General features: G+C 47.5%; 1 protein-coding gene across 3 annotated transcripts; it reads left to right on the top strand.

Moving 5' to 3' along the window:
• Positions 1 to 21499: 21499 nt before the first annotated feature.
• Positions 21500 to 141725, top strand: raver2 (ribonucleoprotein, PTB-binding 2). 3 transcript variants are annotated; one of them, XM_038794477.1, is made up of 15 exons: positions 21502 to 21759; positions 40073 to 40139; positions 63866 to 64335; positions 73664 to 73852; positions 74562 to 74688; positions 90283 to 90365; positions 96714 to 96815; positions 103821 to 103929; positions 107069 to 107310; positions 112784 to 112898; positions 113958 to 114133; positions 115059 to 115148; positions 123015 to 123131; positions 124406 to 124498; positions 140466 to 141725. In XM_038794477.1, the coding sequence occupies exons 1-15, from the start codon at positions 21574 to 21576 to the stop codon at positions 140610 to 140612; spliced, it is 2313 nt and encodes a 770-aa protein (XP_038650405.1). In that variant the 5' UTR covers positions 21502 to 21573; the 3' UTR covers positions 140613 to 141725. The 3 variants fall into 3 exon arrangements, with proteins under 3 accessions (XP_038650406.1, XP_038650407.1, XP_038650405.1); XM_038794478.1 differs by lacking the exon at positions 115059 to 115148 and having other exon boundaries at positions 21500 to 21759; XM_038794479.1 differs by lacking the exon at positions 96714 to 96815 and having other exon boundaries at positions 21501 to 21759.
• The last annotated feature ends 1270 nt before the right edge of the window (positions 141726 to 142995 follow it).

Raw genomic sequence — 142995 nt, 5'->3', positions numbered from 1 at the left:
CCCTTCCCCCAATTATAAACCTTGCCCTGTTGCACGCACCTATCCCTCTCCATAACTAAAGTGAAAGTCACAGAATTGTGGTCACTACCTCCAAAATGCTCCCCCACTAACAAATCTATCACCTGCCCTGGTTCATTACCAAGTACTAAATCCAATATGGCCTCCCCTCTGGTCGGACAATCTACATACTGTGTTAGAAAAGCTTCCTGGACACACTGCACAAACACTACCCCATCCAAACTATTTGATCTAAAGAGTTTCCACTCAATGTTTGGGAAGTTGAAGTCACCCATGACTACTACCCTGTGACTTCTGCACCTTTCCAAAATCTGTTTCCCAATCTGTTCCTCCACATCTCTGCTGCTATTGGGGGGCCTATAGAAAACTCCCAACAAGGTGACTGCTCCTTTCCTATTTCTGACTTCAACCCATATTACCTCAGTAGGCAGATCCCCCTCGAACTGCCTTTCTGCAGCTGTTATACTATCTCTAATTAACAATGCCACACCCCCCACCACCTCTTTTACCATCCTCCCTAATCTTGTTGAAACATCTATAACCAAGGACCTCCAACAACCATTTCTGTCCCTCTTCTATCCAAGTTTCCATGATGGCCACCAAATCGTAGTCCCAAGTACCGATCCATGCCTTAAGTTCACCCACCTTATTCCTGATGCTTCTTGCATTAAATTATACACACTTCAACCCATCTCCTTGCCTGCAAGTACTCTCCTTTGTCATTGTTACCTTCCCCACTGCATCACTACGTGCTTTGGCGTCCTGACTATCGTCTTCCTTAGTTGCTGGACTACAGATCCGGTTCCCATTCCCCTGCCAAATTAGTTTAAACCCTCCCGAAGAGTACTAGAAAAAACCTCCCCCCCAGGATATTGGTGCCCCTCTGGTTCAGATGCAACCCGTCCTGCTTGTACAGGTGCCACCTTCCCCAGAATGCGCTCCAATTATCCAAATACCTGAAGCCCTCCCTCCTACACCATTCCTGCAGCCACGTGTTCAACTGCACTCTCTCCCTATTCCTAGCCTCGCTATCACGTGGCACCGGCAACAAACCAGAGATGACAACTCTGTCTGTCCTGGCCTTTAACTTCCAGCCTAACTCCCTAAATTTGTTTATTACCTCCACACCCTTTTTCCTACCTACATCGTTAGTACCAATGTGCACCACGACTTCTGGCTGCTCACCCTCCCCCTTCAGGATCCTAAAGACACGATCCGAGACATCCCTGGCCCTGGCACCCGGGAGGCAACATACCTTTCGGGAGTCTCGCTCGCGACCACAGAATCTCCTATCTATTCCCCCCACCATTGAATCTCCTATTACTATTGCTTTTCTATGCTCCCCCCTTCCCTTCTGAGCCTCAGAGCCAGACTCAGTGCCAGAGACCTGGCCGCTGGGGCCTTCCACCGGTAGGTCAACCCCCCCCAACAGCATCCAAAACGGTATACTTGTTTTGAAGGGAAACGGCCACGAGGGATCCCTGCACTGTCTGCCTGTTAGTTTTCTTTCCCCTGACTGTAACCCAGCTACTCTTGTCCAGTACCTTTGGTGTGGTTACCTCCCTGTAACTCTTCTCTATAACCCCCTCTGCCTCCCGGATGATCCGAAGTTCATCCAGCTCCAGCTCCAGTACCTTAACACGGTCTCTGAGGAGCTGGAGTTGGGTGCACTTCCCGCAGGTATAGTCAGCGGGGACACCAGTGGTTTCCCTCACCACCCACATCCTACAGGAGGAGCATGCAACTGCCCTAACCTCCATCCCCTCTTACTTTACAGAATTAGCTGCCCCTTGGACCAACTGGACCTCCGCCCTCTGACTCTGCTTTCAGTCAGCTGTACTCTAAACTCCTGGCTCCCTTCACGCTCTTTGATAAATATAGGAAATGAAATGTAAGGAGCACCTTACACCCTCCTCACCTAACTCCCTCAGTCACCAAACTCTCACTGTAGCACTCAAATGCCACAAGCTCAGCACTCCCTCAGTCACCAAACTCTCACTGTAGCACTCAAATGCCACAAGCTCAGCACTCCCTCAGTCACCAAACTCTCACTGTAGCACTCAAATGCCACAAGCTCAGCACTCCCTCAGTCACCAAACTCTCACTGTAGCACTCAAAGGCCACAAGCTCAGCACTCTAGTGCAAACAAAGTCTGCACTGTAACTAGCTCCTATTTATACTGTGACTCTAGCTTCTGAAAACTGGCCTAATGCAATTAACTAATTAACAAGCTCCAGCTGCAAGTAAGTCCAAAACCTTGTTTAAAGCTGATTCAAAATTCACCTTCTTATAGACCAAACAGCAACTTTTAAGTTAATTAACTAAATAAAAGAAATACTAGACTTTAAATAAAAATGAACCCTTATACTCCCTCAGTCACCAAACTCTCACTGTAGCACTCAAATGCCACAAGTTCAACACTCCAGTGGGAGCTTTCCCAGCTTGAAAGCTTTGGAGGATAAATTTAAATTGCCAGCAGGGAATGGTTTTAGGTATTTGCAGGTGCGAGACTGCCTGAGAAAACAGGTGCCGGCCTTTCCGCTGCTGCCGCCACGGGGGATACAGGAGAGAGTAGTTTCCAGTACTTGGGTAGGAGAGGGGAAGGTATTGGATATTTACCAGGAGCTTTCGGAGGCAGAAGAAACTCCGGTGGAGGAGTTTAAGGGAAAGTGGGAGGACGAGCTAGGAGGAGAGATAGAGGCGGGGTTATGGGCGGATGCCCTAAGCAGGGTTAATACATCCTCATCGTGTGCCAGGCTTAGTCTGATACAATTTAAGGTAGTCCACCGGGCACATATGACAGCGGCCCGGATGAATAAGTTCTTCATGGTTGAGGATAGGTGTGGGAGGTGCGTGGGAAACCCAGCAAATTATGTCCACATGTTTTGGGCATGCCCGAAGCTTAGAGGGTTTTGGCAGGGTTTTGCTAAGGCAATGTCCATGGTACTAAAAACACGGGTGATGCCGAGTCCGGAGGTAGCGATCTTTGGAGTGTTGGAAGATCCGGGAGTTCAGGGGCGAAAGAGGCTGACGTCTTGGCCTTTGCCTCCCTGGCAGCCCGGAGACGCACCTTGTTAATGTGGAAGGACTCAAAGCCCCCTAGTGTGGAGACCTGGGTTAGTGACATGGCTGGGTTTCTCAGTCTCGAGAAAATAAAGTTCGCCTTAAGAGGGTCAATGTTAGGGTTCTCCCGGAGGTGGCAGCCATTCATCGACTTTCTCAGGGAAAATTAAAATATCAGCAGATGCAGTATTCCAAAGGGGGGGGGGGGGGGGATTGTTGTTGTATCTTTGAGGTGCATGAAGATTGGGCTGGGGGGGGAAATGTTTATTTTACCATGTTGATGCCATTGTTTATGTTACTGCTATAAAAATTTTCAAACACCTTAATAAAATATTATTAAAAAAACAGAAATTCAATTGATCAGAGCAAAACACAAAGTTGAGTAAATGTCAACTTACCAGGTTGGTGGGATGACTCCTGGAGCAAAGTATCCTTTCCTCACAGTCTTAAGAATTAAATTAAATATAAACTGAACAGGGATTTGAGGATTATAGGATACCAGGATAAAGCCATGAGCACATGGCTCTCTGGTGAATGTTTCCCTCCATAAGACAAAACTGCATAATCAAAAGCTAACTCAACTTCCCAAGGCCTCCAGGTAATGAAAGGGTACAGCAGGATACCACTCTACAAGACATGCCTTGGCACACTCTCGTATACAGGAGCCAATAAACCAAGAATTCTTGCACCATGCCAGGATTCACCACACAACAGACCTCCCTTCTCTCCAGCCAAATCAGAGGCACCACTCAGGCCGCTACTGACATTGGAGGATTTAAACCATCCGCCACGAGGAAACCACACCGATAAGGAGAAGGCGAATTGTCAGCAGGACCCCATCGGGTGTATCGTGACGGGATACAACACGCCCTCCCCCCCCCCCCCCCCCCCCACAACCCCCACAACACGATAAGGGAAAGCCTCTAAAACTAAATGTAACACATCTTCATCTGTATCAGCGTCTCACCGACCCAGATAAAGAAAGGGGATGGGATTCTCATTTGGCTGATGCCGAAATCGCGAAACGTGATTGGGCAGAGAATAGTTCCGACGTTAAAATCGTAGTGGCTGCCAATTTGATACGGCAAATCGCAATTATCCATCACCTTGACAGCGGCATCAATGCAGTCCAGAATGCATGTACAGTAAACACTGTTTACGGGCCCGGAATTCTCCGAGCCTCCACAATGCTCCGTCTCCAATGGGACGATTTCCCAATGGAGCAGTTCACTTGTGCTTTTAAAAATCGTGAAACCGGCGTCGTGGCTGCTGAGGGAAAGAGAGGGGGTACGGAAGATGTTGAACATCGCCATAGTTTTATGATAGTTGTGTCGCTGGCCAGGGGACCTGCAGGGGGTGGTCAGGAGGTGGGAAATGGGGTCCGAGTGGACGGGCACGGAACACCATTGCCACAGCTGGCAAAGCAGCCATGCAGCTGCACACGCCTCTAACAGTCCGCTGTGAACTTCGGGCCACTGGTCATATAGGTGCCCTCTGGCCCCAGCCAACCCATCAGCTGTATGGGCGTGCTCCAGCACAACCAGTGCCATCTTGTTGGCAGGGAAGAGTGTGTGTGGGGATTGTAATGTATATGTGCGGCTGCAGCTTGTCAGCCTCCTGAGTGTCAATCTGGACCCGGCGAGTCCCGCAATCTTTTTCATTGGAATCGATTGTGTTCCACGTGGCGCCGGTGGTAGCCCCACAGTTGCTGAATCGATCCAGGTTTGGCGCCAGTTTTGCTGTCGTTGAAGACAACGGATTATGTGTCGGTGTCAATACATCGGGCGGGATTCTCCCTTCTGGGAACTAAGTCCCCACGCTGGCGGAAAAACCGGCGCCAACCACTCCGGCATCAACAGCCCCTAAAAGTGAGGAATTCTCCAAATTTTCGGGGGCTAGGTTGACGCCGGAGTGGTTGGCGCCACCCCAGCCGGCGCCGAAGGGCCGGCGCGAGTTCGTGCATGCGCGGAACGGCCAGCGTGATCTTGTGCATGCGTGGACCAGCTGGTGTATTTTCGCACATGCGCAGACCGGCCAGCGTATTTCCGCACACGCGTTGGGGTTCTCTTCTCCGCGCTGGCCCCTGGGCAATATGGCAGAGCCCTACAAGGGCCCGGCGTGGAAGAAAGAAGGCCCCCATGGAAACAGCCCACCCACAGGATCGGTAGGCCCCGATCGCGGGCCAGGCCCCTGCACACCTACCTGCCAGATCCCTGCCATGCATGAGGTGAGTAAATCATGCCGGCGGGACTGGCCAAAACTGGACAGCCACTCAGCCCATTGGGGCCCGGAGAATCGCCCGGGGGGGGGGCGCTGTCAACGGCCCCCGACTGGCATGGTGGGAATCCTGCCAGCCCCTGAAAAACGGCGCTGGAAAGTAGGGCAGCCGGCGTTGGGGCGGCGGGGCGGGGTTCGCGCCTCCCCCTGGGGATTCTCCGACCTGGTGGGGAATCCCGGCCATAGTCTCAGAAGCGGAGAATCCCATCCAGGAAATCCCAGAGAGAGAGGAACGCCAGGGTTGGCCACTAAACGTCAAACAAGATCCACTAACGTACACCTTCGCTAAAAGAATAGAAACAGGACAGGATACTGCTTCCACAGGGGAACCCGAGGCTAAAGAAAGTGGACAATCGGACGTCCGGTGGTGGCCATGAGCGGTCACATGCAAAGTGTATGAGAACAGTGTATGAGAACAGTGAAAACAAACTTTTAACCCCATCAAACAGGCACCAAAATTTTCCCTGCACCCCGGCCGGGATTCTCCAATAATGGGACTATATCTCCACGCCCGCCAGAAAACGGGCGCGAATCACTCCAGACTTTTTTCAAAAAGTCCGGAGTGATTCTCCGGAGTTCAGGGGATAGCAGGGCCCCGGCGTGCACTGCGCAGCTCCTGCTGCCGATACGGGGCCCTGCACTTCCAGCTGCGGGTCCGCACATGCGCGCGGCGGCCGATTTCACTCCGACACCCACACAACATGGTGGAGGCACACGCGGGCTGGCGTGAAAGAAGATACGTCCCCCTGGATTGCGCCCGCCGGCCGATCGGTCGTCCCCGATCGCGGGCCTGTCCGTTCTGGAGACCCCCTCCCGAGTCTGATTCCCCTGCCCCTGCCACCAGGACGGCCAGCGCGGTCATGGGTCCGAGCTCCCGCCAGGGGGAACCAGGATGGAACTACGCCAGCGGAACTGGGCGGGTCGATCACGGAGAATCGCGTCCCAGCGGATCTGAGACCCTTCTCCATCCTCGCACCGAACATGATATCGGCGCGGAGCCTCGGAGAATTCCACCCCCTATCTGTGACTGTAACATTGCATTCTGGAGTCTCTCCTTCCTTCCCTATGTACGGTGTGCGTTGTCTGGTACAGCATGCAAGAAACAATACTTTTCACTGTATACCAATACATGTGACAATAATAAATCAAATCATATCAAATCAAAGTCTAACCCCCACAGACCACACTGAAGAGAAATATGAAAAAAGGAGAATGGGAAAGAGCCAGCTGTCCACCAGGAAAGCCAGCAAGGATGAAGGGAGAGAAACCGCGACCTCGGAACCAGCAGCCACACGAGGTGGCATGGAAACGGGAAGGGCCAACTGCATTCTCAACGCAGACCTAGGCGCTGATGGACAAGCTCATGGGCTTTATTACTACCCAGCTCCAGAGACACAGAGAGGAGCAGGAAAGAGACCTCCTGACAGCAGTTGAGACGGCAGTGTAAACGGCAACAGCCCCCATGAGGGAAGCAATGGCCAAAATGGAGCAGCGGCTGTCGGCCAAAAAACAAAGACGTGTGATCTGGAGAAAGCTGCCACAGACCAAGGGGACCAGATCAAAGTATTGGAGACTCATGTGGTGGGCCTGATCAAGATCCAGACAGGCCTAAAAAAGAAAATTGATAATCAGGAGAACAGGGCAAGGGAGGAAAGGGGGAGAAACAGGGGAGGGGGGAGGGGTAGAGCACTGGTTGCAACAGGCTACCAGTGGAGATGGCAAGAAAGGGGTCGTGGCTTGCGTCCATTTTGAATGGCCTGATATCAAGGGGAGGCCCAATCGGACAGGGCAAGGTCGACGAGGTGAGTATGGATATCCCCACAGGAGGAGGGTGGGGACAACACCGCCACCCCCCCCACCCCTCCCCCCCCCCCCCCCCCCACCCCCACTCCCCCGCAATCCGGATGATTACATGGAACGTGAGGGGGCTCAACGGGCCGGTGAAGAGATTCAGAATCCTCGCTCATCTTAAGTGTCTGAGGGTGGATGTGGCCTCTGTACACAAAACACAACTGAGAGAGAGGAACCGACAGCGGGTAAGGAAAGGCTGGGTGGGACAAACATTTCACTCATATTTCTTTTTTTTTAACAGACAATTTTATTGAGGTATTTTTGGCATTGTAAATAGTAACGATATACATTAGTGTGCAGATACCAATTACAAAAAACATGGTGCAAATAACAGTACCACTCTCGCAAATAGACCCGCCTATTCTTCCCCCCTACTCTACACTATTCAACCCCCCCCCCCCGGCTGACGATTAGTTCCCCGCAGAGAAGCCGATAGTGATCCTTGTAAGGCGAACTTGATTTTTTCGAAGCCGAGAAAGCTTGCCATGTCCGACAGCCATACTTCGGTCTTTGGGGGCTTTGAGTCCCTCCAGGCCAACAGTATTCGTCGCCGGGCTATCAGGGAAGGAAAAGCCACAACGTCGGCCTCGATCCCCTCCTGGAAAATCACCATCTCTGGACTCATCGCCACCCTTGTTTTTCAGTTCCCAGGATATGACGTCCGCAAATCCCTGCCAGTATCCCCTGAGTTTTGGACATGCCCAGAACATGTGGACATGGTTCGCTGTCCTCCTCCACATCTAGCACACTTGTTCTCCAGCCCAAAGAATTTGCTCATTCGGGCCACCGTCATGTGGGCCCGGTGAACCACCTTGAACTGAATCAGGCCGAGCCTGGCACATGTTGCGGTTCCATTTACCCTCCTCAGAGCGTCTGCCCATACGCCTCCCTCCAACTCCCCACCAAGCTCCTCTTCCCACTTGAGTTTCAGTTTCTCGGTCCCTGTGTCCTCCGCTCCCATAAGCTCCTTATAAATATCTGAGACTCTCCCCTCTCCTACCTCACCTCTGGAAATTACCCTGTCCTGGATCCCCCTTGGTGGAAGGCGTGGAAAGGACGGGACCTGTCTGCGTACGAAATCCCGCACCTGCAAGTACCGAAAGTCATTCCCCCTCGCCAGCCCAAACTTCTCCTCCAGCGCCCTCATGTTCGCGAAGCTCCCTTCCAGGAACAAGTCTCCATCCTTCCCACCCCCGCCCTCCGCCACGCTCCCAACCCGCCGTCCATCTTCCCCGGGACAAATCGGTGGTTGTCACATATTGGGGACCAGACCGACGCTCCCACTTCCCCCGCATGCTTCCTCCATTGGCCCCAAACCCGCAAAGCCGCCACCACTACAGGGCTGGTGGAGTACCTGGCCGGCGGAAATGGCAGGGGAGCCGTGACCAGGGCTGCCAAGCCCACCATCCATTTCCTTATCATGGCTATGTTAGCCGCCCAGTAGTAGTTGCTGAGGTTCGGCAATGCCAGTCCCCCCTCGCTAAGGTTCCGTTCCAGCATCCCCCTCTTTACCCGCGGGGGCTTCCCCACCCAAACAAATCCCAGGATGATTTTATTGATTCTTTTAAAGAAGGACCGCGGAATGAAAATAAGGAGACACTGAAAAATAAACAGGAATCTCGGGTGGACCGTCATCTTCACCGTCTGTCCTCTCTCCGCTAGTGACAGCGGGAGCGCATTCCAACTCCAAAACTCACTCCTCATTTTCTCTACCAGCCGAGACAAGTTCAACTTGTGCATCTTGCCCCTGTCACACGCCATTTGTATCCCTAAATACCTAAAACTTTCCCCAACCAGCCTAAACGGTAGCTCCCTCAGCCTATTCTTCTGACCCCTCGCCTGCACCACAAACATCTCGCTTTTTGCCATGTTCAACTTGTAGCCCGAAAACTGGCCAAATACCCCGAGGATTTCCGTAATCCTGTCCATCCCTGCGGCTGGATCTGACACGTACAAAAGCAGGTCACCCGCGTAGAGCGAGACCTTGTGTTCTATCCCCCCCCCCCCCCCCGACCATTCCCTTCCATCCCCTTGCCGCTCTCAGAGCAATTGCCAGCGGTTCTATGGCCAACGCAAACAGCAATGGAGAGAGGGGGCATCCCTGTCTTGTCCCGCAGTGTAGTCTAAAATCCTCAGATGTCGTCATGTTCGTCCTTACACTAGCCTCCGGGGCCTGATATAGCAGTTTAACCTAGTCCACAAAGCCTTCTCCAAACTCAAACCGTCCCAGCACCTCCCATAAATAGTCCCACTCCACCCGGTCAAAAGCCTTTTTGGCATCCATTGCCACCACTACCTCCACCTCTCTGCCCTCCAGGGGCATCATAATCACATTGAGTAGCCTTCTTAGATTGGCTACCAGCTGCCTGCCCTTAACAAACCCCGTTTGGTCCTCCACAATCACGTCCGGAACGCAGTCTTCGATTCTGGACGCCAGGATCTTGGCCACCAGTTTAGCGTTCACATTAATCAGGGAGATTGGCCTATAGGACCCACAAGCTTCCGGATCTTTATCCCGTTTTAATATCAGCGAGATGGTGGCTTGCAGCATCATCGGGGGTAGCACCCCATTGTCCCTCGCCTCGTTAAACACCCTAACCAGCACCGGCCCCACTATCCCCGAGAACGTTTTGTAGAACTCCACTGGATACCCGTCCGGCCCCGGGGCTTTACCCGACTGCATGGCCTTCAGACCCCCATTACTTCTTCAGCTCTAATCAGGGCCCCCAGCCCCTCTACCATCCCCCTGCCCACCTTTGGGAAGGTCAGCCCATCTAAGAAGCGCCTCATTCCCTTCGGCCCCATGGGAGGTTCTGAGGTATACAGCTTGCTGTAGAAGTCCCTGAATACCCTGTTCAATCCTGCCGGGTCTCCAACCCGGTTCCCTGCCCCGTCCACTACCGTCCCGATCTCCCTGGCCGCCTCCCTCTTCCTAAGTTGCTGTGCAAGCATTCTGCTGCCTCTCTCCCCATACTCATACACCGCGCCCCTGGCCTTTCTGAGCTGCTCTACGGCCTTCCCAGTGGATAGCACCCCCAGCTCCGCCTGCAGTCTCTGTCGTTCCCCAAGTAGCTCTGCCCTCGGGGACTCTGCATATTCCCTATCCGTCCGTATCATCTCCTGCACCAGTCTGTCCCTCTCCGCCCTATCTGTTCTGTCCCTATGGGCTCGGACTGAGATCAGTTCCCCTTTCACCACAGCCGTCAGCGCCTCCCAGAGCACCGCGGCTGAGACTTCCCCGTATCGTTGACCTGCAGGTAGTCCTGCATGCATTTCCCCACTCTCACACACCCTCTCATCTGCCAACAATCCCACCTCTAACCTCCATTGTGGGTGCTGGTAACTTTCTTTGCAGACCTGCAGGTCAACCCAATGTGGAGCATGGTCCAAAATAGTGATCGCAGAGTATTCTGCATCCCTCACCCCCTCCACAAAGGCCCTACTCATAATAAAGAAGTCAATACGAGAATAAACCGTGCGAACATGTGATTAGAACGAGAGCTCCTTCCCCGTCGGCCGGCTGATTCTCCAGGGGTCTACCCCCCGACCATTTGTTCCATGAACACTCTCAGTTCCCTTGCCATTTCTGGGACCCTGCCCGTTCTGGAGCACGACCGGTCCAGGTCGGGATCGAGGACTGTATTAACATTCCAGGTGATCAGCCTGGTTGGAGGGCACCCTGCCACCCTGCCACCCCCCACAACGCCTATCAGCCATCCTTGGGCCCACTCCCAGCCCATGTGCCGTGCCTCCCCGGTCCGCCTCGGCAGCTCGGACCGACCTCTTCCCTGTTACCTGGTTCAGTTCCCTCCCTCATCAGCAGATCATCTCCCCCCCCCCCCCCTCCCCCAGCAACAACCCCTTGTAACTTAACCCCTGCCATATACTGGCTGTATACTCACCCCCCACTTTGCTCCCGTTGACTACCTTAAAGCAGCTCGCCTGGTGGCTCTCAACTCCGGCGCCACCATGTCTCCTACCTATTGTTCCCCCCCACTTCCCTCCCCCCCCCCGCCCATCAACACCACTCCCCCAGAACAGCTCTGTTCGAGCAATCGCTCTGGGACCGAAACAGAGAGAAAACAAACAAAGAACAAAGCTCACCCCCACAGTAGCGCAACTCAAACTGTGTAATGAGGTGGGCGCTACCACCCACCCCCTCCCAACATTCCCAGCAAAATAGCAAATGAACCCGAACAGCCCCCAGCACCCAATAACTTAAACTTTAACTATAACTTTGGCTTTAACTTTAAAACTTTCAAACAGGCAAACACAAACACAAGAACACCCCCAATTTTAAGGGCAATCTGCGAACAAATGCAAACATCCCTTAATACACTCTAACTTGAGTCCATGGGTCCTCAGTTCGGCACCAGTCCATGCACCTTAGCAAAGTCCATCGCTTCCTCCAGGTCGACAAAATAATGTTGCTGTTCCCGGTATGTGACCCAAAGCCACGCCGGGAAAAGTAGCCCGAACATGACCTTTTTAAACAGGATCTCTTTAATTTGTCTGTCGGCTGCCCTCCTTCTGGCCACCTCCTGGCTCAGATCCTGGTAGATGCGCAGGACACTGTTGTTCCATGAGCAGCTCTTCGTGCTCTTGGCCCACTGTAGAACCCACTCCTTGTCCACGAATCTATGGAACCTGACCACCCCCACCCCCTCGCGGCTGCCTCGCCTGCACTCTGTGTGCCCTGTCCAGCTCCAAAAGACGTGTGAAGAAATCATCCCTCACCAGCTTCTGCAGCATGTCTGCCACATATGCCATGGCATCCCCTCCCTCGGCCCCCTCCGGGAGCCCAATGATTCTCAGATTCTGCCGACGAGACCTGTTCTCCAGGTCCTCCAGTCTGTCCATCAGCCTTGATTGTTGCTCCTTCAACTTTCTAATTTCCACGTCCGCTACCGTTTGGAAATCCGCCTGCTCTTCCACTGTCTTCTCCAGTGCCTGAACCTTCTTATCCTGAGCATCCAGCCTGTGGTCCAGTCGCTCCACCGCTTTCTGGAGCGGTTCCAAATTATCCCACTTCAGTGCTGCGAAGCTCTCTTTCATGAACTTCAGCATGTTGTCCAGTGCTGTCTGCACCGTCCATTCCGTGGTCTGTTCATCGGCCATCTTTCTTCCCACTTGAGCTTCCACACCACCTTTGCTCAGCCCCTTCTTTGCCTGTTTTCGCTCCCTTCTGCTCCTTAAGTCCATACAACTCTGTATGGATTCAGATCTAGAGTGCTATTGTTTTTCACTCCAGCGCTCAAAAGTTCAAAAAAGTCGGGGGGAAAGGTCTAAAAGTCTGACCGGAGTGAGAGCCACCAAATGCGCGACTTACTCCCTCATAGTTGCCACTGGAAGTCCCATTTCACTCATATTTCGACACCAGGACGAGTGGGTGGCCATATTAGTTAGCAGGACAATTTCATTCACAGTAACGAACACAGTGATGGACCCAGGGGGCACGATTCCTTATGGTTAGCGGGACCCTTGAAGGGGCCCCGGTAGTTCTGGTAAATATATACGTCCCGAACTGGGACTACGCAGAGTCCATCAAGAAATCTATGGCTGAAATCCCGGACTTGGACACCCACCACTAATCATGGGGGGAGGGAGGGGGAGGACTCTAACTGTGTGAAAGTCCGCATGTTAGACAGCTCCAACCCCAGGACAGGTAACGTGTCAGGCATGGCACACAAATTAAAGACCTTTATGGAGCAGGTGGGGGGGGGGGGGGGGGGGGTGGAACTGTGGAGGTGTGACCACCTGGCAGCTAAAGAATGTTCCTTCTTCTCCCTCATGCATAAGATCTACTCATGTATAGACTTTTTTTCTGGGGAAGAGGGTTCTTCCAGGGGTAACAAAGGCAGAATACTCTGCCATTGTAATCTCCGACCTTGCACTGCATTATATTGACGTGTGGTTGGAGAATGGACTGGCCCAATTGCAGCTCTCCTCACCAGTAAAGAATTAATCACTAAAATATCCCGCGCCATTAACGATTATGTAATCTGCAACCAGAATGGGGAGGTTTCCCCCTCCACGTTCTGGGCGGCACAGAAGGTGGTGATCAGGGGGAAATTATAGCTTATAGGGCCCTCAGGGACAGGAAGGAAAGGGCAGCCAAGCAGCGGCTCATCGATTCCAAACAGGAGGTGGATCGACAGGACTCCACGGCCCCAACCGTGGAACTGCTGGCGGAGAGGATACAGCTGGCGATGGAATTTGACCTGCTCTCCACAAGGAAGGCAGTGCACCAGCTCTGCAAGGCACAGGGGGCCTTTGACGAACATGGAGACAAAGCCAGCCACATGCTGACACACCAGTTAAGAAAACAGGCTGCCGTGAAAGAGATAGCTCAGATCAGGGACAGTAATGTAGGATGGTAGCGGATCCAAACGAGGTCAATAGGCCTTCACGGACGTTTGCCGAGAGCTATACACCTCCAAGCCCCCAGAGGGGGCCTCCGGGATGTAACAGTTCCTCGACAGACTGGACATACTGGTGGGGGGGGTGGGTGGGGGGGGGGGGGGGGGGGGACGCCACCAGCTTTGACTACTTTTGGTTGCACAGGGGACCGAGTCAGCCCCGCTCCTGTTCGTGCTCGCAATTGAGCCGCTGACCATGGCCCCTGGATTGACGGATTGGTGGATGGGCATCCGAAGACGGGGCAGAGGGCATAGTGTTGCACTCTACGCAGATGACCTACTCCTCTACGTGTCGAACCCACTAGCCAGCATGGGAAGGACAATCAGCCTCCTCAGGGAGCTTGGTGCCTTCTCAGGTTACAAACCCAACCTGGGGAAGTGCGTAATCTTCCTGGTGAACCCCCGAGAGGGAGGAACGGAGCTGGAGGAACTATTGTTTAAAGTGACCCAAAACAAGTTCAGGTACCTGGGGATCCAAGTGGCCCACACCTGGACGAAGCTCCATAAATGGAACCTCTCCAGCCTGGTGGAGGAAGTGAAGAGGGACCTGCAAAGATGTGACTCACACACTCTTTCGCTAACTGGTAGAGTACAGACGATCAAAATGAATGTGCTGCCTCTACATATTCAGATCCCTATCGATCTTCACCCCCAAATCTTTCTTTACCAGGGTCGACAAGTTAATCATGACCCTTGTCTGCATGGGGTGGGGTGGAGGGAGAGTGCCTAGAATATGGAAATCTATTTTACAATGAGGCCTGCCCCACCAAATCTTCTGTTTTATCACTGGGCGTCCAACGTGGGGAGAGTGATGGGGTGGCGAAGGGAGCCAGAGATGGACTGGGTCCAAATGGAGGAGGCCTCTTGCACGGGGACTTCTGTCCGAGCACTGGCCACTCTGCCACTCCTGGCCCCACCATATACACACTCCAACAGCCTAGCGGTAGTAGCCACCCTAAGGACGTGGAACCAGTTTAGGCGCCATTTTGAACTGGGCGAGATGTCCAAGGGGTTCCACCATTTGCAATAACCACAGGTTCGCACCGGCAGCGGTGGACTCTACTTTTGGGACATGAGGGGGGGTGACTCTGGGGGAACTCCAAGAGAAGCTCCAACTCCCGAAAGGGAACAAGCGCACATATATGCAGCTGTGTAACTTTCTCTGCAAGGAGACAAAAACATTCCCCCAGAGACCCACGCACACACACGTGGACACGATGGGAGGGCTGGACCGATAAAGGGACGGCAAGTGCGGTGAAATATACAGGAGACTCATAGAAAAGGTCAGGACGCCACTGGATGAGACCAGGCGGGAGTGGAGGGAGAAACTGGGCAAGGAGATAGGGGGAGGACTCTGGATCGAGGTGCTACACAGAGTCAACTTCATCTCCACCTGCGCCGGGCTAAGCCTGATGCAGTTCAAAGTAGTGCAAAGAGCACACCTTACCAAGACGTGTATGAGCGGGTTCTTCCCGGAGGTGGAGGACAAGTGCGAGAGGTCCTGGAGGGTGGCCAGCCAACCACACCTACATGTTCCGGTCCTGCCCCAGACTCTTCTAATGGTGGATGGCCTTCTTCAAGGTTATGTCCAAGGTGATGAGAGTCGAGGTGGAGCCATGCCTTTCTGTGGCGCTTGTCGGGATGTGAGAACACCCAGAGCTCTGGGCAGGAAAACGGGTGGACGCCCTGGTCTTCACCTCATTGCTTGCCAGGCAGAGACTTCTGCTAGGGTGGAGGTTGGCAGCACCGCTCCAGACCACAGAGTGACTCTCAGATCTGGACAAATTCCTGAAGCTAAAAATCCTTGTTCTGGGAGGGAGGGAAGGGGGCGAGTGTAGTGGCGCAGGAGATGGACTGCACGCTGTTGAGGGCCCTGTAAACAACTGTAGGTGGGAAATCACGGTTGAGGAAGAAGGGATACATTTTCGAAGCATCATTTTGGAAAGTGGCATCATCGGAACAAATACGACGGAGGCAAAGGAGCAGAGAGAAAGGGATGGAGCCCTTACAGAGTGTGAAGAGCTGTAGTCCAGATAGCTGTGGGAGTCGGTGGGCTTTTAATGGATATTAGTAGATAGTCTATTGCCGGAAATGGAGACAAAAAGTCAAGGAAGGGAAGGGAAATGTCTGAGATGGACCAGGTGAAAGTGATGGAGGGGTGGAAGCTGGAAGCGAAGTTGATGAATTTTTCCAGGTCCGGGCGAGAGCATGAAGCGGCACAAAAATAGTCATTGATGTACTGGTACAGGAGTTGCGTGAGGGGACCTGGATAAGCCTGGAACAAGGAATGTTGCACATACCCCGTAAAAAGGCAAGCATAGTTAGGACCCATGTGGGTACCCATTGCTACACCTTTGATTTGGAGAAAGTGAGATGAGTTAAAGGAGAAGTTGTTGAGAGATAGAACAAGTTCAGCCAGGCGGAGGAGAGTGTTGGTGGATGGGAATTGTCCGGGCCTCTTTTAAAAAAAAAAGCAAAGAGCTCTCAGGCCATCCTGGTGTGGGATGGAGGTGTAGAGGGATTCCACATCCATGGTGAATAGGATGCGATTAAGGTCTGCAAACTGGAAGCTGTCAATAGGACGCAGGGCATCAGAGGAATCCCAGATATAGGTGGGGAGGGAATAGACCAGAGGAGTGAGGATAGAGTCAAGATAAGAGGAAATATGTTTGGTGGGGCAGAAGCATGCTGACACAATGGGCCTGCCGGGACAATCCTTTTTGTGTATTTTGGGAAGTAGGTAAAAGCAGGCTGTGCGGGATTGGGAGACTATGAGATTGGAAGCCGTAGGGGGAAGGCCTCTGGAGGAAATTAGGTCATTAATTGTGTTGGAAAAAATGGCTTGATGTTCAGCAGTCTGGTCATGGTCCAGGGGGAGGTAGGAGGAAGTATCTGAGAGTCGGCACTCAGTGGAAAGTTCGGAAGGAGAGAGGTTGGAATGATGAAGCGGCAGAAAAACTAAGACAGCCAAAGTCCCGTCGACAGTTCTCAATGAAAAGATCGAGGGCCGGTAATTGTCCTGGCGGGGTTGCCCTTTGGGAGGCAGAATGTTGGAGGCACATGAAAGGATCTGTTGAATGGGGGAGGACTCTAGCCCAAAGAAGTGAGCACAGAGACAAGGCGATGCAAGAAGAGTTCAACGTTATGTCGAGCCCAGAATTCATTGAGATGGGAACGTAAGGGTACAAAGCTGAGTCCTTTGCTGAGAACACACTCAGACTCAGAGTGGGGAAGGTCATAGGGTATGGTGAACATGAGGCAAGGGCTGAGGCTAAAAGAAATGGGGTATGAGGGGTTGGGACTGGTGGAGGGCCTAGGATGGGCAATAGTGTTGATAAGTTGTTGAAGCTTCCGTTCCTTAACATCTGCAAGAAACAGGAAAAGTTTCTTGTTAAGGTGTCAAATGATGCGAAGGATGAAATGAAACTGAGAAGAGGTAAAATGAGCCTGACCTGTTTGAGCCTCATCTCCAATTCCAGTAGTGACCATCGCTGGCGCAGAGATACCACACGCAAAGGACCCTATGTGATTGTGAGGACTCTGGTCTGACATGGAGGCCAAGGCATCGGGTAGTCCCCTGAAAACCAATGTTGAAGAAGGATCCACAACGGTGCCCCTAAGGCATTCCCTGTGAAATGGCTCCACTTACTACTGGAGAAGAAGCTGTTCTTGAGTCGGTTGGTGCGTGACCTCAAACTTTGGTATCTTTATCCTGACGGAAGGAGGTGGAAGAGAGTATGCCCAGGGTGCATGGGGTCCTTAATTATGCTGGCTGCCTTTCCGAGGCAGCGGGAATTGTAGACCGAGTCGATGGATGGGAGGCTGGTTTGCATGATGATTGGGCTACATTCACAATCTTTTGTAATTTCCGGCGGTCTTGGGCAGAGCAGGATCCATACCAAGCTGTGATACAACCAGAAAGAATGCTTTCTATGGTGCATCTGTAGAAGTCGGTGAGAGTTGTAGGTGACATGCCAAATTTCCTTAGTCTTCTGAGAAAGTAGTCATTGGTGGGCTTTCTTAACTATAGTGTCGGCATGGGAGGACCAAGACAGGTCGTTGGTGATCTGGACACCTAAAAACTTGAAGCTGTCAACACTTTACTTCATTCCCATTGATGTAGACAGGGGCGTTTTCTCCACTACGCTTCTTGAAGTCGATGACAGTCTCCTTTGTTTTGTTGACATTGAGGGAGAGATTATTGTCGTCGCACCAGTTCACCAGATGCTCTAACTCATTCCTGTACTCTGTCTCGTCATTGTTTGAAATCCAACCCACTACGGTGGTGTCATCAGCAAATTTGAAAATCGAGTTGGAGGGGAATTTGGCCACACAGTCATAGGTGTACAAGGAGTATAGTAGGGGGCTGAGGACACAGCCTTGTGGGGCACCGGTGTTGAGGATGATCGTGGAGGATGTGTTGTTGCCAATCCTTACTGATTGTGGCCTGTAGGTTAGAAAGTTCAGGATCCAGTCGCAGAGGGAGGAGCCGAGGCCAAGGCCACTGAGTTTGGAGATGAGTTTTGTAGGAATGATGGTGTTGAAGGCTGAGCTGTCGTCGATAAATAGGAGTCTGACATAGGTGTCTTTGTTATCTAGGTGTTCCAGGGTAGAGTGCAGGGCCATGGAGATGGTGTCTGCTGTGGACCTGTTGCAGCGGGTGGCGAACTGTAGTGGATCAAGGCAATCCGGGAGGCTGGAGTTGATTTGTGCCATGACTAACCTTTTGAAGCACTTCATGATGATGGATGTCAGAGTCACTGGACGATAGTCATTAAGGCACGCTGCTCGGCCTTTTTTTTGGTGCAGGGATGATGGTCGTCTTCTTGAAACAGATAGGGACCTCAGATTGTTGTAAAGAGAGGTTGAGGATGTCCGCGAATACCCCCGCCAGCTGATCCGCGCAAGACCAGAGTGCTTGTCCTGGTATCCCATCCAGGCCAGTGGCTTTCCATGGGTTGACCTTCGAGAAGGCTGCTCTGACGTCTGCAATGGTGATCTCAGATACAAGTTCATCCGAGGCTTCTGGGGTGGAGGGCTTGCTCTCGCTCACCTCTTGTTCAAAGCGTGCATAGAATGTGTTGAGCTCATCAGGGAGGGGTGGATTGGAGCCGGTGATTTTATGTGCCTTCATCTTGTAGCCCGTTATGTCTTGCAGACCTTGCCATAGTCGGCGGGGGTCTGTGTGGCTAGCCTGGGACTCGAGCTTGGTCCGGTACTGTCTTTGGCATCTTTGATGGATCTCCTTAGATCATATCTGGCTTTCTTGTAGAGGTCAGGGTCGCCTGACTTGAATGCCTCAGACCTAGACTTTAGCAAGCAGTGGATATCCCTGTTCATCCAGGGATTCCGGTTGGGAAACACGCGGATTTGCTTCTTTGGCACACAGTCTTCTACACACTTACTAATGAAGTCAGTTACTGTAGTGGCATACTCGTTCAGGCTGGTCACAGAGTTTTTAAATACTGACCAGTCCACTAACTCTAAGCAGTCCCGTAGGAGATCATCCGATTCCTCAGACCAACACTGCACAATTTTCTTTGACGGATTCTCCTGCTTCAGTTTTTGCTTATAGGCCGGGAGCAGGAGGACAGCCTTGTGGTCAGATTTGCCAAAGTGTGGGCGGGCAATAGAGTGGTATGCACATTTGATATTTGTGTAGCAGTGGTCCAGGATGTTTAGCCACTAGTGGAACCGGTGATGTGTTGGTGGTAATTTGGTAGTATGCTCTTGAGCTTGGCCTGATTGAAGTCCCCAGCTACAATGAACAAGGCATGGAAGCACTGGGGGTGAAATTGACTTGACTTGATGGTGGAAGGATGTTCTACGACCACAAAGATAATGGGGAGGTGGGGGGGAGTTGATTGTTGATTTATTTCCCCATGGGAATGTGGAATATGAGTTCCCCTATTGAGCCAGCGGAGGCTCGCTCAGTAAGATCCGTTCAATGGGAGTTTAAAACCTGCATTCCTCCCCGGGCACTGTACATGGCAGCAGTGGTTTCTTCCGTTGTTCGAATAAACAAGGGTTTTGCATGAAGCTGGACTTTGGCGGAGTTATTTCAGCTTTTTTTCAATAGTCCCTGTCCCAGATGGAAAAAATAGTAAAACGGGAAATATGCAAACTTGTCTGAACTGATTTTTTCCTTCTGGGAGTCATTTACCTACATTAAAATGCTGTCTACATTGCAAATTGTTGAATTCTGTAATAACAATCTTTATTGTCACAAGTAGGCTTACATTAACACTGCAATGAGGTTACTGTGAAAAGCCCCTAGAATATCCAATTCCCCTAACAGGGAGGCCTTTTGGGACTTGTCGGAGCAAACTGGAGCACCCGGTGGAAACCCACAGACTCGGAGAGAACGTGCAGACTCCGAATAGACAGTGGCCCAAGCCGGGAATCAAACCTGGGATCCTGGAGCTGTGAAGCAACATTGCTAACCACTGTGCTACCGTGCCACCCACATTCACACTGTTTTGTTCATTTGTTTTAGTAGCTTTACTGAAATGCTTATGGTAAACTCGTGGATTTAAAACTATTATAATTCTGTTGGGAAAAAAATGAAAATCGCTTATTGTCACGAGTAGGCTTCAATGAAGTTACTGTGAAAAGCCCCTAGTCGCCACATTCCGGCGCCTGTCCGGGAAGGCTGGTACGGGTCTCTCTCCACAAATGCTACCTAACCTGCCTAACCATGCCACCATTTCCTGTTTTTTGTCACATTTCCACCATCTGCTTTTGTCTATTATTAGGCTTGGGTCACAGTGCAGTCTGGGCCTCGGCCTGAGGGGGCGGTGTTTCAGGGATTGCACTGCCGGCCTCGGCCTGAGGGGGCCGTGTCTCAGGGATTGCACTGCCGGCCTGGGCCTGAGGGAGCGGTATCTCCAGGACTGCAGTACCGACCTCGGCCTGAGGGCGGCGGTGTCTCCACCTTGCAGTACCGGCCTTGGCCGGATGGCGGCGGTATCTCCAGCATTGCCGTACTGGACTCGGCCCGGAATTGCAGTACCGGCCTCGGGCCTGAGGGCGGCGATGTCTCCGGCTTTGCAGTACCGGCCTCGGGCCTGACGGCGGCGGTGTCTCCGGCATTGCAATACCGGCCTCGGGCCTGACGGCGGCGGTGTCTCCGGCATTGCAGTACCGACCTCGGGCCTGAGGGCGGCGGTGTCTCCGGCATTGCAATACCGGCCTCGGGCCTGACGGTGGCGGTGTCTCCGGCATTGCAGTACCGGCCTCGGGCCTGAGGGCGGCGGTGTCTCCGGCACTGCAGTACCGACCTCGGGCCTGACGGCGGCGGTGCCTCCGGCACTGCAGTACCGGCCTCGGCCTGAGGGCGGCGGTGTCTCCGGCACTGCAGTACCGGCCTCGGGCCTGAGGGCGGCGGTGTCTCCGGCACAGCAGTACCGGTTTCGGGCCTGAGGGCGGCGGTGTCTCCGGCACTGCAGTACCGGCCTCGGTCCTGAGGGCGGCGGTGTCTCCGGCATTGCAATACCGGCCTCGGGACTGACGGCGGAGGTGTCTCCGGCATTGCAGTACCGGCCTCGGGCCTGACGGCGGCGGTGTCTCCGGCATTGCAGTACCGGGCTCGGGCCTGAGGGCGGCGGTGTCTCCGGCACTGCAGTACCGACCTCGGGCCTGACGGCGGCGGTGCCTCCGGCACTGCAGTACCGGCCTCGGCCTGAGGGCGGCGGTGTCTCCGGCACTGCAGTACCGGCCTCGGGCCTGAGGGCGGCGGTGTCTCCGGCACAGCAGTACCGGCCTCGGGCCTGAGGGCGGCGGTGTCTCCGGCACTGCAGTACCGGCCTCGGGCCTGAGGGCGGCGGTGTCTCCGGCACTGCAGTACCGGCCTCGGGCCTGAGGGCGGCATTGTCTCCGCCCCCTTTCTCTTTTAACCGGCCTTGGGCTCGCGGCCGCATCGATTTGTAACGGCTGCCGCTCCAAAATGGCGGCGATCCCCTATCCGCAGGCGGCGATGGGTTCCGTCTTCCCGTCTCCCCAAGGGGAAGAGCGTTTGCTGCCCACCCTGGAACCGGAGGAGATCGAGCGGCGGCTGCAGAGGACCCGCATGGAGCTGAGCAACAGGCGGAAAATTCTGGTGAAGAATTTGCGGACGGACAGCAACAGCCAGGTACGGGGGGGGGGGGGGGGGGGGGGGGGGGAGGGAGGGGGTGGGGGAGGAGAGAGTCCGCGGGCCGCCTGCCGTGGGGGAGGGCGTCAATAACAACGCTTTAAAATGTCGGATCCCAGCTGCCTAACCAATGTTTAAATTAATATTCCCACATCCGCCCACAGCAACTTCACAGCACCTGCAGCAACGGCAGCTTCTTCTCCCATTGCCCAGGTCTCACTCTCAACACGGCCTCTGCAGGTTCAATCCCTCCTTCCTCATCAACTTTACATTTAACCGGAGCCAAAGTAAACCCCGGGTCGGCAGCTCTGACCGCCCCAAATTAGTTTCCGACCGCCAGTTGAGAGAATGCGCATTTTTCTGTGTTTGAAGCGAAAAGTTTGAATCTCCAACCAGGTGTGACTTAAAACTTTCAGCTGCGTGTTTGTAACGTGGAGCCTCCGTCTAATGTCGGCTGCCAAGCTGTGTGGGGGGGGTTTCTAATCGACGAAACTCGCTGCTGAATTTCCAAAGCTGCCGGAATGTTTATTTTCAGCTGCGTAATTGTATTTCTGCGACATATTCATTGTTTCATTCCAATTAATTGAACATTTCCACCCTTCCCGCCCCTCCGAAGCATTCAATACAATGTGTTTTATCGATTGGGATCTTTTTACACTACTTGCTGAAAGTGACTGCTCAGATTTTATATTACTTGGGAACTTAGGAGCTGGAGTAGGCCATTCAGCCCCTTGAGCCTGCCTCGCCATCTGGTGAGACCATGGAAATCTTTTAAAGGACATTTAAAGCTTGTACCTAGTGCCCAACACTCTCTACAATTCTTTTTGTATCCTACAGCAGTTTATTTATTCCAAGACAGACAAAGGCTGGAAATAACTTGCTGGCTGAACAGACGGAATCAGACGACAAATTCCATAATGAGCAGTGTTTGTGGTAGCTTTGTACCTGAGGAAGGAGCAGTGCTCTGAAAGCTAGTGTTTGAAACAAACATGTTGGACTTTAACCTGGTGTTGTAAGACTTATTATTGTGCTCACCCCAGTCCAATGCCGGCGTCTCCACATCATGGCTTTGTACCTGGTTATAGTGCAACCAAGGTTTCCTTATTATGTAATGACCATAAGACATGGGCCGAATGGCCTAATTCTGCTCCTATCGAGTCGGCTCCACCATTCAATCATGGCTGATGTGTTACTCCTCTCCTGCCTTCTCCCCATAACCCCTGATCCCCTTATTAATCAAGAGCCTATCTATCGCTGTCTTAAAGACACTCCGTGACTTGGCCTCCACAGCCTTCTGCGATAATGAGTTCCACAGATTCACCACACTGAAGAAATTCCTCATCATTTCTGTTTTAAACGATCATCCCTTCAGTCTGATGCTGTGCCCCCAGGTTCTAGTTTCTCCTACTGGTGAAAACATACTGTTCACGTTCAGTCTATCTAGGCCTTTCAGTATTCTGTAAGTTTAAATAAGATCCCTCCTCATCCATCTAAACTCCCATCGAGTACAGACCCAGAGTCCTCAACCGCTCCTCATATGACAAGTCCTTCATTCCGGGGATCATTCTTGTGAACTTCCTCTGGGCCCCCTCCAAGGCCAGTACATCCTACTGTTGATCCGGGCCCAAAACCGCTCACAATATTCCAAATGGGGTGTGACCAGAAACTTATACAGCCTCAACAGTACATTCCTGCTCTTCAATTCTAGCCCCCTCAACATGAATGCTAACATTGCATTTGCCTTCCTTTTTAAAAATACATTTAGAGTACCCAATTCATTTTTTCCAATTAAGGGACAATTTTAGGATGGCCAATACACCTAACCTGCACATTTTTGGGTTGTGGGGGAGAAACCCATGCAAACACGGGGAAAATGTGCAAACTCCACACGGACAGCGACCCAGAGTCGGGATCGAACCTGTGCATTTGCCTTCCTAACTGCCAATTGAACCTGCATGTTTACCTCAAGATAATCCTGAACTAGGACTACTCGAGTCCATTTGTGCTTCTGATTTCTGAAGCCTTTTCCCACTTAGAAAATAGTCTATGTCTCTTCTTCCTACCAAAGTGCACAACCTCACACTTTTCTACATTGTGTTCCATCTGCCACTTCTTTGCCCACACTCCAAGCCTGCCCAGATCCTTCTGCAGCCTCTTTGCTTCCTCAACACAACCTGTCACTCAATGTATCTTTGTATCATCTGCCAAGCAACAATGCCCTCTGTTCCTTCCAGATGGTTAATATATATTGTGAATAGTTGCGGTCCCAACACTGACCCCTGCGGAACACCACTCGTCACTGACTGCCATCCAGAAAAGGACTCCTTTATCCCCACTCTGTCTTCTGCCAGTCGGTCAATCCTCTATCCATGCCAGTACTTTGTCCCTGACACCACAAACTCTTATCTTATTTAGAAACTTCCTGTATGGCACCTTGTCAAAGGCCTTCTGGGAATCCAAATACATGATGTCCACTGGTTCTCCTTTGTCTAACTTCCACTTTACCTCCTCCTCAAAAGAATTCGAACAGATTTTTCAGGCATGATCTCCCCTTGATGAATCCGTGCTGACCCGGTCCTATTTTATAATGCACCTTTTTTTTTAGTAAACAATTTTATTGAGGTATTTTTGGGATATAAAACAATGACCTTGTATTGTACCATACAAAAGGAAAAACAAGTAAAACGTAGTGCAAACCATGACTCCATTCGCGCAAGGACCTGCCGAAACCACCCCCACTGTATACACACACACACACACACACACACCCCCCCCCCCCAGGCTGATGATTAATTCTCTGCGAAGAAATCTGAATGGCTGCCACCTCTGGGCGAACCCCGGTAATGAACCTCTCAAGGTGAACTTAACCTTTTCTAGACCGAGAAAGCTCGCCATGTCCGATAGCCATGCTTCGGTCTTCGGGGGCTTTGAGTCCCTCCATGCCAACAGTATTCATCGCCGGGCTACCAGGGAAACAAAGGCCGGCCAAGACATCGGCCTCCTTCTCCTCTTGGACTCCCGGGTCCTCCGACACCACAAAGATTGCCATCTCAGGACTCATTACCACCCCAGTTTTCTGGCACGACCAGAACACGTGCGCATGATTAGCCGGCCCACTGGCGCATCTGGCACACTTGTCCTCCAGCCCAAAAAATTTACTCATCCAGGCCACCGTCGTGTGGGCCCGGTGCATGACCTTAAACTGGATCAGACTGAGCCTGGCACACATTGCGGTTGTGTTTACTCTGCTCAGAGCTTCTGCCCAAATACCGTCCTCCATCTCCCCCTGAGCTCCTCTTCCCACTTAAGCTTCAGGTCATCAGCCTGTGTATCCTCTGCTCCCATTAGCTCTTTGTAAATATCTGAGACTCTACCCTCACCTACCTCTCCCTTAGAAACTATCCTGTCCTGCCTCCCCTTTGGCGGGAGGTGTGGGAAGGACACCATCAGTCTGCGCACAAAATCCCGCACCTGTAAGTATCTAAAGTCGTTCCCTCTCGCCAGCCCGAACTTCTCCTCCAATGCCCTCATGCTCGGAAAGCTCCCTTCCAGGAACAGATCACCCACCCTCACAATACCTGCCTCCGCCACAGTCAGTGCCCCCGTCCATATTCCACGGGGCAAATCGGTGATTGTCATAGATTGGGTCCACACTGATGCTCTCTCTTCCCCTATATGCCTCCTCTACTGGCCGCAGATCAGCAGAGCTGCCACTGCTATAGGGCTGGTGGAGTGCGGCAGAGGCACTGTAACCAGGGCCGTCAAACTGGTGCCCCTGCACGAAGCAGCCTCCATCTGTTCCCAGACCGACCCCGTGCTCACTATCCATTTCCTTATCATCGCTATGTTGGCTGCCCAGTAGTAATTGCTAAAGTTTGGCAACGCCAGCCCCCCCTCCCCTCTGCTCCTCTTGAGCATCACATTCCTCACCTTCCCTGCCCAGGCAAGTCCCAGGATAACTTTATTAAGCCTCTTAAAGAAGGACCTCGGGATGAAAATGGGGAGACACTGAAATATGAACAAGAATCTCGGGAGAATTGTCATCTTAACACCTGCACCCTCCCCGCTAGTGACAGCGGGAGCGCATCCCAGCTCCGAACCTCCTCCCTTACTCGTTTCACCATTCGGGACAGGTTGAGCTTATGCAACCTGCCCCAGTCCTGTGCCACCTGTATCCCCTGTTTCTCCTACCAGCCTGAACGGCAAACCCTTCAGCCTACTCTCCTGCCCCCTTGCCTGAATTACGAACAACTCTCTCTTCTTAGCCATGTTCAATTTATATCCTGTCCTGAAAACTGGTCAAATTCCCTCAGGATTTCCATGATGCTGTCCATCCCCGCCATTGGGTGCGCTACGTATAACAACAGGTCATGCGCTTATAACAAGACTTTATGGCCCCCCCCAAACCCCCAAACCCCCAAACCTGGACCAGCCCTTTCCAGTCCTTTGAGGCTCTCCGAACAATTGTCAGCGGCTCTATGGCCAGTGCGAACAGCAGTGGGGAGAGAGGGCAACCCTGTCTTGTCCCGTGGTGTAGTCTGAAGTAATCTGATGTTGTCCTGTTTGTCCTTGCACTCTCCTCTGGGTCCTGATATAACAGCCTAACCCAGTCAATGAACCCCTCCCCGAACCCAAATCTTCCCAGCACCTCCCACGGATAGTCCCACTCAACCCGGTCGAAAGCCTTTTCCGCATCCATAGCTATCACTATCTCTGCCTCCCTGCTCTCCGGGGGCATCATGATCACATTAAGCAGCCTTCTTAGATTGGCTGCCAGTCGCCTACCCTTTACGAACCCAGGTTGGTCCTCCACAATTACGTCCGGTACACAGTCCTCAATTCTAGTCGCCAAGGTCTTGGCCAGTAACTTCGCGTCTGCATTGATCAAAGAGATCGGCCTATAGGACCCACATGCCTCCGGGCCTTTATCCTGTTTCAGAATAAGTGAAATAGTGGCCTGCGACATCGTCTTGGTAGGACTCCTCTGTCTCTTGTCTCGTTAAAAACCCTGACCAGCACCGGCCCCACTATCTCGGCAAACTTTTTGTAAAACTCCACCGGATACCCATCGGGCCCCGGGGCTTTACCCGACTGCATGACCTTCAGACCCCCCAGTACCTTTTCGATCCCAACCAGGGCTCCCAGTCCGTCTACCAACCCCCTACCCACTCTTGGGAAGGTCAGTCCGTCCAGGAATCGCCTCATCCCCTCCGGTTCCTTGGGGGGGGTTCCAAAATGTATAGCTTACTGTAAAAGTCCCTAAACACCTTGGTCAGCCCTGCCAGGTCTCCCACCAGATTTCCCTCCCCATCTGCTTTCCTTCCTATCTCCCTAGACGCTTCTCTCTTCCTTAGTTGTTATGCGAGCATTCTGCTGGCCTTCTCTCCATGCTCATATATCGCTCCTTTTGCCTTTCTAAGCTGCTCTACAGCCTTGCCTGTAGTCAGCACCCCAAACGTGACCTGCAGCCTCTGTCGTTTTTTATCATGCACTTCTAAGTACTCATCCTTAATAATACACTCTCAAATCTTACTCACAACCAAAGTCAGGCTAACCGGCTTTTAATTTCCTGTCTTCTGCCTCCCTCCCTTAAACAGTGGTGTTACTATTAGCTATTTTCCAACCCTCTGGGACCCTCTGCACATCCAGTGATTCACCACCAATGCCTCCGCTATCTCTTCCAGAACCCTGGAGTGTAGTCCATCTGGTCCGGGTGATTTATCCACCTTCAGACCTTTCAGTTTCCCCAGCGCACTTTCTCCTTAGTGATGGCATTTTACTCACCTCTGCTCCCAACTCTCTTGAAGTTCCATGTCTCGGCTAGGACACAACAGAGCACCAACAGTGGAAGTCAAGGATTTGAGGGCCACATACTTAGATTATTAAAATGTCATGGGCACATAGAGAAAATAATCAAAGAAGGGTAATGTATGTTGGCTTTTATATCTAGAGGGATATAATACAAACAAGGGGATTGAATCATGCTTTAGTGACACAAAACCTTGGTTAGATCTCGCCAGAAATATAGTTCTGGGCATTTCATCTGAAGTGATCTATACTGGTCTTGGAGTGTATGCAGCATTGATTTACCGAATAACTATTCCACAAGTTACAATTGTATTCCTTGCAATTTAGAAGGAGTGCAGAAAGAGGCCATTCGGGCCATCAGATCTCCACCGACGCTCTGAAAGAACACCCTACCTAGGCTTATTCCCCACCTTGATGTCCTTTAAGGAAGGAAATATGCCATTCTTGCCTGGCCAACATGTGACTTCAGACCCACAGCAATGTGGTTGACCCTGAAGTGGCCTAGCAAGTCACTCAGTTATATTCAGACGCTATAAAAAGATGAAAAAGGATTGCAACTGGATGGACCACCCAGCATCAATCTAGACATCGGAAACTACAACAGCAAAGCCAGCCCTGTAAAGTCCTTACTAACATCTGGGGGCTTGTGCGAAAGTTGGGAGAGCAGCCCCACAGACTAGTTGAGCAGCAGCCTGGCATAGTCATACACTCAGAATCACACTTTACAGACAATGTCCCAGACATCACTATTACCATTCCTGTGTATGTCCTGTCTCTGGACAGGTCAGAGACAGCAGAGGTGGTGGCACAGTGGCATACAGATGAGAGACAGTTGCCTCAATGTTGACTCTGCACCCCATGAGGTCTCATGGCTTAAAATTAAATATGGGCAAGGAAACCTGCTGATTACCACGTACTGGCTACCATCAGCTGATTAATCAGTACACCTCCACGTTGAACACCACTTGGATGAAGCACCGAGAGTGGCAAGAGTGCAGAAAATGCTCTGGGTGGGGGTTTTTCCAATGTCCATCACCAAGAGTAGCTCAGTCGTACCACCACAACCCCTGTTGGCTAAAGGACATAGCTGCTAGACTGGGATTGCAGCAGGTGGTGAGGGAACCAACAAGAGGGAAAAACATACTCACCAATCTGCCCACTGCAGATGCAACTGTCCATGACGGTATCGATAGAAGTGACGAACACACAGTCCTTGTGGAGACAAAAGTTCCACCTTCACATTGAGGATACCCTCCATCGTGTTGTGTGGCATTACCACTGTGCTAAATGGGATAGACTTCGAATAGATCTAGCAACTCGAGACTGGGCACCCATGAGGCGCTGTGGGCCATCAGCAACAGCAGAATTGTGTTCGGCCACAATCTGCAACCTCATGACCCGGCATATCCCCAATCTACCTACCACCAAGCCAGGAGATCAATCCTGGTTCAGTGAAACAGCATAAGCAGCAAGTAATAAACAGAGCTAAACGATCCCACAACCAACGGATCAGTCTAAGCTCTGCAGTCCTGCCACATCCAGCCATGAATGGTGATGGACAATTAAACAACTCGCTGGAGGAGTAGACTCCACTAATATCCCCATCCTCAATGGTGGAGCCCAGCACATCTGTGCAAAAGGCAAGGCTGAAGCATTTGCAAAAATCTTCAGCCAGAAGTGCCAAGTGGATGATCCATCTCTGTCTCCTCCAGAAATGTCCAGCATCACGGGTGTCAATCTTCACTCCCTGTGATATTAAGAAAGGGCTGAAAGTACTGGGTACTGCAAAGGCTATGGGCCTTGACAATATTCCAGCAATAGTACCGAAGACTTGTACTCCAGCACTTGCGGCACCCCGAGCTAAGTTGTTCCAGTACAGCTATAACACTGTCAGCTACCCAACAATGTGGAAAATTGCCCAGGTGTACCCTGCACGAAGAAACAATCCAACACAGCCAGTTACTGCTGTTTCCGTCTACTCTCCGTCATCAGCAAAGTGATAGACAAAGTAATCAACAGTGTGACAAGCAGCACTAAGTCAGCAATAATCTGCTCACAGATGCTCAGTTTGTTCTGCCAGGATCACTCGGCTCCTGACCTCATACAGCCTCGGTTCAAACATGGACAAAAGAGCTGCATTCAAGAGGTCAGAGTGACTGCCCTTGACATCAAGGCAGAATTTGACCAAGTGTGGCATCTAGGATCCCTAGCAAAATTGGGGAATCGGGGAAAACTCTCCGCTCGCTGGAGACGTACCTGGCACAAAGGAATTTGGTTGTGGCGATTGGAGGTCAATATCGTCTCGGCTCCAGAATATCGATGCAGGAGTTCGTGAGGGTAGTGTCCTAGGCCCAGCACTCTTCAACTGCTTGATCAATGACCTCCCTTCCATTATAAGGTCAGAGGTGGGGTCATCTGCAAACATGTTCAGCCCCATTTGTGACTCCTCAGGTCATGAAGCAGTCCATGCCCAAATGCAGTAAGACCTGGACAATTTTGAGGCTTGGGGTGACGAGTTACATTCGCGAAGTGGAAGGCAATGACCATCTCCTACAAGAGAGGACCTAACCATTACCCCATGACATTCAATGGCATTACCATTGCTGAATCGCCCACCATCAACATCCTGGGGTTTGCCATTGATCAGGAACTGAACTGAAGTAGCCATATTAATAGCTTGGCTACCAGAGCAGATCAAAGGCTAGGTTGAGTAACGCCCCTCCTGACCTCCCAAAGCCTGTCCATCGTCTACAAGGCACAAGTCAAGGCTGTAATGGATTGCTCTCCACTTGCCTGGATGAGTACAGCTCCAACAACGCTCAAGAAGCTCCAGCCATCCAGGACAAAGCAACTCACTTGATTGCTATCCCTTTCACAAGTTTTCGATCCCTTCACCGCCAGTCGTAACTGTGTGTACCATCTACAAGCTGCACTGCAGTAACACGCCAAGATTCTTGGGCAGCACCTTCCAAAACCACAACCACTATCATCTAGAAGGACAAGAGCAGCAGATCCTTGGTAACCCCCACCACCTGAAGGTTCCCCTCCACGTCACTCACCGCCCTGATTTGGAAATATATCGACTTTTCTTAGCTGTTGCTGTGTCAACATCCTGGAACTTCTGTGGCACATTGGAACTGTCAATCGATGAGTCGAGCGCCAAATCACGTTCGTACGAGGGCATCTTTCGGCGTCTGTAGATATGTGTAACGCACCTCCTCGTCTGAGTAGATCCTGTGTATACGGAGGGCTTTCCATGGGGGATGGCTTTTTAAATGTTTTTAGTGTGGAAGCTTGAGAAGTGGAGCATCGTGAGGTTATCCGTGGGCTTGCAGTAAAGCGGAGTGCTGAGGTGACTGTCCTTGATGGAGATCTTGGACACACAGCGTCATCATGGCATTTACAAGGGAAATCATGCTGGACAAATCTACTGAAATTCGTCGAGGGTGTAACGAGTGGAGTTGATTTTGGGGGGGGGGGGCGGCAGTGAATGTTTTATTTGGACTTTCTGAAGGCTTTTGACTGGAGAAGTCCCAAATATGAGACTAACGTGCATAATTAAAGTGAATGGGTTTGAGTTTAGTGTAGTGAGATGGATGGAAAACAGATAAGCAGACAGGATGCTCCAAAGAGGAGGAATAAAGGGTATTTTTCTGGTGGCAGGCAGTGACTAGTGGGGTATTACAGGGAGCGGTGTTGGGATCTCCGCTATTCACAATATATATTCATGATTGGATGAGGAAACTAAATGTAACATCTCCAAATTTGCAGATGGCACAAAGCTGGCTGGGAGGATGAGCCGTAAGAAGGATGTTTCATTGTGATTTGGACAAGCTGAGTGAATGGGAAAATGCATGGTAGATGCAGTATAATGTGGATAATGAGGGATTACCCACATTGGAAGTAACAGGAAGGCAAATTATTATCTGAATGGCTATAAATTGAGAGAGGGGAATGTGAAAACCCCTACCATTCACTGAACGTAAGCATTCGGGTGCAGCAGGGCAAATGGTGTGTTGGCCTTGATAGCGAGACAATTAGAGTGCAGGAGCAGGGATGTCTTGATGCAATTAAACAGGCCCTTGGTGAGATCACACCTGGAGTATTGAGAACACCTGGAGTATTGGGTGCAGTTTAGGTCTCCTTATCTGAGGAAGGATGCTCTTGCTATAGAGGGAGTGCAGCAAAGGTTTACCAGACTGATTCCTGGGTGGCACTGTTAAGTGAGGCACAGCTGCTGACTCAGCGCCAGGGACCTGGGTTCAATTCCGCCCTTGGGTGACTTGTATGAAGTTCGTACATTCTCCCAGTGTCTGCATGGGTTTCCTTTGAGTGCTCCAGTTTGCTCCCACAGTCTAAAGATCTGCACATTAGGTAGATTGGTCATGGTCAGTGTGCGGGGTTACGGGCATAGGGTGGGGGCATGGAACTCGGTGGAGTGCTCTTTCGGATGATTGATGAAGACTTGATGGACTAAATGGCCTCTGCACTGCAGGGATTCTATGGTGGGACTGTCTTATGAGGAGACATTGTACATGCTGGAGTTCAGAATAATGGGGGGGGGGGGGGGGGTGGAGTATCTTCTACAAATCTAAAATTCTAACAGGACTAGACCGGGTAGATGCAGGAAAGATGTTCCCGATGGTGGGGGGAGTCCAGAACCAGGAATCACATTCTGAGGATACAGGGTAGATCGTTTGGGACTTGGATGAGAAATCTCTTCACCCAGAGAGAGGCGAACCTGTGGAATTCACCAGCACAAAGTAGTTTAAAGAAGGAGTCCGGTGTAGTTCTTGGGGTGAAAGGGATCAAAGAATATGAGCTATGAGGGGAAGGAAGGAATAGGTTGTGTTGGATGATCAGCCATGATAATGGTGAAGCAAGCTTCAAGGGCCGGATGGCCTACTCCTGTTTTCTATGTTTCTATTGTTTGGTCATTGTCACTAATCAGCTGAGCCCGTAATGTGGCTCATTTATGCTGGCTAGAAACGATACATTTAAATGCAGGGAATTGTTCTCTGCAATTAATTGGAATATGCTCGAGCTTTGCACCTTTTTTTGAATTGTCAGAGAACTTTTTTTAAAATAATTTTTATTGAAATTTTTACAAAATATAAACATCTTAATTCTATTAACATACAACCGCGGTAACACCCCATGAACAATACCCCCCCCCCCCCCCCCCCGCTCCAAGAGAAACTTCAAACAAAAGGAAAGAACAGAAACAAAGAAAAAAGAAAAAAACAAAAAAAGAGAGATAGCACCCTCCACAAACCCAGGTGCACAGTTCTCCCTTCCCCCAATCCTTACCTCCCCCCCCCCCCCCCCCCCCCCCCCGGGGCTGCTGCTGGTATCGGCCTATTTCCCTACCTTTCCGCCAGGAAGTCCAGAAAAGGCTGCCACCGCCTGAAAAACCCTTGTACTGATCCCCTCAGGGCAAATTTCACCCCCTCCAATTTAATGAACCCCGCCATATCAGAGATCCAGGCCTCCACGCTTGGGGGCGCCTCATCTTTCCATTGGAGCAAGATCCTCCGCCGGGCTACTAGGGACGCAAAGGCCAGAACACCGGCCCCTATTGCCTCCTACACTCCCGGCTCCACTGCAACCCCAAGAATTGCGAGTCCCCAGCCTGGCTCGACCCTGGATCCCACCACCCTCGACACCGTCCTTGCTACCCCCTTCCAAAACTCCCCCAACGCTGGGCACGCCCAAAACATATGGGCGTGGTTTGCTGGGCTCCCCGAGCACCTAGCACACCTGTCCTCGCCCCCGAAAAACCTACTCATCCTCGACCCAGTCATGTGGGCCCTATGCAGCACCTTAAACTGTATGAGACTAAGCCTCGCACAGGAAGAGGAGGAATTCACTCTCTCCAGGGCGTCCGCCCATGTCCCCTCAATCTCTTCACCCAGCTCCTCTTCCCATTTCCCCCTCAGTTCCTCCACCGAGACCTCGTCTACCTCCTGCATCACCTGGTATATGTCTGAAATCCTCCCTCCTCCAACCCACACCCCCGAGAGGACCCTATCCCGCACCCCCCGTGGGGGCAGCAAGGGGAACCCCTCCACCTGCTGCCTGGCAAACGCCCTCACCTGCATGTACCTAAACATGTTCCCCGGGGGAGAGCCCAAACTTCCCCTCTAACTCTGCCAAGCTCGCGAACCTCCCCTCCACAAACAGGTCCCTCAACCTCCTAACCCCTGCCCTGTGCCAGCCCAGAAATCCGCCATCAATGCTCCCTGGGACAAACCAATGGTTCCCCCGTATCGCGGCCTCCATCGAGCCCCCCATTTCTCCCCGTGCCGTCTCCATTGCCCCCAAATTTTGAGGGTAGCCGCCACCACCGGGCTCGTGGTATACCTCGTTGGAGGGAGCAGCAACGGCGCCGTGACTAGCGCCTCCAAGCTCGTGCCTACACAAGACGCCGCCTCCATCCTCTTCCATGCTGCCCCTTCCTTGTCCATTACCCACGTACGCACCATCGCTGCGTTGGCAGCCCAATAGTACCCACAGAGGTTGGGCAACGCCATCCCCCCCCAAATCCCTGCCCTGTTCCAGGAACACTCTTCGAACCCTCGAAGTCCCATGCGCCCACACAAATCCCGTGATACTCCTGTTGACCCTCCTAAAAAAGGTCTTCGGGATAAAGATGGGGAGGCACTGGAACAGGAACAAAAACCTTGGGAGCACCGTCATCGTAGCGGACTGCACCCTCCCCGCCAGTGATAGCGGTAACATAGCCCACCTCTTAAACTCCTCCTCCATCTGCTCCACCAATCTTGTGAGGTTGAGCTTGTGCAGGGCCCCCCAGCTCCCCGCCACCTGGACCCCATGGTACCTGAAGCTCTTCCCTGCCTGCTTCAATGGGAGCCTACCAATCCCCTCCTCTTGATCCCCTGGATGCACCACAAACACCTCACTCTTGCCCAGGTTCAACTTATACCCCGAGAAACCCCCGAATTCCCTAAGAATCCTCATCACCTCCGGCAGTCCCCCCACTGGGTCCGCCACAGACAGCAACAGGTCGTCCGCGTGCAGCGACACTCGATGCTCCTCCCCACCCCGCACCAGGCCCCTCCAGTTCCCTGACTCCCTCAGTGCCATGGCCAGGGGCTCAATCGCCAACGTGAAGAGCAAGGGGGACAGGGGGCACCCCTGTCTCGTCCCCCGGTAGAATTGTCAGAGAACTTGGGGAGTTTGGTTCCCTTTTATTTTCTCCATGGAAACACCTTGGCCAATGAGAGTTGAATTGCCAGTAAATCAACATCTTTTTCTCCTGTAGTTTAGTTGTGATTATTTGTTCGAAATTTGGTATTCTTGAATTTGTCCTGATGAGTGTAACACTTTCAGCATGCACATTTCACATTGCAACAGTAAACGCATTTCTAAAGTACTCGGGTTAAACACTTTCGGATGTCCAGTGGTCGTGAAAAGCATTTTATAAATGAATGTCTCTTTTTGCCCCCCCCCCACCAATTCATGTTCACTTGAATATCCTTTCTTTTTGGTCCATGCAAAGTTTGCTGTTGTAGGCATTTCTTATCAACTGAACTGAAATGTGACCTTACTTACAAAGTACTCTGGAATAGTGGGCTTCAGGGTGAACAATGATGAGCTTTGCACTCAAAATGGCACCGAATACTGTTGCATTTTCCTGATATCTCTCAATCTCTAAATTGACTGTTCATACATAGACAGGCTAAAAACTGAACCAAGTCTAACAAATTAATCAAAAACATAATATTTTCAACCGGAAGTTAGGATAAGGAAAAATAAGTGTGTTGGATGATGGGAAGAAACACGCAGGTCAAGGAAGCACATTTTAAAAAAATCATTAGCTGTGGATGCTATTCAAATGATAAAGCAATGATCTTTTCCATTGTTTGTGGGGTGGTGGGGCAATGTGTGAGGGTCGCAGCCCTCTACAAAGTGTGCGCTCTTATGTTGATTTTAGAATTAAGCAAAGCATAAGCAAAAAATTGATGAGCGTATGACATAGTAAAAGACAGAAAAACCGATTGTAGAAGTATGCAAGTAGGAAAAGATAGTGAAAGTACACAGAAACCCATTAGAGAGACCGGAGACATTATTATGGGACTAAGGAAATGGCAGGCATAAAACTAATACCTATCTGTCCTCATGGTGGAAGGCCAGAAATAGAGGGGAACCATGGGTCTGAAATGAGACTTTCATTTATTTCTTAGTAAAGAAACAGCACTAAACTATTAATGGAATTAAAAATTGAGAAATATCCTGGACCAGATAGCTTGTGCCAAGGCATTTTAAAATGGTGGTTATAGAGCTGGCGGATACATTGGTTTTAATTTCCCCAAATATTCTAGATTCTAGAATACCCCATGAATTCAAGGTAACAAATGTAACCGCACAAAAATCGGAGAGGGGAAGCTGGGAGCTATAGGCCTGTTAATCTGCCATCAGTAGTAGAAAATGCTAGAATATATTTTGGGAAATGGTAGCAGAATGCCTAGCAAATCATATGGTTAGACAGAGTCAAAATGGATTTAGCAAAAGGAAATCTTGTTTGACAAATTGGTTAAGTTTTCTGTTGTAGTTAGGGTAGATAAAGGAAAACCAGTGGATAAAGTGTATTGAATTTTCAGAAAACATTTTGATATGGTGCCACACAAGAGATTAACAATGCAATTAGGGCTCATGCCGTCACCGGAAGTCGGGCCTGTTCTCAATTGAGAGCAAAGAAGATTAAGGGGAGGTACGCAAAATTGAGGGGTTTTGATAAAGTAGGAGAAAAACCTTGGCATATTTAAAATAATTGGCAAATAAAACTGAGAGAGTTGAGGAGAATTGATTTATGCAACATGCAGTGATCTAGAATGCACTGCCTAAGCAATCTCATTATTTAAAAAATTTCTGTTCTTATTTTCCAATCTAGCATGACGTCACCCCATCTCTGTAATCTCTTCTGGTAGTACGACTCTCCCAAGATGTCTGCATTCTTCCAATTCTGACTTCTGATTTTGATCGCAGGATGTGTCTCCAGCTCCAGAGGCCATAAGGGCTTGAATACCCTCTCTATACCTCTTTAATCCTTTTAAGGCACTCATTAAACCTACTTCTTTGGCCAGGCTTTTGACCATTTGCCTAATTGTCAATATGATTTGGTGCCAAGTCAGGTTTTGAGTTCTGTTGAAAGATCATGGACCTGGAGCACGTACTCTGTCTTTCTCTCCACAGATGCAACTTGACCTATTGTGTACTTTGTTTTTATTACAGGTGCTAACTTCTGTTTGATAATGCTTTTGTGATGTGCCCGGGGACATTTTACTTTGTTGAAGGCTCTATGTAAACACAAGTCGTTGTTCTTGAAAGGGTGGTGGAAAATGATTCAATAATAACTTTCAAAAGGGAATTGGATAAATATTTGAAGGAAATAAATGTGCTAGTTTATGGGGGGGGGGAAAGGACAAATGAGTGGTACTAATTGGTTAGCTTGTTCAAAGAAGTAACACGCATATGAGCTAAATGGCCACCTGTGTTGTACCATTCTGTGATAGTTTCTACAATGGAATACAGTTAGTCTTCATGAAATATTGTGGTTGAATAATGAAGTCAAGCTATTTACACAAACTAAGCTGATAGATTTGATAATGTTCAATGAAGAGTAGAAGGTGGGCCATCCTAACTACCTGTCAACTTTCTTAACTAGTGTTATTACTGGGTGGTGAATGTGGAGAAGGTACGGAGCTGAGTCAGAGGGGTTGACTCCCAATGGGTCAGAATGGAGGAGAGTTTGGATAGGCGGCCGGAATTGAAGGCGCTAGCGACAGCGCCGCTCCCGATGGCCCCGGGGAGATACTCGGGGAGTCCGGTAGTAATAGCTTTGTTGAGAATTTGGAGGCAGTTTCAACAGCAGTTCGGGTTGGGGGCAGGGTTGAGGGAAATGCCGATTCGGGGAAACCATAGATTTGACCAGGGAAGTGGGATGGAAATTTTTGGAGATGGGAGGAGAAAGGAATTAGGTTACTAAACGATTTATTTCTTTGGGTTTGTTTTGCGGGATTGAAGGAGCTGGGAGCGAAGTATGGCTGGAGCAGGGTGAACTATTTAGATACATGCAGGTTCGAGACTTTGCCAGAAAGGAGATACAGAGCTTCCCAGTAGAGCCGGCTTCTACATTGCTGGAGGAGGTGCTGGCGACGGGGACTGGAGAAGTGGGTAGTGTAGGCGATTTATGGGGCTATTTTGGAGGAGGAGAAGGCACCGCTCAAAGGGATCAAGGCAAAGTGGGAGGAAGAGTTGGGAGAGGGTATGGAGGAGGGGTTGTGGTGTGAGGTGCTCCGGAGGGTGAATGCCTCCACCTCGTGTGAGAGGTTGAGGCTGATGCACTGAAGGTGGTGTATAGAGCGCACTGTACAAGGGCGAGGATGAGCTGGCTCTTTGAGGGGGCAGAAGATGTGTGTGAACGTTGCGGGGAGGGTCCCCCGCAATCCACGTTCATATGTTTTGGTCCTGTCCAAAGCTGGAGAATTACTGGAAGGAGATGTTTAGGGTAATCTCTAAAGTGGTGCTCGTGAAACTGGACCCGGGCCCTCGGGAGGCCATATTCGGGGTGTCGGACCAGCCGGGGTTGGAAACTGGCGCGGAGGCAGCTGTTATAGCCTTCGCCTCGTTGATCACTCTAAGGCGGATCCTGTTAGGGTGGTGTTCACCCTGTGCCCTGGCGTGGTGGGGGGGACCTGCTGGAATTCTTAATGCTTGAAGCGGTCAAATTTGAACTGAGGGGAAGATGGAGGGGTTCTACAATTCATGGGTGTTACTCGTCGTGCACTTTCGAGTATAGGATCACATCGAACATAGAGGGCTTGGAGGGTTGGGGGGAGGGGAACTGTATGTGTTAATGGTTACGATGGGTGACTCCCGATTCCTTTTTGTCATTTGTTTATGTTAACATGCGGGCTAATGTTTGGGGGTTTGGTGGGAGGATGGGATCGTTGTTATTGATATGGGGATTAGCATTACATTCATTCCTGACTATTGTTTATTGTTGGATGTAAATTTGGGAGAAAATGTGAAAAAGGAGGAGAATATTAAAAAAAACTTTCTTAACTAGTTAACTAGGCTACAACTGCCCCTCTAAAGTTTGGAAAGCACAGCCTTTCCAAAGGCAAATCTTAAAATTATGAAGTCATTCAATAGGATAGATGTAGAGACCTTTCCGCTTGTGGGAGTCCAAACTAGGGTTCATAAATATAATCATGAATAAATCCAATAAGAAATTTGGGTGACACTGAACCCAGAATTGTTTAGAATATGGAACTTGCTACCTTTCAGTAGTTTATGACTAGCAGGAATGTGAGAAAGGAGTAATGGAAATGCTGCAAGGATTAGAGAGAAAGGTTGGGCGAAGACTTGTGAAGAGCATAGACATGGATCAATGAATCATAGAATTTACAGTGCAGAAGAGGCCATTCGGCCCATCGAGACTGCACCAACCCTTGGAAAGAGCACCCCACTTAAGCCCACGCCGCCTTATCCCAGTAACCCCATGTAACATTTTTGGACAATAAGGGCAGTTTAACATGGCCAATCCACCTGACCTGCACATCTTTGGACTGTGGGAGGAAACCGGAGGACTCGGAGGAACCCAACGCAGACACTGGGAGAACGTGCAGACTCCGCACAGAAAGTGGCCCAAGCTAGGAATTGAACCTGGGACCCAGGAGCTGTGAAGCAATAGTGCTAACCACTGTGCTACCCGTGGCGCCTCAAAATATATGCACACTCCCAAGGCCAGAATTGAACCCAGGTCCCTGGTGCTCAGGCAACTGTGCTAGCTACTGTGCCACCCCAAATTTCAATTCCAACAGCTGCCATGGTGGGAGTTGAACCTGTGTCCCCAGAGCATTAGCCTAGGCCACTGGATTATAACTACACTACCCTCTCCACTAGATATCGATTAGTTGGGAAGTACGTGTTGTGACTTGTGTATCTAATTAAAACATATGGTCTATTAATTAAACAACATCATTATGTACATCCCTGCGTTCACTTGTGCAGAGCTTTTTTTTTGTTTTTAAAATTTCTCTGAAACATCTTGGAATGTTTTTGCATTAAAGGCCCTCCAAGTTCTTGTGCAATGTCATACATTGCCATGATCATTATGAAGATGGATAGGATTTTGTCTCCCATTCTGAATGTTTGCGAGTCCTTTGTCAAAGTTATTTATATTAAAAGGTTCAGTAAAATGCTCGTGTTGTAAGGTCAGTGAGAATGAGCTTTTCTGGTCAGCAATGTTTTACATACGTGCATGATTCTATTAAGAGTTTGATTACACTTTATTCTAATTCGGATATACTTTTAAGACTACATTTATATTCCAAATCTGAAATTCAAACTGCTCTCCACCAATTTCTTATTTATCTGACTTTTGAAGATTTTCTCCTTGGTGCATTTTAATCATTTTGTTTAGGCATTTGAATGTGCTTAATTAAATGACTAATATTTATTTTATTTTGTTATTCAGGAAGTGCACGAATTGCTCAAAGACTATGAATTGAAGTACTGCTATGTGGATAAGAACAAAGGAACCGGTAAGTTTGAATTATTTTAAATGTTTGAGAAATGGATCTTGACCCTCACTACCATTCATCAAGAATTAATGATTTTGGAGAGGGATAATTTCATAAATCACTTGTTCTCAAGGTAAGATATTTGATATTTGCATCCTCTTCCAGGCATTTGTTGTGGCTGTTTGTCACAGCAGCAGAGTCCATTCTCCACCCCGGTCTCTTGAGCTACTCCCCTCTCCAGGACTATATCCACCCAGTACAGCACATGGTCCGAAATCTCTATCGCCGAGAACTCTGATCCCCTAACCCAGCCAACTATGCCTTCCCGAGCACGAAAAGGTCTGTTCTCGAATATACTTTTTAAACCGGGGGAAAAAAACAAGTACTTCCACTCCCTCGACTGCAATAGGGGCAGCACGGTAGCACAGTTGTTTCATAGCTCCGGGGTCCTAGGTTCGAGTCCCGGCTTGGGTCACTGTCTGTGCGGAGTCTCCACGTTCCCCCTGTGTCTGCGTGGGTTTCCTCTGGGTGCTCGGGTTTCCTCCCACAGTGCGAGTTAGGTGGATTTGGCCACGCTAAATTGCCATAGTGTCCACAAGATTAAATGGGGTTACTGGATTACGGGGATAGGGTGGAGGCGTGGGCTTGATGAGGGTTCTTTTTCCAAGGGCCGGTGCAGACCAATTGGCCTCCTGCACTGTAAATTCTATGATCTATGAACCTCCACGGATCCACCCCTCCCATCTCCCATGAGCCCAGCCAGTGCCTTCGCCCCTCCCTGACTGGGCAAGTGAACGCGGCCGTGACCCGGCCATCCTTGGCTCTTGCACCATATTCCAACCCACTCCCCACAATTTTATTTTCAAATAAATTTAGAGTACCCAATTCATATTTTTTTCCAATAAGGGGCAATTTGGGTTGTGGGGCGAAACCCACACAAACACTAGGAGAATGTCCAAACTCCACAGTGACCCAGAGCCGGGAGTGAACCTGGGACCTTGGCGCCGTGAGGCCCAGTGCTAACCCACTGCGCCACCATGCTGCCCTCCCCTCCCACTATTAGCTTGTCCGAGTGCAAGTCCGGGATGGCTCCTTGCACCTTCCTCACAAATCCTGCATCATCCCAGTTAGGGCCATACACACTCGCCAGTGCCACCAACCTTCCCTCCAACGCTCCTGTTACTATCGCATATCTACTCCCCTGGTCCAAGACCACCACCTCTGTCTGGATCCTCACTGCCTTACCCATCAACACCGCTGCACTCCGAGCCCTATTGTCGGACCCTGAAAGAAATACTTGGTTCGCCCAGTCCTTCCTAAGCCTCACCTGGTCCTTCACCTTCAGCTGGGTCTCTTGTAACATGGCAACATCGGTCTTTATGGTTTTTAGGTGAGTAAACACCCTCACACTCTTCACTGGCAGCCCCCAAACCCCTCCTATTCCACGTTGCTGTTCTGACCTAGTCGATCTCCATCCCCCACGTTTCAGACCTTCCAGGCCATCGAAACCTGTTCGCCCAGGCTCCGATGACCGTGGCCCCTCCCCCATCACACTCCCGCTCACCAGCCAACTTAAATTTGCTACTGTGGAGGCCCATGCCCAGTCCCAAAAAACAAAGAAATTCCCTTCAAGTAAACAAACCCAGTGCAAACACACACCCCAGAAAACTGCCATCTCAAAAGATCCCATCTCCTACCCTACCCAATCAGGCAACCTCATACCCTTTAATTACAAATAACAACATGAAATAGAACTATACACAGTCTTCCACCGCCTACCCTTGGTCCAAGACCAAACCTCAGTCTATTTCTCATTTTTGCTCCTGTACTTCTCCCTTCACAAGAACCTCCACTGTCTCGAACTGCAAGTCTTTTGAGTTGTAGGTCACCCTCAACTTCGCTGGATACACCACGGCAAACTGCACCACTGTTGTACGGTGCTGCCTTCACTCGACCGAAGGCCGCCTACCTCCTCGCCAGCTCAGTGGTTAAATCCTGGTATATGTGTATACCAGCTCCAGCCCACTGCACCTCCCGCTTCTGCTTCGCCTAACTGAGAACCACCTTCTTCACATGGTACCTGTGAAAACAAATTATTACCGCCCTTGGCAGCTCAAGGGGCAGCATGGTTGCACAGTGGTTCGCACTGTTGCTTCACAACGCCAGGGTCACTGGTTCGATTCTCGGCGTGGGTCACTGCTTGTGGGTTTCCTCCCACAAGTCCTGAAAGATGTGCTGTTAGGTAATTTGGACATTCTGAATTCTCACTCTGTATCGCAACAGGTGCCAGAGTGTGGTGAGTAGGGGATTTTCACAGTAACTTCATTGCAGTGTTAATGTAAGCTTATGTGTGACAATAAAGTTTATTATCATTCGTCTTTGGCTTAGGCCTCAACGCCCGATCCAGCTCATACCGGGAGGGATCTTCCCCCTCCCCCAGCAGCTGCTCAAACACCTTGGGCAAAGTACTCAGTCGGCCTCGGGCCCTCCAATTCTTTGTCAGACCCAGAATTCTTAATTTCTGCTACCTAGATCTATTTGCTAGGTCCTCTACCTTTGCTCTCAGACCTTTGTTGGCCTCCACCACCCCCTGCAGCTCCTCACCGATCAAGGTGTGCTGATCACTGTGTTGTGACAAGGCCTTCTCCACCTCCTTCAGCGTCTCCCCCTGCTACAGACCTCAGCCGATGTCTTTGACCCACTGCCTTCATCAGGACAATTGCCTCCTCTACCAATACATTCATTGCCGCCATCATTTCTTTCCTCAACACCTCCACGTGTTTAGCAAACTGTTTTTTGAATTCAACAGCCATCACCTCGGTCATCTTTTCTGCTGTGAATGGTGCAACCCCACCTAGGGACCCAGCCTCTGCCATCTTTCCTGCTGCCAGGCTGACCCTTTCACTCGATGGCAAACCTTCACTTGCCCCTTCTTCCTGGCGGTCTTGTTAGTTTCAGACATCCCCCTCCTTCCTTATGTCTTCCTGCATCAGTTCGTTAAAAATTGCCTTGGGACCGGGCATTAAGTTCCAAAAAAAAATCGACTCTTGAGCTATCCAGCGTGTGACTTGCTCCTACGTGCTGTCGCCGGAAGTCCCCATCCTTCGACCACTTAGTTTGAACCTGTGTCCCCTATCTCTGCCGAGGGAAACGAGTTCCTCCTGCCTGCTCTATCTCTACCCGTCACAATTTAGTACACCTTAATCATGTTAACCCTTGGCATTCTCTGTTCTAAGAAAATCATTTGCAAGGGCAGCCATCGACCATTAACTCTTGTTTACTGTTAGTAAGCCAACTTGGGATCCAATGCGCCAGTTACCCTATATCCCATGGACTTTTACCTTTTTGACCAGTCTGCCATGTGGGACCTTGTCAAATGCCTTACTAAAGTCCATGTAGTAGACAATTCCCACTGCACTACCCTCATCGATCCTCCTTGTCACGTCCTCAAAAAATTCAATCGAATTTGTATGGCATGACCTTCCCTTAACAAAGCCATGTTGACTATCTCTGATAGTCCATGTCTTTCTAAGACACATTTTGTCTGGTGCCTCAGGAATGATTCTAACAATTTTCCCACCACCAAAGTAAGACTGACTGCCTATAATTGTTTGACATTTCCTTCATACACTTCTTAAATAATGGAACCATATTTACGTTCTTCCAGTGTTCTGGAATATGCCCCGTGTCCAGTGAAGATTGGAAAATAATCTTCGGGTCATCTGCTAATTCTTCAGTGACCTCCTTCAACATCCTATGAAACAATCCATCCCACCCTGGTGACTTAACCACTTTCAAGGCTTCTTGCACATCTCCAACACTTTTTCTTTTGTTATGATTATTCAATATTTCACATCGTTTCTCTTGGATTACTATATCTGCATTGTCCCTTTCCTTTGTTAATTCAGTGACAAACAATTTTTAAAAATTCTTCCCATATCCCCTGCATCTTCACAAGTTCTCCTCTTCATTCCTGATGTATCCCACTTTTTCCTTAATTATCCTAACTAGCCCTAGTTAAAGTCTAGCTGATGGGGAAACAGGAAGTTTTCGCAAGTTGCTTGAGACATGCCTGGCAGAGGAAAAATAGTTTGGCTTTGGAGACAATCTTCTCAGTGCTCGGACATTGCTTTTGAAGTTCCTCGGGACAGTGATCTGATCGCTTAAGTAGCATTCCCTCCATCAGAAACAGGGTTGTTTGTCAATGGTTTTTTAAAAATATTTTATTCAAGGCGTTTCCACATATACACAGATATCAGAAGAGCAACAGAACAACTCGGTAGACTACTGCAACCTGTCTACCCCCAGATCGCCACATCTTGCCATCCCATTTTTATCACCCTCTCCTCTCTCAAAGCGAACATGACCATTTCCAGCCTCAGGAATTCTGCCGGGTCCCTCACCACCCTCCCCGTTTTCAGCGACTGAGTCCCAGCACCCTAGCAAAATCTGTCTCCGGGCTATCAGGGACACAAAGGCCAAAATATCGGCGCCTCATTCCCTGGACTCCCGGGTCTTTCGACATCCCGAATATCGCCACCTGCGGACTGTCACACCCAACACTTCTGACATCACATCCAAGAACTCCTGCCAGAACCCCCTCAGTTTTGGGCAACTCACAATTCCTCACTTAATTGAGCAGCCCACACTTACAAGCTGTGTGGAAAGTGACAGTTGCACTAAACTGGCAGGCAATGAAAACTTTCAATACGAGAAAGTCGAAACACTTTCCTTCGGTAGTTGCAACTGAGAAACCTATGACTCATATTGAGGCTGGTGATTCTGAAAATAAAATGAAAAATGATTCCGCCGAATGGTTCACCACCTGACTCCCCAAAGATTCTCACCACCTTCAAGATGCAAGTCAGGAGTGCAGTGAAGTATTTTCTACATGCCTGATGTTGCAGCTTTAGGACCATTCAAGACGCTGAACACCATTTGAAAAAACAATCCTCTTTGTCAGCACCCCATTTACCAATTTATGCATCACTCCTTTCAATCTGTACTTTCTATAGGATACACTACTGCAAGTTTGTCAAGACTTCATAAATATCACCTCCCAGATCACCATTACTAAAAATAACATAACATCAGAAATAACATAGCACCAGAAATAAGAGTAGTATATCTTGTGGCCCTTTGAGCCAGCTCCTCTCATCAATACAATCATAGCTGATCTCGAACTTCACATCTACTTCTCTGCCCATTCCCCATTTCTCTTGATTCCCTGAGGTCCAAAAGTCTATCTATCTCAGCCTTTAATGTAATTAAAGTTGGAGCATCCACAGCCCTCTGTGACAGAGAATTCCAAAGATTCACAGCCCATTGAATGAAGCCATTTCTCCTCATCTTAGCCCTAAATAATCAAGGGGAACAGATATTGGGATTGTTACTATTCTGAAATTGGGAAGGAGCCTTTAAATAACAAGCTGGATGTGATGATTTTGTGCTATGTTCATAATTGCACAGATAGTAATATCTATGCATATTCTTTTCCAAGGGAAAAAGCACTTTCTCTACAACTCTATTTTAAAAATAGTATTATGGAACTGAGCCAACCCAAATTTGAGCAATTCCCGGTTCAATTTCCAGCTAGTTCTGAGTTAGCTGATTTTGTTCTAAACAGCACAAGTGTTGAAATTGGCTACAGCTTTAATGACTAGAGCTTAGAAAGATGGATTGGTTATTTCATACTTAGTGCGGATATTGGGTAATTGGGCAATGTGGTTCATTCGTAAATGCCCTCTGAAATAGTCTAGCAAGCCACTCCATTATATTCAACCGCTACGAAACATAAAAAAGGAATAAAACCATACGGATCCCCGGATCAAACCAGGCACCGGAAACTGCAAACCTAGCAATGCCAACCCTGCAAAGTCCTCCTTACTAACTTCTGGGGGCTTGTGCCAAAGTTGGGAGAGCTGTCTCATAGACTCGTTAAGCAACAGCCTGACATAGTCAGACTCTCAAAATCATACCGTACAATGTCCCAGACGCCGCTATCACCATTCTCAAAACCAGAAATGTAATAAAAGAATCTCTACAGTGCAGAGGAGTCTATTCAGTCCATTGCTCAGTGTGGGCAACATTTTTAGATGGAGGGCGGGTCATTGTGAGCACCATTCTTGTGGTAATCATAGATTTGTCCTGGCAGAACTGGACCCTACATTTCGGGTTTAAGAGCAGGACTTGGTTGTGAGGGGTAGATTTGTGGAGTTGAGAGAGTTGGAGGAGGAGTTCCAGTTGGCGCTAGGTAATGGGTTCTGTTATCTGCAGATTAGATCTCTGACATGTATGGGGAACTAATGGAAAGGGAGAGAGAATCGGTGGAGGATGTAAATCAAAGTGGGAAGAGGAGCTGGGGTATTTGAGGCAGGGCTGTGGAGTGAGGCCCTTGACAATATGACCGTGTGTGCGAGGCTAACCTCATTTAAAGTGTGCGCAGGGAAGACATGACAGTAGTGTGGATGAGTTTTTTTTCCCCGGGATTGGAATATAGATGTGGACTGTGCTTAGCCCGGCCAATCATGCCCATATGTTCTGGTGGTTTTCCGAAGTTTGAGAAGTTGTGACAGTCATTTGTGGGGTCTATGTCGGAGGTTCGAGGGGGTGAGGGTGGTTCTGAGCCGTTGGGTGATCATATTCAGGGTGTCGGAGGATTCGGCAGTGCAGGCGGGGCGAGAGGCCGATGTGTTGGCCTTTTACATCCCTGATACCTCAGAGGCTGATCTTGTTAGGGTGGCAGGATCCAGAGCTGCCTCAAGCGGTGGGGTGGTTGTGACTTGGTGGAATTGCTCCATTTGGCAAAGATAAAATTAGCCATGAGGGGATCAGAGGCGGGGTTCTTTTCAAGGTGGAGGCTTTTCTTGGCCTCTAAGGAAGAGTAAACGTTGAAAGTTTGGGTTGTTTTCACTGTATTGTGGGTACTTTTTTGTATCTTTTGGTTCAAGTACTGTTTTTCTGTAAGAAAAAAACTGGAAATGCTTTGAATACAAATATTTTTAAAGAATCAGGACAACATAGTGGGCTAATTTAGTTGCATTTGATTATTGTTGTTTTAAAACATGTGCTGTATTTCTCTGCTTGTGTGTGGATGTTTGTGTGCTTCAAACTTTAATGTTTTTATATTTATAAGAAACGGGTAGATATAGCACTTGGGGTGAAGGGGATCAAATGATATTGGGGGGATATGATTAGGCAATTGAGTTGGATGATCAGCCATGATAATGAATGATGGAGCAGGCTTGAAGGGCTGAATGGCGGCCACCTGCTCCTATTTGCTATGTTCACCCCTGTAGGATTTGGCTGAATATCTTAAAATAACTGCTTCAACTGGGTTGCTTCAGCCTTTTCCTTGTCTTCTAACAAGACTGTTCTGCTTTTAAAATATTATTCTTGTTTTTAACCTCTCCTACTGAGAACAAAATCTGCCTTTACGTATCTAAAGTGACATGGGTTGCCAGATCAGACATCATTTCCAAAAAAGCCTTTCTCCAAAACTCTTCTCTCTCTAACTGTTTACTCCAAAATTGCACCTCCACATCTTCTCAAAATGTCTCCCTCCCTTTCTTGGCTCCACCCAGCAATGACCTCATCTCCACAAGCTAAGAAAAACCTTGGGCGGTATTCTCCCCTACCCGGCGGGGTGGGGGGTCCCGCCACTCCGGCGTTGGGCCTTCCCAAAGGTGAGGAATTCTCCCCACCTATAGGGGCTAGGCCTGCGGCGGAGGGGTTGGCGCCCCGCCGACCGGCGCGAATGGCTGGCCGAAAGGCCTTTGGCCGGCGTGAGGCCGCGCATGCGCGCTGCTGACATCATCCTGGCGCAAGTGCGGTGGGGGGGTCTCCTCCGCCATGGTGGAGGCCGTGGCGGCGGCGGAAGAAAAGAGTGCCCCCACGGCACAGGCCTGCCGTGGGGGCACCCCCCGGGGTCTGATCGCCCCCCCCCCCCCCCCCCCCCCCCCCCCCCCGCTCGTGCCGCCTGTTCCCGCAGCCACCAGAGGTGGTTTCAACCACGTTGGCGGGAGAGGCCTGACAGCGGCGGGACTTCGGCCCATCGCAGGCCGGAGAATCACCGCAGGGGGCCCGCCGACTGGCGTGCGTGATTCCCGGGTGGCGGAGAACTCCGGGCGGGGGGTGGGATTTACGAAGGCCCCGGGTGATTCCCCGACTCTGCGGGGGGGTCGGAGAATTCCGCCCCTTATCTCTGCAAAAAAAAAAAAAAAATTGTGACTGTAATGGAGGAACACAATGAAATCACTGGCAATAATAGCAAAATGGTGAAATATTACTTTGCTTCAGTATTTGTGTGTGAGGTAGGATAGGCAGCCAAACATCATAAAATGAGTAGAAATCGTATAACTATAAAGTAGAGAATTATTAAACTAATCAACTCGAGATAAAACCATGGCCTGAATAGAGTGCACCATACATTTTTAAAAGGTGTTGAGGATTGAACTTTACATTTTTAAAAATTAATTTGTTAGAACAAGGTGCAACACCAGAGGGCTGGTTAAGAGAGAGAGAGAGGACTGGACTTCCGGTGGCGGCGATGTTCGAGTGAGCCGCACATTCGGCGGGCTCTCACTCCGGCGGGGCTTAGCAGCTGATTCCCCGCGATAGCGGGACCACAGGGGCGGCAAAAAGGCTGCCGTGAAAGAAGAGGAGAGCGGGCTGCAGCGGATGTAATCGTGGGAGGCCAGCAGGTAGAGGAAGAAAGAGAGAGAGAGAGAGAGACGGAGGCAAGGAGGAAACTGAACTGAAGGGTAAGATGGCGGACCCACGGACCTTCCTTCCTCCAGGACAAGGAAAAAAAGTTTGGGAGTTGCTGAGGAGGGACAGCTTGGACCCACTTCAGATGCCCAGGAGGTAAAATTTAAGGAGCTGGGCGAGGGAAGGCGGCAGCGAAGGTGCTGAGGAGCGGGCTGCGGCACATGGAACAGCGGGATTCCAGAGGGCAGAAGAAGAAGGAGAAAAAGGGACAGAGACAAGGACCTGAAGAAAATTACCTGGGACCTAAGATGGCGGACACACGGACCCCGGACTCAGCAATCCAGCAGGCGCTGGATAACATGCTCCAGGTAATGAAGTCCAGTTTTGAAGCGCTGAAGCGGGACAGCTTGGACCCAATCCAGAAAGCGGTGGATCAGCTGAACCAGAGGCTGGACGCCCAGGATGTTAAAGGTAAGGAGCTGGGAGAGGCGGTGGAGGAGCAGGCAGATGCGCAAACGGTTGCAGCGCTAGAAGTTGACGGCCTGAAAGAGCGGCAGAGAAGACTGCTGGACAGAGTGGAGGAGCTGGAGAATAGAGTCCGCAGGAACAATCTGAGGATGGTCGGCCTCCCGGAGGGGGCTGAGGGAGCTAATGCTGCAGCGTTTGTGGCAGACCTGCTGAAGCAGCTGATGGGGCCAAAGCCTTTCCGCGACCGCTGGAGTTGGAGGGGGCACACAGTGCAGGCAAGGCAGGGGCGGTCGGGCGGACCCCCCGCCCGATGGTGATTAGGTTCCACAGGTTCGTGGACAAGGAGCGGGTGCTGCAGTGGGCAAAGAGCGCCAGGAGCAGCACGTGGAACAACAGTGTTCTCCGCATTTATCAGGACCTAAGCAGAGGTGGCTCGGCGGCGAGCACCTTTAAGAATGTCAAGAAGGTGCTGTTCAAGAAGCACGTGAAATTAGGTCTGCTGTTCCCAGCTTGGCTATGGGTCACGCACCAGGGTCAACACCACTACTTCTCCGAGCCCGAAGAAGCAATGGATTTTGTGAGGGACCTGGGGCTGGACCCGAAAGGAGGCCCCAAGGACGCGAGCTAGGGCCCGAGGATTTTTGTGGGAAGGAACGCCGAATGTGCCTGGACTGCTGCTCAACGGTTTGCTGGGCCAAGGGGGCCAAGCGGAACATTTGAGACTCTTTCCTTTGTTCATGGACATTTATGTGCTTTTTCTCTTTTTTTCTGTGTTTTTCCTGTTTGGGCTGGTTTGTGCTTTTTGTGCAGCTCGCGGAAGACACTGGAGCCGGCTTGCCCCAGTGGGTGGGGAGGAGGACGGGGAAACAATGGGAATGAGACAGGAAGGCGCCGGAGTGTTGAGTCACCGGGCTAGCAGATTGGCTAGTCAAGGGAGTCAGATGGGGGGGGAAGTTACAGCCAGTAGATGGCAGGGGTGGGGGTATCGGGGGATGGGGTTAGGGGAGGGGGGGGTTGTTCTGCTGACGGGAGAGGGACTTGAAATAGGCACTGGAAAGGAGGTCGAGGGTGGAGGCAGCCAAAGGGCGGGCCAGGAATGGCGCGACGTATGGGCCAGGGGCCGGCCCGAGAAAGGCTATGGCTGACCGGCGGGGTGGGTGGGATGTGCCCCCCCCCCCCGACCAGGCTGATCACCTGGAACGTCAAGGGAATGAATGGGCCGGTTAAGAGGGCGCGGGTGTTCGCACACTTGCGGGCCCTGAGGGCGGACGTAATTATGTTGCAGGAGACGCATCTCAAAGTGTCGGACCAGACCAGGCTAAGGAAGGGCTGGATTAGGCAGGTCTTCCACTAGGACTTGGACTCTAAAGTCCAGAGGGGTGGCAATCATGATCAACAAGCGCGTGCAATTTGAGGCAGAGGGCATATCCGCAGACGGGGGGGGCAGATACCTGATGGTACGGGGCACACTGGAGGGGAGAAGAGTGGTGCTGGTGAATATATATGCCCCGAACTGGGATGACGTGGACTTCATTAAAAGAGTGCTGGGGAAGATCCCGGACTTGGATTCTCGCAGGCTAATAATGGGAGGGGACTTTAACATGGTCCTTGACCCGACTTTGGATCGGTCGTGTCTCAGAACGGGTAGACTCTCATAATGGCAAGGGAGCTGAAAGGGTTTATGGAGCAAATGGGGGCAGTGGACCCCAGGAGAGACAGACAGCCAACAGGAAGGGGCTACTCATTTTACTCGCACGTCCACAAAGTATATTCCAGGATAGATTTCTTTGTACTAAGCAGGGACTGTATGGGGGAGGTAAAGAACACGGAATACTCAGCAATTACCATTTCAGACCATGCCCCACATTGGGTGGACCTGCAGTTCGGAGGAGCGAGCTATCAACGCCCGCAATGGAGGCTAGATGTGGGACTGCTGTCAGAGGAGGGGATCTGCGAGAGGCATCGGAAATGCATAAAAAATTACCTGCAGGTGAATGACACGGGGGAGGTCTCAGCAGCGATCTTGTGGGAGGCGCTAAAGGCAGTAGTGCGGGGGGAGCTGATTTCAATTGGGGCCCACAGAGCCAAGGCAGACCGGGCAGAGATGGATAGATTGGTCAGGGAAATGGGTAGGATAGATGAAGAGCACGCGGAGTCCCCGGGGGAGGTTTTACTCAGGGAGAGGCAGAGACTACAGGCGGAACTGGGGGCACTATCCACGAGCAGGGCCGTGGAACAGCTTAGGAAGGCGAGGGGAGTGGTGTACGAGCATGGGAAAAAGGCGAGCAGACTGTTAGCGCAGCAACTCGGGGAAATAGGTAGAGTGAGGGACGCGGGGGGGGGGGCGCAAAGTGGAGGACCCGGCAGAATTGAATAGGGTATTCCGGGACTTCTATCGTAAGCTGTATACTTCAGAGCCGCCGGAAGAACCGGAGGGGATGAAAAGGTTTCTGGACGGGTTGACATTCCCAACAGTTGGTGGGGGGGCGAGTGGAAGAGCTGGGGGCCCCGATTAGAGTAGAGGAGGTATTGGGGGCCTTAAGGCTATGCAGTCGGGGAAGTCCCTGGGGCCGGATGGATACCCAGTAGAGTTTTATAGGAAGTTCTCTGAGCTGGTGGGCCCGGTCTTGGCGAGGGTTTTCAATGAGGCAAGGGACAGAGGGACCCTGCCGCCGACAATGTCACAAGCCACCATATCTCTGATATTGAAGCGGGGTAAAGACCCGGAGGCGTACGGGTCCTACAGGCCAATCTCCCTGATTAATGTAGACGCCAAGCTCCTGGCAAAGGTACTGGCGGGTAGAATGGAGGACTGTGTACCGGAGGTGATTGGGGAGGATCAAACGGGGTTCGTGAAAGGTAGGCAGCTGGCGGCCAATCTGAGGAGATTGCTCAATGTGATAATGATGCCCCCGGCGGGTAGAGAGGTGGAGGTAGTGGTGGCAATGGACGCCGAGAAGGCCTTTGACCGGGTGGAGTGGGACTATCTATGGGAGGTGCTCGGACGGTTTGGGTTCGGGGAGGGATTGATGGATTGGATCAAATTATTATATCAGGGCCAGCGTCAGGACCAACAGAGAAGTGTAGTACTTTAGGTTGTACCGCGGGACCAGACAGGGCTGCCCGCTCTCCCCGCTGCTGTTTGCCCTGGCCATAGAGCCGCTGGCGATTGCGCTGAGAGCCCCAGAGGGTTGGAAGGGGATGGTGAGGGGTGGGGTTGAACACAGGGTTTCTCTTTATGCAGACGACCTGCTCCTGTACGTGTCGGACCCAGTGGCCGGGATGGGAACTATACTGGGAATGCTGAGGAAGTTCGGCCAGTTCTCAGGATACAAATTAAATACGGTCAAGAGTGAAATGTTTGTGGTCCAGGCAAGGGGCCAGGAGAACAGATTGAGAGGGCTACCGTTTAGGCTGGTTGAGGAAAATTTCCGGTATTTGGGAATCCAGGTGGCATGAGACTGGGGCAGGCTGGATAAGTTAAATTTGGCCAGAGTGGTGGAGCAAATGAAGGGAGAGTTACGGAGATGGGATGCACTCCCGCTGTCGCTGGCAGGGAGGGTGCAGACTGTAAAGATGACAATCCTCCCTCGATTTTTGTTTATTTTTCAGTGCCTCCCGATCTTTATCCCACAGTCCTTCTTCAAAAGAGTTAACGGGCTGATCATGAGCTTTGTCTGGGCAGGAAAATCCCCGCGGGTGAAGAAGGCGATGTTGGAGAGGAACCGCAGCGAGGGAGGGCTGGCTTTGCCGAGTCTGGTCAATTATTACTGGGCGGCCAACATCGCTATGATAAGGAAGTGGATGGTGGGTACGGGGTCTATTTGGGAGCTGGTGGAGGCGGCTTCATGCAGGGGCTCCAGCTTGGAAGCCCTGGTCACGGCTCCTCTACCGCTGCCGCCGGCCAAGTACACCACCAGCCCGGTAGTGGTGGCAACGCTGCGGATATGGGGCCAGTGGAGGAGGCATGTGGGGGAGATGGGGGCGTCTGTCTGGGCGCCAATCTGCGACAACCATCGGTTTGCCCCCGGCAGTATGGATGGGGGTTCGAGTATGGCGGCGAGCAGGGGCGGGAAGGGTGGGTGATATGTTCCTGGAAGGGAGCTTCGCGAGTTTGAGGAGCTTGGAGGAGAAATTTAGGTTGGTATGGGGAAATGATTTTGGATACCTACAGTTGCGGGACTTTGTTCGTAGACAGGTCCCATCTTTCCCGCGCCTCCCGCCAATGGCGATCTTCGACAGAATAGTCTCTAGGAGGGAAGAAGGGGAGGGCAGAGTCTCGGGTATATATAAGGTGCTCATGAGGGAGGAAGGGTCCCAGACAGAGGAACTGAAACTTAAATGGGAGGAGGAGCTAGGCGGGGAAATGGAGGATGGGCTGTGGGAAGAGGCCCTGAGTAGGGTAAACTCGACCGCGACATGTGCTAGGCTCGGGCTGATCCAATTTAAGGTCGTTCACCGGGCCCATATGACGGTGGCTCGGATGAGCACATTTTTCGGGATAGAGGACAAATGTGCTAGGTGCGCGGGAGGAACAGCGAACCATGTTCACATGTTTTGGGCATGCCCTAAGCTGAGGGGGTACTGGGGGGGATTTGCGGGGGTCATGTCCCAGGTGCTAAAAACAAGGGTTGTGATGAGTCCAGGGGTGGCAATTTTTGGGGTTTCGGAAGACCCGGGCGTCCAGGGGGAGAAAGAGGCCGATGTGTTGGCCTTTCCTTCCCTGATAGCCCGGCGACGAATATTATTGGCGTGGAGGGACTCAAAGCCCCCGAAGACTGAGTGGTGGCTTGCGGACATGTCGAGTTTCCTGGGGATGGAAAAAATTAAGTTCGCCTTGAGAGGATCTGTGCAGGGGTTCACCCGGAGGTGGCAACCATTTATTGACTTCTTTGCGGGAGAGTGAGCGTCAGCAGGGGGGGGAGGGAGGGTAGGTAGAGTAGAGTAGGAGGGAAAATATGGCGGGTAGTACCGGTGGGAGGGGAGCGGGCTTGTGCAATATGTTACGATGGAAGTATTGAAAGTACGTGGATGTTTGCACATTTTTGTCTTTTTTGCTTTCTTTCTGATGATGTCTGTAACTGTTTATAAAGCCAAAAACTACCTCAATAAAATTGTTTATTTAAAAAAAAAAGAGAGTGGACTAACATAGTCATGATCTGGAAGTGGGTGGTGGGAGAGGGGTCGGCGTGGGTGCGGATGGAGGTGGCTTCTTGTAAGGGCACCAGTTTGGGGGTGTTGGTAACTGCGCCTCTGCCGCTCCCACAGGCGCGGTACTCCACCAGCCCCGTGGTGGTGGTGCCCCTGAGAGTTTGGGGCCAGTGGAGATGGCAGGTGGGAGCATCGGCCTAGGCCCCAATTTGTGATAACTACCGGTTTGCCCTGGGGTGTATGGATGGGGGGTTCCGGGTCTGGCGGAGAGCGGGGATTGAGAGGATGGGGGATGGAGGGGAGCTTTCCGAGTATGAGGGCGCTGGAGGAAAAGTTTGGGCTGGCGAGGGGAAACAAATTCAGATATTTGCAGGTGCGGGACTTCCTTCGTAAACAAGTGGCCCAGGATAGGGTAATTTCCAGAGGATGGGGAGGGGAGGGTCTCGGACATCTAGAAGGAGTTTATGGGGGTTGGAGGAGATGCAAACCGAGGAGCTAAAGCATAAGTGGGTGGTGAGATAGAGGATGGTTTATGCGCAGACCCGTTGAGTAGTCAACACGTCTGCAACATGTGCCAGGCTCAGCCTGATACAATTTAAGGTTGTGCACCGGGCTCACACGACAGTGGCCCGGATGAGCAGATTCTTTGGGGTGGAGAACAGGTGTGCAAAATGTGCGGGAGGCCCGACGAACCATGTCCACGTGTTTTGGACATGTCCAAAGATTAGGGGATTTTGGCAGGTGTTTGTGGACATCATGTCCGAGGTTTTAAAAACAAGAGTGGCGCTGGGTCGAGAGGTGGCAATTTTCGAGGTGTCGGAGGATCCGGGAATCCAGAAGGAGAAAGAGGCATACGTTCTGGCCTTTGCTTCACTGGTAGCCTGGAGACGGATACTTTTGCCATGGAGGGATCCAAAGCCCCCGAAGTCGGATACCTGGCTAGCTTTCTCTGTATGGAGAAAATTAAGTATGCCTTGAATTCACCCCGAGGTGGCAACCGTTCGTCGATTTCCTTGCTGAAAATTAATCGTCAGCAGGGGCGGGGCGGGGGGGGGGGGGGGGGGTAGTTTAGGTTAAGAGTAGGGGGGGGGGGGATAATTTTTAAGGTGGGACCTGTACGAAAGGTTAAGGATTTTTGCACTATGTTGATGGTTTCATGTGTCTTGTCTATTTTGTTATTTCTATGCCAAAAATACCTCAATAAAATCATTATTTAAAAAAAAAGAGAACACGTGCTGGAAACTGTTAGCTTAATTCAGAAAGTAATGGAATTCCAACTAAAGGAGAAAATAGAGAACATCTCTCGACCAGAAATGTAAGAAAAAAAATTTCTACAGTGCAGAGAAGGCCATTCAGTCCATCGGGTATGTACCAACTCTCTGAAAGCATACCCTACCTAGGCTCACACCCCCACCCTATTCCCATAACTCCACAGAATGCAGATTTTGTATCTATACCAGGCGAATAGGAGTGGTCCACACCATTCACACATCCTCTGGTCACATCTTTGTTTTTCATTTCTGCCATGGCCATTATTGCTTAATTATTTAATCATCTCTGGTTGTCCACCAAAATGCTGATTTTAAAAATGTATCTGCTCTTTTTTTCCTGGATCTGCACCCGTTAAAGGTTGGTCATCTGCATATCTTTCAATTCTTCCAAAGAGCACTAACCTGAAAAGGTAACCCCATGATTTTCTAGTCACAGATGCTTGAATGTTTCTGGCATCTGCAGTTAGTTTATCTTATATTAATTTTAGCTCCATCCTGATGCAAGGGTATTGAGAGTTTTCCCTTATTGAAAGGATTATCCAATACATTAAACACTTGTTACATGTTGGGTAATTGCGTTTCTGGATACTAAATAAGTACATAGCATTTATTCGACATGTAATCTCAGCATTCACATTTACACAAATATGCATGTGAACTTTAACCTCTTAGTGCATTTGTTGGTGAAAATGATTTAACAAAAATGCAGTGACTTTTGATCATGGAATGTTCTGCTTTTTTAATTTTGGAATGGTGATTGAGTGAAGTACATTTACCTATAAGTCAGGTGTTTTCTACTAAAATTGGTACATATGACTAAAATGTTGCTGCTGTGGACACAACTGTAGCTTGTCAGCAATACTTCCTTAAATTTCTGAATTCTAACTTTATTAGAGCCTGTGTGCTGATCTTTTGTTTATATCTGGCAGTGCTATGTAAGCTAAAAATCCCAACAGCATTCAAAAGCATAAAAGGTGAAGCCAAACAAAAAAACATCTAGAATGTTGGCGCTCCTGTAACTTTGGTAGCAATGTACTATCGTTTGAAATTTAAATTTTTAAAGAATACCCATTGTTCTTAAATGCAATTTTTTATACATTTTTCAAGTGTTGACCTAGAAGCTGCATTGTGCAATTAGAATAAACTTAATTTTTTTCAGTGAATTCATTTGTAATTGCTAATATAAAACTATTGTTTGCATTAGCATTTCTTTATGCAGTGTTTGGAATTTAATGCTGTAAATTGATTCATTTATCTGGGGCACTTATTTTGAATTATTTAAGGTGGTTGGCAAATATAATCTCATCTTAATCTCCTGAGTCACAAAATTCTGGGTCGTGTGCTGGAGGTGTGTCGTCTTTTGGGTGAGACATTTAAGCTGAAACTCTGTTTTTGCTCTTAGGTGGATGTCAAAAATCAGATGGCATTGTTTCAAACACAAGCGGGGGAGTTATCCCTGGTGCTCTGGCTAATATTTGTCCCACAATCAACATAATTAAAATGAAAGCATTTTCTAATCATTATCACATTGCTGTTCGTAGGAACTTGCTTTGTGCAAACTGTTTTCCTACATTCCAACCATGAATAAATTCAAAAAGTATTTTATTGGCTGTAACTCATTTTTTGGGATGTCTGGAGATCATGTAAAGTACTTTATAAATGCAAATCTTTTTAGCACGTTGTCCAGACAGTTATCAACTGCACTATTTGAAGGAATTACATCAATATAATCAGTCGTGGACCAGAAGTGGTCTAAAAAGGAGAGATTGTTGGGCAAAGAAGGGAATGGAGTCTGCAGCACAGGAAAACATGGCGGAGGCTCAGGCACTGGGATTGTCGGCCCAGTGATCAAAGGAGCAGCGGGTGGAATTCCTTCAGGAGAGCTTTGCTAAGCAAAGACAAGAATACCTGGACCCGATTTTAAGACGGGGATTGACTGGATGGAGCAAAGATTGGAAGCCCAGGGCCAGGCAATTCAGAAGGTGGAAGAGGCGGTGGCTGACCACGAGGGCCAGCTAACCGCGATGGCGGCGGAGATGGGGCTGATGAGGGACCACCAGAAAAGGGTGCAAGCGAAAGTGGAGGATCTGGAGAACAGGTCGAGCAGGCAGAACCTGAGGTTCAGCACCCGCAATGGAGATTGGATGTAGGACTGTTAGTCGATGAGGGGGTATGCGGGCGGGTGAGGGAGGCCATCCAGAATTATTATTTGGGGAAAAATTGACACTGGGATGTTTTGGCAGCAACGGTGTGGGAGGCGCTGAAGACAGTGGTTAGGGGGGAGCTAATTTCGATACGGGCTCATAGGAAAAAGGTGGAGTGGGCAGAAATGGATAGGCTGGTTAGGGAGATACTCCAGGTGGACAGAAGGTATTCAGAAGCCCTGGCGGCGAGGTTGTTGGAGTGGCAGAAGCTGCAGATGGAGTTTGGTCTGATAGCCACAGGGAAGGCGGTGGGGCAGTTGAGGAAGGCGAGAGGGGCGATATACGAGTATGGTGAGAAGGCTAGTAGGATGCTTGTACATCAGCTCCGGAAAAGGGAGGCGACCAGGGAGATAGGAAAGTGACGGACAGAGGGGGGGAAACGCAGTATTGGACCCAGTGGGGGTGAACGGGGTGTTCAAGGAGTTTTACAGTCATCTGTATGAGTCGGAGCCTCCAGTTGGGGTGGAGGTGAGGAGGCAGTTTTTGGAAGGGTTGAGATTTCTGTAGGTGGAGGAAGGGTTGGTCCTCCAAGGGGGCGGGGCGATGGAGGTGGTGATTGCTATGGACGCAGAGAAGGCCTTTGACTGGGGTGGAATGGAATTATTTGTGGGAGGTCCTGGGACGATTTGGGTTTGGGCAGCGCTTTATTGACTAGGTTTGGTTGCTGTACCAGGCATCATTGGCGAGTGTGCGGACGAACCGACTGAGTTCGGACTACTTTTGACTGCACCGGGGGACGAGGTAGGATGTTCCCTTCTCCACTGTTGTTTGCCTTGGCTATAGAGCCATTGGTTATGGCACTGAGAGCATCAAAGGACTGGAAGGGGTTAGTCCGGTGGAGTGGTGGAACACAGGGTCTCGTTATATGCAGACAACCTACTCCCAATTTCTGACCCGGTAGGGGGGATGAGGAAAATTATGTGGCTCTTCGGAATTTGGCTGGTTCTCATGGTACAAATGGAATATGGGTAAGAGCGAGGTTTTTGTGATCCAGGCGAGGGGCAGGAGAGGAGACTGGGGGAGTTGCCGTTTAAAGTGGTGGGAGGGATTTTCGCTACTTGTGTATTGGGGTGGCATGGGGATGTTCCATAAGTTACATTTGATCCGGTTGGTTGAACAAATGAAGGAGGGCTTTTGGAGGTGAGACATGCTCCCATTGTCACTGGCGGGGAGGGTACAGAGACGGTTCTCCCAAGATTTTTGTTTGTCTTCCAGTGCCTCCCTATTTTTGCACCAATGGTCTTTTTTAAGCGGGTGAATAGGGTGATATCTGGGTTTGTGTGGGTGGATAAAACCCCGCAAGTAAAGGAAGTGCTGTTGGAGCGACGGGGTTGGGGGGGGTGGCTGGCACTGCCAAACTTTAGGAACTACTGGGCAGCAAATAGAGCCATGATTAGGAAATTGGTGGTGGGGAGGGGTCTGTGTGGGAGCCGGTGGAGGCGGCCTCATGTAAGGGCACAAGTTTAGGGGCATTGGTAACTGCTCCTCTGCCGTTCTAGCAGCCCGCTACTCCACAAACCCAGTGGTAGTGGCGGAAGCATATGGGTGTGGAGGGAGCATCGGTGTGGGCTCCAATTTGTGGTAATCACTGGTTTGTCCCAGGGAGGATGGATGGGGGGGTTTCGGTGGTGGCAGAGAGCAGGGATTGAGAGGCTGGGAGATCTGTTTATTGATGGGAGCTTTCCCTGTTTGGAGGATCTGGAAGTGGAGTTTGAATTGCTGGGAGGAAATGGGTTTTGGTATCTGCAGGTAAGGGATTTTGTGCAAAGGCAGATTTGAACATTTCTGTTTCTACTGCCGCAGGGGATTCCGGACAAGGTAATTTCTCGAACGGGTGGGGGAGGGGATCGGAAATCTATAAAGAATGTATGGAGTGGGAGGAAACCCAGATAGGTGAGCTGAAGCATAAGTGGGAAGATGAGTTGGGAAAGGAGTTGGAGGCGTGTCTGTGGGAGGATGCCCTGAGCAGAGTCAACGCAACCTCATCATGTGCCAGGCTCAGCCTGATGCAATTCAAGGTGGTTCACCGGGCACACGTGACAGTGGCCTGGATGAGCAGGCTTTTGGGGTGGAGGGCAGGTGTGTGCAGGAGGGCCTGCAAATCATGTCCACATGTTTTGGGCATGTCTGAAGCTCTGGATTCTGGCAGGGATTTGCGGATGTCATGTCCACGGTACTAAAGTGTCGGAAGACCCGGTGAGTCCAGGGGGAGTGAGAGGCTGACTTTTTAGCCTTTGCCTCCGTGATAGCCTGGAGTAGGATCTTACTCGTGTCGAGGGACCCGAAGCCCCCAAAATCAGGGGGTATGAGTTAGTGACATTGCTGGCTTTCTCAGGCTTAAGAAAATTAAGTTTGCCCTGAGAGGATCAACGTTTGGGTTTGTTTGGAGGTGGCAGCCATTTATTGACTTCGGGGAAAACTAAACTGTTCGCAGATTCAATAATCTGGGGGGGGGGAGGAGTTTGGCTATTTTTGTCTAGCTTAGGTGGGAACAGTGGGAGATGGAGGGGTGTGTTACGCACTGAATTATGTTAACATTTGTATCTTTTGTTATAAAACCATAAATCCCTTAATAAAATGTTAGTTTAAAAAAAAAATTCGATTTAAGTTAGTATTTTTTTTTAAATAGAACTTGTTGCTCAAGGGCATAACTGGTTTTCCACCTCAAACAGTTTGTTTGTTTAAGCCAAAATAAGAAATGGCACCTGTAAGTGTTCCTGCTCAACTGCCCGATCATGTGGTCGCCTGAAATACAGCATGCAGCCCTTCTTCTATGAGAAATAACACGTAGCCCTGCAAAAAAGGCGATGTATTGAGGAAAAAATGAACAGTGGACAGGAACTAAATTTTAGTAGGATATAAGGAGTCTACAGAGGGGGGTTAGATACATTGAACGAGTGAGCAAAACCCATGGTGGCACAGTGGCTAGTACTGCGGCCTCAGCACCAGGGTTCATGTCCGGCCTTAGGTGACTGGAATTTACACATTCTCCTCGTATCTGCGTGGGTTTCCTCCCACAGTCCAAAGATGCGCAGGTTAGGTAGATTGGCCATGCTAAATTTCCCCTTTGTGTCCAGGGATGTGTGGTTAGGTTATCGAGATGGGGAGGAGTGGGCAGGGAGAGGTGTAGCAGTATACCTGGGTAGAGTGCTCTTTCAGAGGGTTGGTGCAGACTCGATGGGCCAAATGGCCTCCTGCACTGCAGGGATTCTATGAAAGCATTGACAGATTGAGTATAATGTGGGAAAATGTTAACTTATTCACTTTGACATGAAGAATGCGTAAACAGTATCTCTAAATCGGGAGAGACTGCAGGCCTCTACAGTGCAAGGGAATCTGAGTGTCCTGGTACATGAATCACAAAGTTAGTATATAGGTGCAGCAAGTGTTTAGTAGGCAAATCGAGCAGTACAGTGGTTAGCACTGCTGCCTCACGGCGCTGAGGACCTGTGTTCAATCCCAGCCCGGGTCACTGTCCGTAGTGGCGTTTGCACATTCTCCCCATGTCGGCCTCTGTGTCACCCCCACAACTCCAAGATCTGAAGGGTAAGTGAATTGGCCACGCTAAATTGCCCATTAATTGGAAAAAAAATTGAATTGGGTACTTTAAATTTAAAAACAAAAAGAAAATGCAGAGGCTCATTCCTGGAATTAAGAGGTTATTTTACAAGGAAAGGTTGGGCATAAAGTCTTTGGAGTTCAGAAGAATGAGAGGTGATTTTGTTGAATAATACAAGATCCTGAACAGATTTGACAGAGTGAATCCTGTAAGAATGTTTCTCCCTGTGGCGGAGCCTAGAATTAGGAAACAATTTAAAAATTAGTGGTCTCAAATTTAAGACTGAGGTAAGGAGAATTTCTTTCTGAGCATTGTTTGTCTGTGCATCTCTTCCCCGGGGAGCAGTGAAGGCAGGGTCATCAAATATGTTGAAAGCTGAGTGGAATCCAGGGGTATGGGGCCAGTGGGACCATAAGATCAAAGGAGCATTAGGCCATTCGGTCCATCAAATCTGCTCCACCATTCAATCATGGCTGATATGTTTCTCACCCCCAATCGCCTGCTTTCTCCCCATAACTCTGATCCCCTTTTTAATCAAGAACCTATCTATCTCTATCTTAGAGACCCTCAATGACTGGCCTCTGCAGCCTTCTGCGGCAATCTAAAGATTTACCACCCTCTAGCGGAAGAATTTCTCCTCCTCTCCGTTTTGTCGGTTTGTCACTTCAGTCTGAGGCTATGCCCTCTGGTTCTAGTCTCTCCTACAGGTGGAAACATCTCTGTCCACTCTAACTAGGCCTCTCGGTATCCTGTAAGTTTCAATGAGATTCCCCCCTCATCCTTCTGAACTCCATCGAATACAGACCCAGAGTCCTCAACTGCTCATATGACGAGCCCTTAATTCCTGGGATTGTTCTTGTGAATGTCCTCTGGACCCCCTCCAAGGCCAGCACATATGTCCTTGGATATGGGGCCCAAAATTCACAATATTCGTAATGGGGTCTGACCAGAGCCATAAACATCCTCAGCAGTGCATCCCTGCTCTTGTATTGGTCCGCTCGAAATGAATGCTAACATTGCATTTGTCTTCCTAACTGCCAACTGAATTTGCATGTTAACCTTAAGAGAATCCTGAAATAAGACTATTAAGTGCTTCAGACGTCCGAAGCCTTTCTGCATTGAGAAAATAGTTGATGTCTCTATTCTTCCTCCCAAAGAGAATAACCTCACTTTTCCACATTGTATTCCATCTGCCACATCTTTGCTCACTCTCCTAGCCTGTCCAAGTTCTTCTGCAGCCTCTCTGCTTCCTGAACCCCAAGTGTCTCTCTACATATCTTTGTATAATTTGCAAACTTAGCAACAATGCCCTCAGTTCCTTCTTCCAGATCGTTAATGTATATTGTGAATAATTGTGGTCCCAACACTGACCCCTGCAGAACACCATCCTGAAAAAGATCCCTTTATCCCTACCTTCTGCCAATCCGCCAATCCTCTAGCCATGCCAGCACCTTGCCCTGACATCGTGTGCACTTATCTTATTTAACAGCCTCCTGTATGGTACCTGTGTAGTTGAGGCCACAATGCGATCAGCCATGATCTTATCGAACGGCGGAGCAGCCTTTAAGGCCATAAGACATAGGAGCAGAATTAGACCACTTGGCCCATCGGGTTTGCTCCGCCATTCAGTCATGTCTGATATTTTCTCATCCCCATTCTCCTGCCTTCTCCCCATAACCCCATGTCCCCTTTTAATCAAGAACCTATCTATCACTGTCTTAAAGACAATCGGTGATTTGGCCTCCACAGCCTTCTGTGGCAAAAGAGTTCCACAGATTCGCCACCCTCTAGCTAAAGAAATTCCTCCTCATCTCTGTTTTAAAGGATCCTCCCTTTAGTCTGAGATGGTGTCCTCTGGTTCTAGTTTTTCCTACAAGTGGAAACATCCTCTCCACCTTCACTCTATCCAGGCATCACAGTATCCTGTAAGTTTCAATAAGATCCACCCTCGCCCTTCTAAACTCCCAACGAGTACAGACCCAGAGTCCTCAACTGTTCCTCATACGGCAAGTTCTTCATTCCAGGGATCATTCTTGTGAGCCTCCTCTAGACCCTTTCCTTAGATACGAGGCCCAAAACTGCTCACAATACTCTAAATGGGGTCTGACCAGAGCCTTCTACAACCTCAGAAGTACATCCCTGGTCTACACCTTATTCTTCTGTAATTGTGTAAAGAGCGCATTGCCTCTGCATGAACATGAATCTAGTTGGAATGCAAGTTGAATGATGGAAGAAATTGTAACCCTGGTTCCTGAATTGAAGGGAATAAGAAATGTTGATGCTAACAAAGGCAATTGATCACAGAAGAATGTAAATAAAAATAATTAGATATTATGGCATCTTAAAATCTTGCAATCTTGATTTAAATTGGGCTTTTTCTTTCAGCTTTTGTTACTTTGCTGAATGGAGAACAAGCGCAGGATGCCATTCAAAAATGTCATAAATCCAGTTTCCAGGGAAGAGAGATATCTGTTCAGCTGCAACCGACTGATACCTTGCTTTGCATTACTCAACTTCCATTGTCCTATACTCAACAGCAGTTTGAAGAACTGGTCCGCCTTTATGGAAACTTGGAGAGGTGTTTCCTCGTTTATAATGAAACTACTGGCCATTCAAAAGGTTATGGTTTTGTGGAGTACATGAAGAAGGACTCTGCTGCTCGAGCTAAATCCGAACTTATGGGCAAACAGCTGGGACCTTGCATACTGTATGTGCAGTGGACAGATGTTGACCATCTCTCAGCTGATTTCCTTCATTCAAAGTGCCTTTGCATAGATAAAATTGCCCACGATTACAAAGATGGAACGGAGCTGACACAGCTCTTCTCTCAAAAGTTTGCACCAGTTTTCTGTCAGGTATGTGGAGCAGTGATGGAAGGTGTTCAGGTCATTTTTGTTCATTGGCATGTTCTGTTTACTGTAATTTAGCAGCTGGAATATTTTTCAAGCTGAATGTGGAACATTTGAAATCATACAAATTGATAACGTTACTATGCAGAATCAAAATGCCTTGGAATTTTTCTCTTGCCATTTTGTTTTATACTGCTTTAGTTTCTCATTTCTCAATTGTTTTAAATTTTGGTGTTCTGCAGAATGGGCCATAGCTTATGTTTTGGAAATGTTTTAGTTGAGTGTTTTGCATTTTATATAAAATTATGAAACATTCAAACAATGACCCTTAACCAAACACAAATCCCAAAAAACATAATCTCCCATCCTGTGAAACAATTAAGAAACTCTCCTACGTACTCATCGTCTCTCTCTCTCTCTCTCTCTCTCTCTCTCTCCCCCATTCCAACAGTTAAGTGATCAATTCTCTGAAATACAATATAAACGGTTGCCATCTCCAGTAGAACCCGCCACCTGTTCTGCTCATGGTGTATTTTACCTTCTCGAGGTGCCAAAACTCCCATCAAATCACCTGGCCATGTTAAAGCAGTATAAACCCCTCCAGCCCAACAGAATCTGTCTCTGTGCCACCAATGAGGCGATAGAACATAGAACATAGAACAGCACAGAACAGGCCCCTCGGCCCTCTATGTTGTGCCGAGCAATTATCACCCTACTCAAACCCACGTATCCACCCTATACCCGTAACCCAACAACCCCCCCCCCTAACCTTACTTTTATTAGGACACTACGGGCAATTTAGCATGGCCAATCCACCTAACCCGCACATCTTTGGACTGTGGGAGGAAACTGGAGCACCCGGAGGAAACCCACGCACACACGGGGAGGACGTGCAGACTCCACACAGACAGTGACCCAGCCGGGAATCGAACCTGGGACCCTGGAGCTGTGAAGCATTTATGCTAACCACCATGCTACCCTGCTGCCCCATCCATTATCCACCTCACCTTCCTCCGGCACCTGTCCGAATCTCCGGTACATCTGAAATCCCAAAAATAGCCACCAAAGGATAGGGCTCTAGCTCCATGTTTAAGATCCCTGAAATGGTGTTGAAAAGGGACCTCTTAAAAACCCAGAAGCTTGGAAGAGGACCAGAACATGTGTGTGTGGTGTACGGGCTCTCTTGAACAGCGCTCACACCAATCCTCCACCTCCTCGAAAAAACAACTATCCTAGCCTTAGTGAGATGTGCTCAAAACACTATCATTAGCTGGAAAAGGCCCAGTCTCGCACACGACGTTGAGTTCCTGCTATGCGGCCCTCTCACTCCATAATTCCTTCCCCGGTATTGGCCCCCAATTCCTCCACCCATTTAGCCTTTTCTCCTTTCACCGAACTCTACTCTTCCCCTACATTTCTTTCATAAATGCCAGGTGTACTTCTCTCCTTAGAGAACATGAGAGAATCCCCTTCAATAAGGATGATGGCTGCACCACTGGGAAATCCGCAAACAAATCTGTTAACAAGGCTCCATACCTGGAGGTACTTAAACATGACGGCCTAAATTTCTCCTTCAGCTCCTCCAGACTGGCAAACCGTCCCTCCAAGAATAAATAACCCACTCTCTCCAGCCCTTTCTCTTTTCGTGAGCCAAATGTGGCATCCAGCCTTGCTGGCCCAAACAGATGGTTAGCACATGGGAGCCAGCCTTGAAGCTGTCCCCAACTTGAAATGCTGGCAGAGTCGCTTCCATATTTTTAGCGAGGACACCACCACTAGGTTCGCTGAGTACCTTACCGGTGCTAATGGAAGTGGTGCCATTACTAAATACTTCCACCTTTCCACCTACGTGACCCCAGCTCCATCTGAATCCAGAGTGTCCCCGGGTCCCTGCACCACCCCAATACCTTGGCGTTGGTTGTGCAATAATAGTTTGGCAGCGCTACACTCCCTGCCTGTCCCTGTGGAGGATTCCCTGCCAAATCCTCAGTTCCTTACCTGTCCAAGTAAAGCCAGAAATAAGCCGCTTGACCCTTCGAAAAAAACAACTTGGGCAGGAACACCAGGAGATACTGAAATAAAAATAAAAATGTCGACACGATGTTCATCTTAACTGATTGAATGTGGTCTGCCAACGATAACTGAAGACTAGCCCACGTCTGTATACTGCCTTAACTCTACTCACAGGCTCCTATAATTCAACCCCCAGAGCAGAACCAATCCCGTGCCATATGGACCGCTAAAGTTGGGTCTAGAAAACTAGACACGCAAACAGAAACGCCCACCCCCCCCTTCCTCCCCACCCTGATGCACCGACCACAAAATATTCGCTCTTCCCCGTGTTCAACTTGTAACCGGAGAAGGCACCGAAGCTCTGCAAAATACCCATGATATTCTCGGTAGACAACCCCGGGTCCTGAACGTACAGCGCTAGTCATCTGTATATATCGATACCATATGTTCCATCCCACCCCTAATGATCCCACTCCACACATTCAACAGCTCAATTGCCAATGCAAACAATAAGTGAGACATCGGGTACCCCGATGCATCCGGAAAAAAAACAAGCTCTTGGTGCTGGTAGAAACACCAGCAAACGAGGCCGCATACAGCAACCGCACCCAAGGCACAAACCCAAACTTCTCCAACACCGCAAAAAGGTACCCCACTCCACCCAGTCAAAAGCCTTCTCCACATCTAACGATACAATTATCTCTGGTTCTGTCCCAGCCCAGGGGTAGGCACCACATTCAACAAATGCCTCGAGTTAGACAACAATTTAGTCCCTTCACAAGCTCCATCTGATCTTCCCCTACTACCTCCGGAAGGCAAGGTTTAATGCTGAAACATTGGCCAATAACGTGGCAACTACATTTAACAGGGAAATTGAGCGATACGACCCTCACTTTGTGGGGTCCTTATCCTTTTTCAGGAGCAGACGATGGACGCATGCCCCAGTGTCTGGAGAGTGCCTCATGCCAAGGAGTCTCTAAACATATCCAACAACAACATACCCAACTGATATGAAAACTTACAAAATTCTACCCTGAACCAATCGTGTCCTGGTGCCTTCCATACCTGCATGTGCCTTAATGCTATCTGAATCTCCTCCAGGCCCAGTGGCGCCTCCAGCTCCTTCTGCAATTCCTCCCCCACTGTAGGAAAACTCCAAGTCACCCCCCCCTCCCCTAGGAAATCTGCCATTCCTTGTTCATCCTCCAGCATCTCCAACTGACACAACCTCTCATAAAAGGCCCTAAACACTCCATTCACTTTATCCAGTGTTGAGATCAGCCTACCCTCCAAATCCCTAACCTGAACAACCTCCCTGGCTGTCTCCTGCCGCCGTAGTTGGTGAACCAAGAGACGGCTGGCCGCCTTCCCCATACTCTTACGCCCACCTCATTGTTGCACTGCCCTGTCCGTGAACGTCAAGTCAAACTGCATTTTGCAGTTTTTTGCATGCCTAAAACCCCAGGTTGTGTCCCCTGCATATCTATGATCCACCGCTAGAATCTCCTCCTCCAGTTTCTGCCAGTCCTCCTTTTCCTCCCCATGTGCCTTAAATGTAATGATCTCTCCCCTGATCAGCACCTCCCACAAAGTCGAGGAAGAGACCTCCTCTTTATTATGCTCCACATACTTCTGTATGGCCATCAAAGTCCTCACACACAATCCCAAATCCTAGAGTACACCATGTGCACCAAAAGAAAAAACGGGAACACTTTTACCCCAGGGTGCATAAATCCCACAGGTTCCTCCTCCACAGCCCTCCCCCCACCCCCCAGAAATGCTTGCAACACCTTCACCATCCCAACAATTTGGACCCCAAGCAATTCACCTTCAGGTCCAAGACACAGTTTAAATCACTCCCCCAAAATCAATTGGTGGGCGTCCAGATCCGGTAGTGTAACCAGCAACTGTTTCATAAGCGATACATAATCCCAATTTGGGGTGCACACATTCACTAAAACAGCCAACTTCTCTTCTAATGCCCCTGCAACCATCACCTACTGTCCACCCTGGTCAGCTATAACCCTCTCTTCCCGGAATTGAACTCTTAATAATTAAGATCGTTACCCCACCTCAGCCCCACTATCAAGCCCGAGTGAAGCACCTGGCTCATCCAGGCTTTCCGGAGCATAATTTGATTCCGGCCTTGCAAGTGAGTCTCTAGTAAAAACATGTCAGCTCCCATGGTAACACTGCTTCACAGCGCCAGGGTCCCAGGTTTGATTCCCACTTGGGTCACTGTCTGTGTGGAGTCTGCACATTCTCCCTGTGCCTGCGTGGGTGGTACGGTTTTCTCCCAAACATGCGTTGGAATGTGGCGACGGGGGGATTTTCACAGTAACTTCATTGCAGTGTTAATGTGAACCTACTTGTGGCACTAATAATGATGATTATTATTAGACTCTTTAAATGTGCAAACGCCCTTGCCCTCTACTGGTCCCTGCAGGCCATCCATGTTCCAGGTGACTAACCTTGTTGGTGACCTCTCACCCTCGAGTCGGCCATTACCACCGTGATGCATCATACGTTCACCACCAGTTCTCAGGCTCCAGGCCCACTTAAGATAGTCAATGGATGAGATACAGGAAATCCCCATGTCATTGTTAGCTCCCCCTCTCCCCAAAAAAGCTGCCGGGCTGCCTCAACCAACCCCCCTCTCAAACATCTAAGTTATGAATTTTTCAACAAAAAAATTGTGCCATGCAATTTTGATCAAACATATTAAGTGAATCTGCATGAGCTATCTTCTGTTGGTATTAACTTGTATAATATTCTTTATCAATGCGCTGACCTGACTGAGCGAATTAGAATTTTACTCACGGGAATAGCAAAGAACAGATTTCAGCCAATGAAATGTGCTGCTTTTATGGATTATGCACTATATCCCACACTTTTCCTTGAGAATGTTCTGCATGAATATTCCTCAGGAAAGAGCATTGAACATCAATGTAGAATGTTCACCCATTTTGCATTTGTGTTGCTTAAGGTGTCATCTTCTGCTGTTCCTGATCTTTTTGTTTTCCCCTTTACTGAACAATGTTTAGTAAATTTGTTGTTAGATTATTGCCCCATAATTTTGAAAGAATACCCACAGTAAATAAAAGGTTACATGTAAAATTGGGACGGAAAATGTTTCCAGAGAATTTCTGGATTGAGTTCACTAGTTCTGAAAAAAAAAAATCAAATTATATCACTAACTTTTTGTCATTGAAGTGCTGTAATTCAAACGTTTACAGTCTTTAATGAAAATTGAAACTCCCTGTGAAGTACTTTGAATTAAAACAAATTGAAAAATATTTATTGGTTTTCTACTCTAATATCCATGTGCTTCCCTGGCTGGTTATTCCTCCACTCCTGCCATCCATGCAGCTCTCCCGGAACGTGGGAGAATGGAAAAGATTAGTTATGAACACTTTGTGATCCAGAATAGTATGGCACAATATAGGTGAATATTATTTCATCCACCTCTTCTGGCAATGCTAATTTTATGGAATTGCAGAATTGTTAGTGTAGAAGGAGACACCAACTCTATGACTAAGCAATTTACTTAATGCCATTTGCGTGGGTTTCGCCTTCACAACCCAAAGATGTGCAGGGTAGGTGGATTGGCCACGCTAAATTGCCCCTTAATTGGAAAAAATGAATTGCGTACTCTAAATTTATTTTGGGGGGATCCTGGAGCTCCCACATAACACAGGATGTGAATGCTAACGGTCGAAGCAGCCCTGCCATTCCTCTATTTATTAATCTCATTACCGCTAAGAAACCTTACCACTATTAATAAACCTTACTGATTCTGAAAAACTCTACTAATAGTTCATACAACTTACTAGTGGGAATGAACTTTACTTGAGAGTAAAATATGAGACTCCCCAGCTACTCATTTGGTAGGTGATATTATTAGTTAATATTTTAAAAAAGTATTTTAATTCAAAATTTTAACGCGCCCCCCCCTCCAGATAGCCCCAGCAGCTACGCCTGAAAATCACCTCACCCAGTATCGTCTCCATCCCTCACCATTTGCACCTCCCAGGCCCATCGAAACCGGTTCATTCAGGTTCCAGTGACCATGGCCCCTCCCGCCAACTTGCTCCTATTCACCAGCCAACTTATGTTTGCTAGCCAGATGGCTTCTTCCAAAGCCCCCTCCCCCACATAGAGAAAAAGAAAAAATAAAGTCACCCCCAAACCCAACCTTCCAAACTCCCAACAGTAATCGCTCAAACCAAGAGACACAAATCCCAACTGATCACCACACAACCCCAAACCATCTCTTCCCAAACACAACGGAGAAGAGAGAAAAAAACGCAAGAGAAAAATAGATTAACACAACCAAACTCATTTCAGGCCCCGCCCTTCAGCTGTCTCCCCCACCACTTCAAAAAGTAGAAGTCCTTGGAGTTATGTGTAACTCTCGGCTGCGCTGGATAGACCACCCCAAACCTTAAGTTGTTTTTGTACAACGTCGCCTTCTCACCAGCTCTGCCATGGGATCTTGTGTATAAGAATACCATCTCCTTCCCACCTCGCCTCTCTGTTCAGCTTCGCCCATCTCGGCTCTGTTTCCATCACCTGATAGCTGTGGAAGCATACTATCACAGCTCTTGGTGACTCCTTCGCATTTGGTTTTGGCTGGAGCGACCAGTGAGCCCAGTCCAGCTTTAAGAGGGAGGGGCTGTCATCCTTCCCCCATCAGGATTGCGAACATCTGCGTAAAGTACTCCGTCGGCCTCTGGCACTCATGCCCCTCAGGAAGTTCCACGATCCTTGGGTTCTGTCTTTGTGATATGATCTCCAGGTCCTCCACTGTGGCCCTTTATTACTCTCCAGCACCATCTGCAGCTGCTCACCCATCAAAATTGGTTGTTATGCTGTGACTGCACCATCCGCAGCTGCTCGCCCATCAAGATTGGTTGTTATGCTGTGACAATGTCGTCTCAACACCTCGCCTTGCTCTCGCACCACCGTCGATATCTTTGCCAGAGCCTCCTTCATATGGGCAAGAATCTCATCCACCCACTCCTTGAGCGAGGCCATCTCCTTACTTAGTCCTTGTTTACGGTCAATTTATAATTCCCACATTGGCATACAGTTTTAGTACTCGGACTACCGGTGCTGGCCAATCGGCAAACCGTACCAGCCAGATGATGTCAGACGTACCAGCAGCAATGCATAGGGGACCAGGCGGGCCCTGAAGTATTTTGGGTGGGCCTCAGTCTACGTGTATCTAGGTCAGGGCTCCCTTTATTTTGCCCAGGCCCTCCTGAAAGACCTCTGGGTGCTTCCCCAAGACTTTGTAAAGTCCTCCGAAGCCAATCTGGAAGATCTATTGCCATTCAGCCGGAGAAGTTGTAGCCAGACTCTGTCCAGGATAGCGCATATTGTTAACGGCAGCCTAAAGGACTGCTATCCATAGGTGACCGGGGTCATAGTCGAGTCTGTTGTGGCTAGGGGTGCTTCGTGTAGGTTGCTAGCAAGCCAGCTGTTGAATCCTGTCCCAATTTTCTCAATCGTGTGTCTCTCTATTACTGAAACCGTAGCCCCTGAGTCCAGCTCCATATCCAACAGGTGGCTGTTTACCTGGACAGTTGATCGGATGGAGGCACGCGGCGTGGCAATGCAACTTTAAAAAATAAATAAATAAATAACTTTAGAATACCCATTTCATTTTCTTTTCCAATTAAGGAGCAATTTAGCGTGACCAATCCACCGACCCAGCACATCTTTGGGTTGTGGGGGTGAGACCCACGCAGACACTGGGTGAATGTGCAAACTCCACGCTGACTGTAACCTAGATCCTCGGCGCCGTGAGGCAGCAGTGCTAACCACTGTGCCGCCTGTGGCAATGCAGCTTAATTGCATGAACTCATCTTCAGGCTGTTCCAGATGAAAGGTCCTGGCTCTGGGCTGACCTCTCCCTCAGTTAGGGCAGAGGATTTACTGGCTGACCTGTGCTTTCAAATCTGCGGCTTCGGCCGCAAGTGGCGCGGATCATCCTCCATCGACTCTTGGAGGTATCCTGCCTGGTTAGAGCGGCCCTCAGCCAACGGGCCTGGTCCCAATGGTGTTCAGGCCAGGATGGGGCTTCAAGGAGTCCCACATTTAGGTGGCATTGTGCATCCGAATGGGGGGCATCCAAAATGTTTACCTCCATCCTGGATGTCCCCTGTAGTTTCTGGACCGCACACCCGCTGCACTCTCCCATGAGAGGGAGATCTCAACAGCTTTATTTTGGGTCCAGGAACAGCTCGGCAATTTCCGCTAGGTTGCCATATTATTTATGCCGCAAAGTAGGGGTCCTGTAGCATATCGGACAGGGATGGCCCATAGTCACGATACTCACTAGTTTGCTCATTCACGCCAGAAATACGGTAGCGGGCTCCCCTGAGATTCGCTTAGTCGTGTTAAATTGGTATCTTTGTACACTGACCAATGGCTTGGGTACGTAGTGATGTGTCACGCTTGCCAGTTGCTCTTCAAACATCTTGGAGTCTGGGGCTGCTTGGGATGTTAAGGTTTTTATGAAGCTGATCGTGGGGGCCCCACGGGTGGTTAGAAGAATGAATGCCTGGCAATCATCCTCGTGGATGACGGTTGCCTTAAAAAAGCGCATAGCGCTTCTCGTTCTGAACCCAGTCCTCCCTTCACCTCCGAATGCATTGAGTCTGCCAAAGAGCGGCGTTTTCAGAATGGTTTAAATGATTTTCCTTTGCAAAGAGAGGTGGCTGGACTCTAAATGGCTAGCGACGTTGACTGCGGTTCCGCTTTATCCTCGTTGCCAATACGGTAGTCCAGGAGGAATCCAGGAAAGAGAGTCAAGAAAAGGTTTATTTCCGATCTTCGGTTTAGGAAAAGTACACACAAGCAACAGTCCAAGTCCCAGCCAGGACTATTCCTACTTTGGCCGGGTTTTATCTGTTCTGTGGTATTAAGCCTGCTGAGGGGCCTCCATCCCTCGGCATGGGAGTTCGTACTCAACGAGGCTCACTGGGAGATTAATCGGATCGTCCTTGTGGGGGTTATAACAGTTTCATTTGTTGTTCAATTATTTTATTAAATTGTGCCCCAGTGAATGATTTTAAAGTTTGAAACTACTTGGCAATCCCCTTTTTCCTTAATCGATCCACCACACATTTTTCACCCTTAGTCCAGCCTCCCCACAGCCATTGGCTGTTTGGGTAGGTTAATGACACTTGGAGTGAGGGGATATTGAACTGAGGATATTCAGAAAGTAATACATCGATCCACATACTATTGCCTTGAAGAGGAATGCTGCCTAATGTTTTTTAATGAGCTTGTATGTCTTTTGTTTATCTGTCAGCTTGCCCAGGCCTCAGGTAGCCATCCTTCCTTTGCAGTGGCAGAGTATGAGACTGCAGATCAAACTGAATTTGTGCAACGTTCCACTGATGGAATATTCATTGGGGGCATTCAAGCCCGTGTTTCATTTTGTGCACCAGGGCCAGCGGGCCGTTGTACACTGGCAGCACTGATTGCTGCTCAGAGGTTGGTAAGTCACGTTCTTAAACTTTTTTGGAATAAGGAACTGTATTGTTAAACTATTCACCGGAAGAATTTTGGTACTCATTTTGTTCTTTAGTAACTTTGGGGAACAGAAGCCTTATTTTGTTTAAGTGTTGAAATTGTGAGTTACTGTTTTTAATGACTCGTGTTTTTTGGATGAAATAATGTTGATATCATTTTATATTGAACTTTTATGTTAATGTAGTTAAAGCGATAGCACATCAACATTTAAATAATGTGAACAATTTGTTAATTATCTTACTCTTCCCTGCCACACCCCAAAGGGCTGCCTCGGTGAGGTTCAGATGGTCGTATGGTTCTCCACCGAAATATCTATTCTTGAAGCCTTGATAGCGAATGTTGTCAAGGCATTAAAGCACTACAGTACCACAGCCAAGCCCAGGGCACACCGGTTCTCTATTCACGTTATTATACCAATATTACATCGGTGCTAGATACTGTAGTCACATTTCTGACTTTAAGAATGATTTAATTGGATGATCCATTTTATCAACATCAATCCATTATACTCCCTATTCAAATCATCCTAATGGATAAATTACTTGGAGTACCTGCAAATGTGTTACTGTAAATATGTGTTGAAAGATACAAATTTATCTTGTGTTTTGGTATGATTCACTTGTTTTATAATAGTTGGATATATTGATCTCATTTAAAATTTATCTTGTCTTTAGTTGCTAAACAGCAGGAAGGGTCTTCTTCCAGAACCCAGCCCGTTGCAGATTATAAACAGCCTGGGTAATCCTGCTGCATTGCCATTGCTACTGAGGCCATACTTCCAAGGGCATGCTGGCAAAAAAAGTGAGTATTTTTTTTGGAAGGTAATTTGTCTGTCCTTGTGACTCGTTTCCCCTCTTAACAGATCCACTTCACAAAATATATTATGACCTGTAGTTTCATATGACACTTGTACATTTCATTTCTAAGCAGCTTTTTAAAACTTGGCATTAGGTCTTTCCTTTCTAGAGACAAGAGCACAGAAGTGAACATTTTATTTCCATGAGTGTGTTCATCTACTTCAGAATGTTTCTCAGAATTTGGTCAAACTATCTCTCCTGACTTGAGCAATAAAAGATCATAGCAAAGTACAATGAAGTTCAGCCCATTTTTTTGCGCTGACCCTGGTTGGAGTAATCCAAAACTAATATCGTTCACATTCCATAGCATTGAATTTTACTCTGCTTGAAATATTCATGTATCATTAAAAGATGCAGCTGTTTATGCCTTATTCACACCAAGTGTTCCATGCTCCATTAATCCACTGCAGATAGACCTTTTTCATAAGGTCCTTAATTTTAGTGACCATTGAACTTGATGCTTCGTGCCCAAACAGTGAAAATAGTCTGTCAATCAGTTTAACAAAATGCTTCATAATTCTGTTCTGCTAATTTATCTCTTGTTCTTCTCTGTTCCCAGTCCCTTTAATTTCACCTCATTAATTTCCTATTTCAGACGTTTTCCTGGTGAACCTATCTTTTTTTTTTCTGTTACTCTAATGTCCCTCCAATGGAGCATCCAAAATTGCATATTATTCTGTAACTGTGGTCTGGTCAATATTGTGTCCAAGTCTATCAGCCAAGGGGCTGGTTTAACACAGTGGGCTAAACAGCTGGCTTGTAATGCAGAACAAGGCCAGCAGCATGGGTTCAATTCCCGTACCAGCCTCCCCGATCAGGTGCCGGAATGTGGCGACTAGGGACTTTTCATTGTAACTTCATTGAAGCCTACTTGTGACAATAAGCTGCTATTATTATTATTTATTATCATTATCATTATTATCATCATCATTGGTTGTTATTCTTCTATTCTGTGCCCCTGTTTTTGTATTTTTCTATCTGCACATTAAACTTCAATATGTCGATCTCTAACAATCCACATTTTTCTGTGTCTTTTGGTTGAGTATATGCACCCATTCCTTGTATTGTATAATTCTGCACCTGTTTGTCTTCCTACAGTCTTTTACAATACTTCTGTGTGCCAACTATCTTCAAACAAATCATCCCAATGCAACACAAATATCTAATCTGTCAAATGCTTCTTCCAACCTATTTTCAAGCAATGTTTTTATATCTATCCATGGTGCTACATTTCCTCTTGTATCATATGCTCGATGATGTATAACAAATGTCTTGAAACTCGTCATTGAATGCTTTCTGAAAATCTCTATATAGTTCATCTCTAACATTTAGTTTATCTATCCAGTTGGTAATTCCTTCAGACACCCCACTGATATTTGTCAAATGTGACTTGTCTTTATCCACAAGTGATATCCTGCTTGTTTTTTTAATTTTCATTTGTATTTGAACTCTGCTCAAATAGCTAACCATGATTGTTAAAAGTCATGGTAAGAAGTCTTACAACACCAGGTTAAAGTCCAACAGGTTTGTTTCAAATCGCTAGCTTTCGGAGCACTGCTCCTTCCTCGGGTGTATGAAGAGGTAGGTTCTCGAAACATATATAGACAAAGTCAAAGATGCAAGACGATGCTTTGAATGTGAGCATTTGCAGGTAATTAAGTCTTTACAGATCCAGAGAGGGGGGTAATCCCAGGTTAAAGAGGTGTGAATTATTTCAAACCAGGACAGTTGGTAGGATTTCACAAACCCAGGCCAGATGGTGGGGGGTGAATGTAATGCAACATGAATCCAAGGTCCTGGTGGAGGCTGTACTCGTGTGCAGAACTTGGCTATAAGTTTCTGCTCGGAGTTTCTGTGTTGTCGCGCGTTCTGAAGGCCGCCTTGGAGAACGCTTACCCGGAGATCAGAGGCTGAATGCCCTTGACTGCTGAAGTGTTCCCTGATTGGAAGGGAACATTCCTGCCTGGCATGTGATGCCCGTTCATCCATTGTCGCAGCGTCTGCATGGTCTCTCCATTGTACCACGCTTCGGGACATCCCTTCGGGAAAGGATGTAAGACTTCTTACTGTGCTCACCCCAGTCCAACACCGGCATCTTCACATCACGGTTAAAAGTCATGTGATGGAAGGAGTTGGACTGCAGTTCCCACTATATCTTTGGATTAATCTAGTTGGCTTTGGGGTTTGAGAAACCTGTCATGTGGATAGGTCTGTCTGGAGTTTGAAGTCCTTTGAAATGTCTTCAGTCTTTCAATTAAGTGCCAGACTAACGGGGGAACAGTTAGTCCTGATTCAAAGCCATGCAGCAACTCGGAAGGTTGTGTAAGGACAGAGCACAAGTCAATCCTATTAAATTACTGCATGTTTGTGGCAAAAAAAAAGAGGTTCCGTACTATTAAATATATAGGCCACACAAAAAAATTAGAACAGACGTTCAGGACTTTTGAGATTTTGAAAAACCAGTTTTCTTACCCAGGTGATAATCAGGTCACCCATCCTGTTCGGCCACCCCAGTGAGGTGATTCAAAATCAACATTGAGTATGCCTGAGAGACAGTCTAGAGAAGGGAAACTCGAAGAAACCATGCTCAAGCGGAGGGCTGCAGATTTCAAGCTTGTAGTTTGTGCTCTGATGACTCTAGAGTGGCTCTTGGGCCATTCTCATTCATTGCCATATATTTTTTTCTGCTCACTTCAGTAGGCAGATTGAGCTTTTGGCTAATAGAACATAGAACAGTACAGCACAGAACAGGCCCTTCGGCCCTCGATGTTGTGCCGAGCAATGATCACCCCACTTAAACCCACATACCCCTCACCCAACAATCCCCCCCCCATTAACCTTTTACACTACGGGCAATTTAGCATGGCCAATCCACCTAACCCGCACATCTTTGGACTGTGGGAGGAAACCGGAGCACCCGGAGGAAACCCACGCGCACAGGGGGAGGACGTGCAGACTCCACACAGACAGTGACCCAGCCGGGAATCGAACCTGGGACCCTGGAGCTGTGAAGCATTGATGCTAATCACCATGCTACCGTGAGGCCCTAATGTTTCTTCTAAAAGCTTGACACTCTCGACAACATAACACTCGCACATTTCATTCAAGTGTCCACCTGAATTTGGTGCTCAAATCAGTAATGGGTTAAAAATGGTCAATCTTCTGACATACAGGGCCAAACCTGCACTGGCGTTAGCTCTTTTTATTTGATAACAAACACAACATTAACATCAAACAGCCCAAAAAGTGGCTCGTACATAGTTATCATAATAGCAATATACACAACACATGAAACCCACAACTGACGACTTTATAACTCCATCAGCTCAATAAAAATTACCCCCCCCCCCCCCCCCCAAACCATAATACTAACCGCACCCCCCTCCCTGCCACCATCTTCTAACAGTTGATAATGACTAATTCTTTAAAGTATGAGATGAATGGCAGCCACCCCGGGCAGAGCCCCTCCACCAATCCCCTAACAATGTACTTGACCTTTACCAAATTTGGAAATTCCATGATCTCGCCCAACCAGACCGAGGCACTAGACTGATCAGAAGCAGACCTCTCCTCCGGGCTATCAGCGAGGCAACGACAAGAACATCCACCTTCATCCCGGTCTGCAGACCCGAAAATGGCCACCAGTGGATGATATTAAGAATTGATGACATGGTGCTAAAGAAGGAGAGCCAAATGCTTACCATCTTTGGGCATGACCAGAACATGTGGGGTGTGATTAGCAGGCCCACTAGAGAACCGCTCATGCCTGTCCTCCACTTCATCAAAGAACCCACTCATCCTAGCCATAGTTAGGTGAGTCCTATGTATGACCTTAAGCCCTTTCCTTCCTATGACTTAAGCGTTGTGTCCAAACCTGATGGCACAAACAAATGGTTACCGTGTAAAGGTACAGTAAAGTCTCCAATGTCCCAGATGACATTAAGCTGCTTTCCACTTTGAGGTGGAGAGCTGACTGGTGGTGATTTAATCTGAGGATCACAACACCTCAGACGAGGGCAAGGTTGAGAAGGGGGGCCTTCATGAATAACCTCAGCCGTTGCAGGAATTGAACCTGTGCTGCTGGCCTTGCTCTGCGTCACGAATCGGCTGTCTAGCCAAGTGAGCTAAACGGGTCCCATATGTTACTACATATGGGAGCCAGCAATGAGGTGGCACTCCGCTTGTAATGTTGCCTAAACTGCCTTAACGTAGAGATCATCACCGGGTTCGAGGAATGCCTCACTGGGGAGAATGGTTGCAAAGCCATAACTAAAGCTTCCAAATGCACCCATGCCGACTCCCCCACCCCACCAGCCACCTCCTAACCATGGCTATATTAGCCGGCCAGTAATAATTGCTGAAATTCGGCAGCGCCAGGGCACCCTCCCCCTGACTCCACTCGCGCATTGCCCTCTTCACTCGTAAGGACTTGCCCCCCACACAAAGCCCGCAATAACTTTATTGACCCGCGTAAAAAAGCGTGTCGCGTCTTTTCGTCCGACGTCACTTCGTCCAACGACACTTTGTCCACGTCTTTTGGTCCAACGTCTTTTTGTCCGCCCGTCTTTTGGTCCAACGTCACTTCGTCCAATTATCCAATTACAAATTAACTCCGTATAAAACCATTTAATTGATAAAATGCAAGTACAATACAGCAAGTGAATTTAGTTGCTAAAATGCAAGTAATTGATAAAATGCAAGTAAAATGCAAGTTGAAAAATGCAGTTTTAAAATCTAAAAATGCAGTTAAAAAATCTAAAAGTTTACTAATTACTTCAAATTCCCGAAATTACTTAAAATTGATGTAAATTGTAAGCAACATTCCTCAAGAAATCAATTTTTGTTGTAGAATCATATTCAACGGCCAATCTTTTGAGGCGTTCAGTTATTTTCTTATATCGCGTACATGAAGTCGACTGATCTCCCCGAAGAATTTGAGCCTTTTTGCCTATTATGAACCCTTCCTCTTCCTTCAGAGTTTTGATTAACCTCCAGATATTCAAATGAGCTCCACCCGCCGAACGCTTTATGGCAGAATGAAACCCCTCAGCAGCATTATTTGTTCTCGGTAGATCTTGTAGAACACGCTGATTAACATTCCATACAGCTGTCGGGAATGTAGGTGTTTCACTCCTTCGTCTGGCACCACGTCCTCTCACAATGCCTATGTAAGTCAAGTCGAAGTAAACGATGAATTCAGCAGGTATTTCTTCATCGTCTATCAAATAGTGGAGTGGAGTGGAGTGGTACAAGTTACAAAAAGTCAAGTTACAAAAAGTCTTAGACAAAAAAATTATTAGTAAACTTTTAGATTTTTTAACTGCAATTTCAGATTTTTAAACTGCATTTTTCAACTTGCATTTTACTTGCATTTTATCAATTACTTGCATTTTAGCAACTAAATTCACTTGCTGTATTGTACTTGCATTTTATCAATTGAATGGTTTTATACGGAGTTAATTTGTAATTGGATAATTGGACGAAGTGACGTTGGACCAAAAGACGGGCGGACAAAAAGACGTTGGACCAAAAGACGTGGACGAAGTGTCGTTGGACGAAATGACGTCGGACGAAAAGACATAGCACCGTAAAAAAGGACCGCAGGATGAAGATGGGGAGCCATTGGAAAATGAATAGGAATCTCGGGAGAACCGTCATTTTTACTGTCTGAACTCTGCCCGCCCGAGACAACAGGAGTGCATCCCATCTCCGGAAATCCTCCTTCGTCTGATCCACCAACCGGGCCAAGTTCAATTTCTGTAGCCTGTCCCAATCCCCCGCCACTTGGATACCTAGGTACCTGAAACTGTCGCCTACCACTCTGAACGGCAGTTCCCCCAGTCGCCTCTGACCCCCTCGCCTGGACCACAAACATCTCGCTCTTCCCCATATTAAGCTTATACCCTGAAAACCAGCTGAATTCCCCTAAAATTCCCATAATTTCTTCCATCCCCTCCATTGGATCTGAACGTACAAAAGCAGATCGTCCGCATACAGTGAGACTGTGCTCCACCCCCCTCAAGGCCCTCCGAGCAATTGCCAGTGGTTCCATAGCCAGTGCCAAACAGCAGTGGGGAAAGGGGGTCCTTGTCACGTCCCCCGGTGCAGTCTGAAATAGTCCGAAGTCATCCTGTTCGTCTGTACACTTGCCACAGGAGCCTGGTACAGCAACCTGACCCAGTCAATAAAGCCCCTCCCAAATCCAAACCGCTCCAGCACCTCCCATAACTAATTCCACTCAATCCGGTCAAAAGCTTTCTCCGCATCCATCGCGACCACTACCTCCACCTCCCTACTCTCCGGGGGGGTATCATGATCACGTTGAACAGACTTCTTACATTGGCCACCACTGCCTGCCATTAATGAACCCTGTCTGATCTTCCACAATAACGTCCGGTACACAGTCCACAATCCTGGGGGCTAAATTTTGCCCAACAATTTGGCATCTATGTTGAACAGGGAAAGCGGCCCGTCAGACCCACATAGCTCCGGGTTCTACCAGCTCCCTGTCCACCTTCGTGAACGTCAGCCCCTCCAGGAAGTGCCTCATCCCATCCGGTCCCGCAGGGGGTTCTGACCTCTACAACCTGCTGTAAAAGTCCCGGAAGGCCTTACTCAGCCCTGTCGAGTCCCCAACTTAGTTCCCATCCCCGTCAATAACTTTCCCTATTTCTCTAGCTGCCTCCCTCTTTCTGAGTTGCTGTGCAAGCATCCTGCTGGCCTTCTCACCATGCTCGGATATTGCCCCCCTCGCCTTTCTGTGCTGTTCCACTGCCCTCCCTGTGATTAACAAGCCTTTCTCCACCTGTAGCCTCCGACGTTCCCAGAAAAGCCCTGCCTCTGGAGTCTCTGCATACTTCCTGTTGACTTGTAGAATCTATTTTACCAGTCGGTCCATCTCTGTCCTATATGTCCTGTCCCTGTGAGCCCGGATCAAAATCAGCTCTCCTCTCACCACTGCCTTCAGCACTTCCCAGACCACCGCTGCTGAGACCTCCCCCATAACATTTACCTGCTGGTAATTCAGCATGCAGTTCCTCAGCCTCTCGGACACTGCTTCGTCTGCCAATAGTCCTACATCTAACCTCCATTGCGGGCGCTGCTTGCTATCCATACTAACTGCAGGTCAACCCAGTGAGGAGCATGGTCCGAGATCATAATCACCGAATACCCTGTGTCCACCACCCCTGCCAGTAGGGCCCGACCCAAGACAGATAAGTCGATCCGAGCGTACACCTTATGTACATAGGAGTAAAACGAAAACTCCTTTGCCTTTGGCTGCCTAAATCTCCATGGATCCTCCACCACCACCCCCATCTGCTCCACGAACCCTTTCAGTTCCTTTGCCATTGCAGGTACACAGTCCACAATCCTGGGGGCCAAAATTTTGCCCAACAATTTGGCATCTATGTTCAACAGGGAAAGCGGCCGTTCCCGTTCTCGAGCATGACCGATCCAGGCTGGGATCAATAACTATTAAACTCCCCTCCCATGATCAGCTTGTGCGAGTGCAGGTCCGGTATCTTCCCTAGCACCCTCTTTATACATTCCAGGTCATCCCAATTTGGTACATATACATTAACCAGCACTACCTTCATCCCCTGCAGCTTACCACTAACCATGATACATCGACCTCCCACATCTGAAAATATTCTGCCCACTTCAAATGTCACCCGCTTATTAATCAAGATCGCAACCCCTCTAGTCTTTGTATCGAGCCCCGAGTGGAAAACCTGATTGATCCAGCCTATTCTCAACCTGACCTGGTCCACTACTCTAAGGTGCGTCTCCTCAGTCCCCTCAGGTGCACAAACACACGTACCCTCTTTATAGGCCCATTTAACCCTCGAACATTCCAGGTGATCAGCTTAGTTGGGGGGGGGGGGAATGCCCCCCCTTCCCCCGATTCGCCGTCCCCTTTCTTGGGCCAGTCTCCTGCGCCGCATCTCCTCCAGCCCGCCCCTCGGCGACCCCCACCCTCGACCATCTCACTGTCCCTCCACCAAAGTCCCTAGTTCTCGGACCCCCACCAGTCCTTTTCTTTTAGAAACGTCCAGCGCATCTTCGGGCAACTCAAAATAACGATGCTGGGCCTCGTGTAACCCAAAGACGAGCTGGATACAGCAGCCCGAACTTCACCTGCATCTTGAAAAACATTGGCTTAACTTGGTTAAATCCTGCCCTCTTCCTTGCTGCCTCCACACTTGGGTCCTGGTACACCCGCAGGATACTGTTGTCCCACTTACAGCTCCGTGTTTTTTGGCCCACCGAAGAATACATTCCTTGTCCAGGAACCTATGGAATCTCACCACCATTGCCCTCAAGTGTCCCCGGCTCGCGGCTTCCTGGCAAGCGCTCTGTACGCCCTGTTCACCTCCAATGGTCGGGGAATGCCCACTCCCCCAGCAGTTTATCGAACTTACCCGCTACGTATACCCCAGCGTCCGCTCCCTCAGCCCCCTTCGGGAGCCTGACAATTCTTAAGTTCTGCTGGAGGGACCGATTCTCAAGGTCCTCCACCTTCTCCAGAAGCCTTTTCTGCTGGTCCCGAAGTCCGGTGCGCTCTGTGCACCACTTTGAGCTGCGTTAGGCTTAGCCTTGCGCAGGAGAATGTGGAGTTCACCCTGCTCAGTGCTCGCTCCAGATTCCCCACCCTACCTCTGTCCCCAGTTTGTCCTCCCATTTTTATTTGGTCCCGTCCAGTGGTGTTCAGGCTCTGTCCAGTAGCTGTCCGTATATTTTCCCACATAGACCCTCTTCTCACTGCTTGTGCCTATCAGGTCCTCTAGTAGTGTGGTTTCTGGGGCCCCGGGGTACCCTACTGTCTCTTTGTGGAAAAGTGTTTTATTTGGAGATGTCTCAATTTCTGACCTTTTGCTAGTTTCCACTTCCTCGTCAGTTCGTCCAGTGTCGCCAGTCTGCACCCTACGTAGAAGCCCCGACCGTCCTGCCTCCATCTTTTGAAGGTGGTATCTAGCATGGCTGGGTGGAATCTGATTGCCACAATGGGGGCCATAGGGGATGTTTTGGTTATCCTGAAGTGCTGTCTCAACTGTGTCCATGTTCTCAGTGTGGCTGCTACCACTGGGCACGTTGTATACCTTGTTGAGGATAGGAGTGCTGCTGTGATCAGGGCCCGGTGAGTTTTTCCTTCCCCCCCCCCCCCCAAACACAAACGTCATGATTGGACTGTCTATGTTTTGGAAAAAGGCCTTGGGGATGAAGATCGGGATGGATCTAAACAGGAAGAGGAGCCTTGGCAGTATGTTCATCTTGATCGTCTGCACTTCTGCCAGGGAGAGTGGGAGTGAGCCCCACCGTTGAAGGTCTTTTCTTACTTCTCCACCAGGCTGGTCAGGTTCCACTTGTGGATCCATGTCCAGTCTCTGACTATTTGGATCCCCAGGTAATGGAATCTGTTCTGGGCCGTTTTGAACGGGTGCCCCTTCAGCTCTGTCCCTCCCCATTTTGGGTTCACTGGGAATGTGTCGCTTTTTTCCAGGTTAAGTTTGTAGCCCGAGAAGGTTCCAACTCTTTCAGTATTTGCAGCATTGCCTTCAGTTCCTCCTGTGTCTTCGAGACAGAGGAGCAGGTCATCTGCATAAAATGAGACTCTGTGCTCTCGGTCTCCTCTCCGGATTCCCTTCCAGCTTTTTCTGTCCCGCAGGGCTATCGCCAGGGGTTCGATCGCTAGCGTGAACAAGAGTGGGGGCATGGAGCAGCCCTGTCTTCCTCTCTGTAGCTGGAAGTATTCAGAGCTGGTGGTCTTAGTTCAGACACTCTCTTTGGGAGCATTGTGCAGGAGCCTCACCCAGGCGGTGAATCCCGCTCCTAGCCCAAATCGTTCTAGTCCCTCGAGGCGGTTGCTCCATTTGACTCTGTCGAAGGCTTGTTCTGCAGTGAAATGGGTCTGTATGATCCACATTCCGTCGCCTCAGTTAAAGTCGCCTCTCGTGATCAGTCGGTGTGTGTCAAGGTTGGGGATTTCGACTTCCGGTGGCGGCAATGCGAAGCTAAGCCGCACGATTGGCAGCTCCCGCGAATAACGGACTTTGGGGCTCTTTTCAGGGCCCCCAACGGAACTTCGTCGACAATTCCCGACGTGGGAAGGGGCGGGGGGGGGGGGGGGCTTCCACACGGTGCTGGATCCCCCATTGGATCGATCCAAGTCCCGGATGGGTAGGAGGCCAGCGGTGGCTAAGGTGTTGAGGGGATTTATGGATCAGATGGGAGGGGTGGATTCCTGGAGGTTTGCGAGGCCAAGGGCCAGGGAGTACTCGTTTTTCTCCCACGTGCATAGGCCTGTTCGAGGATTGATTGTTTTGTCCTGAGCAGGGGGCTGGTTTCGAGGGTGGAGGATGTTGAATACTCTGCCATTGCCATTTCAGATCATGCCCCGCACTGGGTGAACCTCGGGCTGGGTGAGGAGAGGGACCAACGTCCACTCTGGCGCTTGGAGGTGGGGCTGCTGGCAGATGAGGAGGTGGCCGGGAGGGTACGGGGGTGTATTGAGAGGTACATTGAGGCCAACGATAACGGGGAGGTCCGAGTGGGGACGGTCTGGGAGGCATTGAAGGCGGTGACTAGAGGGGAGTTGATTTCCATCCGAACCCATAGGGAGAGGGGGGAGCAGAGGGAGAGACTGATAGGGGAGATGGTGAGGATGGATAGGAGATATGCAGAGGCTCCAGAGGAGGGATTGCTGGGGGAGAGGCGTAGCCTTCAGGCCAGGTTCGACCTATTGACTACCAGAAAGGCGGAAGCTCCGTGGAGGAAAGCACATGGGGCGGTGTATGAATATGGGGAGAAGGCGAGCAGGATGCTGGCGCACCAGCTCCGAAAGCTGGATGCGGCCAGGGAGATTGGGGGAGTGATGGATAGAGCTGGGAAGGTGGTGCGGAGGAGGGTAGATGTTAATGGGGTCTTCAGGGACTTCTATGGGGAACTGTACCGGTCTGAACCCCCGGTGGATGGGGGTGGAATGGGGAGCTTCTTGGACAAGCTGCGATTTCCGAGGGTGGAGGAGGGGCATGTGGAGGGACTGGGGGCGCTGATTGAGCTGGTTAAAGGGATAGGGAGCATGCAGTCGGGGAAGTCGCCGGGGCCGGATGGGTTTCCGGCCGAATTTTATAAAAAGGTATGCGGACCTGTTGGGCCCCCTGTTGGTCCGGACCTTTAACGAGGCGAGGGGGGGGGCTTTGCCCACAACTATGTCACCGGCGCTGATTTCCTTGATCCTGAAGCGGGACAAGGACCCTCTGCAGTGTGGGTCATATAGGCCGATCTCGCTGCTAAATGTAGACGCCAAGCTGCTGGCAAAGATCTTAGCCACAAGAATAGAGGATTCTGTGCCGGGGATCATTCATGAGGACCAGACGGGGTTTGTGAAGGGAAGGCAGTTGAATACAAACGTACGAAGGCTCCTCAACGTTATTATGATGCCTACTGTGGAAGGGGAGGTGGAGATAGTGGTGGCATTAGATGCGGAGAAGGCCTTTGATAAGGTTGAGTGGGGGGATCTGTGGGAGGTGTTGGAGAGGTTTGGGTTTGGGGAGGGGTTTGTCCGTTGGGGGAGGTGCTCTATGAGGTCCCGATGGCGAGTGTAGCCACGAATAGGAGGAGGTTGGAGTACTGTACCGGGGGACGAGACGGGGTGTCCCCTGTCCCCCCTTGCTCTTTGCATTGGCAATTGAGCCCCTGGCCATGGCGTTGAGGGAGTCAGGGAACTGGAGGGGCCTGGTGCGGGGTGGGGAGGAGCATCGAGTGTCGCTTTATGCGGACGACCTGTTGCTGTATGTGGCGGACCCGGTGGGGGGGGATGCTGGAGGTGATTTGGATTCTTGGTGAATTTGGGGGCTTCTCTGGGTATAAGCTGAACCTGGGCAAGAGCGAGTTGTTCGTGGTGCACCCGGGGGATCAGGAGGAGGGGATTGGTAGGCTCCCACTGAAGCAGGCAGGGAAGAGCTTCAGGTACCTAGGAGTCCAGGTGGCTGGGATCTGGGGGGCCCTGCACAAGCTCAACCTCACAAGGTTGGTGGAACAGATGGAGGAGGAGTTCAAAAGGTGGGATATGTTACCACTGTCACTGGCGGGGAGGGTGCAATCCGTTAAGATGACGGTGCTCCCGAGGTTTTTGTTCCTGTTCCAGTGCCTTCCCATCCTTATCCCGAAGGCCTTTTTTAGGAGGGTCAACAGGAGTATTACGGGATTTGTGTGGGCGCGTGGGACTCCGAGGGTGAGAAGTGTGTTCTTGGAACGGGGCAGGGATAGGGGGGTGCTGGCGTTGCCCAACCTCTGTGGGTACTACTGGGCTGCCAACGCAGCGATGGTGTGTAAGTGGGTAATGGACGGGGAAGGGGCAGCATGGAAGAAGATGGAGGTGGCGTCCTGTGTGGGCACGAGCCTGGAGGCGCTGGTAACGGTGCCGTTGCCGCTCCCTCCAACGAGGTATACCACGAGCCTGGTGGTGGCGGCTACCCTCAAAATTTGGGGGCAATGGAGACGGCATAGGGGAGAAGTGGGGGGCTCGATGGAGGCCCTGATACGGGGGAACCATCGGTTTGTCCCAGGGAGCATTGATGGCGGATTTCTGGGCTGGCACAGGGTAGGGGTTGGAGGTTGAGGGACCTGTTTGTGGAGGGGAGGTTCGCAAGCTTGGGGGAGTTAGAGGGGAAGTTTGGGCTTCCCCTGGGGAACATGTTTCAGTACATGCAGGTTAGGGCGTTTGCCAGGCGGCAGGTGGAGGGGTTCCCCTTGCTGCCCCCACGTGGGGTACGGGACAGGGTGCTCTCGGGGGTGTGGGTTGGAGGCGGGAGGATTTCGGACACATACCGGGTAATGCAGGAGGTAGACGAGGCCTCGGTGGAGGAACTGAAGGGTAAATGGGAAGAGGAGCTGGGTGAGGAGATTGAGGAAGGGACGTGGGTGGATGCCCTGGAGAGAGTGAATTTCCTCCTCTTCCTGTGCGAGGCTTAGCCTCATACAGTTCAAGGTGCTGCATAGGGCCCACATGACTGGGACGAGGATGAGTAGGTTTTTCGGGGGCGAAGACAGGTGTGTTAGGTGCTCGGGGAGCCCAGCGAACCACGCCCATATGTTTTGGGTGTGCCCAGTGCTGGGGGAGTTTTGGATGGGGGTAGCAAGGACGGTGTCGAGGGTGGTGGGATCCAGGGTCAAGCCAGGCTGGAGACACTCAATTTTTGGGGTTGCAGTGGAACCGGGAGTGCAGGAGGCGAAAGAGGCTGGTGTCCTGGCCTTTGCGTCCCTATTAGCCTGGCGGAGGATTCTTCTTCGGTGGAAGGATGCGAGGCCCCCAAGCGTGGAGGCCTGGATCAATGATATGGTGGGGTTCATCAAATTGGAGAAGGTGAAATTTGCCCTGAGGGGATCAGTTTAAGGGTTCTTTAGGCGGTGGCAGCCTTTCCTGGACTTCCTGGCGGAACGGTAAGGAAATAGAGCGGCATTGGTTCGGTGGGAGGGAGAACTGTGTTCACGGGTTTGTGGGATGTGGCGGGTGTTATCTCTTTCCCTGTTGTTGTTTATTTTTTTTTGTTTGCAGTTGCTTTTGTAGTTGGGTGGGTGTTGTTCTTGGGTTTTTACCATGGTTGTTTTGTTAATAATGTTTTGTTATTTATATTTTGTGAAAATCTTAATAAAAATTATTTTTATAAAAAGGTTGGGCATTTCCGCCATGGTCGTCTTTATGAATTCTGAGTCGTCCCAGTTAGGAGCATACACATTTACCATTACGACCGGTGCCCCTTCCAGGACACCGCTGACCATGATGCACCTTCCCCCTGAGTCCGTAACTGTCTTGGTTTCCGTAAAGCTTGTCCTTTTGCAAATTAATGTTGCTACCCCCCTAGCCCTCGTCCTGTAGCACAAATGGTATGTGTGTCCCAGCCAGCCCTTCCTTACCAGCAGTCGGTCCTTCTCCCTCGGGTGTGTAGGTAGATTTATGTTTGCCTTTCGGCTTTTTAAGTGGCAGAGAGTGTGGATCTTTTCACTGGGCCGTTGAGTCCCCTTACTTTCCAGATAACACGCCCCTGCACTCCGGGGTTTCCCTTTGCTTGGGGGCCCTCCAAAATGGCCAGGGTCGCCGCTCTCACTATGGGGTTGGGCCCCAGGGTTTCCCTTTGTCCAGGGGGCACCCAATGTGGCCGGCAGCTGTGTATGCTATGTGGGTGTGCCCCTGCGCTCCAGGGTCTCCCTTCGCCCTGATGCCCTCCCAAGTGGTTGCTTGCGACACCATCTTGGTTCCTCGCCCTGTTCCATGCCCGCCGAGGCCAATGTCTGTACAGCTTCACTATCTCACCCTTCTCTTTGCTTCTCTTTTGTTCTGTGCTCTCCCTGAGACTCCTAGCCCCTGTCCCTTTGTTCCCCCACCCCCAACACCTTGTGCCAGGTGCTCCCTCTCCCCTGAGAGGCATGCCATAGCCCTCCTGTGCTGGCCATCCTCGCTAGTATGGTGACCCTCCTCAATACACCTCTTAACCCTCAAATGTTACCCAGAATTTGGCCCCTTTTTCTGGCAGGTCCGCCCCAATGTCCTGATACACTCTTATGGCCTTCCCTTCCCACGAGCTCTGTTTCATTTGCTGGGCCCACTTGGTCTTGGAACCGGTGTAGCCTTGCAGTAATTGCTCTGGGCTGGTCCCTGGCTTTGGGCTTGGGTCAGAGCGACCTGTGCACCCTGTCTATTTCTGGTGGGTTTAGGAATGCATCCTTTCCCACTAGCTTGCCCATCATTTGTCCGATGTAACCTGTTGGGCCTCTGCCTTCTATTCTCTCTGGAAGACCCACTATTTTAATGTTCTGCTGTCTGGACCTATTTTCCTGGTCCTCCACTTTCCCTCTTAGTCTCCCCTGGTCTGCTACTAACCGTTTGATCTTGGCTTCTAGGGTTATCAACCTGTTGCTCTGGTCCGAGGCGGTCCTCTCCACTGCAGAATCGTTTTTTTCTGTACCTTCACTTCCCTTTCCAGGCCTTCGATGTTCTGCTGCATTTTTGCAGCGTCTCCATCATTGCTTGGAGCTCCGACCAGAGCTCCGCCTTTATGCTGGTCGCTGCATTCTGCTCACACACCACCTGAACCTCCGTCTTGTCTTCTGGGGCCGCCTGCCTGCGCTTCTGCCACTCATGCGCCTTTCTGTTGCTGCTGTCTCTTCGCTTTGGTGTTTTTCTTGCCTCCAGCTATCTGTCTATCTCTTTCCCCGTTGCTGTTCCTTACCCTCAAAGAATTTTTTCTAATTGCCTTCCTCCTAGCATCAGGCACATGCTACAATAACTTCAAAATAGCCGCTGTACAGGCATTCATGAAAAATTTCTTTTTGAGCTGGGTACACAGTAGGGCGCTAATGTTGATATTAATATCAATTATAAGTTTTCATAGAAAATATATTGTTTTATATCATTTAACATTTTCAAAGTTTGTAATTTGGAATGGATGCTTTGCTTTTTAGGTGATTAAACTAAGAGCTATGTACGTATGTAAATAGTTTCTTCAGATTAGCCTCTAATCCGGTTTGATTTCTTCAGGTATTTTAGGAAATGCTGGCAACCTGCCTGTTCTGCCGAACCCTGTACTAACTGCAACCCTGCTTCAGATGAATCAAACACAGGTAACTTCAAATAGAAACCACACTTTCAGGAATGTATTCCAATATATAAAAGCCATGATGTGGAGCTGCTGGACTGGGGTGGGCACAGTAAGAAGTCTTGCAACAACAGGTTTATTTGGAATCACGAGCTTTCAGAGCGTAGCTCCTTCATCAGGTGAGTCCTTCCATCACCTGATGAAGGAGTTACGCTCCGAAAGCTCGTGATTCCAAATAAGCCTGTTGGACTTTAACCTGGTGTTGTAAGACTTCTTAATAGATAAAATCATACTGTTGAACAAGTGCAGACAAGCTCTGAATCTGGTTGAATTGTTGCACATTATCTGCAGTGGAATTCCATTTGTCCCCATCTTCTTTCCTGGGTGGATAATGGAAACTGGCAGCTAGTGGAACCTCAAGTTTTTGGTGTAGTACATCTGGCACAATAATAACTTTTAAGCATGAGGTTCATATGTTCATTTCTATCTGGCTGTATGGAGATTTGAAGAATCCTGTCCAGCATACCATGAATTACTTTGAAATGCAATTGGTATTCTGTGTAATTTATTTTTTTAAATAAATTTAGAGTACCCAATTTTTTATTTTCCAATTAAGGGTCAATCCGCCTACCCTGCACATATTTTTGGGTTGTAGTGGTGAGACCCACGCAGACATGGGAAAAATGTGTAAATGTGACCTGGGGCCAGAATCAATAACGGGTCCTAGTCACCATGAGGCAGCAGTACTAACCACTGTGCCGCCTGTTCTGTGTAATTTCTAACAGTCTATATAATGTCCAATAAATTAACTAATCTCAATAGTAACTTGCAAATAAAATCTGACAAAAAAAAAAAACCTTTTCTGCAGAACTTTTGGTTATTGACTTAAAATACTCTCTTGCCTGTTGCTATTCTTAGTTATTCGCAGCTGGAAAGATAAATTTAATCTTGTTTTGGTTGTTCATGAGAGCCCAAGAGGTTACCTTTTCTTTGAAGAGCTCCTCTGGTGTTTATTCCCCCCAAAAAAATCTTGTTATGGGCTTTTTTCAAATAACTGATTTGTTGCTTGACTGGAGATTTGCTTCAATCCCCATGGAAGCCACTCTAGTGACTCCACCAACTGGGAGGAAATGTGTATGCAAGAGCAGATCTGTTGACTGCAGTGTTCGCGGTGATATTTGGCCAGCATGAGTTTGGATCTGGAGCTGCTTAAACCTGAGAAAATTGTGTGTGGATCAGTGTGTCATGGTGTTATTTTTTCACAGATTTTTGAAGTTGAAAGTACATTTTTACATGTAGTAGAAAATGTTGCTGTTCTTTCTCCACTGATTTACCTTTTTTTCAGCTGTGCCTGCCCAAGAGGCCTTTATTTAGTTGTGTACTCAGTGAATATCCATAAGAAATAGGAACATGAGCCCTTTGAGTCTGCTCCACCATTTAATAAGATCATGGATGATCTAACACAGTCCATTTTCCCATTTTATAATAATCTTTATTGTCACAAGTAGGCTTACATTAATACTGCAATGAAGTTACTGTGAAAAGCCCCCAGTCGCCGCATTCCGACACCTGATTGGGCACACAGAGGGAGAGTTCAGAATGTCCAAATTACCTAACAACATGTCTTTCGGGACTTGTGGGAGGAAACTAGAGCACCCGGAGGAAACCCACACAGCAAGGGGAGAACATGCAGACTCTGCAGACAGTGACCCATGTCGGGAATCGAACCTGGGACCCTGGCGAGTGAAGCAACATTGCTAACCACTGTGCTGTTGCGCCGCACTTTCATTCCCTTAGATTTAAAAATCTATCCATCTTGGCCTTGAAACTGTTCAAGCACTCTGCCTCCACAGCTTCCTGGGGTAAAGGATTCCAAAGATTCACCACTCTTGAGAAGAAATTCTCCCTCTGATCCATTTTAAATGAGCACCTCTTATACTGCAACTATGTCCTCCGGTCCTACACTCCCATGAATGGAAACATCCAATGTTTACTCTGCCTAACCCCCTAAGAATCTTGTGTTTCAAATCATATCACTGCAAATTGTCCTGAGCTCCAACGAGTACAGACTCGACCTGTTTAATCTTTCCTCATATGGCAGTCCCTCCATGTTTGGCATCGTCCTTGTAAACCTCCTCTCTACTGCCTCCAAAGATATCTTTACTTAAATAAGGGAACTAAAGCTGCACACAGTAGTCTAGATGTTGCCTCACTCGTACCTTGTAGATTGCAACAACTCTTCTTTACCGTTATACTCCAGTCCCCTTGAAATAAAAGCCAGCATTCGATTTGCCTTCCCTATTACCTTCAGCACCTATGTACTAGCTTTCTGGGTTTCATTAACAAAGACTCCCTGTCCCGTTGTGCTACAGCTCTCTGCAATGTCTCCATTTAAATAAAAATATGCCTCCTTATTCTTTATGTCAAAATGAACAATCTCATTTTTTCACATTGAGTTCCATTCACCAATTATCTGGCCACTCAATATCTCTCTGTAAACTATTTGCACCCTCCTTTTCAACCCGTCTTCTCTGCCACCTTTGTATATCGTCTGCAAATTTGGCCACAGTACACTCTCATCCTTCCTCCAAATCATGACGTTATATTGTGCGGAGCTGTGGTCCCAGCACTGATTTTTGTGGCACTCCACTGATTACTTCCCTCCAACCTGAGAAAAACCCTTTCGCTACTTGCTGCTTCCTGTTAATTAGCCAATCCTCTATCCATTCCCGAATTATTACCTCCAACACATTGCGTTCCTATCTTGCGTAATAGCCTTTGGTGTGACACGTTATCAATGCCTTTTGAAAATAAAATATACAGCATTGACTGGTTCCTCTCTCTCCTCTGGCTGATACCTCAAAGAACTCTAGTAAATTTGTCAGACATGATTGACCTTTATGAAACCACGCTGACTGTGCTTGATCAGATTATGACTTTCCAAATGCACTGATAGAGTCTCTCAATCAATTCTGACATTTTCCAGTAACTGAAGTTAGACTAACTGGCATGCAGTTTCTTACATTCTGCCTCCTTCCCTTTTTGAACAAGGGTACCACATTGGCAGTTTTCCAATCCTTTGGCACAATTCCAGAATCCAAGGAAAATGGCTGCCAATGCATCCATGATCTCTGCAAACTACTTCCTTTTTAACATCCTGGGGTGAAAACCATTGTGTCCAGGGGACTTGACCGCTGTTAACCCCATGAGTTTGCATAAAACTAATTCTCTGGTGATAGTGACTGTATTCAATTCCTCCCGTGTAATTTAAAAAAATTATTTCTGAGTGCTTGTAGCATCCTCTACTCAGTAAAGACCAATGCAAAGTATTTATTTAACTCCGCTGCCAGTTCCTTGCTCCCCATAATTGCTTCCCAAGTTTCATTCTCCAAGGGGCCAATGCTTTCTTTTACTTTTATTGCTATTTTTACTTCTCTCTTCCTTTTAATGTATTTAAAACAGCAGGCAGCATGGTGGCGCAGTGGTTAGCACTGCTGTCTCACGGCACTGAGGTCCCAGGTTCAATCCCGGCCCTGGGTCACTATCCTTGTAGAGTTTGCAGAGTAGATGAATTGGCCACGCTAAATTGCTCCTTAATTGGAAAAAAAATGAATTGGGTACTATAAATTTATTTTAACAGACAATAAGCTTTTTTGTTTCATGCCAGAATTTCCTTATAGTTTATTTTCTCCTTCCTAATCATTCTTTTAGTCTGTCTTTGCTGCATTCTGAATCTTTCCCACTCTTCTGACCTACCAGTAACCGTTGCCAGCTTATGTTTCCACTTTCAACTTAATATCCTCTTTAATGTCCTTGGTTGCTTAGTTCTTCCTTACCTTAGTTCTTGCTTAGTTCTTCCTTGCCTTAAAGTCTTTGCTTCTCATTGAGATGTATATTTGCTGGAAGTCATGAATTATCTCTCCAAATGTCTGCCACTGCTCATCTATTGTCTTGCCTGTTAATCAATGTGACCAGTTCACTCTGGCCAATTCCATCATTACACCTTCGTAATTCGCCTTTTTTGAGTTTAACACTGATATTTCAGTCCCATTTTGTCTCAAAATGCTAAATTTTAATGCTAAATTTTAATGCTAAATTCTATCATACTGTGATCACTACTTCCTAGGAGATCCTTAACCTTGAGATCATTGATTAAATCTACCTTGTTGCACATTACCAGATCCAAAATAGCCTGACCCCTGGTTGGCTCCATAATCTATTTCTCCAAGAAACCATCCCAAATGCACTCCCCCAATTCATTCTCATGACTGCCATTTCCAATTGATCAGCCCAATCTATATGAAAATTAAAGTCACCCATGATTAATGCAGTGCTCTTTTTTTCAGTAAATTTTTCCATTGAAGGGGCAATTAGTGTGGCCAATCCACCTACCCTGCACATCTTTAGGTTGTGGGGATGAGACCCACGCAGATATGGGAAGAATGTGCAAACTCCACATGGACAGTGACCCAGGGCCAGGATCGAACCTTCCCGTCTGGTCTTCCTAAAAGTCAAATAATCATGAATGTTGATTTCCCAACTTTGAACATCTTGCAACTATATCTCAGAAATTGCTATCAGATCATACCCATTTAACTTTATTTTGTGCCATCAATGCATTTATTTTTTTTTGTATGCTATGTGCTTCAAGATACAGCACTCTTAGTTTTGTTTTTCTACCATCTTTTAAGCCTATCTCAAGGGACATAAAGCCACTGATTTTTGCCTTTTATTCCCATGTGTTCCTCTTTTGCTTTCACTTTTTCTACCTCCTGTTTCTTTTTAAAATTTTGATTTTTTTTATTTAAAAAAAAAGTCCAATTCTTTTTTTTCCCCATTTAAGAGGTAATTTAGCGTGGCCAATTCACCTACCCTGCACGTCTTTGGGTTGTGGGGTTGAAACCCGCGCAGACATACGGACACTGACCTGGGGCCGGGATCAAAACTGGGTCCTCAGTGCTGTGAAGCAGCAGTCCCTTTTCTGCCTGTGCAAACTCAGCCTGGGGAGTGACCACCACTCTAAACATGCTATCCACGAAAATCAGTGTGCCATATGATCTGGGGCGAGGATTGAATCATGCCTTATTCTGATCCAGTCTTATCTAACTAGTCAGACAAATAAGGAAGCTAATAGAATGTTTTTGTTAATTGTAAGGGGCCATCATTACAAAAGAAGGGTTATGCTTCAGCTGTGCAGGTTATTGGTGAGACCACATCTGTGGTACTGTATACAGTTTTGGTCACTTTACTTAAGGAAAGATGTAAATGCTTTAGAAGCAATTCAGAGGTTTACGAGACTAATACTTGGATTGGGCAAGTTGTCTTATGAGGAAAGGTTTGGACAGGTTATGCTTCTATTCATTAGAGTCCAGAAGAGTGAGGGGTGAATTGACTGAAACGTTTTAAGATTCTGAGGGATTGTGACATGGTGCATGTAAAGAGTATGTTTACTCTTTTGGGAGAATCTAGATCGAGGGGGTCGCTCATTTAAGACCGATGAGACATTTGTTCTGATATCCTAGACCAGACCCAAAGAGTGGTAGGGTACTGGACCAAAACCCCAATATTTTAATTTATTTTGTAAGACTGAAAGAATAACTTCACTCCAGGAGTGATTGCAGGAAGAAATAAGGATTTTAAAAAAAATGTTATTGTTAACACAGTATGAAAATCTTTAACCTTCTCACACCAGAAAATAGCTTACAATTTCTGGGATAGCGCAGTGGTTAGCGCTGCTGCCTCACAGCTCCAGGGTCCCGGGTTCAATTCCAGCCTTGGGTGACTGTGGGTGGAGTTTGCATTTTCTCCCCATGCCTGCGTAGGTTCTCCGGGTGCTCCGGTTTCCTCCCACAGTCCAAAGATGTGCAGGTTAGGTGGATCGGGGTCAGGGAGGAGGCATGGGCTTAAGTAGAGTGCTCTTTCCAAGGGCTGGTGCAGACTCAATGGGCCGAATGACCACCTCTGTAAATTCTATGATTCTAAATTGCCCCTTAAAAATACTACTAAATACAATCCCCTTAATTATTATCTCTCTTCCCAATTAAATAACAAGAAAGGAAAAACATACAACTCAAACCATCCTACATCAACTAATGGCATAGAGTAATTTATATGTTTGTATACACTAGTGTTCAATTTGGTAGTTGGTGAGAAATAGGGACTGAACTCTGAATTTTGTTCTTTCTGCTTGTTGACACTGAAGATAGTACATCTCCTGAACTCCAGTGCCTTACTGAGAACAAAGTATTTTATTAGTGGATTATTTGTTTTGACACTTTCATCTTAAAACTTCGTAAAGTTCGGATGAATTACTTTTCTGTATGGTTCATCTGTACCTTGTGACCAGCTTCATTTTAACTGATTATTTTATTAGAATGCTGTGTTGGGAAATGGACTATTTCAGAATCTACTACGAATGCAGGTAGCGCAACAGCAGCAGTTGCTCTTGAGCAAGGAGAATCCAGCAATCAACAATGTGAGTTATAGTTCAGATTCTAGCTGGTTTAATCTCAAATCCTCAAAACTGGATTTGTATTGTGATATGTTTATTCTCAATGCTATTTTATTCTTAACATTCACAGGCAGCACGGTGGCACAGTGGGTTAGCCCTGCTGCCTCACGATGCTGAGGTGCCAGGTTTGATCCCAGCTCTGGGTCGCTGTCCGTGTGGAGTTTGCACATTCTCCCTGTGTTTGCGTGGGTTTTGCCCCCACAACCCAAAAGATGTGCAAGGTAGATGGATTGGTCACGCTAAATTGCTCCTCAATTTGAAAAAAATGAATTGGGTACTCTAAATTTAATTTTTTTTTTTAAATTCTTAACCTTCACCTATTCCCTCCTAAAGGATCAACTTGTGCATTGGTATGGTTAGAGAGGTGCTACAGCTACTTCCAGTAAATTTGTGTAAATTTTAATGGTGAGTGTTGGAAGGATAATGAGCTGAGGGAGGAAGGAGCGAAACAATTGAATCAGCCCCTATTTAGTGTCCACGTGTTAGCAGGGAGATTCTGGGTAATGATCAGGAGTTTGCTTTTTTAGATGCACAGAGATGTTTGTACTCCTTGTGACATTTTGCAGGCTCTTGTTTTCATCTGGATGGGGAATCCTATGTTCTACCAAATGTAATTGTCTTGTGATTCCTGTAACTCATTGGAAAAACTGAGTAAACCAGTTCTCTTTTTTTGTCCATTTTTAAATATTAAAAGTAGCATTTTTAAAATTATACTATAATCTTTATTGTCACAACTAGGCTTACATTAACACTGCAATTAGGTAACTGTGAAAACCCCTAGTCGCCACATTCCGGCGCCTGTTCGGGTACATGGAGGAAGAATTCTGAATGTCCAATTCACCTAACAAACACTTCTTTCAGGCTTGTTGGAGGAAACCCGGAGGAAACCCACGGAGACACAGGGAGAACTGCAGACTCCGCACAGACAGTGACCCAAGCCAGGAATTGAACTTGGGACCCTGGTGCTGTGAAGCAACAGTACTAACCACTGAGCTACCATGCCACCCTAGCAAACGTCAGTCAAAATGTTTGTTTCTTTTGCGACCTGATCAGGCATAATATAGATGGTGATGATGAGTCCTAATTCTCTACTTATCAAGTACCTATCCCTTTCCTTAATATCCAGGTAAACATTTGGCAATGCACTGAGAAATGTACTGGAGGCCCTGTCTAGTGACTATCTTTAGCAATGGGCTTACCCTGTATAAAGATCTTATTAGTTACAAGTGATAAAGTACCGCTTCTTGTTGCATTCTAAAGTTCGAATATCAGGCAGATTTATGGGCAACTAAAATGTTAGCCATATCTCTTTAATAGTGAACAACGGGCATTCTTGGACCAACAACGTTTTCAAAAATCATAATTCCGAAGAAGCTAATCTTTTGTAAATAACTTCTCAAGCACAAGATTTTTCTCCTTAAAGGAAGTTTCAAACTGTCCGTTCTTATGGGGTATTCCAGTTTTCCCTTATTTCAATTGTTGCCTTTTATATCCCAGAAAAGAGTTATGAAGGTTTTGTGGATTCAAGATGGGAGGTGGCCTTTAAAGAGGGGAAGCGGTGGCACAGTGGTATTGCCGCTGGACTAGTAATCCAGAGAGCCAGGGTAATCCTGGAATGGTGAAATTTCAACTCTATAAAATATCTGCAATTAAAAGCCTAATGACGACCATGAAACCATTGAGGATTGTCGTAAAAAGCCCAACTGTTTCACTAATGTCCTTTAGAGCAGTGTTCTTCAAAGTCAGGGCCGCGACCTGCGGGCGGGTGTCAGGGGGGTTGCGGAGCAGTTGTCCGTGGCGCTCCTGATTGCGCAAATACCCACGCAGCTGCCGGCTTTTCATAACACCGGCTGCGAACATGTTAAGAACATAGAACATACAGTGCAGAAGGAAGCCATTCGGCCCATCGAGTCTGCACCGACCCACTTAAGCCCTCACTTCCACCCTATCCCCGTAACCCATTAACCCCATCTAACCTTTTTGGTCACTACGGGCAATTTATCGCGGCCAATCCACCTAACCTGCACATCTTTGGACTGTGGAAGGAAACCGGAGCACCCGGAGGAAACCCACGCAGACATGAGAACATGCAGACTCCGCACAGTGTCCCAGCAGGGAATCGAACTGGGGACCCTGGTGCTGTGAAGCCACGGTGCTATCCACTTGTGCTGCCTGTGCATGTTTTTTTAACATGTTAAAAAAAATTTGGCCGCATTGCGCATGCGGACGCCATGATCGGTTGCAGCTTTTTGTTTTACAAGTTCTGTAGTGGTTTTTATTCATTTATTTTATTCATTTATTTTATTCATTCTTTTTACAAGTTCGGGGGGGGGGGGGGAGTTTATTCATTTTCTTTCATTTATTTTACTAATTTTTATTTTTTTCTGCAAGTTGGGGGGGTGGGGGGTTCCTTTAAAATTTTACAGGAAATAAATTCAGAGCTTTGGACAGATGGAGACTCCATACTTTCCGACACGGAAAGCTTCACCTTCATCCAACGGGTTGCATTGGAGGAGCGTGTACGCGGGCCAAAGGGACCCAAAACCATTTCCTCCATTTTTTTTGTCAGCAACAAACAAGGTAAGAGAAAATGGTGGGTCGCGCAGGTCGGCCAGCATGGGTCGCGAAGGTCGGCCGGGTTGGGTCCCGAAGGTTGTCCAGTTGGTAAAAATGGGTCCCCGGAAAAAAAGTTTGAAGAACACTGCTTTAGGGAAGGGAATTGCCGCCCTTTCTTGGTCTGGCCTACATGTGACTCCACAGCAATGTAATTGAAATGGTCAGTAAGCCACTCGGTTGTATTCAACCGCTACAGAGAAAATACATGCATGAAACCAGATAGACCACCTGGCAGCTATCTAGACACCGGAAATTACATAGGCAAACTTAGCCCTGTTGATCCTGCAAAGTTCTCCTTATTAATAGCTGGGGGTTTGGCAAAATTTGGGAGAGCTGTCTCACTGACAAGTCGAGCAACAGCCTGACGGTCATACTCAGAATCATACCTTCTAGATAATGTCCCAGACACCACCATCAGTATTCCTGAGTATCTACTGTCCCACTGACAGGATAGACCCAGAAGGGGTGACAGCACAACGGTATCCAGTAGGGAGGGAGTTGCCCTGTGAGTCCTCAACATCAACTTAGGACCCCATGAAGTCTCATGGCACCAGGCCAAACGTGGGCAAGTAAACTTTCTGCTGATTACCACATACCGTCTCCCCACAACTGATGGATCAGTATTCCTCCATTTTGAACACCAATTGCAGGAACCACTGAGGATGGCAAGGACGCAGATTGTTCTCTGGGTGGGGGACTTCATTGTCTATCACCAATAGTGACTCGGTCCTAAAGGACATAGCTGCAAGACTGGTACTGCTGCAGATGGTGAGGGAACCAACAAGAGGGAAAAACATACTTGCCTGCTGCAGATTTATCCGCCCATGACAGTATCAGTAGGAGTGACTGTTGCAGAGTCCTTGCGGAGACAAAGCCCCATCTTCACATTGAGGATACCCTCCATTGTTTTGTGTTGCACTGCCCCTTGTTAAATGAGATATACTTTGAACAGATCTAGCAACTCGAGACTGGACATCCATGAGGTGCTGTGGGCCATCAACAGCAGAATTGTTCTCGACCACAATCTCTAACTTCATGGCTCAACATATCCCCCATTCTACCATTACCACCAAGCCAGGTTCAATGAAGAGAGCAGGAGGATATGTCAGGAGTGACACCAGGCATACTTAAAAATGGGGTGTCAACCTGGTGAAGCTACGACTCATGACTATGTGTGCCAAGCAGCATGTAGCAGACAGAACTAAGTGATTCCATGACCAACGGATTAGATCGAAGCCCTGCAGTCCTGCCACATCCAGCCGTGAATTGTGGTGGGCAATTAAATATCTTATTGGAGGGGGAGGATCCACCAAGATCCCCATCCACAATGATGGAGGAGCCCAGCACATCTGTGCAAAAAAATGAGGCTGAAACATTTGCAACAATCTTAAGCCAGAAAGGCCAAGGTTTTGATCTATCTTGTCCTCCTCTGGAGGTCCCCAGCATCACACTTGCCAGTCTTCAACTAATTCGATTCACTCCACATGATATCAAGAAAGGGCTGAAGGAACTGGATATTGCAACGGCTATGGGCTCTGAGAATATTTTGGCAATAGTCCTGGAGACTTGTGTTCCAGAACTCTCGAGGCAAGCTGTTACAACACTGGCACCTACCTGTCAATATGGAAAATTGTCTGGGTATGTCCTGTACACAAGAAATAGGACAAGTCGAACCTAGCTAATTACCGTTCCATCAATCTACTCTCGATATCAGGAAAGTGATGGAAGGAGTCATCTGTGCTGTCAGGTGGCACTTATTCAGCAATAATCTCACAAGCTCCATTTGAGTTCTGCCGGGGTCACTCGGCTCCTGACCTCATTATAGCCTTGGTTCAAACGTGGTGAGGTGAGAGTCACTACTCTTGGCATCAAGGTAGCACTTGACTGAGTATGGCATCAAGGAACCCTAGATTCAATGGGATTAGCGGGAACAATCTCCTGGTTGGAGTCACACCCGGCACAAAGAAGGATGGCTGTGGTGGTTGGATCATCTCAGCTCCAGGACATCGTTGCAGGAGTTCCTCAGTGTAGTGTGCTGGCCCAACCATCTTCAGCTGCTTTATCATTCAGCTTCCATCGCAAGGTCAGAATTGGGGATGTTAGCTGATGATTGCACAATGTTCAACACCATTCTTGACTCCGGAATTGAAGCAGTTCATGTCCAAATGTCGCAAGGGCTAGGTAGATGCCAAAGTTGGAATTGTGCTGTGGCAGCTTGGTTTGGGGCTTGGCTTATTATGTCAGGGTCAACACTTTTGTTGTACAGCAAGTCTTCACTGTGGTTATGTTCCTGAAAATCATGACTTTTAAATAGAATGGTTTGTCTAGGAATATGATAAAACTGCAGCTGCAGTCGTAGGACCTAACTTATCAGACAAAATAAACATTAAAACATATCAAGATCCAATCCAAAGCCGACGCTCTGGTGAATAGGAAGGGAAGTTCCCAGTGGTCCAGAAGTGCTAAGCTGAGGTGTTTTTGGAATTGGCAGTCAGGAAATGCAGGAGCCGATCTGCGACATCCCACAGCGAGGGAGCAATGAGGTGATGACTAGATGTCCTGTTTAATGATAGCTGAGGGATAAATATTGGTCGAGGCCAGGTAATTCTCTTGCTCATCTTTGAACAGCATTAGAGAAACCTTTATGCCCACTTATGTAAACAGACAGAATCGCAATTGAATGTCTCGTGTGAAAAGTCAGGCAGAGTATTTTAAATTTTGCGGTTCTTGTTAGATTTCACTATTGATGAATGCACTGTGTTCAGTGATTACTGCAAATATAAGTAAGGAAGAATGGGTATGGACAATCACACTATGCTTAATTGACTTGTTGCCAATGTGGCAAAGGAAAATTTGAATGTAAACTCCAGTATTGTACCAATGTATTTATAGAACATACAACATACAGTGCAGAAGGAGGCCTTTCGGCCCATCGAGTCTGCACCGACCCACATTAAGCCCTCACTTCCTCCCGATCCCCGTAACCCATTAACCCCTCCTAACCTTTATGGATTCTAAGGGCAATTTATCATGGCCAATCCTCCTAACCTGCACGTCTTTGTACTGTGGGAGGAAACCGGAGCACCCGGAGGAAACCCATGCAGACATGGGGAGAACGTGCAGACTCCGCACAGACAGTGACGCAGCAGGGAATCTAACCTGGGACCCTGGTGCTGTGAAGCCACAGTACTAACCACTTGTTCTACCGCGCTGCCCCAAATGCTCTGGATATTTAAATGATACCTCCCAAAATAAGCACATTGGGATCTTAGCCACCAGTTCTGTATTCTACTTCCACAGCTCAACATAATCTTTTCCTGATGTACCCAAGTTTATAAAGCTCAAATCTATTATTTTGTTAGGTGCCTTGATCAGATGTTGGGATTAAACTTTGCATAAATAATGATGCCTTATAGGGCAGCACGATGGCACAGTGGTTAGCACTGGGTCTACGGCACTGAGGACCCGGGTTCGAATCCCAGCCCTGGGTCACTGTCCGTGTGGAGTTTGCACATTCTCCCCGTGTCTGCGTGGGTTTCACCCCCACAACCCAAAAGATGTGCAGGTTAGGCGGATTGGCCATGCTAAATTGCCCCTTAATTGGGAAAAAATAATCAGGTACTCTAAATTTAAAAAAAATAAAATAAATAATGATGCCTTATTAAAGTTATAATAAATTCACCAAGAGATCGATGCATCCAATTCAAGGTAATGTTTAAAGTTGGTGTCTGCACTTTCCAAGTACAGAAGGAAGTTCATATAAACCACTGGTGTAGCTTGTAACCCATCATTTCAACACACAGCTTTTCTTATTTGACTCAATTGTATTTTGGAATCTGGTTTGTTCCACCCTTGGAACAGAATGCGCCCTGCTGTTCATTCTAAAGTATGTTTGATTGGTGGAAAGAATTTTATTTAATTTAGATTTTTCACTATGATGGTTCAGTTGGTTACAGGACAGCTAGCCAGATACACTTCCATGTTCTAATTTGGGTCCAGCCTGAGTTGATTTCCACTAGAGCAATTGGTTTGGGTGAGGGAGGTGCAAACGTAACCAGGGTTCTGTTCCCACTTATTGTAATATAATGTTCCTGCTTAAAAGTAGATTGTAGACAAGGAAATAACTGCCTCAGCTACATTAATGTACTATGGAACAGCTTGACAATCTGTATCACGTAGGTCTGTGGATAAGGAATTGACACTTGAGTGAAATACTGGGAGACAGTGGACACACATGCTGCACAAGTTGATTCCTTTTGAATAAGAGGAGAAAGAAATTGGAGCAAAAATCAATGAATTAATGGGGAAAGATATTTTACTACTTTAACATTCTCTTTAACATTGCATCTCCAGAAGCCCAGTTTACTTGGAGACCCATCTGTTTTGCTTCAAGCGGCTTTGGGCCTAGGACCAGCTACAATGTTGAACCCTGGGAAAGGAATTTTGGCTGATTCACCAAAAGGTAAATTCAGAAAGTTTCAGGCAGCACAACTGGCTAACTACTTTGAACGATACAAAAAGACAAATAGGTAATGAATGAAATACGTAATGCGAGGCTTGTACAAAGCACAACAAAGCATTGTTGAGTTGCAGTCAAGGCAACTGATGAATACAGAGACTCCGCTGCTATCTGTGCCAGCAAATAAAAGATGCTCTAACATAACAGCCCTTTGCATGGATAATGACTGTACACAAATGAGCTTTACCTCAACTTGCAAACGTCCCTTCTGCACTGGTATGATGTTTCTGCCATTTTGGTTTCTGACTAAGACTGCATATTTAATAAAGTGAGGCAGCCAAAAGGAGCTCATTGCCTGCTGATGAATTATGGTAGTCTTGTTTGGTTTGGATTTTTAAAGAACAATGTAAAAGTAAAATGTACTATTATACTTCACATTCTGCCAATTCTGTGGAACACAATGTTGAACTTTAGGGTATTTGATGTCAGTATTAAGGAATTGGCTCCAACACCAGTTTCCAAAACAGGTTGCATTCTTTTAAAGATCTGAGTTCAGTTGTTTTTTTACGTGTGAACGAAGATGGAATGTAGAAAACAATGCCAGCTTATATTTACATGACACCTTTAAGATAATGAAACCCCCAAGGTGCTTTACAGGAGCATTATGAGCAAAGTATGACACTTGGGCCCATAAGGAGATAATTGGCTCAGATGACTAAAAGCTCAGCCGGAGGTAAGTCTCGAGTGTCTTAAAAGAGGAACGTGAGGTGGAGTGGTGTCGGGATGGAATTTCAGAGCTTGGACCTCGAAGGCATAAGCAATGGTTGAACAATTATAATAGGAAATGCATAGTAGGCCAGAATTAGTTTGAGTGCAGATATCTGCTTGACATTCAATTTATTTTGTTGCTTTAGAAGTATTAGTTGTTGGTACATACGAATATCTTGTCAAATTAAATAATAGGTTTTAATTCCAATGTCCACAACTTTTGAGGCATAAATCCTTTCAATTTTGGCATGGTGCTTTGTGGTATTGTATAAATTAGTCCGGTGGGGATTAAATTAGCTCGGGAGGGTGGTATTCTTTTCCAAGGTTGAAGATTTCATTGATTCATACTGTTTACAGCGCAGAAATATCTACGCCGGTCAACAAAGGTCTGACTACACTAATCCCATTTTCCAGCACTTGGCCCACAGCCTTGAAGCTTATTGCAGCAGTAGTGAATATTTAAATACGTCACAAATATTAACTAGTTTCTTGCTCAACCATCCTTTCAGGCAGTGAGTTCCAAACATCCACGCCCTTTGAGTGAAATGTTTTTTCCTCAACTCCCCTCTTAGCATTTCTGCCTCTTACCATAAATCTATATCCCTTGGTTATTGACTCCATATGGAAAAAAGTGCCGTCCTATCCACTCTATCCATGTTCCCTCATACATTTTATGTACGTCTATCAAGTCCCCTCTCAACCTTCACTGCTCCATGGAAACCAGTCTCCACCTATTTAATCCTTCCTCCTAACTCAAACCCTCCACCCCTAGCAGCATCTCGATAAATCTCCTTTGCACCCTCCCCGGTGAAATCACATCCTTTCTACAGTGTGGTGACCAGAACTGCCCGCAGTACTCCCAATTGTGGCGTAACCAGCATTTTAAACAGTTCCAGCATGACCTCCCTGCTCCTGTTTTCTATTCTACACCTCGGCTAATAAATGCAAGTATCTGATATGTCTTAACCACCTTATCAACCTGCTCTGCCACCTTCAGGGATCTGTGAATATGCGCTCTAAGATCCCCCTAATCTTCAGTACTTTCCAGGTCCTACCATTCATAGTGTAATCCTTCGCCTTGTTAGCCCTCTCCAAGTGCGTTATCTCCCTTTTTTGAGTTAAATTCCATTTGCCACCATGCGTCCTACTTGACCAGTCCATTGATCTCCCCTGGGAGTCGACAGCTATCCTTAATATTTACCACCCGATCAATTTTCATGCTACCCACAAACATCTTCAACATATCCCCTACATTTAAGTCCAAATCATTAATATACACCACAAATAGCAAGGGCCCTAGCACTGAGCTCTGCGGAACCCCACTGGAAACAGACTGCAAGTCATAGGAGAGTGATGCTTTCTGCCCCATAGCCAATTTTGGATCCAATGTGCCACTTTGCCTTGTATTCCACAGGCCCTTACTTTCTTGGCCAGTCTGCCATGGGAAACTTATCAAAAGCTAAACCCATATGGATCACATAAAATTCATTACCCTCATCAACACTGTGATCAGATTTGTCAAACATGGCCTTCCCTTAACAAATCCATGCTGATTATTGTGGATTAATCCATGCCTACCCAAGTGCAGATACGTTCTGTTCCTCAGCATTTTGTTTTAGTAACTTCCTCGCTCCCCAGGTTAGACTGAACAACCTATAATTTCCTGATCTGTCCGTGCTTCCCCCTTTTTAATCATGAGACAACGGTAACAGTCCTCCAGTATTCTGGCACTGTGGCCAGAGAGGATTTGTAAATTACTGCCAGTGCCCCTGATATCTCCTTCATGCCTCCCTCTACAGCCTGGATACGTCTAACTAGGCCTGAAGGTTTATTCACTTTAAAGGCTGCTAACCATGCTTGTGCCACCTATCATGTTAATTTCCTCTAAATTTGGGCTGACAAAAAATTTAGACGGAGTTTCTCTTTCATCTTTCTTATATCTATAGTTGATTGATAGTACAGATCTTGAATATTGCTGAAAAGAGACATTTTCAGTTTTTCATCTTGCACTCATCAGCACATGTGCAATAATACAATTTAGGGGAAATCAACAAATGTATACTGTGTGGGAAGAGGGTGCTGATTGGTTGGCAAGTAACCTCTGGTAAAGGTATTGCCATGGAGAATGCACCAATTGTTGATGGCTGACAGTTAACTGCCAAGCATTGTTCTAAGTTTGAACCAGGCAATTTGATTCTGGTCAAGGCATTCTCTAAGGAATGAACCAGCAAGTGGCTGTTACTACTTCTCCATTCCACCATATAAAAAAGTTGAGTGTATTAAGATTGTGGTATGTAGTTACTTTTCAAATGTACCTAAAAATAATGAAATCATTCTGTCACTCTCCACTCATATCTGTTGTTTCATGACACAGGTATTTCGGTACCAGTGGGGACTTTGCCATTTCACTCCAATCAGAAATTTCTGGGACAAGATTCAACCGAGCAAAAAGCCTTGTTGGAGAAGTCAAGTATAGTCATTGGGCCACCTCCAGTTTCTGCTTCTGTCGCACAGGCACACCTTCAAGGAATTCCTAATTCTATTCTGGGAAGTTTGATCACCAGTCACCAAAAACAACACAGCCAGTCAAATGCATCTGTGAGCGGTGCTGCTTGGGTAAGTGATTCTCTCCCCCCCCCCCCCCCCCCCCCCCCTTCCAACACCTAACACAGTTTGAGTGCAAATGTGTATACAATTTGCCTTGGATCAGTGCGAAAGAGGTTTCTTACGGTTGTGTTTCTTGAGAATATGCTATTTTATAATGAAGTGCAAAATAATTTCCGTTATGTAATTTAAAAAAACATTTATTTAATTACAAAAATGTGTCAAAACTGGTTACAGCAAATAAACACTCCAGGAAACATACTTCCCAGCAATCAAGAATGGAGTCTGTACAGATTCTTCTCCCCCAGCGATGAACAGCCCCATAAACATGGTCACAAACATCCCCCACCTTTTCTCAAACCCCCCTGTGGAGCCCCTTGACTCATACTTGATCTTGTCCAACCACAGGATGTAGTACAGGTCACCCAACCAAGCCGCTACCTTCGGTGGCGATGCAGACCGCCACTCCAGTAAAATCTATCGCGATGCAATCGGAGAGAAGGCCACGGCATCGGCCTTCCCCCTCTCAATGATCTCCGGCTTCTCTGAAACCCCAAATATTGCCACCAAAGGGTCCGGGCCCACCTCCTCCTCTGCTATCCTGGCTAAGATCGCGAACACTCCCGCACAGAATTTTCCCAATTTTTTGCAACCACAAAATATGCGTGTGTGATTCACTGGCCCCGTCCAACCTCTTTCACTCACCTGCTACCCCCTGAAAGAACCCACTCATTCTCGCCCGAGTCATAGTGCACCACCATAAACTGTGTCAGGCTCTTCTTTGCACAAGAGGAGGCACCGTTTACCCTACAAAGTGCCTCTCTCCATACTCCCCAATTGATCTCCCCTCCCAACTCTGCTTCCCATTTCTCCTTGATTCTGTTATGTAATTTCGGCAACACTAAAGTATCCTTATACCAAATGTCCTAAACAAACCCAATAATAATTATTTGAAAAAAATATAAGGGCTGGAATTTACCGGCATTGGGATTCTCTGTCCCCGCCAGCAGCGCAATCCCACCTGCAGGTTTCCCGGTGGCTTGGGGTGGCTTCAATGGGAAATGCCATTTTCAAGCAGCGGGAAGAGAGAATCCCGTTGCCATGGAATCCCTACAGTGCAGAAGGAGGGCATTTGACTGATTGAGTTATGCACAGAACCATGTCCCACTCTATCCCTGCAGCCCGTAACCTGACCTTCACATCCCTGGACAGTAAGGCATGATGTGGAGATGTCGGCGTTGGACTGGGGTGAGCACAGTAAGAAGTCTTACAACACCAGTTAAAATCCAACATGTTTGTTTCAAACACTAGCTTTCGGAGCACTGCTCCTTCCTCGGGTGAATCCTGAGCATTAACCTGAGGAAGGAGCAGTGCTCCGAAAGCTATTGTTTGAAACAAACATGTTGGATTTTAACCTGGTGTTATAAGACTTCTTACTGGACAGTAAGGGGCAATTTAGCTTGACTAATCCACCTACCCCGTGCATCTTTGGACTGTGGAAAGAAACCGAAGCACCCGGAGGACACAGCCAGTGACCCAAGGCTGGAATTGAACCCGGGTCTCTGCCGTTGAGGCAGCACTGCTAACCACTGTGCTACCGTGCTGACGAAAAACATGCTCCTGGGGGACCGGAGAATGCCCCCAAGGGAATTGCCTATATAACGCAGCTGATCTGCTAGAGTTGGCATAACCAGCCTTCTGGCAAGAACATAACGCAGGAAATTCCAAAATTAAGGGTAATCATTTACACAAGTAAAAGAAAAGGAATAGCATGAGCATGTGCAAAAACAAAACATCATGAAATAATTTCACTAATATATTCATTTTTTAAAAATCTAATTATTCAAGTGTACAAAACATCACAAAGCAAAACTATGAGCAGTAGAACTTGACAGTTGTACTTTTTGCTGTAGCAAACAAGGATTAGTCTGGACAACTCTGATTAATATTCTGGTTATCCTTTTCGTCACTACGTTAATGAACAAAATGATGGCCACTGCTTGAATAAATAAAAACAATTTGAGAGATGCTGCCCATTTCAGATTTGATGGGATGCTGGAGATGCACAGACTGAACTGCCCTTGGGCAGACTCTGTCCCACCACTGTAACAGTGAAATAGTCTGCTTGTTGTTACAATCTCTATAGAGACCAATAACTTTTCAAAAGGATATTTGAATTTCCAGTGACTGGATTGGAAAGATCAGGCAACAAGATGGTACGCTTTAAGACTTGCTATAATAAACACAGTGAAAGCAATATTCTGAACTTCAGAAGGCAGCTTATTCTCTAATCTACAGCAAAGATTCCCAATTTAAACTTTAAAACATCTGAAAATCCCCCTCCGTGATTATACTTTGTCCCTCAAGTGGACTTAATTCGTCTGGAGCCTGTCCAAAGCTATTCTCAGTTCCTGATGGCTTGCTTCCTTTTCCTGAATTGACTTTCGCTGATGGTTACCCTGGAGATTGCACCCCCCCCCCCTCATGAACTTGGTCTCTTCAATCTGAGCCCAAGCTATCACTCACATTCTGTATGGTAAGCATTAGAGAAAACCTTCCTCTTTACCTTTATTCTCAGTGATTTTTGCAGACATGCCTGTTTCTGTTAAGTTCATTAATATCTTAGAAAACCTTGCAAACCGATATGACAGTGACTTGTTATGGACGTTTTTCCCCTCCCTCAAAGCTCACCTCCACCGCAAAGTAAATCATGTGGACCATGTATCCAAATAGAAATTCTAATTGACTGTCCTTCGCAGCCCTCAACCATTCTGTCGTGGAATTAAATAGTTTATTAATTACTTACAAAACCTTGATTTCGCACATTTCTGGCATTTCACCTCCCTGTATGACTTGGAGACTAACAGTCAATCCAAAGCCATCACAGATGCTGTTGCTGCTGTCTACAGGTATGAACATCTTGCACCACCTTCCCAGCAAAACAAGCTGGGCCCCCAACAACCAAGCCACCCACGCTTGGGTGCTGGGCAGAATTCGGAACACATCACATGACTCCTTTCATTGATCCATTTTGCCATCTCAAAACATAATCTTCTGAACTTCAGATTTGCAACATTGTCCATGTTCACACATGGAAATGGTCAGTTGGAAAAGGTCACCTAGAATTTGTGAAGTGTATCTGTAGCGAGAGTTGTTACCTACAGAAGAGAAGGGAATTTTTTTTATTCCTGTTCGAAACTTGACTCATTCTTGGATCTTGTACAAACTTTGTGTTACGATCCCAGAATGGAATCCCGGCTCAAAAGACTAATTTTTACTCAATTCCTCCATGTTTTTCTTTTTTTTAAAAAAAAAAGTCACAGGACCGCTAATTAGTTTTAACAACAAGAAAAAATAAATTATTGGACATAAAAAGTTAGACTATGATGCAATGCTCCTTTATCCCCCCCCTTAGCTTTGCAAATATATACAAATTGTAAAGTTTTTTTTGAATAAAGTTTTTTTTGAATAAACATTTTATTGAGGTATTTTTGGTTTTACAACAACGCCAAAATAAACAATATATACAAGTCTATAAACATAGTTCAAAAAGCCTGCTTCCTCCCTTACAGGTCCCACCTTTGTTAACCCCCTACTCTAAACTAACCTTAACCCCCCCCCCCCCGGACGATTAATTTTCTGCAAGGGTTGCCAACTCCGGGCGAACCCCAACAGTGACCCTCAAGGTGAACTTTATTTTCTCGTGACAGAGAAAGCTAGCTAGGTCTCTGACAGCGGGGGCTTTGAGTCCCTCCAAGCTAATAGTATCTGTCTCCAGGGTACCAGAGAGGCAAAGGCCGGAACGTCTGCATCTTTCTCCTCTTGGATTCCCGGGTCGTTCGACACCCCGAAAATCGCCACCTCCGGACTCGGTGCTACTCTTGTTTTTAACACCGTCGACATGACGTCTGCAAAACCCTGCCAGAATCCCCTGAGCTTTGGGCATGTCCAAAACATGTGGACATGGTTCGCTGCCCCCCGCGCACCTTGCGCACCTATCTTCTACAGCAAAGAACCTGCTCATCCGGGCCACTGTAATGTGAACCCGGTGAACGACCTTAAACTGTATCAGGCTGAGCCTGGCACATGTTGTGGATGCGTTGACTCTATTCAACACACCCGCACAGAGACCATCCTCTATGTCCTCCTAACTCCTCTTCCCACTTGCGCTTCAGCTCCTCGGTCTGTGTGTCCTCTGACCCCATGAGTTCCTTATAGATGTCAGAGACCTTCCCTTCTCCCACCCACACTCTGAAAACGACCCTATCCTGCATCCCCCTTGGTGGTAGGAGTGGGAAGGTTGAGACCTGCCTACGTAGGAAGTCGCGCAACAAATTGTAAAGTTAACATTGGTTACAAAGTATATCTTGGGCTACAATGGTCTCAGTAATGCACAAACCCTTTAAACACAGGCTGGTTGTGGTCTGACACATTTCACTCAGAACGCAAATAATTTTCTGTGGATTTCTCCTCATTCCCTTCAGGTGATTCGTATACCATGAACCGCCTTGTCTCACTGAACTCTGGCTTCTACATGAGTGATTTAAAACTCTGCTTGCCAAAAGATACACTTTCAAATCATCTTTTAAATTAATCTTTCCCTTGCCTGTTTCCATCAAGGTTTCGTTTCCAGGTTTTACACCTTCCCCTTCAGGATTTCTTTGCCTTGACTGTTGCACTGATTTCTTTGCCTTGACTGTTGCACTAACTCTCCACAATTGCTTTAACTATTGATTTCCATATTGTATCAAGATGGCACCAAACTTTTGATTTACCTCTGAAGTCTGCTTTCCTACTTTAAATCTAGGTGCTACAGCTGTTTCTTCAATTCTATTTTTCCCTTGAATTCTCCTGAGCAGTGGTTAAACTTCTTTGTCTCTGTTCCTTTTAACTTCAGTCTTCCTAACATTCTTTCTGTCCCAATTCCCTGGATGTCTGGACTTTATCTGATTCTTTGGGAAGTCTGCATTTTTTCAGCCCCTTGCCCTATCCAGCTTTTCCTCTGGTAGAGCTGAATGAAGATCGCTCCCTGGCTTCCTATCTCCAACTGCAATATATCCAGCTAAAAACTAAACTCAAAAAGCCTTCCTACCTTAAAGATGCCCTGATTGCTAAGCAATGACTTTATGCTCTTCAAGCTGGTTTGTTTCTCGTGCCATAACCTCCTCTAAGCACAATTTAAAATGAGTCGTCCTCTTTTTCCCCCCCCCACTCCCACCATACCGTTGTCCAGCATGAATCTAGCTATAGCTTTACCCACCCTTGCACAGAAACACAAAAGGATACTAATTTAAAACTATACCTTCAAATATTTGCCAATACAACTGTAAATCCCTTAGTTTCCTAAAGTTTGTTAACCCAGAATTCTTTCATAATTTTAATAGGAAAACCAGAAAAGAGTAATTGCAAGTGTATTAAACAAGTATATTCAAATAATTGGCAGAGGAAAATAAAAGTCCTGTTTTAAAGTCTTCTTTCTCCACAGAGTAGTGCAGCAAACAACCAGACATCATTGCTGGGAATCCCACCACCTGATCTAAAAATGCCGAATAATCCTTATCTTAACTTTTGCAATATTCTGCCGAACCTGAATTTGCCTGGTGAGTAATCTGGAGAGGTGGCCCCTCCTTTTTTTGTATGGCATTAATGAGCGGGTAGTGTTATTGATGTTTTAACATAGCGCAGGGCACTGGTTAGAGTTTGTGGAAGGATGATGAGGAGATGCTGCAAATATTCTGCCATTGATTCAAAGCTAAATGCTCTGTGTAAAGCACTATTTTCTACACACTATTTTCTACTCAAAGTACTCTTGTACTCCTTTGAAAATATTGGTGCCTTTATTGAAATATTGTTGAATGTCTTCCTTGATAGATGTCCAGAATTTAGGTGTGCAGCGCACATAGCTGATCAGTGTTCATGTTGGTTGGGCTCTGATTGCATGCTGCAATTGGTTTATACCAATTTGAGATTTATCTGCACAGAAAACAGTGACATTCCCCCCTATCTGGAACTTTTATTTACTGAGAATTATTATTTATAATCATTACATTTTGAGACTGTTGAATGAAAGTGTGCATCTGTGGGTATGGACAAAACCAAGCTCAGGCGTATTATTTTCTACATTCAAATATCTAATGCTGTTTCATGAATGGTGAAGGTAATGGGCAGCATGGTAGCATAGTGGATAGCACAACTGCTTCACGGCTCCAAGGTCCCAGGTTCGATTCCTGGCTTGGGTCACTGTCTGTGCAGAGTCTGCACGTTCTCCCCGTGTGTGCGTGGGTTTCCTCCGGGTGCTCTGGTTTCCTTCCACAGTCCAAAGATGTGCAGGTTAGGTGGATTGGCCATGATAATTGCCCTTGGTGTCCAAAATTGCCCTTAGTGTTGGGTGGGGTTACTGGGTTATGGGGATGGGGTGGAGGTGTGTACTTGGGTAGGGTGCTCTTTCCAAGAGCTGGTGCAGACTCGATGGGCCGAATGGTCTCCTTCACTGTAAATTCTATGATAATGGAAAGCTGCCACTGCCTGTGAAGTTGGAACTTTTCAAGAAGAATAGGAACATATTTTTCTTTTTTATTTCTGAAACCTCTTCCAATGCACTCAGCGAGTTTAATTTTATTTGACTAAATATTAAACCCATTTTCTTCTGTTCACTGCAGTTGGAAATGTCACTAAACATACTCCTGGGCAACAGCATGCTGGAGTCCTGGAGTACATGTTAAATCCAGCCATCTCAAGAGCAGTTACGGCACCTGAATTGTTGCAGACATCAGCCTCACAGTACACATTTGACTGCTATCCTGAGTACGCATCCAGCTGTGGGGAATATTCACAGGTAGAATTACAATTTATTTTCTTGTCTTGAGGCCAATGAAGAATGATCAGAACATAATTTCTAAATGTATAAAACAAGGGATTCTTGGATGTACTCTATTAAAATTTGAAATTAGCTCAACAGAACTTAATGTAAACCTAATTATTCTTGTGTAATAGATATACTGTAATGACTTTCTGTACCTTATGTTTCAATGTGTTTTGTGTGAATTGAAACATACTGAGAAGGGGACAGGCAAGGGTAGCTAAAAGTTTCAATTGTGAAACGTCAGAGTTTGTTGCATTGGATGTAAGTTGAAGGTTGGGCACAGGGAGACAGGATGGAGGAGGCAGCCAGACAGCCCAGTGATCAAACCCAAGACGTTCCTGGTCTGTGTACTGATTTCCCCACTGAGTGATATAGATGCAATTCTAGAAAATAGTTTCATTGTTAATTTTTTACACAATTGTTTGGAAGTCAACTTGTGGTGCAACAAGTATTCATGACTGATTATGTAATCATTTATTTAAAGTTTGATCTCTGTGTTGGCGACAGGTACAATTAATGTGGCAGGGGATCGGAGCCAAATTGTAGCATTAAGAAGGATAAGCAAAGAGCACAAAGAATTGGGCAATGCAGATAAAGTAACAAATGGTAAAACATTAGGTGAGGGTCAGTCTTGGAGGCAATACAATATGGTCCAAGTAGGGTTTAAAGTGCATGTATATAAATGCGCAAAGTATTGTAAATAAGGCGGGTGAGCTGCACGTGCACGTAGCTACATGGGAATATGAAGTTAGGGTGATCGGGAGATCTGGCTCAAAAAGGGCAGGGCATGGTACCTTCCCCTTCCATAGGTAAATTAGAACTCTGTATTTTTCAATCCCGCATTACATGTTAGACTAAACATTGAAAATGGCCTGTGAAATTGTTTCTGTATTGGTAGGATACCATGCAACAGTGGTACCCGAACTATGTGCCATCACATAGCTCGCCCGAGACGTTTGTAGCAGGGTGTGAGAAAGAGCAGAGTGAGGTAAGTGAAGTTGCAATGTTTGGCATTAATTAGCTGTAGAATGTAGCACTTGCAGATTGTACAAACCCCATGGTGTATTGCAATCTTATGTAACCTATATTTTTGTGGATGCCGAAATAAAAACAGGCTAATGTTTTTTGTTTGCTCTGCTGCTTTGGTGCTGTTGGTGTTGAACTCAGCAATTTTGCTGCAATGTCGTCCAAATCAGAAGCTCCTTACTGCAGAGTCAACTGTGTAGCTGTTGATCCTTGGTGCTCCAATATGCTCTGTTGCCATTTCTGTAGTGTTTAATAAATTGTCATATGAGTTTTGTGAATAAGGACTGTGTAAGGGAGTAAGAGTGTGATAAAGTGAGGATATATTTGTGTTAGATGTTTATAGCAGCAGTGATAGTTTAGGCACGGTGAAGCTGAACACTAATTCACCTGCATAATAAAAGCCACAATAAGGCTGAATTACTGCTTGACATTCCGTGCCTTAAAAGACTGTGTATGCAGTGAAGGGAAGGGGATTTTAAAAGAGAAAAATCTGATTTGAAAGGGACCATCTTTTGGAGTTGCTCTCGAGAGAAGATAAATGCTCCTCGCACTTTCAATGTGGTCACTTTTATAAAATAAATTGCAACACTTTTTTAAAAAAAAAGGACAATGTCAACTTCATATCTACCAGCACTTCATCTATTCAGTTCCTCTTGCAAAACAAGGCAACAGAGTGATGAAGGCCATTGGAAATTGAATCTCATGTTTACACAGGCAGTATTGGCCCTCCCTTATCTCGTAGCATGATGCACTATCCTTCATCTTGGGTATAAGGGCGTTATGTTGTGCCATGGTCCCTGCCTGGCGCCGCAACAAACTTTGGCTTTTCTCCCCTCTTTCTAACCCATTGATACAAAGACCTCTTTTAATGTCTCATCATTACTTTGACCTGAGATGAATTAATTGAGCATAGATCAAAGTTCAACTTCAGAAACCTTTCCTTTTGTGATAATTAAGCATTTATCCATCAACCACATTCATCTACTGTATTGCATCCCAGAGTACATACTACTTTCACGGGATTATTTATTTGAGATGTTCTCCGACACCCTTCAAGGTCTTTCCTTTGAGTACGCTAGCAGTCTTTTGAATTTTTTCCTTCCCAAAATTCCATTAGCTTGCATTCTCTGCATTTAAGTTACCTGTTTCTCTATTTTAAGTGTTGTATTTTTATTACTCTTAAGTACCAGCACCAGCTTTTGTTCAGACATTCATAGCTCCTGGTGAAATGTTCTATAATCAGTATGAAACTAAAAATGCATCTCCGTGCTGCAGCAACTAAGCCAATGAGTAATACCATTTCTTTCAGCATCTTGTGTCTCCATAAATTGCCACTTGCCTACAGTTACGTTTGCAACAAACTATTTTGATAATTTATTGTATGATCTTACTTTTGGATGGAAAACATAGAAATATGGAAAATAGGTGCAGGAGTAGGCCATTCGGCCCTTTGAGCCTGCACCACCATTCAGTCATGACTGCTCGTGAAAATACAGTATCCCATTCCCGCTTCCTCTCCATACGCCTTGACCCCTTTAGCCATAAGGGCCACGCCCAGCTTCTCTTGAATATATTCAACAAAGTGGCCCCAACAGCTGTCTGTGTTAGAGAATTCCACAAGTTCGCAACTCTCTGAAGTTCTTTCTCATCTCAGTCCTGAATGGCTTACCCCTGTCCTTTGACTGTGACCCCTAGTTCTGGACGTCCCCACCATCAAGAACATTTTGCCTGCATCTAGCCTGTCCAGCCCCATCAATATTTTATGTTTCTATGAGATCCCCTCTCATTCTACTAAACTCCAAGCCCAATTGATCTAGTCTTTCTTCATCTGTCAGTCCTGCCGTCCCGGGAATTAGTCTGGTGAATCTTCGCTGGACACCCGATAGCAAGAATGACCTTCCTCAAACTTGGCGACCAAAACTGCACACAGGTGTGGCCTCACCAAGGCCTTGTGTAACTGCAGCAAGACGTCCCTACTCCTATACTCAAATCCTCTCGCTATGCAGGCCAGCATGCCATTAGCTTTCCTCACTGCCTGCTGTACCTGCATGCCAACGTTCAGCAACTGTTCCACCATGATACCCAGGTCTCGTTGCACTTTCCCCTTTCCTAAACCGCCACCATTCTGATGATAATCTGTCTTCCTATTTTTGCCTCCAAAGTGGAAAATCTCACATTTACCCACATTATATTGAATTCTGCCAGATTTCCCATCTCACTCTCAGCTTCTTGATTGTTTCCTGATTTTCAGTTTGTTTAGAATTCGATCACCATGACAAAAGCCATTGTTATCCTTGTTTTTCAGCCTCAAAAAAACAAACTTGTTACTCCTGTTATCAGTTCTGTTTAATTATATTCAAGTGAAGGTCATAAATTGGGGTCTTACTTGAGCCATTATAACAAGATACTCATTGAAACTGGGGTTTTGTGGACTTCCGGTGGCGGCTATGAGGGAGTAAGTCGCGCATTTGGTGGCTCTTGCTCCGGTCAGACTTCAAGACCTTTTCCCCTGACTCTTTTGAACTTTTGAGCGCTGGAGTGAAAAACAATAGCACTCTAGATCTGAATCCATACAGAGTTGTATGCACTTAAGGAGCAGAAGGGAGCGAAAACAGGCGAAGAGGGGACTGAACAAGGGTAGTGTGGAAGCTCAACTGGGAGGAAAGATGGCCGATGAACGGACCACGGAACGGACGGTCCAGACAGCACTGGACAACATGCTGAAGGTCATGAAAGAGAGCTTCGCAGCACTGAAGCGGGATAATTTGGAACCGCTCCAGAAAGTGGTGGGGGGCCCCCCGGGCGATGGTGGTCAGGTTCCATAGATTCGTGGACAAGGAGTGGGTTCTACAGTGGGCCAAGAGCATGAAGAGCTGCTCGTGGAACAACAGTGTCCTGCGCATCTACCAGGATCTGAGCCAGGAGGTGGCCAGAAGGAGGGCAGCCGACAGACAAATTAAAGAGATCCTGTTTAAAAAGGTCATGTTCGGGCTACTTTTCCCGGCGTGGCTTTGGGTCACATACCGGGAACAGCAACATTATTTTGACGACCCGGAGGAAGCGATGCACTTCGTTAAGGGGCATGGACTGGTGCCGAACTGAGGACCCATGGACTCAAGTTAGAGTGTATTAAGGGATGTTTGCATTTGTTCGCAGATTGCCCTTCGTGTTAGCCATGTCGTTCGGCATGCTCTTTTACTTCAAATTGGGGGCGTTCTTATGTTCGTGTTTGCCTGTTTGAAAGTTTTAAAGTTAAAGCCAAAGTTATAGTTATAGTTAAAGTTTAAGTTATTGGGTGCTAGGGGCTGTTCGGGTTCTTTTTGCTATTTTGCTGGGAATGTTGGGAGGGGATGGGTGGTAGCGCCCACCTCATTACACAGTTTGAGTTGCACTATTGTGGGGGTGAACTTTGTTCTTTTTTTGTTTTCTCTCTGTTTCGGTCCCAGAACGATTGCTCGAACAGGGCTTTTCTGGGGAGGTGGTGTTGATGGGCGTGGGGGAGGGGAGTGGGGGGCAATAGCTGGGAGACATTGTGGCGCCGGAGTTGAGCCACCAGGCTAGCTGCTTTGAGCTAGTCAACGGGAGCGAGGTGGGGGGTGTGTATACAGCCAGTATATGGCAGGGGTTAGGTTAGAGGGAGGGAACTGAACCAGGTAAGAGGTCGGGGGTGGGAGCCCCCAAGAGGCGGACCGGGGAGGCGCGGCACATGGGCAGGGAGTGGGCCCAAGAAGGGGGATGGCTGATAGGCATTGTGGGGGGTGGCAGGGTGCCCTCCAACCAGGCTGATCACCTGGAATGTTGGAGGATTAAATGGGCCGGTCAAGAGGGCACGTGTGTTCGCGCACTTAGGGGCTCTGAAGGCGGATGTAATGTTGCTGCAGGAGACCCATTTGAAAGTGGCAGACCAGATTAGATTACGGAAGGGCTGGGTTAGCCAGGTCTTCCATTCGGGGCTTGACGCTAAGACCAGAGGGGCTGCGATCATGATTAACAAACGGGTTAAATTTGTGGCGGACAGCACAGTTGCGGATGGGGGTGGTAGATTTCTCATGGTCCGGGGCACGCTTGAGGGGGTGAGAGTGGCCCTAGTGAATGTTTACGCTCCAAACTGCTGGGGAAAATCCCCGACTTGGATTCGCACAAGTTGATTATGGGTGGGGACTTTAATACAGTCCTCGATCCTGACCTGGACCGGTCGTGCTCCAGAACGGGCAGGGTCCCAGAAATGGCAAGGGAACTGAGAGGGTTCATGGAACAAATGGTGGGGGGGGGGTCGACCCCTGGAGAATCAGCCGGCCGACGGGGAAGGAGCTCTCGTTCTAATCACATGTTCGCACGGTTTATTCTCGTATTGACTTCTTTATTATGAGTAGGGCCTTTGTGGAGGGGGTGAGGGATGCAGAATACTCTGCGATCACTATTTTGGACCATGCTCCACATTGGGTTGACCTGCAGGTCTGCAAAGAAAGTTACCAGCACCCACAATGGAGGTTAGAGGTGGGATTGTTGGCAGATGAGAGGGTGTGTGAGAGTGGGGAAATGCATGCAGGACTACCTGCAGGTCAACGATACGGGGAAGTCTCAGCAACGGTGCTCTGGGAGGCGCTGACGGCTGTGGTGAGAAGGGAACTGATCTCAGTCCGAGCCCATAGGGACAGAACAGATAGGGCGGAGATGGACAGACTGGTGCAGGAGATGATACGGACGGATAGGGAATATGCAGAGTCCCCGAGGGCCGAGCTACTTGGGGAACGACAGAGACTGCAGGTGGAGCTGGGGGCGCTATCCACCGGGAAGGCCATAGAGCAGCTCCAAAAGGCCAGGGGCGCGGTGTACGAGTATGGGGAGAGAGGCAGCAGAATGCTTGCACAGCAACTTAGGAAGAGGGAAGCGGCCAGGGAAATAGGGACGGTAGTGGAGGGGGCAGGGAACCGGGTTGGAGACCCAGCAGGATTGAACAGGGTATTCAGGGACTTTTACAGCAGGCTGTATACCTCGGAACCCCCCACGGGGCCGATGGGAATGAGGCGCTTCTTAGATGAGCTGACCTTCCCAAAGGTGGGCAGGGGGATGGTAGAGGGGCTGGGGGCCCTGATTAGAGCTGAAGAAGTAATGGGGGTCTGAAGGCCATGCAGTCAGGTAAAGCCCCAGGGCCAGATGGGTATCCAGTGGAGTTCCACAAAATGTTCTCGGGTATAGTGAGGCCGGTGCTGGTTAGGGTGTTTAACGAGGCGAGGGACAATGGGGTGCTACCCCCGACGATGTTGCAAGCCACCATCTCGCTGATATTAAAACGGGATAAAGATCCGGAAGCTTGTGGGTCCTATAGGCCAATCCCCCTGATTAATGTGAACGCTAAACTGCTGGCCAAGATCCTGGCGTCCAGAATCGAAGACTGCGTACCGGACGTGATTGTGGAGGACCAAACGGGGTTTGTTAAGGGCAGGCAGCTGGTAGCCAATCTGAGAATGCTACTCAATGTGATTATGATGCCCCCGGAGGGCAGAGAGGTGGAGGTAGTGTTGGTAATGGATGCCGGAAAGGCTTTTGACCGGGTGGAGTGGGACTATTCATTTTTTTTTTTTTTTTTTTTTTTATAAATTTAGAGTACCCAATTAATTTTTTCCAATTAAGGGGCAATTTAGCGTGTTCAATCCACCTACCTTGCACATCTTTGGGTTGTGGGGGCGAAACCCACGCAAACACGGGGAGAATGTGCAAACTCCACACGGACAGTGACCCAGAGCCGGGATCGAACCTGGGACCTCAGCGCCGTGAGACTGCAGTGCTAACCTACTGAGCCACCGTGCTGCCAGAGTGGGACTATTCATGGGAGATGCTGAGACGGTTTAGGTTTGGAGAAGGCTTTGTGGACTGGGTTAAACTGCTATATCAGGCCCCGGAGGCTAGTGTAAGGACGAACGGGACGACATCTGAGTATTTTAGACTACACCACGGGACAACACGGGGATGCCCCCTCTCGCCACTGCTGTTTGCATTGGCCATAGAACCGCTGGCAATTGCTCTGAGAGCGGCAAGGGGATGGAAGGGAATGGTTAGGGGGAGGATAGAACACAAGGTCTCGCTCTACGTGGATGACCTGCTTTTGTATGTGTCGGATTCAGTGGCAGGGATGGACGGGATTATGGAAATCCTAGGGGAATTTGTCCGGTTTTCGTGCTACAAGTTGAACATGGCAAAAAGCGAGATGTTTGTGGTGCAGGCGAGGGGTCAGAAGAATAGGCTGAGGGAGCTACCGTTTCGGCTGGTTGGGGAAAGTTTTGGGTATTTAGGGATACAAGTGGCGCGTGACTGGGGCAAGATGTATAAGTTGAACTTGTCTAGGCTGGTGGAGCTGTCGCTCTCTCTCTCCCCCTCGCGCGCTGTTGCTCTCTCTCCACCTCGCGTGCTGTCGCTCTCGCTCTCTCCACCTCTCGCGCTGTTGCACTCACTCTCTCCCCCTCGCGCGCTGTCGCTCTCTCTCTCCCCCTTGCGCGCCCTGTCGCTCTCTCTCCCCCTTGCGCGCCCTGTCGCGCGCTCTCTCCCCCTTGCGCGCCCTGTTGCTCTCTCTCTCTCCCCCTTGCGCGCCCTGTCGCTCTCTCTCTCCCCCTTGCGCGCCCTGTCGCTCTCGCTCTCCCCCTTGCGCGCGCTCTCGCTCTCCCCCTCGCGCGCCCTGTCGCTCTCGCTCTCCCCCTCGCGCGCCCTGTCGCTCTCGCTCTCCCCCTCGCGCGCCCTGTCGCTCTCGCTCTACCCCTCGCGCGCCCTCTCGCTCTCCCCCTCGCGCGCCCTCTCGCTCTCGCTCTCCCCCTCGCGCGCCCTCTCGCTCTCCCCCTCGCGCGCCCTCTCGCTCTCGCTCTCCCCCTCGCGCGCCCTCTCGCTCTCGCTCTCCCCCTCGCGCGCCCTGTCGCGCAACATTAAACGTGGCTGCAACATTAAACCTGTGTGCTTTACAGCCTTCTTACTAGTGACTCTGGAGCCATTGCTGCATGGCCCCAGGGACATGCTGCACTACCCACATCTTGCCTGGCCTGAGCCAGGTGGTCAGAATGCAAGAGCAAAAAGATTATATTGGATTTGGAAGAGCCACTAGTTCAGTCTCAGCCACAGTATTTGCATCCAGTTCCTTTCCAGCACATATTCCCCTCAAATACATGCCCTGGAGCTCAGATGTTACAGCCATTATTTCTCGATGCCCCTCCTTCATGTTTTGCATTCCTTCCTGCTCTCCCTTTGTCACTCGGGTCACTTCTGCTGAGTGCTAGTCTTTGAAACTGCGGCAGCGGGATAGTAATAATACAAAGTGTTGGGGAGGGGGATGTGCTCTGTGCCATAAAGTTTAAAAGTTGGAGAGAAGCAGTGTTACAGAATAGTGTCAATAGAAAGCACTATTCACTGCTGACTATGTTTGACACCCTGCACTTGTAGCTGCATCCATATTGGTGAAGCTGGAGGTCGGCTCAGGGCACCCATCCATCAATTTAATCACTTATAACTGGACTGTTGCATTGTTACATGAGCAGCATTGAAGGAGAAATGCCCTTTTTCATTATTTTGAACTATTACAGTCATAAGGAAAGCTACTAGGAATGGAATATTGGACGGGGGAGGGAGGAATTTAAATGTGAAACGTATGGGAAGGGGAAAAGTCCAATGCATATCAATTTTAAAGTGTACATGAATGTGTTGCTTAGTGACAGGAACAATTGAGAAATATAGTGTAACGGTGGGGCAGATTGAGATGTTTCAAAAGTACAGCATCGTTGGCCCATATAGTCTTTTCCATTCCTGAAAACTCAAAATAGTTGAGTGGTTTTATTTTTCCTTCCAGAACACATCTGTAAATACTAATGTGGACTACAGTATGGCTGTGCAGGTGGTTCCTTCTTATTATGCTGCAAATCAAACCTACTTCCCTGGAAGCATGCAAAGCGGCCAAACTAACAAGGTAGGGTTAATACATAATGCAAAGTTAAATGTTGGCTTGAATTTAGATGAGAAATTGGTAATTAAGTTAATTCTCTGACTCTTGGACAAATTCAGACAATATCAAGCTGGAATAGGGGATGGGAAGAAGAACGTTCGGAGCAGTATGCTAAAGGCAGCCAAAATTCTACAAAGTTAGCTGAATTATAATGAATGAAAATCAATATTGAACATACAAATATATAGTATTGCCAAACTGCAAATAACCTGTTGGAGCCACTGGACAACATCCTTTGCTGGGAAGCGGGTAAAGGGAGAAAAGGTGGCCCTAAATCAATACTCAACTTTGCCTGGTTTTAGACTTTAATTCAAAGACTAAAGTTTCATAGAACCCCTACAGTGTGGAATGAGGCCATTCGCCCCATCGAGGCTGCACCGACCCTCTGAACGAACCCACGCCCACTCCCCTGCCCTATCCCCATGACCCCACCTAACCTGCACATACCTTGACATTTAAGGGGCAAATTCACATGACTAATCACCTAACTTGCACATCTTTGGATTGTGGGAGGAAACCGAAGCATCAAGACCCACACAGGCACTGGGAGAAAGTGCAAATTCCACACAGGCAGCCACCCAAGGCAGGAATTGAACCTGGGCTCTGGCTTTGAGGTGCAGTGCTAACCACCGTGCCACCCCCTGTGAAGAAGTATTTGGGCATTTTTTTCATTTGCTATGTATGATTTTTAGTCTTGTATACAAATGATATAGTAATGTTGCTTACAATGTCAAAGCATTTTCCAAAAGACTCATGGTGACAGCCCTTCACAAGGGATGTAAACTACCACTTGCTACTCCTGCCAACGTAGTGGGATTTTTTCCAGCTGACCTAGAGAGCTAATCAATATATTGAATTCCAGCTCTCAAATACCAATGTGGTTCTTTGTTTTTGCACAATTTGCAAGTTTTTGGTCAATTTCTTCATTCTCAGCTGTGAAGTATCACATGCAATCCTGACCTTGTTCTCATCTGACACCTATGACCAGGATCACTGAACAGGAACGTACCCTGAGGAAAATTGAGACCGAGTTTGCTGTGCTTACCACTTCATTAAGATTTCACTTAAGTTTCCAGCTTTGCTTCTTGTCAATTGAAATATAACTGCTTAAGTAGGGTATCACAAGGTAACTGGAACTCCTGTTACTGCACCTTAGATTCACTCTCCTCAGGCGAGGAGAAGGGAACATAGGGAGGGGAAATACACTTGCTTCGATTAATTTTTTCCTCTCTTGGTAGGGACCTCCTTGTGCTACAGCCCAGCAGTCACTTGCTCCAGGAGCTGGAATCCTAGGTCCAGCCCCAGTGGGAAACCCCATGACTAATTTCAAGGTAAATTTCAAATCCATTTTATTTAACTTGTAAGAGTCTGAATATGCACATTCTTGCTGTTGTTGCATTTACACTGGTTACATAATGTATTATTTGCAGTATCTCTTGTGACAAATTGATTGTGCTTGCTGTGTACAAATGGATTGGAATAAGCTGGAATTGATTGATTTCAGCAGTGAGGGAGCGCTTGAGTAGTGCAAACTGCCTGCAATATCATGACCCTGCACATATCTACCATGTCTATCAATGGACGACACCCTCTGCTGGGAATGTAAGACGCTGTTCAAGGGTTCCAATATTGTGCGTTGAATATTACATTGACGGCTTGAGCAGTTCTGCTGGATTTCATAAAAATTACAGTACAAAAGGAGGCAATACTGATTGAGATAAAAATTCAAGAGAGGAATTACCATTAAAAGGAGCTCTAGGGTTTATTTGGAGGAGTAGAATTGAAAAGTACAGGATTAGGCTAAATTTATATTAACCTTTGTTAGATTACACTTGCATAGTTCTGCTTGCCATTTTATAAAAAGGAAATGGAGGCTCTGAAAACAGTGAACAATAGATTGACACGAATCATACCAGATAGAAGAGATTATGCTTTCAAGAAAGGATGAACAGACTGTCTCTTTTCTCTTGATAAGAGAAGGCTGAAGGGTGACCTAAGAAAGATTGAAAGGTTTGTTAGAAGAGACATGAGTCTTTCTACTTATAGCGATGAGAAAAACTAGAGGCCAACAACAAATGTTATTTATTGTAATAAAACACCTCACGTTAACTTCACAGAATTGTTATAAAGCAAATTTACGACCATCATGTAAAGTGATATTAGCAAAAATGGATATAAACTTTGACCCAAAAAGCCCTGGAGCAAACGGTGTTTACAAAAGAATAGAATAAGTCCCTGTCACAAGGTGTATTGTGCTTCAAACTGAGAGCTCATAAGATTTCAAAGAATCCTGTTGTGGTCATGGTGACCCTTGTTGATCAGGAAAATTGTCTAGCAAGGTGCCTTGAATAGAACATACCGTACTTTCTTTTCTAATTGTGTGATTTGGGCTTTCTGAGCCATCTAACTGTCAGTGTGGCAGACGTGAAGGGGAAGTACTAGAAGTATGAGGAAGGGTAAGTATGAAGAAATTGGAAAACAATTAATTGGTGCTTTAGGAGAAACTGAAACTAGAAGCAAATTTGAATACACAATTGACTCATTTCGCTGCACAAGGTTCTTTTCTTTTAAAATCGATTCTGAACATAGAGGTATTGTTTTATTTTTATAATTCCAGTTTGCTTTCCAGGTTCCTGGTTTATCGACCCAATTTTGGCTGAATTGCCTGAGTTTGATGCTAGGCTGTATGGGAGATTAGCCAACAGATAGCATCGTTTCACAAGCTCCTTCCCTGTGTCAGACTGCTGTTGTACAGTACCTTGCAATCATATAGTTCCAATTGATTTTAGCGTGGTAGATCAAGCCTTCATTCTGGTGTGTATATGATGTAATACAGCACCAAGTAATGCATTTAATTGGTATTTTGGCACTTGCATAATTAAAAATGTGTTTAATTTAGTAAAACTTTGTACAGAAACTTTTAGAAATAGATTTAGAGTACCCAATTCTTTCTTCCCCAATTAAGGGGCAATTTAGCGTGGCCAATTCACCTATCCTATACATCTTTGGGTTGTAGGGGTGAGACCTACAGACACTGGGAGAATGTGCAAACTCCACATGGACAGTGACCCGGGATCGAACCTGGCTTCTCGGCACTGTGAGACAGCAGTGCTAATTTTGGTGTCCTTATCTGAGGAAGGATGTTCTTAATATCAAGGCTGTGCAGCGGAGGTTTACTAGGCTGATTCCTGGAATGGCAGGAATGTCATATGAGGAGAGACTAAGTAATTTAGGATTATATTCATTGGAGTTTAAAAGAGTGAGAGGGGATCTCCTAGAAACTTAGACAATTCTAACAGGATTAGACAGGGTAGATTCAGAAAGAATGTTCCCAATGGTGGGGGAATCCAGAACTAGGCGCCATAGTTTGAGAATAAGGGGTGAACCGTTTAGGACTGAGGTGAAGAGAAATTACTTCACCCTGAGATTGGTGAATCTATGGAATTCACTACCACAGAAAGTAGTTGAGGTAGCTGTTGCAAAGGCGTTGACTGAGGTGAAGGAACTGTGTGAGAAGCTGAAGGGAGTAGTGGAGGTTATGTCGTGGCACAGCGATCAGTTCACCTCGATGGGAGATGAGCTGCAAAGGATGGCTGAGGCCAATAATGGGCTGCGAGCAAAGCTGGAGGATATGGAGAATTGCTCAATACGACAAAATTAAGGTTTGTGGGCCTGCCCAAGGGGGCAGAGGGACTGAGGCCAACAGAGTACTTTGCCAAGGTATTGACAGAACTGGTGGGGGAGGGAGAAGAACCCTCTTGTTATGAATTGGACTGAGCTCATCGGTCGCTGAGGCCTAAGCCTAAATTAAACAAGCTGCCAAGGGCAGTGATTATCTGTTTTCACTGATATCACATGAAGAAGAAAGTATTGAACTGGGCAAAGAAGGAGCGGGAGGTGTAATGGGCTGGTGCCAAGGTTCGTATCTATCAGGACGTGACTGTGGAACTGGCAGAGCGGCGTTTGGCCGAGTGAAGGTGCCATTGGACGGCAGTGGAGTGCGGTGCAGTTTTGAGTTGTGTACCCAGCAAAGCTAAGGGTGACCTACAACTCCAGAGACTTTTATTTTGAGGCGGCGGAGGCATTATGAAGGCTTGGGACAGAAGTAAAGAGTGGGAGAATGTATATATGTAACTTTGATTAATGTTCCTACTTCATACTGTTATAGAGGTTAAAAGATTTTTGTTCTTTATAGCTTTGAATAATGTTCTAACTTCATGTAGTCCAGAAGCCAGTGTTGAGAGTAGTGAGGTACTGAGGGTATCAAGGTCGCAGGAGTCTACCAGCAGACAGAAAGGTGGGTTGAAGTGTGTCTACCTCAATGCAAGGAGCATCCGGAATAAGGTAGGTGAACTTGGAGCGTAGATTGGTACTTGGGACTACGATGTTGTGGCCATTACGGAGACATGGTTAGAACAGGGACAGGAATGGTTGTTGGATGTTCCGGGGTATAGATGTTTCCGTAAGAGTAGGGAAGGTGGTAAAAGAGGTGGAGGAGTAGCATTGTTAATCAAGGATAGCTTAACGGCTGCAGAAAGGCAGTTTGAAGAGGATCTGCCTACTGAGGTAATATGGGCCGAAGTTAGAAATAGGAAAGGAGTGGTCACATTGTTAGGAGTTTTCTATAGGCCCCCAAATAGTAATAGAGATGTGGAGGAGGAAATTGCAAAACAGATTATGGATAGGTGTGGAGGTCTCTGGGTAGTTGTCATGGGTGACTTTTAACTTTCCAAATATTGATTGGAACCTATGTAGGTCGAACAGTTCGGATGGGGCAGTTTTTGTAGTGTGTGTGCAGGAGGGTTTCCTGACACAATATGTGGATAGGCCGACAAGAGGGATTTGGTACTGGGTAAAGAACCGGGCCAAGTGTTAGATTTGTTTGTGGGAGAGCACTTTGGAGATAGTGACCACAATTCGGTGTCTTTCACTATTGCAATGGAGAGGAACAGGGCCATACGGCAGGGCAAACTTTATAATTGGGGGAGGGGTAATTATGATGTGATTGGCAAGAATTAGGGAGCATAAAATGGGAACAGAAACTGTCAGGGAAAGGCACAAATGAAAAGTGGAGCTTGTTCAAGGAACAAATACTGCATGTCCTTGATGGGTATGTCCTGTCAGGCAGGGAGGAAATGGCTATGTGAGGGAACCATGGTTCACAAAAGAGGTTGAATGCCTTGTCAAGAGGAAAAAGGAAGCGTATGTCAGGATGAGAAAACAAGGTTCAGTTGTGTCGCTTGAGGGTTACAAGGTAGCAAGGAATGAGCTTTAAAAAAAAAAAGGGCTTAGGAGAGCTAAGAGGGGGCATGAGAAGTCCTTGGCGGGTCGGATCAAGGAAACCCCCAAGACCTTTTACTCTTATGAGAGAAATAAAAGAATGACCAGGGTGAGGGTAGGGCCGGTCAAGGACAGTAGTGGGAACTTGTGCATGGAGTCGGAAGAAATAGGACAGGCGTTGAATGAATACTTTTCTTCAGCGCTCACCAAGGAGAGGGGCCATGTTTTTGAGGATGAGTGTGTGATACAGGCAGGTAGGCTGGAGGAGGTAGATGTTCTGAGAAAGGATGTATTAGCAATTTTGAAAAACCTGAGGGTCGACAAGTCCCTTGGGCCAGATGGGATATATCCAAGGATTCTTTGGGAGGCAAGGGATGCGATTGCAGGGCCTTTGGCTTTGATCTTTGGGTCCTCGCTGTCCACGGGGATAGTGCCAGAGGACTGGAGAGTGGCGAATGTTGTTCCTCTGTTCAAGAAAGGGAATAGGAATGACCCTGGTAATTATAGGCCAGTTAGTCTTTCTTCGGTGGTCGGTAAGTTAATGGAAAAGGTCCTGAAGGGTAGGATTTGTGACCGTTTGGAAAGATGCAGCTTAATCCGGGATAGTCAACATGGATTCGTGAAGGGCAAGTCTTGCCTGACAAATTTGATTGAATTCTTTGCGGAGGTAACTAAGTGTGTAGATGAAGGTTGAGCAGTTGATGTTGTATACATGGATTTTAGTAAGGCGCTTGATAAGGTTCCCCATGATCGGCTAGGCTCATGAAGAAAGTAAGGAGGTGTGGGATAGAGGGAAATTTGGCCAATTGGATAAGTAACTGGCTATCACATAGACAGAGGGTGGTGGACGGAAAATTTTCAGACTGGAGACCAGTCACCAGCGGTGTACCACAGGGATCAGTGCAGGGTCCTCTGCTATTTGTGATTTGTATCAATGACTTGGAGGAGGGGGCTCAAGGGTGGGTCAGTAACTTTGCTGATGACACCAAGGTTGGTGGAGTAGTGGATGAGGTGGAGGGCTGTTGTAGGCTCCAAAGAGACATTGATAGGATGCAGAGCTGGGCCGAAAAATGGCAGATGGAGTTTAATCCTGATAAGTGCCAAGTGATTCATTTTGGTAGAAAAAATTTGAATGTGGATTACAGGGTCAACAGCAGGGTTCTGAGGAATGTGGAGGAACAGAGAGATCCTGGGGTTCATGTCCACAGATATCTGAAGGTTGCCATACAAGTGGATAGAGCCGTGAAGAAGGCTTCTAGTGTGTTAGCGTTTATTAATAGGGGGCTTGAGTTTAAGAGCCATGGGGTTATGCTGCAACTATACATGACCCTGGTGAGACCACATTTGGAGTATTGTGTGCAGTTCTGGTCACCTCATTATAGGAAGGATGTGGAAGCATTGGAAAGGGTGCAAAGGAGATTAACCAGGATGCTGCCTGGTTTGCAGGGTAGGTCTTATGAGGAAAGGTTGAGGGAGCTAGGGCTTTTCTCTTTGGAGCGGAGGAGAATGAGGGGCGACTTAATAGAGGTTTATAAGATGATGAGGGGGATATATAGAGTGGACGTTCAGAGACTATTTCCTCGGGTGGATGTAGCTGTTACAAGGGGGCATAACTATAAGGTTCAGGGTAGGAGATATAGGAGGGATATGCTGTGATAGTGGAGTCGGACACTTTAGGCACTTTCAAGCGGTTATTGGATAGGCACATGGCGCACACTAGAATGACGGGTAGTGGGATAGCTTGATCTTGGTTTCGGACAATGCTCAGCACAACATCGAGGGCCTAAGGGCCTGTTCTGTGCTGTTATAGAGGTTAAAGATTTTTGTTGCTGTTCTTTGTAGCGACGGTTTTTTATGAAAAGTACATATTTGACTTTTTTTCCCTGGGACTGGGCGGGAAAGGAAAGGCCTGAGCAGGGAATCTGCCACTAGCTAACTTAAGTCGGCTAGTGAATGGAGGTATTGTAGGGGGGGAGGGGCTGCAGACATTGGAGCCTGGTGATTAGGTTTCAATGGGTCAAGGAGGTGAGAAAAGGGAGAGGATCGACACTGAGATGGTGTTTCCGAGAGGGAGTGTAGTAGAGGGGGACTTTGGGAGAGGGGTATGGGGTTTGCTGTCAACAAAGGATAGGAACGGGTCAGGCTCAATGGGTAGGGCCTGAAATTGTGATGGTGGATAAGCAGGGAGGGTTGGGGGGGCAGAGCCCTCCTATTAGGGTAGTTACTGGAACGTGAGGGGTTTGGGAGGCCCAGTGAGAGGTCGAGGGTGCTTGTGCATTTGAAAAGTTTGAAAGCAGATGTGGCGATGCTGAAGGAAGACTCATTTGAGGGTGAAGGATAAGGGGAGGTTTAGAAAGGGCTGGGTTAACCAGGCGTTTCATTCGGGTTTTGACAGTAGGGCACGGGGTAATGCGGTTCTGGTGAATAAAAGAGTGAGGTTCCAAATGGAGAAAGTTGTGGCAGATCAGGGAGGCAGGTACGTAATAGTGACAGGGGCATTGGTAAACTTATATGGTCCCAACTGGGATGATGCAGGGTTTGTAAAGGTGTGTGGGGCCATCCCCAATTTGGATTCACGTGAATTGATAGTGGGTGAAGACTGGAATATGGTGCAGGAGCCAAAATTGCACAGGTCACGACTGCAACCGCTTACCCAGTCGGGGGAGCGAATGCGTTGGCTAGGCTAATGGTGAAAATGGGAGGAGTGGACCCTTGGAGGTTCTTGCACCCGGAGGTGCGGGAGTATTCTTCTCTCCAGTTCTTAAGGCCTATTTGCCGATAGATTTTTTTTTGTGGTGGGGAAGTCGGTCGGGGTCAAGAGGTCGAAATATTCGGCAATTGCGATATCGAACCATGCGCCACATTGGGTTGATATGGTGTTGGGGAAGAAAATAGTGCAGACGATGATGGAAATTTAATGTGGGGCTGTTGGGGGACCGAGAGTTTTATGATCAGATTGGAAAAGTAATTGAGGAATATGTGCGGTTTAATTGTACGGGCGAAGTCTCATAGGCGGTGACACGGGAAGCTTTGACGGCAGTGGTGAGGCGGGAGGTGATATTGTTTAAGGCAAAGGTGGATAAGGAGGAGAGGGTGGAACAGCAAAGGGTAATAGATGAGACGTTGGAAGTGGACAGGAGGTATGTAGAGGATGTGGACCCGGCACTGTTGGAAAAGAGGAAGGGGTTGCAAGCGAGTTTTGACCGGCTGTCCACAAGGAAGGCGGTGCACCAATTGAGGTGGGCGAGGGGAGCAGTCTACAAGTATGGAGAGAAGGCGGGATGCACGTTGGCAGGTCAACTTCGGAGTGAGGCAGTAGCAAGTGAAATTGTTCAGGTGTGGGATAGGGCAGGCAAATTGGTGGTGGCTCCAGATCAGATTAATAGGGTATTTGAGGAGTTTTACGTGAGATTGTATAGGTCGGAGCCACCTGGGGAGGATCGGAAGATGCAGGAATTCCTGGATGGTTTGGAATACCCAAGGTTGGGGAAGGGGGCAGGGCCATATTGGAGGGGGTGATAGTAAAGCAGGAAATATAAGATGTGATTGGGAGGGTGCAGTCGGGGAATGTAGCAGGGCCAGGTGGGTTTTTGGTGGAGTATTAGAAGAAATTTAAAGATAAATTGGCGCCGCTGATGGTGAGGATGTTTGAGGAGGCGATAGGGAAGGGGGTGTTGCCACAGACTTTGGGGCAGGCAGTGATCTCCCTGTTACTCGAGAAGGATAAGGATCCGACAGATTGTGGGTCCATTCTGTAGGCCGAGGACTCACTTTAGATATCTGGGGGTGCAGGTGGCACGGGATTGGGGGAGGGGGGGCCTCCTTAGGTATATCATCACTAGTCTGGTGGGGAAGGTGAAAACGGGTCTGACAAGGAGGGATGGTCTCCCTCTGTCGCTGGCAGGTCAGGTACAGGCTATTAAAATGAACATGTTGCCGCAATTTTTGTTTAATTTTGTGCCTGCCGATCTTCCTGCCAAAGGCATTTTTCAAGGAGGTTTAAAAGATGATTACCTCGTTTATATGTTATGTGGGGGGGGGGGTGGGGGGGGGGGGGGGTGGTTCGGATTAGGACGGTGCTGTTGCAGAGAGGATGGCAGTCAGGGGGGTGGGTCTTCAGAATCTAATATTCTATTACTGGCTAATGCGGAGAAGATGAGGAGCTGAGTTGGGGGGAGCACTCGCAGTGGGTTAGAATGGAGGAGAGTCTGTGTAGGGGGTTGGGGCTGAGGGCTTTGACAGCGGCGCCGATCTCGATGGCCCCGGGGAAATACTCAGAGTCCAGTAGTAGTAGCAATGTTGGAAATCTGAGGCAATTGCACCAGCACTTTAGGCTGGGGACGGGGTCAAGGGAAATGCCGATTCGGGGAATCACAGATTTGAGCCAGGGAAGTGGTATGGGAGTTTTCGGAGATGGGAGGAGAAGGGAGTCAGGGCATTAAAGGATTTGTTTCTAGGGGGGCTGGTTTGCGGGATTGAAGGAACTGGGGGCGAAATATGGGTTTGGGTAGAGGGAAATGTTTTGGTATATGTAGGTCCGAGATTTCGCTAAGAAGTAGATAGAGGTTTCCGGTGGTACTGGCCTCCACACATTGGAGGATGTGCTGACAACAGGCAGAATGGAGGAAAGAGTGGTGTCGGTGATTTATGGGGCAATTCTGGAAGAAGAGAAGGCACCGCTGGAAGGGATTAAGACAAGTTGGAGGAAGAGTTGGGAGAGGGCATGGAGGAGGGGTTTGGTGTGAGATGCTCCAGTGGGTGAATGCCTTAACTTTGTGCGTGTGGTTGGGGCTGATATAGCTGAAGGTGGTGTATAGGGCGCACGTCACAAAGAAGAGGATGAGCAGACTCTTTGAGGGGGTAGAGGAAGTGTGTGAATGTTGTGGGCGGGCCCCGCAAACCACGTTCATATGTTTTTGGTCCTGTCCAAAGCTCGAGGGGTATTGGAGGGAGGTGTTCAGGGTAATTTTGAAGGTGGTACATGTGAGGCTTGAGCTTGGTTCTCTGGAGGCCATATGCGGGGGTTCGGATTGACCAGGGTTGGAAGCTGGTGCGGGGGCACATATTTTAGCCTTCGCTGATTGCCCAAAGGGGAATCCTGTTGATGTGGACGTCAGTCTCTCCACCCTGTCACCTGGTGTGGTGGGGGGATCTGTTTGAGGTTTTTAACACTCGAAGGTGAAGTTTGGTTTGAGGGGAAGGATGGAAGGGTTCTACAATTCACGGGCTTTGTTCATTATGCACCTTCAAGAATAGGATGACATGGGGGGCAGGGGAGGATGTTGCCGATGACGAAATATGGGTGGATCCCTGAATCGTTTTGATGTTTGCATTTAAAATGTTGAGGGTTGTTTGGGGGTTGGTGGGAGGAAGGAATTGTTGGCCAGAGGATTGACATTGTATTTGTTACCATTGATCCATTGATTGTTGGTGAATGTAAATTTTGATGAAATTGTGAAGAGGGAGGAGAATAAAAATATTTTTTTTAAAAAGAATGAAAAGATCTCTCAGACAAATTGTGTTACATAACAAGCATGTTAACATCAGATGGAAAGTGTGACCAAGAAATAAGACAAAGGATTCGAGCTGCCAAAGATGCATCTGAAAAAAATGAGGAAGATTATGATCATCGCAAAGTTAAACATGGAAACAAAACTGAGAACTGTGGAATTCACATTTTGACATACAGAAGTGATTATTGGACGATTAGTGAAGCATTGAGGCTGCAGAGTGTAGTTTTTGAGTTGAATATTTTATAAAGATATTTTGGACCAGTTATACTATCAATGAAGATATCTAAGATTAAAAGAACTCTGCTGACCATAATCAGGAAGAGACCGTTGGAATTTCTTGGGCATGTAATAAAAAATTGGGATTTAAAAGGTCGGATGGTAAAAGAGAGCGACGTTGGCAAAAAAAGATTTTTCTAAGAACTTCACAAACTGAATCAATGCACCATCAATCAAGATGGTTTCCTCCAGAGCAAGTTAACATGGAGGTCCATGCGCACCAACACCCTCTTAAGTCATGGTAATTGAAGAGAGAGGTTATGACATTCTCAGGAAAAATTGGATGGGGGGTGGAAATGCTGCAAAAAGTATTAGGTGGTGGAATAATTTATTATAGTACTGGAAAGTATGAACATTCTGAATGAGTTAAATCAGAATCCTTGGGGTTAAAATTAAGAAATAGGAAGGGATAGAGATAGAGATAGAGAAATACAGAACAGGCCCTTCGGCCCACGATGTTGCGCCGAACTTTTGTCCTAGGTTAATCATAGAATTTTGGACAATTTGTCATGGCCAATCCACCCAACCTGCACATCTTTGGACTGTGGGAGGAAACCGGAGTACCCGGAGGAAACCCACGCAGTCACGGGGAGGATGTGCAGACTCCACACAGACAGTGACCCAAGTCGAAATCGAACTTGGGACCCTGGAGCTGTGAAGCAATTGTGCTATCCACAATGCTACCGTGCTGCCCTTAAGAAGTTAACCTACACTCCCTTATTCTACCCTAATCCAAGTACCTATCCAATAGCCGTTTGAAGGTCCATAAATTTTCCGACTCAACTACTACCACAGGCAGTGCATTCCATGCCCCCACTACTCTCTGGGTAAAGAACCTACCTCTGACATCCCCTCTATATCTTCCACCATTTATCTTAAATTTATGTCCCCTTGTAATGGTGTGTTCCACCCGGGGAAAAAGTCTCTGACTATCTACTCTATCTATTCCCCTGATCATCTTATAAACCTCTATCAAGTCGCCCCTCATCCTTCTCCGTTCCAATGAGAAAAGGCCCAGCACCCTCAATCTTTCCTCGTATGACCTACTCTCCATTCCAGGCAACATCCTGGTAAATCTCCTCTGCACCTTTTCCAAAGCTTCCACATCCTTCCTAAAATGAGGTGACCAGAACTGCACACAGTACTCCAAATGTGGCCTGACCAAGGTTTTGTACAGCTGCATCATCACCTCACGGCTCTTAAATTCAATCCCTCTGCTAATGAACGCTAGCACACCATAGGCCTTCTTCACAGCTCTATCCACTTGAGTGGCAACTTTCAAAGAACAATGAACATAGACCCCAAGATCTCTCTGCTCCTCCACATTGCCAAGAACCCTACCATTAACCCTGTATTCCGCATTCAGATTTGTCCTTCCAAAATGGACAACCTCACACTTGTCAGGGTTAAACTCCATCTGCCACTTCTCAGCCCAGCTCTGCATTCTATCTATGTCTCTTTGAAGCCGACAACAGCCCTCCTCACTATCCACAACTCCACCAATCTTCGTATCATCTGCAAATTTACTGACCCACCCTTCAACTCCCTCATCCAAGTCGTTAATGAAAATCACAAACAGCAGAGGACCCAGAACTGATCCCTGCGGTACGCCACTGATAACTGGGCTCCAGGCTGAATATTTGCCATCCACCACAACTCTGTCTTCTATCGGTTAGCCAGTTTGTTATCCAACTGGCCAAATTTCCCACTATCCCATGCCTCCTTACTTTCTGCATAAGCCTACCATGGGGAACCTTATCAAATGCCTTACTAAAATCCATGTACACTACATCCACTGCTTTACCTTCATCCACATGCTTGGTCACCTCCTCAAAGAATTCAATAAGACTTGTAAGGCAAGACCTACCCCTCACAAATCCGTGCTGACTATCCCTAATCAAGCAATGCCTTTCCAGATGCTCAGAAATCCTATCCCTCAGTACCCTTTCCATTACTTTGCCTACCACCGAAGTAAGACTAACTGGCCTGTAATTCCCAGGGTTATCCCTATTCCCTTTTTTGAACAGGGGCACGACATTCGCCACTCTCCAATCCTCTGGTACCACCCCTGTTGACAGCGAGGACGAAAAGATCATTGCCAACGGCTCTGCAATTTCATTTCTTGCTTCCCATAGAATCCTTGGATATATCCCGTCAGGCCCGGGGGACTTGTCTATCCTCAAGTTTTTCAAAACGCGCAACACATCTTCCTTCCTGACAAGTATCTCCTCAAGCTTATCAGTCTGCTTCACGCTGTCCTCTCCAACAATATGGCCCCTCTCATTTGTAAATACTGAAGAAAAATACTTGTTCAAGACCTCTCCTATCTCTTCAGACTCAATACACAATCTCCCGCTACTGTCCTTAATCGGACCTACTCTCACTCTAGTCATTCTCATATTTCTCACGTATGTGTAAAAGGCCTTGGGGTTTTCCTTGATCCTACCCGCCAAAGATTTTTCATGCCCTCTCTTAGCTCTCCTAATCCCTTTCTTCAGTTCCCTCCTGGCTATCTTGTATCCCTCCAGCGCCCTGTCTGAACCTTGTTTCTTCAGCCTTATATAAGTCTCCTTCTTCCTCTTAACAAGACATTCAACCTCTCTTGTCAACCATGGTTCCCTCACTCGACCATCTCTTCCCTGCCTGACAGGGACATACATATCAAAGACACGCAGTACCTGATCCTTGAACAAGTTCCACATTTCACTTGTGTCCTTCCCTGACAGCCTATGTTCCCAACTTCTGCACTTCAATTCTTGTCTGACAGCATTGTATTTACCCTTCCCCCAATTATAAACCTTGCCCTGTTGCTCGCACCTATCCCTCTCCATTACTAAAGTGAAAGTCACAGAATTGTGGTCACTACCTCCAAAATGCTCCCCCACTAACAAATCTATCACCTGCCCTGGTTCATTACCAAGTACTAAATCCAATATGGCCTCCCCTCTGGTCGGACAATCTACATACTGTGTTAGAAAAGCTTCCTGGACACACTGCACAAACACTACCCCATCCAAACTATTTGATCTAAAGAGTTTCCACTCAAGGGAGATTGTAAAATTCTCTAATGGAGGCCACCAAACTGTGGGTATTATTTAGACTAGGTGGGATCTCGATGTGTATAGAGACTGAGAAAGGAAAATGTGCAGATGGTTCAAGAACAACAGGACAATAATTATGTTAACTATACCCAAATAGCCTGGGGTGAACAAAATACAGATATTCAAAGTTTTTCTTGAATGTCCCCAAAAGGGACAAGACTAAATCGTCATGTTTCTAGTCTTAAAGGAGCAGATCATTGCTTACTTTTACTCCTGGGAAATAAATGGGATGAATAAAGGATGAAATCAAACATCTAAGTGATAGTCGCTGACAGTTGGATTCAATTTGAAAATAGATAGGAGAAGAATGATGACCTCAAAAGACCATTAAAAAATGGGATGAGATCTGGCTCTTATTAATTGGACTAAGGATTGGGCATAGGAAGTACCCTATTAATAAATATGAAATACATCGAAATAAGGGGGTGGACGAACCGAAGGGCTGCATCATACTCCGAGACATAAGGTAATCTAATGGATAGATAGATGGTAGATGTCACCTAGTGCTAAGAATGACATTCATTTTGGGAAGTAAAAGGAGGAATACTGAAGAGTATGGAGAAGCAAACAGGCATAGATTTTGAAATACACAATTCTTTGAAAGTATATATGCAGGTAGGGAATTCTGTTGTTTAAAGATGGTCATTAGAGTATTGAATGTGTATAATTGATAGGTCACCATTAAGAAAGAGTGCTGTGGGTAGTTTTGGACATCCTTTTGTAGAAAGCATATCCAAGCCAAAGCAAAATACTGCGAAAGCTGGAAAATCAAATAAGAACAGAAAATGCTGCATGTACTGAACAAAATGGGTATCATCTGTGATGAGAGCAATGAAGTCAGGTTAATGACCGTTGGCCAGAATTGGAAAAAGTTAAACATGTAGAGGGGCTGGGAATGGGAAAGGATAAAGAATGGAAGGAAAAGTCTGTGATTGGGTGGAAGGCAAACAGTGGCTGGGGAAGGTGAAAGAATAAAAAGAAAAATCTGTGATAAGATGGAAAACACGTGTGATTAAATGACACCTCTTCTTGACATTTAATTTCTTCTGTCCTCACCCACCCTAATACAAACCTTCCCTCTTGTTCTTTCATCCCTGCTTCATTGAAAATCTGTTGCATCTAACTTGCAGTTCTGATTGAAGCTTATGAAAATGAAAATCGCTTATTGTCACGAGTAGGCTTCAATGAAGTTACTGTGAAAAGCCCCTAGTCGCCACATTCCGGCGCCTGTTCGGGGAGGCTGTTACGGGAATCGAACCGTGCTGCTGGCCTGCCTTAGTCTGCTTTCAAAGCCAGTGATTTAGCCCAGTGTGCTAAACAGCTCCTGGCTTATAGATATGAAAAATCAATTCAATTTTTCTTTCATTTAATGTTACCCGATCTGACAATTTCCAACAGTTTGTTTTTATTTTGGACATCAAAATCAAGTTCAGTGAAAATTCACCAAGTATGTTCTAAGAATGCAAAACTATAGTTCTAGCAAATGCCATGATTAGTTCCATTGGAACAACAAAGAACAACATCAGATTTAATGGATTTTCAAGAGTTTTGGTGGCATGAAATGGAAATTTGATTTTCTGGCGCTTGGGTCTGTAACAATGCATGTAAATCATCACCTTAAAGTGAGGAGACGGATTAGGAGAAATTCCTTGCTACAGAATTTGTTAGAGCATGGTCATGGGAGCAGTTTAGACCGTGATCATTGTGCCTTTTTGAGAAACAGGCAAGCCTTAGGGAAGTGAGTAGGTCACTAGAATTGGCTATGGAATGCTCATGCAAAGAGTTCAGATCTTTGGTTTTGTGGAAATGCAGAAGTGTTCCCATCAGACAGTGATTGGACTCTCATTACACCTACTGTTAGAAGTACAGAATAGTTTTTACAAATGTCCTGTTAATTTTTTTAAAAATCGGAGCTCAGCTTGAACATGGTTTATTTATGTATCATCTTCTGAAATGGCTTGGAGATAAAGTTCAGTACACATCTGTTGGACAGAAAATAGGGCAGCACCTTCTGGTTCTTTGTGGAGAGCGGAGTGCAATAAGACATAAAACATTAAAATGCATCACATTTACAGTCAGTTTTGAAATAAATACCCTGTAATAAGGAGTGACTGGATAGTGATTTTTCTTTCCAATTAAGGGTTTATTTGGCATGGCCAGTAAACCTACCCTGCACACATTTGGGTTGTGGGGTTGAGACTGGATAGTGATCAGGAATGGAAACACTAACTTTTTTTTCCTTGTCTACCTGACTCTTCTCCAGAGCCAAAATCGACAAGTCACATCAGTAGAAACCAGATATTTGACTTTGACAAAGAGCTCTGACAAAGAGTCATCCAGGCTCAAAACATTAGCTCCATCTCATTGCACAGATTCTGTCAGACCTGCTGAGATTGTAGTATTTCTGTTTTTCTGTTTTTTGTTTCCGATTCCAGCATCTGCAGTAATTTGCTTTTCTAAGCAGATATTTAACCTGGGACTTTACTGTTCTATGTGGTTAATTTTCTTTCTGGGGAGTTGTATTATGTCATTGAGAATATTCTGGTTTTCCATGTTTGAATTTCAGTGATTATCATAGAATTTACAGTGCAGAAGGAGGCCATTTGGCCCATCGAGTCTGCACCCTACCCAAGGTCAACACCTCCACCCTATCCCCGTAACCCCACCCAACCTAAGGGCAATTTTGGACACTAAGGGCAATTGATCATGGCCAATCCACCTAACCTGCACATCTTTGGACTGTGGGAGGAAACTGAGCACCCGGAGGAAACTCACGCGCACACTGGGAGGATGTGCAGACTCCGCACAGACAGTGACCCAAGCCGGAATTGAACCTGGGACCCTGGAGCTGTGAAGCAATTGTGCTATCCACAATGCGACCATGCTGTTGTAACAATTACTATTTTAATAGAAAATGCTTGGAATAGTCAGCCAGTGTGAAGAGAAGCAGTTAACGTAACTTTTTCTCTCCACACGTGCTACCAGACACAAGTATTTCCAGCGTTTACTGTTTTTAAGATTTCTTGCACCAGTGATTTGTTTTTTGTCTTACTGTTAATATAAAGTATTTACAAGATGAGCTTTTTCAAACGAGATCTAAGATTAAATTGTTCATTATTTTCCTCAAGTCTCCAGTGACTGGCCAGAAACGTGCATCTTCCTACCTCCTGCCTTCCCCTGAAGTGAGTCCAGATGGCGGCTACGTTGGGCAGCACTCTCAGGGTCTCGGTGGTCATTATGCGGATTCATATTACAAGAAAAAGAGGATATTTTGACTTTTTTGCTGTGTTATTTTTGCTGCTGTTTCTTTTTGCCTAATGCTAGATAATTCTTTTAAATGTGAAATTGCTTGTCAATACATTTATGTTTAGAAAAACTGATTTTAAAAAAACATAAATTTTAATGGTCTCCTTAATTTTTATTTCAAAGTAGTTTTTAAAATCTGACTCCTCTTCTCCTCCTCCTGCCCCCCCCCCCCAACCACCCCCAAACCAGGTTTTAAAAAAAACACATTACCATGCATTTTGGTTCATGCCTGCTATAGGCAGTCTTGACCTCATTGTTTTGAAGGCAGCTGCACAATCTGGTTTCAAATTTTTATGGTTTTTGCAAAGCGGGACCAGTTTTAACTTCTCTCAATCAGTCTTCATTGAATGTGTAAGAATTGTAGAGCTTTCAGCTTAATCACAACTTAAATGTTTCACTCTAGAATGTATTACGGTTTTTGGTAGGAGGGAAGAAAGAAAGGGCCATGGAAAAGTAGGTGAGAGTTTATTTCCCTCCCTCCCAACTATTTTTCTCCGTTCAATCATTTCACATCAGGTACACCTCTATCATTTAGTTATTGAATTGCACTTTTTTCAGATTTCATTTTGCATATGTGCAATGTTTTTACTGTACATGAAAATTAGCTTTTACCATGGATGAACACTTGTTCTCTGACTGCACGAACTGACGTATATATTTGATGTAGTTGTCTTCAGTATATTTACACTATGCAGTACAGCCTGCTCCCACAGACCAAAGCAAAGATGTTGGGTTTTTTTGTGTAATATATCATATGGCACTTAAAATGCAGAGGTACTTTCTTCCTTTCAGTGAAGTGTTCTATTCTGGCTGCTTTGAAGGTTACTGCTGGGTCCTTGTTTTATTGATGGGGTGATTACTCTATGAAGTAATTTTTACTGCTGATATATGTATGTGTTTTTGAATTAATACTGATATGTGATCTAGAATTGTTTGGGGACTGTGATAGTATAGTCCGAGTAAAAAATGTTTCTACCTTTAACTGGGGAAAAGCAGGAGTTCATTTCACTACACTTGAATTGGAAACTGTGGTTTATTTTCTTGTTTTTTGCATAGTAAACAAAGTAAACATCTTAAAAGAATCACCTTTTTTCTGCTTTTCTTTGTCCTTTTTAGGAAGCTTTTTTTACTAGATAAATTTTTTTTGCAACTTTAAACAAAGCTGGTACTGGCTCAAAATATCTGATGCATTAACCATCATATTATAATGCTGCAACATAAAAGGGACAGCACTTGCGTCCCTGAAGGTATCATGACTTAACTTACTGGGTAGTATTCCGAGGAGCGTTTGGGGAAAAAATAGAAATGGTTGCATTTAGAAGTGCTTGATGCTACCCCCTATCTAGCAGTGGACAGAGTTAAGTCTATTGGTACAGCCCAGAAATTTTGTTTTTTCATTTTTAAATTGCTGCCTTAAATCTTCCTCATTCCAAGTCAGAAAGTGGTTGGGCAGAGAGTTGGGAAGTTGTGGATTTAATACTAAAGATCTACTTATAGGTAGACTCGGTAGAGATAGTTCTATAAATTGAAATATCCATGAGTTTGCCTTCTGCAAAGACTAAGCTTTTGCTTGGGGACTGATGGGAAATACTTGAGAAAATAGCCATAGGTTTAGCATTTGCCTCCTTCAGTAAAAGGACTGAATATAATCTGAAGGTGTCTTAAGCTACAGTTAATAATGATATATGTAGATGAATTTAACATGATCTCTTCATGAGTTAATGCAGTTAATTCTCCAACTTTAGTGTTCCTGCATAGCAATTTCTGCAATATAGTGAAGCTAAATGTGGGATTGAGCCACACTCTACAAAGGAGGGAATGGTGAAAGACTATCTAAGTGGAGCATTATTGTATCAAATGGGCAATGGTACTGCATAAAATAAGCAATGGTACAGCATAGAGTATTCTTTGCAACAGAATGACCAATTAGTTTTAACGGTGTCCCTTAGTCCGTGGCATTTTCCACATTACAATAAGCTCTACACAAGTTTGTAGAATCCACAAGTGTTTTTGCTGGTACTCCAAAAATGTAATGATTGAGTTTGAGGGTCTGTGCATGCAGATAAGCATGGTTAGACAGTGTACTGTCCAAGCTGAGACAATTTTTTTTTTATAAATGTTTTTATTCAGTTTTCATATTTTATATTGAACAAGTTACAAATTGTTAGGAGAGAGAAAAAAAAACAAACACGCAAAAATTAACATACATATTTACAGGTAAGCATCTTCGTAGTAGTAACTGCGCCCCCCCCCCCCCCCCCCCCCCCTCAACATGTTTATTTAGTTTGGTTTTGGGCCTTAGCTAGCCATCGAACCCCCGTAACGAACCTGTAGCCCCCCCCCCCCCCCTCC

Source organism: Scyliorhinus canicula, chromosome 4, assembly GCF_902713615.1.
Source record: "Scyliorhinus canicula chromosome 4, sScyCan1.1, whole genome shotgun sequence".
Classification (NCBI taxonomy): Eukaryota; Metazoa; Chordata; class Chondrichthyes; order Carcharhiniformes; family Scyliorhinidae; genus Scyliorhinus; species Scyliorhinus canicula.
The sequence above is the reverse complement of the archived record's forward strand: the minus strand, read 5'-3'. Positions and strand labels throughout refer to the sequence as shown.

Bases quoted from the DNA above. Each gene is read 5' to 3' on its own strand.
- raver2 (XM_038794477.1), top strand. From the start codon at position 21,574: ATGGCGGCGATCCCCTATCCGCAGGCGGCGATGGGTTCCGTCTTCCCG. The intron at 74,689-90,282 runs GTGAGTATTTTT...TGATTTCTTCAG, and splicing joins AGGGCATGCTGGCAAAAAAA to GTATTTTAGGAAATGCTGGC. The intron at 115,149-123,014 runs GTAAGTGAAGTT...TTTTCCTTCCAG, and splicing joins GTGAGAAAGAGCAGAGTGAG to AACACATCTGTAAATACTAA.